The sequence below is a fragment of the Oncorhynchus tshawytscha genome, linkage group LG28 (assembly GCF_018296145.1).
Source record: "Oncorhynchus tshawytscha isolate Ot180627B linkage group LG28, Otsh_v2.0, whole genome shotgun sequence".
In the NCBI taxonomy this organism is placed as follows: domain Eukaryota; kingdom Metazoa; phylum Chordata; class Actinopteri; order Salmoniformes; family Salmonidae; genus Oncorhynchus; species Oncorhynchus tshawytscha.
In genome coordinates, this window is record NC_056456.1 from 6,434,708 (window position 1) to 6,559,589 (window position 124,882).

Here is a 124,882-nt window from a genome sequence, read left to right on the forward strand (position 1 = left end):
CCAAAGAATCTGAGCTGTTTAACGCGTTAGCTACCTAGTGATATGCGTTTGAGTCATGTAGATGGAACCTTGCTTACCTTATCACTTAGGCTTTTTATTTTAGCTTGCTCCTCCACATTCCAGACGTCAGTGAACTTCGAGGTGATACCCTAATTGTATATGATTGGACAAGATAACGCCACCTGAAATGGACGAAGCGTCAAACCGTTCTGGTCCCACTGATTTGTGGGAGCTCCCCGATAGAGAAATGATCAGAAACGATTTATCAGACATTAAACATACCTTATTCGCAACCTATTAAGGAAGATATTATGCACATATTTCAATTCAGTTGATCAAAATAGCATGATTCATAAAGTGAGCACCATTATCAAACAGTAGAATTCTCGCACAGCGTCCAGGTTTTGTCACTAGACCTAACATCCTAATACTGACTCAAAATTCAAGTTATGACTCTGTATACCTTTGCCTTTTTGACAGTCCAGACTTATGTTTCTGACTTCTCTTCCATTTTCTCTAGCTCTTTCTTCCAGTCCCAAACTGGCAAAGGAAAGCAAAGAGTGATGGACTAGTGAAGGAGAAACTAGAGTAAGTGTTTTAAAGCTAGAATCCTTAGTTTCTACATACATTTTTGGATTTATACATTTAATGATGTAGAGAACCAGTACACATGAGATTCTTCAAAGTAGCTACCCTTTGCCTTGATGACAGCTTTGCACACTCTTTGCATTCTCTCAACAAGCTTCATAAGGAATGCGTTTCCAAAAGTCTTGAAGGAGTTCCCACATTTGCTGGGCACTTGTTGGCTGCTTTTCCTTCACTCTGCAGTCCAACTCATCCCAAACCATCTCAGTTGGGTTGAGGTCATCTGATGCAGAACTCAATCACTCTCATTGGTCAAATAGCCCTTACACAGCCAGGAAGTGTGTTTTGGTTAATTTTCCTGTTGAAAAACAAATTATTGTCCCACTAAGCTTAAACCAGATGGGATGGCATATTGCTGCAGAATGTTGCGGCAGCCATGCTAGTATAGCGTGCCTTGAATTCTAAATAAATCACTGACAGTGTCACCAGCAAAGAACCATCACTCCTCCTCCATGCTTCACGGTGGGAATCACACGAGGAGAATATCCTACTCTGCGTCTCAAAGACACGGCGGCTGGAACCAATAGTCTCACATTTGGACTCATCAGACCAAAGGACAGATTTCCACCGGTCTAATGTCCATTGCTTGTGTTTCTTGGCCCAAGCAAGTCTCTTCTTATTATTGGTATGCTTTAGTAGTGGTTTCTTTGCAGCAATTCAACCATGAAGGCCTGATTCACGCAGACTCCTTTGAACAATTGATGTTGAGATGTGTCTGTTGAACTGAAGCATTTATTTGGGCTGCAATTTCAGAGGTCAAGTGACCTTATCCTCTGCAGCAGAGGTAACTCTGGGTCTTCCTTTCCTGTAGCAGTCCTCATGAGAGCCAGTTCAGTCATAGACCTGTATGTTTTTTGCGACTGAAGAAACTTAAGGTTGTTGACATTTTCCACATTGACTGACCTTCATGTCTTAAAGTAATGATGGACTTTCGTTTCTCTTTGCTTATTTGAGCTGTTCTTAATATGGACTTGGTCTTTTACCAAATAGGGTTATCTTATACCATCCCTACCTTGTCACAACTGATTGGCTCAAACGCATTAAGGAAAGCATTTTTAAAATTTAATTTAAATATACACTGCTCAAAAAAATAAAGGGAACACTTAAACAACACAATGTAACTCCAAGTCAATCACACTTCTGTGAAATCAAACTGTCCACTTAGGAAGCAACACTAATTGACAATACATTTCACATGCTGTTATGCAAATGGAATAGACAACAGGTGGAAATTATAAGCAATTAGCAAGTGGTTCTGCAGGTGGTGACCACAGACCACTTCTCAGTTCCTATGCTTCCTGGCTGATATTTTGGTCACTTTTGAATGCTGGCGGTGCTTTCACTCTAGTGGTAGCATGAGACGGAGTCTACAACCCACACAAGTGGCTCAGGTAGTGCAGCTCATCCAGGATGGCACATCAATGCGAGCTGTGGCAAGAAGGTTTGCTGTATCTGTCAGCGTAGTGTCTAGAGAATGGAGGCGCTACCAGGAGACAGGCCAGTACATCAGGAGACGTGGAGGAGGCCGTAGGAGGGCAACAACCCAGCAGCAGGACCGCTACCTCCGCCTTTGTGCAAGGAGGAGCAGGAGGAGCACTGCCACAGCCCTGCAAAATGACCTCCAGCATGCCACAAATGTGCACGTGTCTGCTCAAACGGTCAGAAACAGACTCCATGAGGGTGGTATGAGGGCCCGACGTCCACAGGTGGGGGTTGTGCTTACAGCCCAACACCGTGCAGGACGTTTGGCATTTGCCAGAGAACACCAAGATTGGCAAATTCGCCACTGGCGCCCTGTGCTCTTCACAGATGAAAGCAGGTTCACCCTGAGCACGTGACAGACGTGACAGAGTCTGGAGACGCCGTGGAGAACGTTCTGCTGCCTGCAACATCCTCCAGCATGACCGGTTTGGCGGTGGGTCAGTCATGGTGTGGGGTGGCATTTCTTTGGGGGGCCGCACAGCCCTCCATGTGCTCGCGAAAGGTAGCCTGACTGCCATTAGGTACCGAGATGAGATCCTCAGACCCCTTGTGAGACCATATACTGGTGCGGTTGGCCCTGGGTTCCTCCTAATGCAAGACAATGCTAGACCTCATGTGGCTGGAGTGTGTCAGCAGTTCCTGCAAGAGGAAGGCATTGATGCTATGGACTGGCCCGCCCGTTCCCCAGACCTGAATCCAATTGAGCACATCTGGGACATCATGTCTCGCTCCATCCACCAACAGACAATCTGTTGCACCACAGACTGTCCAGGAGTTGGCGGATGCTTTAGTCCAGGTCTGGGAGGAGATCCCTCAGGAGACCATCCGCCACCTCATCAGGAGCATGCCCAGGCGTTGTAGGGAGGTGGAGGCCACACACACTACTGAGTCTCATTTTGACTTGTTTTAAGGACATTACATCAAAGTTGGATTGGCCTGTAGTGTGGTTTTCCACTCTAATTTTGAGTGTGACTCCAAATCCAGACCTCCATGGGTTGATAAATTTGATTTCCATTGATAATTTGTGTGATTTTGTTGTCAGCACATTCAACTATGTAAAGAAAAAAGTATTTAATAAGAATATTTTATTCATTCAGATCTAGGATGTGTTATTTTAGTGTTCCCTTTATTTTTTTGAGCAGTGTATATATTTCACTTTTATTTAACCAGGTATGCTAGTTGAGAACAACTTCTCATTTGCAACTGCGACCTGGCCAAGATAAAGCAAAGCAGTTTGACACATACAACAACAGAGTTACTCATTGAATAAACAAACATACAATCAATAATACAGTAGAAAAATCTATATACAGCATGTGCAAATGGAGGTAGGATAAGAGAGGTAAGGCAATAAATAGGCCATGGTGGCAAATTTATTACAATATATCAAATAAACATTGGAATGGTAGTGTGTGCAGAAGATGAATGTGCAAGTTGAGATACTGGGGTGCAAAGGACCAAGATAAATAAATACAGTATGTGGATGAGGTAGATTGGATGAGCTATTTACAGAGATCTGTGAGCTGCTCTGACAGCTGGTACTTAAAGCTAGAGAGGGATGTGAGTCTCCAGTTTCAGAGATTTTTGCAGTTCGTTCCAGTCATTGGCAGCAGAGAACTGGAAGGAGAGGCGGCCAAAGGAAGAATTGGCTTTGGGGGTGACCAGTGAGATGTACCTGCTGGAGCTCGTGCGACGGGTGGGTGCTGCTATGGTGACCAGTATGCTGAGATAAGGCAGGGCTTTACCTTTTAGAGACTTGTTGATGACCTGGAGCCAGTGGGTTTGGCGACGAGTATGAAGCGAGGGCCAGCCAACGAGAGAATACAGGTCGCAGTGGTGGGTAGTATATGGGGCTTTGGTGACAAAACGGATGGCACTGTGATAGACTGCATCCAGTTTGCTGAGTAGAGTATTAGAAGCTATTTTGTAAATTACATCGCCGAAGTCTAGGATCGGTAGGATGGTCAGTTTTATGATGTTTGGCAGCATGAGTGAAGGATGCTTTATGGCGAAATAGGAAGCCGATTCTAGATTTAATTTTGTATTGGAAATGTTTAATATTGAGTCTGGAAGGAGAGTTTACAGTCTAACCAGACACCTAGGCATTTGTAGTTGTCCACATATTCTAAGTCAGAACCGTCCAGAGTAGTGATGCTGGATGGGCGGGTGGGCAGCGATTGGTTGAAGAGCATGCATTTAGTTTTACTTGCTTTTAAGAGCAGTTGAGGCCACGGAATGAGAGTTGCATGGCATTGAAGCTCATCTGGAGGTTAGTTGACACAGTATCCAACGAAGGGCCAGGGGTATACAGAATGGTGTTGTCTGCGTAGAGGTGGCTCAAAGAATCACCAGCAGCGAGAGCGACATTGATATATACAGAGAAGAGTCAGCCTGAGAATTGAACCCTGTGGCACCCCCATAGAGACTGCCAGAGGTCCGGACAACAGGCCCTCCGATTTTACATACTGAACTCTATTGGAGAAGTAGTTGGTGAACCAAGCGATCATTTGAGAAACAGTTATGATATCGTTTAGGACCTTAAACGTGGCTGAGGTGCACCCATGACCAGCTCTGAAACCAGATTGCATAGCGGAGAAGGTATGGTGAGATTCAAAATGGTCGGTAATGTGTTTGTTAACTTGGCTTTCAAAGACCTTAAAAAGGCAGGGTAGAATAGATATAGGTCTGTAGCAGTTTGGGTCAAGAGTGTACCCCCCTTTGAAGAGGTGGATGACTGCGGCAGCTTTCCAATCTATTGGAATCTCAGATGGTATGAAAGAGAGGTTAAACAGGCTAGTAATAGGGGTTGCAATTTCGGCAGATAATTTCAGAAAGAGGGTCCAGATTGTCTAGCCCGGCTGATTTGTAGGGGTCCAGATTTTGCAGCTCTTTCAGAATATCAGCTTTCTGGATTTGGGTGAAGGACAAGTGGGGGAGGCTTGGGCGAGTTGCTGTGGGGAGCGCAGGACTGTTGACCGGGGTAGGGGTAGCCAGGTGGAAGGCATGGCCAGCTGTAGAAAAATGCTTATTGAAATTCTCAATTATTGTGGATTTAATCGGTGGCGACAGTGTTTTCTAGCCTCAGTGCAGTGGGCAGTTGCTTTTATTCTCTATGGACTTTACAGTGTCCCAGAACATTTGAGTTTGTACTACAAGATGCAAATTTCTACTTGAAAACGCTAGCCTTAGCTTTCCTAACTCCCTGTGTATATTGGTACCTAACTTCCCTGAAAAGTTGCATATCACGGGGGCTATTCGATGGTAATGCAGAACGGTACACAGGATGTTTTTGTGATGGTCAAGGGCAGACAGGTCTGGAGTGAACCAAGGGCTATATCTATTCCTAGTTATAGATTTTTTTGAATGGAGCATGCTTATTTAAGATGGTGAGGAAGGCACTTTTAAAGAATAACCAGGCATCCTCTACTGACGGGGATGAGGTCAATGTCATTCCAGGATACCCCGGCCAAGTCGTTTAGAAAGGCTTGTTCGCTGAAGTGTTTTAGGGAGCGTTTGACAGTGATGAGGGGTGGTCGTTTGACCGCAGACCCATTACGGATGCAGGCAATGAGGCAGTGATAGCTGAGATCTTGGTTGAAAACAGCAGAGGTGTATTTGGAGGGCGAGTTAGTTAGGATGATATCTATGAGGGTGCCCGTGTTTACCTGGTAGGTTCATTGATAATTTGTGTGAGATTGAAGGCATCAAGCTTAGATTGTAGGATGGCCGGGGTGTTAAGCATGTCCCAGTTTAGGTCACCTGGCAGCACGAGCTCAGAAGATTGATGGGGGGCAATCAATTCACATATGGTGTCCAGGGCACAGCTGGGGGCAGAGGGTGGTCTATAGCAAGCGACAATGGTGAGAGACTTGTTTCTGGAAAGGTGAATTTTTAGAAGTAGAAGCTCGAATTGTTTGGTACAGACCTGGATAGTAAAGACAGAACTCTGCAGGCTTTCTCTGCAGTAGATTGCAACACCGCCCCCTTTGGCAGTTCTATCTTGGTAAAAAATGTTATAGTTAGGGATGGAAATTTCAGGGTTTTTGGTGGTTTTCCTAAGCCAGGATTCAGACACGGCTAAGACATCCGGGTTGGCAGAATGTGCTAAAGCAGTGAATAAAGTAAACTTAGGGAGTAGGCTTATATTGTTAACGTGCATGAAACTAAGGCTTTTACGGTCACAAAGTCAACAAATGAGAGCACCTGGGGAGTAGGAGTGGAGCTAGGCACTGCATGTCCTGGATTCACCTCTACATCACCAGAGGAGAAGTAGGATAAGGGTACGACTAAAGGCTATAAGAACTGGTTAGTTCGAAACAGAGAGTAAAGGGAGCAGGTTTCTGGGCACAATAGCATAGATTCAAGGCATAATGTACAGACAAAGGTATGGTACATTGGAGGTAAACCTGGTCATTGAGTAATGATGAGAGAGATATAGTCTCTATAGACGTTTTAAACCAGGTGATGTCATCGCATATGTGGGAGGTGGAACAACATGGTTGGTTAAGGCATATTGAGCATATTGAGAGGCTCTACAGTGAAATAAGACAGTAGTCACTAACCAGGACAGAAATGGACAAGGCATATTGATATTAGAGAGAGGCATCTGTTGCCAAGTGAACCTATGGGTCCAGTGAGTGGTTGGGCTGGCGGAGACACTGCGATTCATTCAGTTAGCAGGCCGGGGCTAGCAAGCTAGCAGAAGGGCCTTAGAGGGACATTGTGATGGAGGAAGTCTGTTTTTGCCTCTTTGTGCAGTGATGTCGATAGACCAGTCATGGAATTAGTAGGGTTCCTGTGATAAAGTGCGTCTCGGTGAGAGGTGTAGGAGTCAGGCGCAGGAGAGCAGGGATTTTTTTGAGAAGCGTGTTTAATGTAGAGATCTGTACACATAGTCCACCAATACAAAATTGGCCCAGATGAATGTCCAAACAACGCGCTCGAAGGAATGCAAACTCGTGTCAGTACACGAAGGAACAACCACAGTTCCGACACTACCTACACATACGTCAATGCGAAAACAATAAACAGCATAGAATACTGAACGCTAATACTCACAAGCTTAATCCTGCACGAATTACGGCAGGTAACAGGTGCCCTATATACCCACAGAAATCAAAGCAATTGAAACCAGGTGTGAAAAGGAACACAGACAAAACAACCAGAAAAAGAAAAAGGGATCGGAAGCGGCTAGTAAACCGGCGACGCCGAGCGCCGCCCGAACAGGGAGAGGAGTTACCTTCGGTAGAAGTCGTGACAGTTCCAAGTAGCAGAGGGGTCCAAGTCCAATTTGCAAAATGGATATAGTGGTCCAAGAAACTGGCCCATGGATCAGCTAACAGTCCAATATGCTATAGATAGCTAGCAGGCCGCCATTAGCAGAATGGGCCTTAAGGGGATGTCGCGCCTGAGGGGCCTGTTGGGCTCCTCGGGCAGATTACGTCGGTATTCCAGTCGTGAAGGATCGGCGGGGTTCCATGCCCCGTACTGGCAGTAGAAGGGGTCCGGATATTGTAGCCGAGGATTGGGCTTCTGGAGTAGCCCAGGAGCCCTAGCCGGAAGATGGGTCTAGCATGGGCTAGTTGGTGCTTGTTCCGGGACGGAAACATTAGCCAGGAGTAGTCAACCCGGGTTGCGGTTAGCTAGCTGCCACGATCCAGATGAAAAGGTTCAGAGTTTGCGGTAGGAATCCCGGGGATATGGAGAGAAAAATAGGTCCGGTATAGGTCCGGTATGCTCTGGTTTGAAACGTGTTGTATGAACTGGCGAGAGCTTTCTGAGCTAAAGGTTAGCTGATGGCCGCTAGCAGTGGTTAGCTGATGACCGCTAGCAGTGGTTAGCTGATGACCGCTAGCAGTGGTTAGCTGATGACCGCTAGCAGTGGTTAGCTGATGACCGCTAGCAGTGGTTAGCTGATGACCGCTAGCAGTGGTTAGCTGATGACCGCTAGCAGTGGTTAGCTGATGACCGCTAGCAGTGGTTAGCTGACGACCGCTAGCAGTGGTTAGCTGACGACCGCTAGCAGTGGTTAGCTGACGACCGCTAGCAGTGGTTAGCTGACGACCGCTAGCAGTGGTTAGATGACTGATAGCTGTTAGCTAGCTAGCTTCAGTTGAGGTATTCCAGTTCGGAGGTAAATGGAAATACTTTAGAAAAAAAACAGATCCACACCACATTGGGTGAGGCGGGTTGCGGGAGAGTATTTTGAAGTTGAGGTTTAGGAAAAATATTAAAAAGAATGCGAAGAAAAATATATATAAAATATATTTACATGGGACGAGACAAGACAAAGACGTCTGACTGCTACGCCATCTTGGAATGGTATTTCCACAAATGAACTTTTAACAAGGCAAACCTGTTAATTTAAATGGATTCCAGATGATTACATCATGAAGCTGGTTGAGAGAATGCCAAGAGTGTGCAAAGCTGTCAAGGCAATCAGTGGCTACTTTGAAGAATCTCAAATATGTTTTGATTTGTTTAACGCTTTTTTATTTTTTTAACTACATGATTCTTTGTGTTTTCATAGTTTGTCTTTGCTATTCTACGACATAGAAAATAAAGAAAAATGGAAATCCCTGGAATTAGGTGTGTCAACTTTTGACTGGTACTGTTGATTCTTTAAGAATATAGCTTGGAAATGCCTCAAGCTTAAACTGTACCCCATCTGCGTCTCAAATGGCACATATTGCAGTACTTTTGACCAGACGTTTATGCGTCCTGGTCAAAAGCAGTGCACTACAAAAAGGAATTGGGACCTAGCCACTTGGGGCCTAGCCGTTGCTTGGATGACAAAGCAATTAGCTGTGGCGAAAGCAAACAGACTGGTGTAGGATGATATGATAATTTGTTGCAGTGTCGGTCTACAGAAAGAGACACACAGAGAGAACAAAGGATTTCACATGGCTAACTCCTAAATGCCCAAAATGGGGATTTGATACAAAAGGTCCACTTGTAAGGTGGGAATAGTCCGTGGACACTTAAGGGACGGGTATGACGAGTGTGTTTCATTTGGTGACCTCCGAGGACAGGAAACACACAACTAGATCTCTGAATATGTACATTTCTCAATTATGGTGTTTGCATCCAATTCTTGTATAAAATTAATGAGTAAAGATAAAACTATTTGTGAAATGTGAGGTGATAAACCTTTTAATGGATGAGAATTGTATTCCTTTAAAGTTTAACCAAGTCATTGGCTCGCCCCCGTGAGCACAGACATGATCTGGCGTAATGGAACAGCCCTTTTCTGCTGTTACGAATAAAAAACCCTCCCGGGGATATCTTCTTCAAACCACAAAAGCCTCAGAGTCCGAAGGTTGCAATGGTTGTTGAATTCCTAACCATACCACGTGGAGCATTGGCTACACGGGTGGAAATGGTTAAACTCTAAGACTATCAATCCCGACAGAATAAGAGCAAATCTTAGATACTAATTACTAGTCTGCAGCTAGAAATTGTCAACCTGGGATGTGAAGACCGACAACTAGAGGTCGGCCGATTAATCGGAATGGCTGATTAATTAGGGACGATTTCAAGTTTTCATAACAATTGGTAATCTGCATTCTGCATAACTACCTGTTATGTGAGTGCAGCAAGGAACCAAGGTGCTAGCTAGCATTAAACTTATCTTATAAAAAACAATCAATGATGATATTACTAGTTTATCTACCTTGTCCTGGGTTGCATATAATCAATGCATTGAATCACAGCCTACTTCGCCAATGTGTACCTAACTATAAACATCAATGTCTTTCTTAAAATCAATACACAAGTATATATTTTCAAACCTGCATATTTAGTTTATTGCCCGCTAACATGAATTTCTTTTAACTGGGGAAATTGTGTCACTTCTCTTGCGTTCTGTGCAACAGTCAGTGTATATGCAGCAGTTTGTGCCGTCTGGCTTGTTTCAAACTGTGTGAAGACCATTTCTTCCTAACAAAGACAGCAAACTTCACCAAACGGGGGATGATTTAACAGAAGCGCATTTGCGAAAAAAGCACAATCTTTGCACGAATGTACCTAACCATAAACATCAATGCCTTTCTTAAAATCAATACACAGAAGTATATATTTTTAAATCTGCGTATTTAGTTAATAGAAATTCATGTTAGCAGGAAATATTATATTGTCACTTCTCTTGCGTTCATTGCGCTCAGAGTCAGGGTATATGCAACAGTTTGGGCCGACTGGCTTGTTGCAAACTAATTTGCCAGAATTTTACATAATTATGACATAACATTGAAGGTTGTGCAACGTAACAGCAATATATAGACTTATAGATGCCACCCGTTGGATAAAATACGGAACGGTTCCGTATTTCACTGAAAGAATGAATGTTTTTTTTTTTTTAATGATAGTTTCCGGATTTGACCATATTAATGACCTAAGTCTCGTATTTGTGTGTTATTATATTATTATTAAGTCTGATTTGATAGAGCAGTCTGACTGAGCGGTGGTAGGCAGCAGCAGGCTCGTAAGCATTCATTCAAACTGCACTTTCCTGCATTTGTCAGCAGCTCGTCGCTGTGCTTCCAGCATTGCGATGTTTATGACTTCAAGCCTATCAACTCCCAAGATTAGGCTGGCAATACTAAAGTACCTATTAGAACATCCAATAGTCAAAGGTATATGAAATACAAATGGTATAGAGAGAAATAGTCCTATAATAACTACAACCTAAAACTTCTTACCTGGGAATGTTGAAGACTCATGTTAAAAGGAACCACCAGCTTTCATATGTTTTCATGTTCTGAGCAAGGAACTTAAACATTAGCTTTTTTACATAGCATATATTGCACTTTTACTTCTCCAACACTTTGTTTGTGCATTATTTAAACCAAATTGAGCATGTTTCATTATTTATTTGAGACTAAATTCATTTTTTTGATGTGTTAAAATAAGTGTTCATTCAGTATTGTTGTAATTGTCATGAATACAAATATATTTTAAAAAAAATACAAATTAAAAATCGGCATCTGCTTTTTTGGTCCTCCAATAATCGGTATAGGCATTGAAAAATCATAAATCGGTCGACCTCTACCGACAACCGCCGAAACATCTCTTCTATGAGAACATTTCGGAATGGTACTCTGAAGTATCCATTTTAACCACGTAAGACTTGATCTTCAGGGAGGCAGAGAGCGACTCGTATGAACTCTGACAGACGGACGATTCCACAACGACACACTGAGCGTAAATATATATTGATTGCAGTTATTCCCGAATGAGTGAGCAGTCATGTGCAAAGGAATAGCATTTCAATTAATATAATTATCAACTGTAGTGATTCCTTTTGTTGGTCTTTCCCGCTGTTCAGTCCACACCCACTTCCCTTTGTCCACCAAGCAGTCATATTGGCTTAGCCCACTAAGGAACCTCCCCAATCATTTCCTTGTAACCATATCTGTTTGTTTATGCATTTCTGTGATTATTTAGTTAGTAAATAAACGATTAAGATATTTGGTGTATGGATGATTCATAGTAAAGGCTGGGTTCGTGCATATAACCAACAATTTCCGACACTTGGAATGAGACTAACATGAGGTAAAGAATAATTCATTAATTAGACTAATTGATCAGATATTAAGTTATCTGAAGAGTTATATTAGGAAAATTATAACTTTAATCTTAAGATTTCCTTGGTGCCCCGACTTCCTAGGTAATTACATTTACATGATTAGTTTAATCGCATAATAATAATTACAGAGAAGTGATTTGATAAACAAGTCTTCACTTTTAATGATGCCAAAGACACGACACTTGCTAGACCTGTCAAAAGTTCTCTCAAAGTGCAGAATGGTGTCCACAACCAGCTTGATTCGCAAGTAAAAAAGTTCAGTAAACGCAGTCGTCAGATCCTGGACAGTGATGAGGCTCCAGTCGGGAAAGAACAGGCAGTCAAACGGGAACAAGAGGACAGGGCTGTCCTACCCAGGAAGGAAAAGGTAGCTACTACATTTCCCACCACATTTCCTTCTCTATGTAAACCCTCTCTAATAAGGAGATTATTTGCACACCCTGCACTGGGCCTGTATTTACAAAGCGCCTCATAGTAGGATCAGGTCCCCCCTGACCATGTAATCTTATTCATTAGAATCTAAAAGGCAAAACGGGTTCTAGATCAGCACTCCTACTTTAAGCCCCTGGTCTATGCAATTAAAGACGAGGCAAAGTGTGTGTGCATGCACGTGTGTGTGTGTGTGTAGATCTGAGTAAGAACTTTTTTCTTTCCCCCACAGGATGAAGTATTCAAGGCACTCCCCACCCCCTTGTACCCTGCTGCTGCCCCCGTCACTCCTGCTACACCGGTGACCCCAGCTGCCACCCCTGAAACTGCCACGTCCACCTCACCTTCAGTAATACTCAAGCGCCGGACCGGTCAGTCTCTAAACAAGTCCATCAGCCTCTAATAACACGCTGTTAACTGTCCATGTTATCTAGTGCAGCTTGCATTTTCAAAGGTGTTTGAAAAATGAAAAAAAAAAAAACTCACATCTGGTCTTACTCGTTGCAGGTGCGTGGGAATTATTACAAAAAGTAAAGAGAAGCTTGCACACAAGTTGTTTGAAAAAGGAATTAGGCTGCATAATTGCACACGTGCTCAGTAGTAATGTATCTCTATTTTTCTGTGTCATCTCTGTAGCAAGGAAGCCGGTCCCAAAGAGGGAGCTGGACAGCAGGAGTGGCAGTGAGGAGGAGGTGAAGGAAGAACAAGGACCTCAGAAAAAAAGAGCACGGGTTGACAAAACACAGGACAGCACAGGTAAGGTTTATTTTCCTCCATTACAAGTGTGTTGCTTCCTACCCCTTGTATTGCATCACTCTCTCTCTGTCGAGAATGAAGAGGAAGCGATGGAGGTGGGAGGAGAGGGAAAAAAGTGTGGGTACGCCTAAGGTAGAGCCGGAAAAAAAACAGAGCAGAAAGAGACAGGTGAAGAGAAGACTAAAGACGAAGAGAAGGAGAAAGAAATTGATGTGAAAGAGACCATGACCGAGAACGGGGAGGATGATGGAAAGAAGTTGAAGGGAAAAAGCCGTAAAACTCAAAAGATGGCAGTAAAGGATGACAAAGAAAAGCAGAAAAGTCCTAAAAATGAAAAGGCAGTAAAGGAGCTGAAAGAAACTGAGGACAAAGTGTCAAAGCCCCCAAGCCAAGAAAGCCCCTATCAGCAATTTCTTTGAGATTTTTCCCCACACACTTACTTCCTCCCTAGCACTGAAACATCCTATATGAATGAGTTTGCTCTCTGCAGTTTGTTTAGAAGAAAAAAGTGTGTCAAATGGCATCCTATTCCCTATATAGTGCACTACTTTTGACCAGAGCCGTATAGGCCCTAAACAATTTTAGTGCATTATATAGGGTGCCATTTGGCCCTTAACCTAACTTTGCTATGGGAAGTTTAGAAGAAATCTGTAGTGGTGTAAGAGGCTTATAAGCTGCAGAGATGGCAGTGGAACAAGTAAATGGAACATGCTTTGTACTTCTCTGTTATCTAGCTCCCAGGAAAGCAGCTGTGAAGATGGAGAAACCAGAGGAGAAAAGCGTGGAAGACAAAGAGGAGTAAAAGCGTGGAAGACAAAAAAATATTGTGGAAGACAAAAATGAGAAGAGTGAGGGAGAAGGAAAGCTGAGCACAGAGAAGGGGAAAAGGTGGCTAGTATCACTGAGGATGTTAAAGACAAGAAAGGGTAAGAGGGAGACAACTGCCAATAATGCATATATTTACTTTACACCAGTGGTCACCAACCGATCTCCAAGCCATTCCTTTTTTTATTATCATTTTGTACTTTTTACCCATTTTTCCTCCCCAATTTTGTGATATCCAAGTGGTAGTTAGTCTTGCCCCATCGCTGCGACAGTCGAGAGCCATGCGTCCTCCGAAATACCACCCTGCCAAGCCGCATTGCTTCTTGACACACTGCTCCCTTAACCCGGAAACCAGCTGCACCACTGTGTCTGAGGAAACACCGTTCAGCTGGGCTACACCATTTTGTGATGCAAAACATGGGCTGGGCTACATGATGCATGCGACTGATTTGAAAAAGTTGCACACAGAAGAAGGCATGTGCTGTGCATCATTCACAAGTGATAATACTCTCACCATTCAGACTATTCTCAATTTAATCTGGTCTTTAAATGTGTGTGAAATTTGTTTTGATTTCAAATGGGACATTTATCATGCACCTGTCAGAGCAGGGGCAGTGTAAAAACGAAAGACGCCATCAGTATGCACTTGAATAGTAAAGGACGCTTTTCCCACTGTTCATTTTCATGCCAGCCAGGCAGGCTACTCTAGTTGTAGAAAAACAGCTTCTATCTCAAGGCCATCAGACTGTTAAACAGCCACCACTAACATTGAGTGGCTACTGCCAACACACTGTCAATGACACTGACTCTACTCCAGCCACTTTAATCATGGGAATTGATGGGAAATTATGTAAATATATCACTAGCCACTTTAAACAATGCTACCTTATATAATGTTACTTACCCTACATTGTTCATCTCATATGCATACGTTGATACTGTACTCTATATCATCGACTGCATCCTTATGTAATACATGTATCACTAGCCACTTTAACTATGCCACTTGGTTTACATACTTATCTCATATGTATATACTGTACTCGATATCATCTACTGTATCTTGCCTATGCTGCTCTGTACCATCACTCATTCATATATCCTTATGTACATATTCTTTATCCCCTTACACTGTGTATAAGACAGTAGTTTTTTTTTGGAATTGTTAGTTAGATTACTTGCTCGTTATTACTGCATTGTCGGAACTAGAAGCACAAGCATTTCGCTACACTCGCATTAACATCTGCTAACCATGTGTATGTGACAAATAAAATTTGATTTGATTTGATTTGTAAAGATTTAAAAAAATGCTTAATCTATGGAAAGTTGAGAAATAAATATAATAGTCCTAGCCTATACAAAGCTAATGGGTCCTCTATTAAAAAGAGGCCATCAACTCTGTTTTCTCATGCAATTGCCTTGCCTATGGAAATGTTGTGCAACAAACACTTCATTCCATGCATCAACCAGTTATGAGGAGCTGGCTCTCGCTGCCAAACAGGTGATCCTATTCCACTCAAACTCAGAATACCAGGGCACTCAAAGTGTAATTTCATTTGTATTGATGTCGGAGTGATTTAGAAGGACAATAGAGTGCTGAGTACCGGCCATTAGCGACCAGCTGTTAGCAAGTTTGGTAGGCTACTAATGACCATCAGAGACATCAGAGCACAGTTTTGGAGAAGCCTAGATACCGTGACTCAAAATGGTCATGTGGAATTTCACTTTGGTCATGACGCCTGACTACCGTTGTGGTGGTAATACAGTTAAGTGGTAGTACAGAGGAGAAAAATCCCAGGGAAATCAAGTTAGTGGCAGCTGTACAAATAACTAATCCAAAGGACTTTGACTTTTCAAACAAATCAAATTTTATTTGTCACATGCGCCGAATACAACATGCAGTTTTGAGAAGATATCTCCCCCCAAAATAAGAGAAGAATAACAAATCATTAAAGAGCAGCAGTAAATAACAATAGCGGGGCTATATACTGAGGGTACCGGTACAGAGTCAATGTGCGCACTACCCTCTGTAGTGCCTTGCCGTCGGAGACTGAGAAGTTTCCATATCAGGCAGTGATGCAACCCATCAGGATGCTCTCGATGGTGCAGCTGTAAAACCTTTTGAGGATCTGAGGACCCATGACAAGTATTTTCAGTCTCCAGAGGGGGGTGATGCAGACGCCAAGGAACTTGAAGCTCTCAACGTGCTCCACTACAGCCCTGTCGATGAGAATGGGGGCGTGCTCGGTCCTCCTTTTCTTGTAGTCCACAATCATCTCCTTTGTCTTGATCACGTTGAGGTAGAGGTTGTTGTCCTTGCACCACATGGTCAGATCTCTGACCACCTCCCTATAAGCTGTCTCATCATTGTCGGTGATGAGGCCTACCACTGTTGTCATCAGCTAACTTAATGATGGTGTTAGAGTCGTGCAGTCATGAGTGAACAGGGAATACAGGAGGGGACTAAGCACACACCAGAGGGGGCCCCAGTGTTGAGGATCAGCGTGGCGGTTGTGTTGTACCTACCCAGTTGCAGAGGGAGGTGTTTAGTCCCAGGGTCCTTAACTTAGTGATGAGCTTTTAGGGCACTATGGTGTTGGACGCTGAGCTGTAGTCAATGAATAGCATTCTCACATAGGTGTTCCTTTTGTCCAGGTGTGAAAGGGCAGTGTGGAGTGCAATAGAGATTGCATCATCTGTAGATCTGTTGGTGCAGTATGCAAATTGGAGTGGGTCTCGGGTTTCTGGGAAAATACTGTTGATGTAAGCCATGACCAGCCTTTCAAAGCATTGCATGGCTACAGAAGTGAGTGCTACGGATCGGTAGTCATTTAGGCAGGTTACCTTAGTGTTCATGGGCACAGGGACTATGGTGGTCTGCTTGAAAAATGTTGGTATTACAGACTCAGTCAGGGATAGGTTGAAAATGCCAGTGAAGACACTTGCCAGTTGGTCAGCGCATGCTCAGGGTGCACGTCCTGGTAATCCGTCTGGCCCTGCGGCCTTGAGAATGTTGACCTGTTTAAAGGTCTTACTCACATCGGCCAAGGAGAGTGTGGTCACACAGTTGTCCTGAACAGCTGATGCTCTCATGCATGTTTCAGTGTTACTTTCCTCGAAGCGAGCATAGTAGTTATTTAGCTTGTCTGGTAGGCTCGTGTCACTGGGCAGCTCTCGGCTGTGCTTCCCTTTGTAGTCTGTAATAGTTTGCAGGCCCTGCCACATCCGACAAGCGTCAGAGCCAGTGTAGTACGATTCGATCTTAGTCCTGTATTGACACTTTGCCTATTTGATGGTTTGTCGGAGGGCATAGCAGGATTTCTTATAAGCTTCCGGTTTAGATTCCCGCTCCTTGAAAGCGTAGCTATATCCTTTAGCTCAGTGTGAATGTTTCCTGTAATCCATGGCTTCTGGACGACATCCTCGATGCACTTATTGATAAAGCCAGTGACTGATGTGGTGTACTCCTTCCATGCCATCTGAAGAATCCCTGAACATGTTACAGTCTGCGCTAGCAAAACAGTCTTGTAGTTTAGCATCTGCTTCATCTGACCACTTTTTTTATAGACCGAGTATCTGGCGCTTCCTGCTTTTAATTTAGCTTGTAAGCAGGAATCAAGAGGATAGAATTATGGTCAGATTTGCCAAATGGAGAGCTTTGTACGTGTCTTTGTGTGGAGTAAAGGTGTTCTAGAATTTTCTCCATCTGGTCGCACATTTAACATGCTGATAGAAATTAGGTAAAACTGATGTAAAAGTTTCCCTGCATTAAAGTCCCCAGCCACTAGGAGCGCTGCCTCTGGATGAGCATTTTCCTGTGCTTATGGCATCTCATTGAGTGCGGTTTTAGTGGTGGTATGTAGACAGCTACGAAAAATACAGATAAACTCTCTAGGTAGATAGTGTGGTCTACAGTTTATCATGAGATAATCTACCTCAGGTGAGCAAAACCTTGAGACTTCCTTAGATATCATGCACCAGCTGTTGTTTACATAAATGCATAGGCCCCCGCCCCGTGTCTTAGCAGAGGCTGCTGTTCTATCCTGCCGATAGTGTGTAACCCGCCAGCTGTATGTTCTTAATGTTGTCGTTTAGACACGACTTGGTGAAACATAAGATATTACAGTTACTAATGTCCCGTTGGTAGGATAACCGTGCTTTCAGTTCATCCCATTTATTTTCCAGCGATTGAACGTTAGCTAGCTGGACGGAAGGCAAAGGCAGATTAGCCACTCGTCGCCTGATCCTCACAAGGGATCTTGATCTCTTTCCGCAAAATCTGTTTCCTTTTCCAGTGAATCACAGGGATCTGGGCCTGGTCTAGTGTCTATATCCCTCCCCTCTGACTCATTGAAGAAGAACTCTTTGTACAGTTTGAGTTGAGCAATCCCAGTTCCAATGTCCAGAAGCTCCTGTGGTCATAAGAGAAGGTAGCTTCAACATTATGTACAAAACAAGTTATGAACAATGCTAAAAAAAAACAATAGCATGGTTGGCTAAGAGCCGATGCATAAAGCTAACACAATATGATGCCCTGTCACCTTATTAATTCTGTCGCTTAATTTGATTAACTAGCCAGTTAAATTTAGGGGTCACATTAAAGCGGAATTTAGCGTTAACACAGGAGAAAAATAACGCATAACATTTATTTTCGTAAAAACAAAATGTAAAAATGCTTCTTATTGTAATTTTTGCTTGGCATCAGTCTAATTTCGTGCATCAGTTGCACTTCTCCACTCAAATGAGAATTCGTTACGAGCATTCAATCAGCAGACAGCGCTCGAACTGATGTGTAGCTACTATTCTCTCGTAAAACGCAAGTGTAACTTAAAGCAAAACATTAGGAAATTGAGCTGTCTACATTCTTTCTATGATAAATATTAGCCATATATATATATATATATATATACACATACATACATACATACATACATACATACATACACGATGGCCATGCATTGTTTTTGTAAAAAAAATACATTTTATATTGTAAACTCGTTTACTTTTGTGGCTGCCAGCCAAATAACGTTAGCAATGCACTTATTTTGCCATCGGATGAAAATGTTGCACAAATGTATTTTCTGTCTAGAATAAAACGCGACATCTGTCAATACACAGCTGCATTCACCTGCTCCCGCTTTCTCCCCTTGTGCCAAACACATGGCTGGCTCAACTGTTTGGTGAACTACGGTAAGCTTCAGAATGTGACATGTGAAATGAACTCCATCTGCTTTTTTCTCCTAAAGTATTGCACAAGTGACTGCGGGTATTTACTTAAAGTAGCTACAAATATTAAAACGTATTAACTTTAAATGGTTAACGGTATTGACAAATCATCCCGTGGCTTTCCCCAAATACCTGGATATACGGTGTTTACCGTCCATGCCAATAACTTCCACCGTCAGCTAAGTAAAATACATGAGCCTAAAGTCGACAAATAAAAATGGTAGAAAATGTCTTGACAAATGCAGGTTCTTTCAATCGCGTTCATCTCTACTCCGCCCGTCTGCCTCCCTTTCTATCCGTCTTGACTTGAGCTAGTGTAGTGCAACATTGTGTCAAAACAATCAACTGGGTCCCACCCAAAGCTGTGACATTGTATCAACTAGCCTATTCCGGGCCAGCAGTTTCCTGCAACGAAAGCTGTTTTTGCGCAAGGAAAAAGTGTTCAGGTATTTTATGTTTCCACTGGATATATAGGATCATCAGATCGTAATATTTTGCTCTTTTACAGAGTCTTGGTGATTGTCGAGGCCAGGAGAGTGTTGGAAAGATGTTTTCAAATACTGTGAGGAACTGTTACTGTCATTCACAATGGATGAAAAAAGAAGACTTTGTTGACTTACTGTCGAGGTGAAGAAAAAAATACTGAGAAGCTCAGCTCATTAGTGGTGGTGCGTAAAGACAATCAGAAATCAGACAATCCCAGCAGCGTTGCCGTTTTTGACACGCAAACTGGTGCTCCTGGCAGCTATTACCATACCCCGTTCAAAGGCACTTAAATCTTGTCTTGGCCATTCACCCACCGAATGGCACACAATCAATGTCTCAAGGCTTAAAAATAATTTGAACTGTCTCATCCCCTTCATCTATACTGATTTTGAAGTGGATGATTTAACAGGTGACGTCAGTAAGGGATCATAGCTTTCAGCTGGATTCACCGAGTCAGTCTCATGGAAAGAGCAGGTGTTCCTAATGTTTTGTACACTCTGTATACTTAATAAAAAATGGTACTGGGCTACCTTCAGACAAGTCCTGTGAGGCTTGTCCTAGAGCAAAACACCATTCCATTAAGGGGTCATATTAGTGTGTAGGCCAAACCGTACAGGCGTTTTCGTGAGAAGACTGAATATTGGGTTGTCTCATGGTCTGACAAACACTGCTGTAGCTCGGCCAACTTCCACCACAGATGTGGAAGACCACTATTGGCGGATGCGGTGGATTGAGATGCATCCCATGCAAAATACTAGATATTTCTAGATTAAACAGACATTTTGAAGGGGATTTTTTAAATTATTATGCTAATTAGATTTATTTGGTTCCTACCCTGTCACAATAACGCTTCCCTGGCATTTTCATCAATTGTCACGTCAAACACTATTCAAATTGCCCACTATTACATTAGAATATATTATGCTAATTATATTTCCATGATTCCAACTGTTCTGCTCTAAATTGCAAGTCAAATCGCAACATTTGGTTAAAAATAAGGCCTAGATTGTTTTTTCCCCCCCAATTTTGTGGTATCCAATTGGTAGTTAGTCTTGTCTCATCACTGCAACTCCCTTGCGGACTCGGGAGAGACGAGGGTCGAGAGCCGTGCATCCTCCGGAACAACCCAAGCCACACTGCTTCTTGACACTAGGCCTTAACCCGGAAGCCAGCCGCACCAATGTGTCGGAGGTCACAACGTTCACCTGGCGACCGTGTCAGCGTGGACTGCACCCGGCCCGCCACGCCACGCCACAGGAGTTGCTAGTGCGAGATGGGACAAGGACATCCCTGCCGGCCAAGCCCTCCCCTAACCCTGACGAAGCTGGGTCAATTGTGCTCTGCCCCATGGGTCTCCCGGTCGCGGCTGACTGCTCCAGAGCCTGGACTCGAACCCAGTATCTCTAGTGGCACAGCTAGCACTGCGACGCAATGCCTTAGACCACTGTGCCACTCAGGAGGCCCTATGGCCTAGATTGTTTGTCCGTATCGTCCAGCCTACGTGAGTGTGGAAATTAACTCAAATGAGTACAAGAAATGCAGACATTGATCAAATGTATTTTTGGTTGAATTGAACAGTATAAAACAGTCAGAATGGAGAAAGACCTATTTGAAATAACTTGTATGTGTTGTCACCCAATGGTCACACACTACTCATGAAGCAAATGTAGAATTACCGGCAATTGTTTTTCAAAGAGCGTGATATGATATTTTGGCCATATCGCCCAGCCCTATATGCATGTTCATTTCTCAGGGTGCTTCCCTAATGGCAACCTATTCCCTATAAAGTGCACTACTTTTTACCTGAATGTTTTCTTCATTGAGTTGAATACTGCACTGTATACTGTATTAATGTCAGTGGTTTCTCCCACCAGAGAGAAGACTGACCAGGCCCAGTACGACCCGTCCAGACCCAACTACCACCCGGTGGACCACGCCTGCTGGGGGTGGGGACAGAGGTACGTTCAACCCCCTTGTCACAATTCCACACCCCTCTGTTAAATACCTCAACCTGGGTCGTGTTCACTAGGTACTAAACTAAAGCAAAGGGGACGAATCGGAGAGGAACTACCTGAACTTGTCCAACAAATGCTTGTTTTAATTTTCTGTTCCATACTGTTTTGCTACAGTGTGCATTTATGAATACTAAATATTGAACAACCTGCACAATACTTTGATTTACATAATGTCTCTCAATGGAGGTGTTTTGACTCATTTTCTCTTTCACAGGGTCCCTTATTCAGCTGTTGCACGTACCTTTGAGAAGATTGAGGAAGACTGGCAGGTAAGTGGAATTTAATATACCTCCGAAGTTGTGACTGTTTGTTCTTGTGTAATTTTTCCTTATACTTCGTCTTACATACTAATTGCATTCCTTTTTTTTGCCAGATTGAGGAGCATTGAAACATTATCAAATCTTCTACGCTCTGATAATCCTCTCTCCAGATGAAATAGTTTTCTTAGCTTTTTCCTTAATGTTTGTGCATGTGGAGCTGGCAGCAACTACATGAGCTATTGGCCCAGTTGCAGGATGCAACCTAACTTATTGAGATGAGTCAGATGGTCTGTGTCCCAAATGGCATCCTATTTCCTACATAGTGCAGTTCTTTTGACCAGAACCCTGGTCAAAAGTAGTGCATTATATAAGGAAGAGGGTGCTTATAAGCTCTGGTCAAAAGTAGTGCCCTATAGGGAGTGATTTGGGACGCAACCAGAGTGTAGATGAGTCCAATGTGTGTGCTAAGTTGAGTTTTCTCTCTTTCTCTTCTTCCTCAGAGGACCTGCTGAGCTGTGTTTACCTGTGTCTCAATTAGTTGGGTCCTGCTTACCTGGGACTGGAGCTGGGAGTGGGAGAAACTGTACTGATGAAAGCTGTTGCCCAAGCAATTGGTAAAGGACATACACCTGTGTGCGTGCACACACATAAACTGTTGCCCAAGTAAATGGTGTGACACACGTACTCAAACACATCTTTGTTATTCATTCTCTTACTTTGCTTTCAGGCTTAGAATTCTATCACATCTTACTGTTTTTATTATTCTTGTTGCCAGGGTGACAGTTGGACAAAATCAAGGCGGAGGCTGCAGAGAAGGGTGACTCGGGGTTGGTGGCGGAGAGTTCCCGTAGCAACCAGAGAATGTTCCAGCCAGCCAATCTGACGGCAGGGGGCGTGTTCAACAAACTGAAAGACATCAGGAACATGAGTGGGAACTCTGAGTTGTCTGTCTTTGTCTGTCTGATGTTTACATGAACATCCTCAATGTTTTTGATACATTTACTGATTAAAAACCAGTCTTCTGCTGTCCAGGAAATGGAATGATGAGTTGATTTGTAAACAGTCTAGAATTTGATGAAAAGGCATGGATTCCTTTATGCTTTTTGTCAGTTAGATACTAATATCTAGTGTGCATCTCAAATGGCATCCCTATATAGTTCACTACTTTTGGCTTGGGCCCTGGTGCACTATATACAGTATATACAAACTATTCATACCCCTTATTCCAAATGTTGTTACAGCCTGAATTCAAATTGATTCATATTTTTTGCTCACCCGTCAACATACAATACCCCATAATGACAAAGTGAAAATATTTGTAAATGTATTGAAAATTAAATATAGATATAATTTACATAATTATTCACACCCCTTTGCTATGGCACTCCCAATTGAGCTCAGGTGCATCCAATTTCCTTTGATCATCCTTGATGTCACTACAACTTGATTGGAGTCATCCTGTGTCCAATTCAGCTGTTTGGACATGAATTTGAAAGACAAACACCTGTCTATATAAGGTCCCACAGTTGACCATGTATGTCAGAGCAGAAACTATACCATGCTGTCCAAGAAAATGTCCGTAGATCTCTGAGCGAGTACTGTGATAAGGCATATATCTGGGGAAGGGTATACCACAATTTATTATAGTGTTGAAAGTTTCCAAGAGCACAGTGGTCTCCATCATTGGGAAACTACCCAGACTCTGCCTAGAGCTGGCCGTCCGACCAAACTGAGCAACCGGGCAAGAAGGACCTTGGTCAGGGAGATGACCAAGGACCCAATGACCACTCTGACAGAACTACGGAGTTCCTTTGGCTATGATGGGAGAACCTGCGAGACGGAAGCCACTTGAGAAACAGGCACATGCTGGCACGTCCAGAGTTTGTAAAAAGGCATGTGAAAGACTATTTTAACCATTTTGTGCAAAGCTCTGTCTGGAGAAAACCAGGCACAGCACATCCTTACTGTGAAGCATGGTGGTGGCAGCGTCATGCTATGGGGATGCTTTTCACCGGCAGGGACTGGTAGAATGGTAAGGCTGGAGGGGGAAAAATGAATGGAGCCAAATACAGGCAAATCCTCGATGAGAACCTGCTTCAGAGTGCAAACGACCTTAGACTGGGGTAAAGATTTATTGTTCCAACAGGACAATGACCACAAAAAATACAGCCAAAGCAATGCTAGAATGGCTTCAGAACAAGAATGTGAAAGACTTCGGGTGGCCCAGCCTAAGCAAGACTTAAATCCCATTAAAAAATCTGTGGAAAGACTCGAAGATTGCTGTAAACCGCTCCCCATCGAATTTAAAAGTGTGAAGAAGCCGTAGCGGCAGATCGAACAGTGAGACAGACAGGATGTTCTGGTGCTCACCTCTCTTAGAGGCTTTTATTTACAAAATTAAGAGGTGCAGGACGAATTGGCTAATACACTTTGTGCAGAAAATAATAAAGAGGACATTGACAAAGACTTTAATAAATCAAAGATATTCAAGGTATAAACCATTTCCAGCAACAACTCCATGCCTATAACAAATTTAAGGTATGGCTCTGAGCGCCTAAGTACTCTTTCCAAGAACTCCCTTCCGCTAGGAATGTTCTATCATGATATGCCCAAAACGCAGTTCTACCATAGATGTATACAGTAATTTGCCATGGACATATAACATCATAAACAACAATTTTACATAAACACACACTTCAATAACTTGTGCCATAACGTCTTCTTTAAATCACACAATCCACATTCATGACGTAACTCACCCTCGGGATAATTCATCACTTTGGTTAATCCCATCAACCAATGAAATGTTCTTCGAAGACGCAGAATAATTTGTGTCATGCGTAATGCACACCGGCACAGAGCTTCAAACAAACACATCAGGTAGGTTATATTTTAGGATTATTCTCTACCAACACATATCGTTATTCGAGTAATATATTTACTTTGCTAGAGCATGTACGTTTTAAATGGGCAGCTTTAACACGGTAGAACATTGGTAACAAGTTACATTGTTTTAGTAACTGCCGTGCGCAACTAACACTTGACTTTGGCACTTTATGTCAAAGTATTGTTGGCAAACGGAATGCGCAACTCTAACCAACTCTTGTTTTCAGGTTTCTTGGTTATACCTTGAAGAGATACAATATCCCTTCTCTTACCAATTAGTTTCATTGTCTATAAGTCATGGACATGCGCTCTAAAACAGAGTTTAAGAAAATCTGCAAGTAAGAATGGGAGAAAATCCCCAAATCTAGATGTACAAAACTGATATAGGCATACAAAAGCTGTAGTCGCCGCAAAAGGTGTTTTTGCAAAGTATTGACTCCGGTGTGAAGACTTATGTAATTGAGAGATGTCTGTATATATAACTTGTTTTCAATTTTTCAATTTCGGATATTGTGTGTAGCTGGGTAAGCAAAAAATAATAATATTTAATCCATTTTGAATTTAGGCTGTAACACAACAAAATGTGGAATAAATCAAGAGCTCTGAATACTTTCTGAAGGTGGGTGACGTTTGGGACATAAACCCTAGTCCTGTGGTAGTTCTTTGCTCCTTTTCTCTGTATCCTCTTTCATTTTGTTTCCCACGCTCCCTCTGAATCTCTTGGCGCTCTCTCTGCAGGCCATGAATAAGAAGATTGACATCATCAAAGGTCTCTATGTAGCCTGCCGCTTCTCTGAGGCCAGAAACATTGTCAGGTAATCTGCCTTCACTTTACTACTGGTCAACCTGAGCATGTCTCCCAAATGGCTCACTACCTTTGACCAGAGCCCTATTGGCCAGAAGCAGTATACTACAAAGGGAATAGGGTGCCTTTTGGGATGTACTTAACACCTGTTGGTCTGCACTCATTATTGGCCTTCTGTTAAAATGTCTATGTCATGCATTTTTAGTTCCAAGCACCTTTTACATTTTTTTATTTATTTGTATTGGTTTAGATGAGGATTTAGAGTGGAGCATGTTTACCATTTTGGGACACACTGATTCACTCTATTGACTGACTCTTCCTGATGATGTTTTCTTGTTTGTCCACTCCAGTGAGATGCCCAACTATGATGTCATCATCCCAGTACTGGTGGAGGGCATGTATGAACTGCACAACCACTGCAAACTCACCCCAGGTACAGTACTTTGTGTGTGTGTGTGATGATTTATGACACCCTCCTCTCCCCCACCTCAGGTGTGCCATTGAGACCCATGCTGGCTCAACCCCCCAAAGGTGTAGGAGAGGGGATGAAGAGGTCCGACGAAGCCACCTTCACCTGCGAGTACAAGTATGACGGAGAAAGAGCACAGGTGTCTGTTTTCTCACATGCCCACTTACTGTGTGTGTGTGTGTCAACTGTGTGCCCTAGTTAGAAAACAGACATGATGCTGTTGGGCTGTGTTAGCCCCTCCCAGTGGAGGCATTGGAGAGAGCAGTGTAACTTCTCATTCTCTATTTATCCTTCCTCAATTTCTCCTAACCTCTCTCCTCACATTCTCGAAGCACATTGGAGCAGAAGATCTGTTTTCCTCCGCTAGAACCTTCTCCAATGCGTTTTGAGGAGGAGGTCGAGAAGATTGAGGCCAGGAGTCCGAAAAATACAATGGAAATTCACTTGAGATTCACCCAGAGAGCAGTGTGACACCTATTCTTTGTGCCTTTAAACTGCAGTGTGACTCCTGAAATGGCCAGCAGATGGAACCCTAAGATGCTGGCATCTGGAGCTTCTGTCATACAGTTGGGCTCTGTCAATTTGTCTTTCTGTGATTCCTAGCATTCTATCTCCTCAAATTATTCTCAACCATATTGGAGTAGAAGAGTGGGTGGGTTTTGAGAACGGGGTGAGGAGAGAGGATGCGAGGAAGAATCGATTGAGAAAAATCCTTGGACATGGCCTCTCTCTCTACTCTCCAGATACGATAGGAAGCTCACTGTTATTAGTTGAATGATAACTATTGATTATTGTATTTGTGCAGATCCATATTCTGGAGAATGGGGAAGTGCGTATTTTCAGTCGCAACCAGGAAGACAATATGACCAAATATCCCGATATCATCTCTCGTATTCCCACGGTAATAGTAACCCTCTCAACACTAGCACACTCTGTATGCATTCCAAATGGCACCCTATTCCCTATATAAGGCTCTGGTCAAAAGTAGTGCACTATATAGGGAATAGGATGCATTTTGGGATACACACTCAGCCAGCATCTTAGCCCCTTCATGGTCATAAGCTCACTTCATGAATAATACCTCTCTTTATCTCCTCTATTTCGCTCCCCTCTTTCTCTCTCCCGCTCCATATTTCTCTCTCCCTCCCTCTCTGCCTTCCCCTCCCCCATTTCTATCACACCCCTCCCTCCCTCAGGTAAAGAAGGAGTATGGTGTCCTGTGTGCATGACTCTGATGCTGTGTCTTGGGACAGAGAAAATAAACAGATCCAGCCTTTCCAGGTGCTCACCACACGGAAGAGAAAGGTGAGAGGAAAGAGAAATAAGGGGAGGGACAATAGTCGGTATCCATGGTTTTGGTTTCTGTAATTATTTTCATAACAGCTGGATGGGTGATTAGCCCAGGCAGCTGTGTTCACAAGTTGTCTGCAGTGCTGGTGGATCATTTTCCTACCATGCTCTCTATGTTCATCAAGTTAGACCTGCCGGGAGTTACCTCTGAGGTGGCCATTGGGGTACACAAGCCCCCTGACTGCAAAAATATACTGAGTGAAGGGGCCAAAAGATCTAGGTTTTGAATGCTCTTTTTGGTGTGTAGGTGTATGGTCATGTTTAGTTAGGTTGCTGTTGACCTGCTGTATCTCAACGGAGAGGTGAGTTGGGATGATGATTAAATAAGCATGTCACTGTAACACCTGTTGTATTCGGCACGTTGATTTGATGGGAGTTATGGAGTCATGTATTAAGTAAACCTTGTTCCAGTCAGAATGGCCTCTCCTTTTTCTGTAGCATGAGGCAGCTTATTGTTCAAGTTTTAGTCTAGTCTTATTCATTTTGACTGAAATATCATTAAGTCTTAGTCGAGCACATTAAATTACAAAAAAATGGCCTTATTAACCTTTAGTAAACACATCACTGACTTCCATGTGCACAAGCATGCATGGTCTTGTCCTACATCTTTCTGCATAACATCCTATCGCATGATTCTCTTCTCAACAGCCAAATTGCCAGAAGAATGCATTTACCTGCAGCAGATGATAAAATCACACCCCTTGTCAGGGCTTCAGACTAACATTTCCCAGAACTTTTTCAGTTGGTTGCACCAGCCCATGATTCACACCCATTTTTTCCCACAGCGTCACGCAATAGAAAAACGTGTAATTGAAGTCATTCACAGTGCTTTAGACTGTAATAGACTACTGAGATGGTAGGCTTTTTGAGAAAGAAGTTGTTTCATCTAACATGTCCAAGCAGGAATGCATGATTCAACATATGTTGATGTGCTACCTAATCCAGTGTCTGTCATTAATTGTGGGTTGACAATAGAGTATTGTTTTTATTTTTCTATTAAAATAGGGCTCCAGAATTTTCTGACTTGTTGTTCAATGGAGAGTAATTTGCCTTAATTGTTATGTGCACTAATATCATAGGCAAATTTATTTTGGGGTTAATTCACCACAGGAAGTAAACTCAAATTTACTTGCATGACTGCATGACAACTCATGTATGAACAACTTTATGTAGATTCAACTACATAGATTGCTAACCCTAAATATAATATCCACTGCTAGTGTCCCTTGTGGCTCACTTGGTAGAGCATGGCACTTGCAACACCAGGGTTGTGGGTTCGATTCCCACGGGCGACCAGTATGAAAATGTATGCACTCACTCAATGTAAGTCGCTCTAGACAGTAAATGTAATGTCCTAAACGTTGTAGCTTGCGACCCTATGCGCTCGGAATTGCATGCTTCGCATCTTAAAGAATAATCAAATGTATTGGTTGTAAAATAGTTGCTTTGGAGCTCAATATTAAGAGATGACAAATATAAATTATATCCACAGAAAGCTGAGAACAACAGTAGTTGCTTCCAAAGATATGAATTTCCCAAATTGGATTTTTAAATGTACAATCAGAAGCTTTTTTTCTCTCTCCCGTAGCGCACATCAAGTGGCTCGCTCATCACAGCAGTAGGCCCCATGGAAACATGCCCAGGGGCTGGGAATACAATTTCATTACTGGAACCATGAGGATAATGCACTTTACTGTTTGACCAAATCATGGTTTTAGCAGCCAAAAAATAGGACATTTTTAAACTTTTGAGTGGGGTGACCATGTAATGAATTTTCAGCTTCCACTGATGCAACCAATAAAAAATGTAACTCACACAGTCAAGTTAAAGGGTCGCAAAATGTGACTAAATGGCTGCCGTCTAGAGCCCTGCCTCTTGACATATTGTAGATGTATTGTAATCAAAGTTAAGCCTTACAATTCTACTAATGTCATGCATGCTTTTGATTGGACCAAACAAATGACACAAAAAAGCTCTCAATCTCTCAACTCTTGTCCAGTCCATTTACTAGTCAGGTTTTAGTCACACAGATAATTTAATCTAGTCTTGTTTTTGTGAACCGAAATGAGATCCTTTTAATTTTGTTTTTTTCCCCTCGATTTATTTAGTAATCTTGTCAATTGCCACTGACTCAAATCATGTTGTGTTGTTTACATACACATGCTTAGCAGATGTTATTGCGAGTGTAGCAAAATGCTTGTGCTTCTAGTTCAGACAGTGCAGCAATATCTAACAAGTAATCTAACAATTCCACAACAACTACCTAATACACACACATCTAAGTAAAGGAATAAGAATATATAAATATATTGATGAGCAATGACAGCGGCATAGGCAAGATGCAATAGATGGTATAAAATACAGTATGAAGATGAGTAATGCAAGATATTTCAACATTATTAAAGTGACTAGTGATCCATTTATTGACGTTTCCAATGATTTCAAGTCTATACATAGGCAGCAGCCTCTCTGAGTTAGTGATGTCTCTTGAGATACAAGCTGTTTTTCAGTCTCTCAGTCCCAGCTTTGATGCACCTGTACTGACCTCGCCTTCTGGATGGTGGCGGAGTGAACAGGCAGTGGCTCGGGTGGTTGTTGCCCTTGATAATCTTTTTGGCATTCTTGTGACATCGGGTGCTGAAGGTGTCCTGGAGGGCAGGTAGTTTGCCCCCAGTGATGCATTGTGCAGACCGCACCACCCTCTGGAGAGCCTTGCGGTTGTGGGAGGTGCAGTTGTCGTACCAGGCGGTGATACAGCCCAACAGGATGCTCTCAATTGTGCATCTGTAAAAGTTTGAGGGTTTTAGGTGACAAGCCAAATTTCTTCAGCCTCCTGAGGTTGAAAAGGCGCTGTTGCGCCTTCTTCACCACGCTGTCTGTGTGGGTGGACCATTTCAGATTGTCCATGATGTGTACGCAGAGGAACTTAACTTTCCACCTTCTCCACTGCTGTTCCGTTGATGTGGATACGGGGGTGCTCCCTCTGATGTTTCCTAAAGTCCACGATCATCTCCTTTTGTTGACATTGAGTGAGAGGATGTTTTCCTGACACCAAACTCCGAGTGCCCTCACCTCCTCCCTGTAGGCTGTCTCGTCGTTGTTGGTAATCAGGCCTACCACTGTTGTCTGCAAACTTGATGATTGAGTTGGAGCATGCATGGCCACGCAGTCGTGGGTGAACAAGGAGTACAGGAGAGGGCTCAGAACGCACCCTTGTAGGGCCCAGTGTTGAGGATCAGCGGGGTGGAGATGTTGTTTCCTACCTTCACCACCTGGTGGCGGCCCATCAGGAAGTCAGGGACCCAATTGCACAGGGCGGGGTTGAGACCCAGGGCTTCAAGCTTAATGATGAGCTTGGAGGGTACTTTGGTGTTGAATGCTGAGCTATGGTCAATGAACAGCATTCTTACATAGGTATTCCTGTTTTCAAGATGGGTTAGGGCAGTGTGATGGCGATTACATTGTCTGTGGACCTATTGGGGCGGTAAGCAAATTGAAGTGGGTCTAGGGTGACCTGCATGGTAGAGGTGATATGAAGTGAGTTCTACGGGGCGATAGTCATTTAGTTCAGTTACTTTTGCGTTCTTGGGTACAGGAACAATGGTGGCTATCTTGAAGCATGTGGGGACAGCAGGCTGGGCTAGGGAGAGATTGAATATGTCTGTAAACACACCAGCCAGCTGGTCTGAGCATGCTCTGAGGACGCAGCTAGGGATGCTGTTTGGGCCGGCAGCCTCACGAGGGTTAACACGTTTAAATGTCTTACTCACGTCGGCTACGGAGAAGGAGAGCTCACAGTCCCTGGTAGTGGGCTGCATTGGTGGCACTGTATTATCCTCAAAGTGGGCAAAGAATGTGCTTAGTTTGTCTGGAAGCAAGACGTCGGTGACGTGGCTGTTTTTTGTATATTTTTGTAGTTTCTGTAGACCCTGCCACATACGTCTCATGTCTGCGCCATCGATTTGTGACCCCACTTTGTCTCTACACTGACATTTTGCTTGTTTGATTTCCTTCCCTATGGAATAACTACACTTTTGTATTCAGCCATATTCCCAGTCACCTTTTCATGGTTACATTTTGTTTTTATTTCACCTTTATTTAACCAGGTAGGCAAGTTGAGAACAAGTTCTCATTTACAATTGCGACCTGGCCAAGATAAAGCAAAGCAGTTCGACACATACAACAACAGAGTTACACATGGAGTAAAACAAACATACAGTCAATAATACAGTAGAAAAATAAGTCTATATGCAGATAAGGGAGGTAAAGGCAAAAAAAGGCCATGGTGGCGAAGTAAATACAATATAGCTAGTAAAACACTGAAATGGTAGATTTTCAGTGGAAGAAAGTATAGATAGAAATAATGGGGTGCAAAGGAGCAAAATAAATAAATACAGTAGGGGGAGAGGTAGTTATAGATGGGCTATGTAGAGGTCCAGTAATCTGTGAGCTGCTCTGACAGCTGGTGCTTAAAGCTAGTGAGGGAGATAAGTGTTTCCAGTTTCAGAGATTTTCGTAGTTCGTTCCAGTCATTGGCAGCAGAGAACTGGAAGGAGAGGCGGCCAAAGGAAGAATTGGTTTTGGGGGTGACCAGAGCGACCTGCTGGAGCGTGTGCTACAGGTGGGTGCTGCTATGGTGATAAGGGGGGACTTTACCTCGCAGGGTCTTGTAGATGACCTGGAGCCAGGGGGTTTGGTGACGAGTATGAAGTGAGAGCCAGCCAACGAGACTGTACAGGTCGCAGTGGTGGGTAGTATATGGGGCTTTGGTGACAAAACGGATTGCACTGTGATAGACTGCATCCAATTTATTGAGTAGGGTATTGGAGGCTATTTTGTAAATGACATTGTCGAGGATCGGTAGGATGGTCAGTTTTATAAGGGTATGTTTGGCAGCATGAGTGAAGGATGCTTTGTTGTGAAATAGGAAGCCAATTCTAGATTTAACTTTGGATTGGAGATGTTTGATGTGAGTCTGAAAGAGGGGGATGACCGCAGCTGCTTTCCAATCTTTGAGAATCTCAGACGACATGAAAGAGAGGTTGAACAGGCTAGTAATAGGGGTTGCAACAATTTCGGCAGATCATTTTAGAATGAAAGGGTCCAGATTGTCTAGCCCGGCTGATTTGTAGGGGTCCAGATTTTGCAGCTCTTTCAGAACATCAGCTGAGTGGATTTGGGAGAAGGAGAAATGGGGAAGGCTTGGGCGAGTTGCTGTGGGGGGTGCAGTGCTGTTGACCTGGGGTAGGGGTAGCCAGGTGGAAAGCATGGCCAGCCATAGAAAAATGCTTGTTGAAATTCTCAATTATAGTGGATTTATCGGTGGTGACAGTTTCCTATCCTCAGTGCAGTGGACAGCTGGGAGGAGGTGTTCTTATTCTCCATGGACTTTACAGTGTCCCAGAACTTTTTTGATTTTTTTGTTGTTGCAGGAAGCCAGTTTCTGCTTGAAAAAGCTAGCCTTGGCTTTTCTAACTGCCTGTGTATGTATATTGGTTTCTAGCTTCCCTGAAAAGTTGCATATCACGGGGGATGTTTTTGTTTTGGTTAAGGGCAGTCAGGTCTGGAGAGAACCAATGGCTATATCTGTTCCTGGTTCTAAATTTCTTGAATGGGGCATGCCTATTTTTTTAAATGTTATTTTAATACATTTTTTACCCCTTTTACTCCCCAATTTCGTGGTATCCAATTGTTTTAGTAGCTACTATCTTGTCTCATTGCTACAACTCCCGTACGGGCTCGGGAGAGACGAAGGTTGAAAGTCATGCGTCCTCCGATACACAACCCAACCAAGCCGCACTTCTTAACACAGCGCGCATCCAACCCGGAAGCCAGCCGCACCAATGTGTCGGAGGAAACACCGTGCACCTGGCAACCTTTGTTAGCGCGCACTGCGCCCGGCCCGCCACAGGAGTCGCTGGTGCGCGATGAGACAAGGATATCCCTACCGGCCAAACCCTCCCTAACCCGGATGACACTAGGCCAATTGTGCGTCGCCCCACGTACCTCCCGGTCGCGGCTGGTTACGACAGAGCCTGGGTGCGGACCCAGAGTCTCTGATGGCACAGGAGGCGGGCATGCTTATTTAAGATGGTGAGGAAGGCATTTAAAGAAAAAACAGGCATCCTCTACTGACAGGATGAGGTCAATGTCCTTCCAGGATACCCTGGCCAGGTCGACTAGAAAGACCTGCTCGCTGATGTGTTTCAGGGAGCGTTTGATAGTGATGAGTGGAGGTCGTTTGACCGCTGACCCATTACGGATGCAGGCAATGAGGCAGTGATCGCTGAGATCTTGGTTGAAAACAGCAGAGGTGTATTTAGAGGGCAAGTTGGTTAGGATGATATCTATGAGGGTGTCCGTGTTTACGGCTTTGGGGTGGTACCTGGTAGGTTCATTGATAATTTGTGTGAGATTGAGGGCATCAAGCTTAGATTGTAGGATGGCTGGGGTGTTAAGCATGTTCCAGTTTAGGTTGCCTAGCAGCACGAGCTCTGAAGATAGTTGGGGGGGGAAATGAGTTCACATATGGTGTCCAGAGCACAGCTGGGGGCTGAGGGTGGTCTATAGCAGGCAGCAACGGTGAGAGACTTGTTTTTTTGAGAGGTGGATTTTTAAAAATAGAAGTTCAAATTGTTTGGGTACAGACCTGGATAGTAGGACAGAACTCTGCAGGCTATCTCTCCAGTAGATAGCAACACCGCCCCCTTTCGCCGTTCTATCTTGTCTATCTTGAATGTTGCAGTTAGGGATGAGGATTTCAGAATTTTTTGGTGGTCTTCCTAAGCCAGGATTCAGACACGGCTAGAACATCCAGGTTGGCAGAGTGTGCTAAAGCAGTGAATAAAACTAACTTAGGGAGGAGGCTTCTAATGTTAACATGCATGAAACCAAGGCTATTACGGTTACAGAAGTCATCAAAAGAGAGCGCCTGGGGAATAGGAGTGGAGCCAGGCACTGCAGGGCCTGGATTCACCTCTACATCACCAGAGGAACAGAGGAGGAGTAGGATAAGGGTGCGGCTAAAAACTATGAGAATTGGTCGTCTAGAACATCCGGAGCAGAGAGTAAAAGGAGGTTTCTGGGGGCGATAAAATAGCTTCAAGGTATAATGTACAGATAAAGGTATGGTAGGATGTGAATGCAGTGGAGGTAAACCTAGGTATTGAGTGATGATGAGAGAGATATATTGTCTCTAGAAACATCACTGAAACCAGGTGATGTCATCGCATGTGTGGGTGGTGGAACTGAAAGGTTGAATAAGGTATAATGAGCAGGAGCAGGAATAGAGGTTCGACAGTGAAATAAGCCAATAAACACTAACCAGAACAGCAATGGACAAGGCATATTGACATTAAGGAGAGGCATGCTTAGTCGAGTGATCATAAGGGTCCAGTGAGTAGTGAGGTTCGTTGGGGTCACGGTGATTCAGACAGCTAGCCGGGCCATCGGTTTCAAGCTAGCATAGGATGGAGGTCTGTTTTTAGCCACCTCGTGCGTTTCCGTCGGTAGATTAGTGGGGTTCCGTGTGGTAGAGGGAATCAATCCAATTGGCAAAATAGATATGGTTATAGTGACCCAGGAAAAATTGTCCGATAGATCTATTCAGATAGCAGCCGATAAGACGGCTAACGATTAGCGGGCCGCAGATGGGCGTTCAGGTAACGTTGCGAAGGAGGGCCCAGTTGGATAACTCCCTCGGGCAAATAACGTTGGTAGTCCAGTCGTGAAGCCCCGGTGGGGCTCCGCATCGGCAGTAAAACGCGTCTGGATAGGTGATTGTAGCCCAGGAGTGGCTGATGGAACTCTTCAGCTGGCTAGCTCTGGAATAATTGATGTTTGCTCCGGGATCGACGTAAGCCAATAGTCACACGGATAGCAGCTAGCTAGCTGCGTGATCCAGGTGTAAATGTCCAGAGCTTTCGGTTGAAATCTGGGGGTAGGGAGAGAGAAATAGGTCCGGTATGTTCTGGTCTGAGTTGCGTTGTAAATGTGGTGGTTCTCGCGTTCAGATTTGTGCGAATGCTGCCATCTATCTACGGTTTCTGGTTAGGGTAGGTTTTCCTAGTCACAGTGAGTACAACATCTCTTTTACACTTCCTTATAAACTCACTCACCAACTCAGCGTATATGTTGATATTATTCTCTGAGGCTACCCGGAACATATCCCAGTCTGCGTGATCAAAACAATCTTGAAGCGTGGATTCCGATTGGTCAGACCAACGTTGATCAGATTTGTCAAAAGGAGAGTGGGGGAGGGCCTTGTATGCATCGCCTAAGTTAGAATAGCAGTGATATCCAGTGTTTTCCAGGGCAGGTGCTACAGTCAATATGCTGATAGAATTTAGGTAGCCTTGTTTTCAACTTTGCTTTGTTAAAATCCCCAGGTATAATAAATGCAGCCTCAGGATATATGGTTTCCAGTTTGCATAAAGTCCAGTGAAGTTCCATGATGGCTGTTGTGGGATCGGCTTGAGGGGGAATATACACGGCTGTTACAATAAACACATAGGTGTGAGACTAATATTTTCGCCACTTTTCGTTGACAAAATGAACACTGAGGTACACCCCCTGCACAGGATGCTAGTGTAATATATTAGACATTGAATCATTAGACATTGATTCTAATGTTTGCAATTTCAGTGGTGTGTGTCTCAGTTTCTGGTAAAGCGCCCCCTGGGTCACAGGGCCCTACTGAAGGAGAGCTTCGAGGAGGGAGAGTTTGTGTTCGCCTGCGCTATTGACTCAGACAACACAGACACCATCGCTGAGTTGATGGAGTAGTCTGTTCGAGGTGTGTGTCAGTGTGGGATCGGTCTATTTGCTGTGTGTGTGTGTGTGTGTGTGTGTGTGTGGGAGGGAGGGAGACGGGAGCCAACCATGTGTTTGTGGGAGGTCTATCCTGTCTTCTGTGATCTCCTCTCGTGAAGTTGTTTATTAATGAATGTCTTAGGCTGTGTCCCAAATGACACCCTATTCCCTATGGGCCCTGGTCATAAGCATTTGCGCTATATAGGGAAGGGGGTGCCATTTGGGATGTATTCTTAATTGTATGTCCTCCTGTGGTGTGATTTTTGGTTGAATCCTCAGACTAATGGTGAAGACTCTGGAGAAAGATGCCACATGAAATCGCCAAGCGCCCTCACAAATGACTCAAGGTACACGCATATGCACGCACACGTACACAAACCACACATGCACGCACACATATGCACCAGGGGTTCCTAAACTTTTTTGACCCACGACCCCATTTTGATATGTGAAAATTCTCGCATCCCAACCTTGTGGGAAAATAAATGTATGTGATTTAACAGCCAAAGTTTACTTTTATTTGGGGCTATGGTAGTCAATTGGAAAACATTCTAACAGTATTTTTGATTTGTCTTCTCAACTCCACATCACATACTTCTGATGTGGGGCTATGAGTCATTTGCAAATGAGTCTGAAAAAATGTATCTTATCTCACCACAACTAATGAGATGGGTGTGCTTGATGCATGTCGCGTTAGCACTTCTCAAAGTCAGCGGGCGTGGTCTACAGTGCGCACCTCACCTCTGGTTTTAATGCGAACCAGTGTGTGGTTTGATGTAGTTTACAATCGAAGTTACTTGCTACAGTATATCTCCGAGTTCTGTGCTCAGCTCTTTTGCCGCCAGTTGCTCTCGGGTTATCATACAACGCATTCATATGGCAGAGGCAGACACATTCATAACTAGAGAGCAGAGACCTGACCTCCGTCCCGTGATCGATGGAGCCACATCTGTGCAAAAGCCAGCCATTTGATCCCATATGGAATCTGTTAGCCACGCAGCACACTGAACATCCCCTGTGCCGTTTCATGCTCGGTAATGGTGAGACAGAACATTGTGTCCTCGTGAATAGCATCCCCCGACATCTATAGAAAACAAGGCAATTCATGGGCATCTCAGCTCTCACAACTAACGTCCGTTTGGAGTTTGGGTCATTCAGTCAGTTTCTTCTTCATTGCTAGCAATAGCATGAATGATTTGTTTAACAGTGTTGTCTGGCAAAGGTATTGATGTGAGTTTCTGTGACTCTGCCTCCCCACACAGTTTACACCGTATCTATTGCGGCCGGTAAATTTGAAGTCTCTGCAATAGTGTGTGGTTTCATGGCGTATCGGGCCTGGGAATGATTAAAGTGCAACGGTCAAGTGTGGCCTTTTCACAGGATCAAGGGCACTCTGGTTGAATTTGATTTTCATCATATTCATATTCATTTTTAAGATGAACCACATTACAATGATTTGAGATACAAAGATGATACTATATATTTTTTGTATTTTGTTGGGGAGGGGGGTGTGGGGGTTTGGAAATTCTCCCGCGACCCCATTTTCATATCAGGCGACCCCACATGGAGTTGGGAACCACTGGTATACACACACACACACATTTACACTCTCATATCTACTCGCATGAAAACCTACCATTCATCCCTGTCTCTCTGTCTAGCTGAAGGACTATCTGGATGGGGGACAGTGGATCTGTGTGTGATTGGAGCGTATCTGGGGAAGGGCAAGAGAATAGGGACCTACGAAGGATTCTTGCTCGCCCGCTACGATGAGGACAATGAATAGTTCCACTCAGTCTGCAAGATCTGTCTGTGTGCGTGTCAGGGGTGTCTTTGTATGTCTGCGTATGTCTGCTTATGTCTGTGTGTGTACCTCCTTGCCTAGGAGGTGACTTTTTGTCTTTCTTTGTCTCGGTTGGTTTGCCTCTCTGAAATGTGACACAGTGCCTCAGTCCAAATAGGATAAAGGTATTTTGCACAGGGAATTCTTTCACAATTCTTTGTTATTCTGCTCTGCTAAATGTCTCATCTGGCTTACAACAGGGGGATATATTTTTCAAGTTATTTTGTCTTTGCAGATTGGGACAGGTTTCAAGGATGAAGATTTGGCGCAACAGTACAAATTCTTAAAGGTACAATACAGAGATGTTTGTGTTCTATGCTCGTTTGATGCGAAGCGCAGAGTTTCTTCAAGCGAATCTGCCAAGTCTTTAGACCCAATTAACTATGAAGGCATTGTCTTTTCCAGGAGCACATTTTGCCCAAGCCCCACCCCTATCATTGTGTGGACCTATCAACAGAGCCTGATGTGTGGCTTGATGCCGTGCAAGTATGGGAAGTGAAGTGTGCTGACCTATCGCTGTCGCCAATCTACAAGGCTGGCATGGGATTGGTTAGTAGAACTAGTCCTTGTACACTGGCTCATCAGTACTAATAATATTTGGATTTCAAGCCAGTTTAAAGTCATTTGGAAGTTAATAATTTGATTCAATGCAATTTCATCTTTGAGGGCCAGCCAGTAAAGCAACCACAACAGAATCTTTAACTCAATAATCCCCTCTGCAAATCTAAAATGTTTAGGTCTCAGGATGTTGTGAAATTTCTCTGGTACATTTTCACATTTTTATGTCTCAAATTTCTCATGATGATCATGACACTTTTTTCTTCCCCTTAAAAACTATATTATTTAAGAGACCTACCATGAAGCGACCATGTTTACCCATAGCTTAAAAACACACTCCTATAGGCCTAAGTCAAATATTTAGGCAAAATCTCAGGACCGTATTCAGTCTGAGTAGCAGTGCTGTCCAAAAATCTTATTCACCACTTCTACTCCAAAGCTCTTTGTGGATATGGGTCCTAATCTGTGCTTTGCATTAGTACTCAACAAAGCTGTGATATCGTGGTACTATGTTAGATTAAATAAAGAGATGCCATCTTTGAATCAATAGTTCTTCAACCTCCAGTCTTTTGGTGCAGGGTTTAAAAAGCGTATTAACTGTGAAAGGAAAACCCACAATAGTCTTCCGTTTTAATGTCTTTAGTGGCAGCAAAAGTTAGACAAGTTTAGGTGAAAAGATGATTCATATCTTTTCTTTGGCTCTGGTGTTCTCCCAGTGTGACCCAGAGAAGAGATTCAACCGCTTGCTCAGGTTAGGGTATAAGGGCTAGGGTTAGTGGATAGTTGTTTGAAGTGTTGACAAACTATCTATTTGGAACTATCCGAATACTGTTACTGGCGATTCATGTATTTTCTCCTCTCTCCCAGTGTGACCCAGAGAAGGGCATCTCTCTTCGGTTCCCACGCTTCCTGAGGATCCGAGATGATAAAAAGCCAGAGCACACAACTTCAGGAAGACCGGTAGTTGATGACACTGCTGTGACAGTGTATCTCGTAGTTCTGTATTTCTCTGGTTGCGTTCCCAAATGTTTTTCTATGCAGGTTGTCCAATCAAAAACGGGTATTTTGACAAATGGGTCAACTCAATGGTTCAAACCTCATGCCCCTATCATAATCAATTCAAAAGTTATTGGAGTTTTTACCCTTGTAGAATGGCCAAAATTAGGGTGAGTAAATCAAAATAATTGCACAGCATCGCATCAGCTAGGCTGGATGCTGGATGCTGTGTGGGAATAAAGGCTACTTGACAGGCTCATTTTCCCGTTGAACTCGCCATCTCTCTTCTCAAATCCGCAGGACTCAAAACAATGTAGAGGTAAGATGTATATCGATTTTGAGACATGACATGTAGTACTTTTATATTTTGGTATACCCGTTTCACATTAATGTGAAATTCCTGTTTTTTTAAAAGATTTCCCACATCTGTGAAATGTCAACAGAGCACTGAGAATACCGCAAGCTTCTTTTCAAAGCCTTTTACATTTAAATTCAGCTCGTGCCCTGCTAATTTCGCTTTTTGCGACCCGTGGAAACAACTTTGAAGACGAACCACAAAATGTAAAATCCTCAAGTTGCTGCATGCTCTTTCAACGGAGCTTTGTGATTGTTATTATTATTATCAGAGGTTACACATTCTGCCCTTTTGGATATACTGTTAATGAAATGTTAGAGAAAGACCCCACTAATGATTCAGAACATTTATAATCATATTTGTCTTGGTAAAATGTAGTTTATAACACAAGGAAGTGAAATCTCATCACCAAAGCGCTTTTTCACCCACTCTGGGCAGGGTTGGTAGACACCCTATTCTATAGATGAAACCTACGTTCAGAGACAGAGGGTGCATCCATATTGCACCCTATTCCCAGGCAAAAGTAGTCCATTAAATAGGGAATAGGGTGCCAGTTTTCTTTCATTCTAGATCTATGCTTCCCCCCTCTGTGTTTCAGCTTCTCCCACATATATATACACACAGTACATTTTATTCCACCAATTCAGAGAGGAAGAAGATGAACATTCAAGTTGAGAGAAAAACCCTCATCTACAGTAGCTACATGTGGAAGAGAGAAATAAAAGCCAACATTTATGAAGGGAGAAGATCTTTCTCGGCCTTGTAAAATAGTAGTCATTACCAGCATTCTGTGTTTATCCCCCTGTAATTTGATATAAATTGGCCCTCGTACCATCATGGCCACCTTATCCTCAGCTTCTAATTGTCTCATTCATCCCCTCTCCCCCTCACTGATTTCTTTGTTCTGTCCCATTTCAGATTGCTGATTTGTACAGGGAGCAGCAGGTTGTTCAGAATCAGGGAGACAAAGCTGACCTTGAGGACTACTACTGACCTCATCAACGGACCGGCCAGTCGCCAATGACTCGGGTGAAATCTCAATTTGTACATATATAAAATAAATGTTATGGTAAACTTGAACAAGGCTCTGTCGATACATTTTTTTTTTAAACTCTGCACAGCAGTGTCTATATCCAGGTGCTGGTTTAGGCTCTGCCAATGTCAACATTTTGTGTGTGTTGGTGTTGAGCCTAAGGCTCATTTTTGTGAACGTATACTTAACAGTATAAATAAAGGATGTGTTCCCCGGTTTTCAATGACACAAATAAATCACAGTAATGACAATGTGAATAAAGGCTTTGCTAATTTTATAATATCAAACATATTGGGTGTTGATTTTATCCTGGCCTAAGCTTCATTTTATCGATTGATAGTGTTGGTTTCCCGGACACAGTTTAAGACTAGCCCTGGAATAAAAAACACTTATGCTTTTTAATCCTGTTCTAAATTTCATCTGTGTTCAGGAAATCGTCCGATACAGTATAGAGAACACCAAGACATTGAAGACTAATCTTCGGTATTCACTTGTAATGCATATCTCAGTAACACTACCTGAAACATGCAAGTATGCTTTAAAACTTGTTCTAAGTATGTATGAGCCATTATCCTTTGTCTTTAAGGTGTATCATTCATACAGTGAGTGAAATGGAGATCCCTTTATGATGTCCTATGAGCCACCTGGTGCAATAAGGATGAGTTCAGAAGAGTTGAATAACACTTGCATAATCCTAGCAGTACGCAGAGACTTGAATACTGTCGAAGTCAACAAAGCTCTAACTTCCCATATGGCTCTGGTCAAAGGTAGTGCACTAATATAGTGAATAGGGGGCAATTTAGGATGCCCCCTACCAATGTCAGAATGTAAGGATAAATGCCCTTCTGTTTTTCCCCATTACACTATTGAAGGCAAGTAAACTCTTAACATTGCTGCTCACCAGTGGTGTAAAGTCCTTAAGTAGTGTACTTTAAAGTATTTTTACTTACATTTTTTGGGGGATCTTTACTATGAATATTTTTGACTACTTTTACTTCACTACATTCCTCAAGAAAATAATGTACTTTTTACTCCATACCGTTTCCCTGACAACCAAAAGTACTCATTTACATTTTGAATGGGTAGCAGGACAGGAAAACTGCAAAATTCATGCACTTACTGTATCAAGAGAACATCCCTGGTCATCCCTATTGCCTCTGATCTGGCGGACTCACTAAACACATGTTGGGAGTGTGCCCCTGGCTATTTGTAAATAACAAGAAAATGGTGCCTTCTGGTTTGCTTAACATAAGTCATTTGAAATATTTGTACTTCTACTTTCAATATTTAAGTATATTTTGCCAATCACATTTACATTTGATACTTGAGTAAGTCAAAGGTGTGGTTTTAAATATACTTAAGTAGTAATTCACTGGGTAACTCACTTTTACTTGAGTCATTTTCTATTAAGGTATCTTTACTTTTATTCAAGTATGACAAGTGGGTACTTTCCACCACTGCTGCTCGCATTGATTGTGTCCTCGGAACTGAAGAGGTTAATTCTAGTCTACCCAATAGGCCTTACAAAAATATCCCAACTCTAGGTTACAAATATTGACAATTCCTCTCTTACAAATATTACAGTACACTACAGTGTGCAACAGTACACTGTGACATCTCAACAGTTCACCAGATTCAAATTAACACTCCCACACAAAACAAGATTCCCTGCAGAAACATTGCAAAACACAGCAACGAGACATGCGATTTCTTTAAGACATGTTATTATGCAGAATATCAGTGTAACGTTTCTAAATGTACGGTGTATGTGCAGAAGAACAAGGACGAAGCAAGGAGAGCGTCTGGTGCATTATAAAATGCAAACGGGTTGACAGCTCAAGGAGCAGTACAAAACAGATGCATTTACCAGCCTGCATTAGATGATGAAACTCCACAAGTCAGTAGACGGAATCAAGAATCAATCCACTACAAGAAGACTCAGGCCAGAGAAGAGAGTCATGGACACATGGTCATTATAGGAAGTAAAGAGGATTGTAGCATTCTGGGAAGCTAGTGAGATGCCATACATGGTGTTTGTATGTGTCTGAAATGCCACCCAATTCCCTATATAGTGCACTACTTTTGTCCAGAGCACATCTGGTCATAAGTAGTGCACTATGCAGGGAATAGGGTGCCATTTGGGCCACACACCCAGAATGAATGTTGTGGAAGTGAGTGGGCTGTGATGTGACCTGTGCTTGAGCTTCAGTGTCTGCTTCTGCAAGGGAGGAGGGGGAGGAGAAGGGCTGCATTGTGCCAGCCTGGGCATGGAAATGTAGATGTTCTTGCCCTTTCCCATCTGTTTATGTCATTGTGTTTTCTCTCTCTGCCTCTACTCATCTCCACAACTTTCCCTTTTTCTTTCTTTCTCTTTCTTTCTCTCCCCTCTCCTCTTTCTCTGCATGTCTCATGTGGCTTCCTTTCCTAGCTAGCTCTATCACGAATAAATGGCAGATTTAGATTTTATGCTTATTATTTGTCATATTTAATTCATACCTGAAGCAAGGAAGAAGCAGTTAATGTTTGCATGGTGGAATATTAGCTATTTATATTATATTATTAGTCTCTGCCCCTGTTGGTGTTGCTTCTGATAATTAAAAATAATACCTGAAACTAGGAAGTAGCTGAATGTTTGCACAGTAGAATATGAGCTGAAGACTCCTCTGCTCCTGTGTTGTTTCAGTGCAGCCGCAGTGTGTTGTGTTGTGGTGTTGCAGACCGAGGGGAGGAGTGGGAGCTGGTGTTTAGTGTTTACGGAGGGGCAGCTGGCTCAGATCATGTGCCTGCAGGGCAGAGTACCGCTCTGCTGTGGTTCTGTGGCCTCAATCTCTACAGAGGCCTGGGTCTCAAATAGCACCCTGTTCCCTTTTATAATGACCAGAGCCCTGGTCAGAAACCTTCCACTATGTAGGGAATAGGTTGCCATTTGGAACGCAGCCCTGGTTTCCACTTATAGCATCTGCCTGATGTTGGTTCAGATTAACTAACCTGCTCCACTGAGTCCCCCCACCTGGGAGCTGCTGAACCAAACTCAGGTTGTGTCCCGAATGACATTATAGTTCTCGTTATAGTGCTCGACTTATGACTAACAAAGCTCAAAAGTAATGCGCTGTATGGTGCCATTTGGGAATCACCCTGCCTCTCACCGCTGTTTATTATGGTCTGTTGATACACATGATGGAGTAGCTACATGCCTACGTCCCTGACGTAAAGGAAAAGCAACTGACACATCAAATCGCATCACTGCTCAGTTCTGCTCACAAGCATCAAATTAAATGGAAATGTTGTTTCCGGAGCTTGTATTCCCCGTGGTTGAGAGAAAGAAATAGAGGTAAGGCCTGGTAGCAATGCTGAGATATTGGCTGAAATGCAGAACCTCCCGAACACTGTTATGGATTGCCCCAAACTGTTTCGATTTTGTTTGGTGCTTGACAAATAACGGTTTTCACCTCTCTCTGTCCTTTTGTCTCCTCTCCCCTTTCTCCCACCCAGCTATCTGTCTTGCACACAATACACCCTTTCTCAACCGTGAATAATGTGTTTGTTCTCCTCCATCGCGCCTTCTCTTTTCATCCCTGTCTGCCCCTCCATCCCTTGTTTGGTGCTCTCTGTGACATCTCGGCCATGCAAGGACACGAGGGAGAGAGGGAGGGACAGGACCGTCCATTGTCTCCAGCTGAACCCACGGAATATCAATTGTGTTTTTCTTGAGCCACAGGACCACCGAGCGTTGGCCAGTAACCTTTGGATAATAGTTTTGATGATGTCATGCCAGCTTTAGCACCCTGGTTGAGTAGCAAATGGCACCCTATTCCCTACATAGTTCACTACTTTTGACCAGAGCCCTACGGCTCTCAAAACACTCGCCAGATCCCTCCAACCCGGCTAGTGCACTATATAGCAAATAGAGTGCCATTTGGGATGCACACAGCACCTGACATGTTTTTTCCACAGTCTTCACTGGCACTTTTTCTGTAATTATACCAAGACCCTATTAAGCCACATCCTATTTCTATTCATATTCTACACCTATTCAAATAATTGGGGGACTTGCAGTCTCTTGTCTGGAGAACATTCTGGAATTGCCTGCTGTTTGTTCGTCATGGCAGGTTTGGCTGGTTACCCTCACCCTTTAGCTGCGGTTTGGGAGCAGAATCTGGGCCTCTTCATAAAGCGTATCAGAGTAGGACAAAGGATCTACTAGCAGGTCCCCTCTGTCCATTTAATCTTAGTCATTATGATCTAAATGGCTAAACTGATCCTAGATTAGCACTCCTACTCTGAGAAGTTTTGTTAATATGGGCCCAGGGTGTTTATGGCTCTTGTGTTGTGATTGGTCCACATCGGTGGTCGTTTTCCCAAATGCTGGTTGGCTTAGGCCCACACTGCTGCTCCTCTCTTCTCCCTAAGGGGTTGTCTGCTCTGCTGTGCTCCATTGGATCACTTCCCTGGCCATTAGCTTCATGACCTGATGAGTACTGTGTCCTCTGGCCTCTGTTTCCCCCTCTGTCCTCATGGCCAGAGAATGTTGTCTGCATACCAAGTGGAACCCTATTCCCTATCTAGTGCACTACTTTTGACCAGGGCCCTGGTCAAAAGTAGTACGCTGTATTGGTAATAGGATGCCATTTGGGATTCAGCCTCGGCCTCCCTCCCACCGCCCACCGCCACCCACCAGCCCCCTCAAGACGCTCCCCAGATCACTCCAACCCGGCCAGTCCAAGACATTTCACTGGTGCTCATTTGCCAACATGCCTGGTTATTAACCTCCTGTTACACACAGACACTGTAGATGGCGAGCCTATTGAGCTGATTTTATTCACACAGCAGTAGAACCCAGGAGGGTGCTGCTCCTGTAATCCACTCTTCTCTTCCATCTGGGCTAAGGCCTAAATATGCATCCCAAATGGCAAACTAGTCAAATAAACAATAGGGTGCCATTTGGGATGCAGGCTAAGAGTTAGCCCTACCTCTTCTCTCCCTTGTGTTATTTAGAGGTTGATGGTCTCTCTCTCCTTACTGCAGGTGGTTTCATAACTGCCTCTCTTTCTTCTCTCTCTCTTTCTCTCTTAATACAGCAGTTGTGTGCCAAGGCAATCTCCGTCCACCTGCCTGCCAGGTTTATAAAATATATCCTGTTTCCTTTGCCTTATGGCAGCCTTAATCATTTAGGAGATACACAGAGATAGTGTCTGCCACTGCAGGTTGGCAGATGGTCTGTTGTAGTTAATTGATCCGTCAGTATGGTGTTCGGGTTTTTAAGCTTAGCCTACAATGAGTAGCCTTGTAATATGTAACTGAGTTTAGACTGCATGCTGCCAATCTTATACAGAATCTGCATCCCAAATGGAACCCTATTCCATATATAGGGCATTGCTTTTGACCAGAGCCCTCTATCTGCTGGCCCACTAGGTCACGCTCCTCTCCCTATGGGCCCTGGTCAAAAGTTGATCACTATATAGGGAATAGCGTTCCACTTGAGACGCCACCCTGGTCTGATGGGAAGACCAAATGTTCTGATATGGAGAGGAGAGCTAGAGGCCCAGCGGATAAAAGCAATGTAACATTAAGCAATCATTTCAGCGTAGATTCAATCGACCCACCATAGATAAACAAATGCATATTTATATCATCTGACAGGTTGATGGATTGTGGGTCCTGCTGGAGTGGAATGCCTGGTCTCGTACGTAGAAACCCCTTCTCCGGTGTTCTGTCTCACCCTCTGTCTCTTTCTCTGTCTCTCCCGCTTCCTGTATTGCCATTTGCGCTCATGTCTGTGTCTTAGTGTCCTCATATCAATCAATCTGTATGTATATGTTTACACTACCGTTCAAAAGTTTGGGGTCACTTAGAAATGTCCTTGTTTTGAAAGAAAAGCACATTTTTTGTCCATTAAAATAACATAAAATTATCAGAAATACAATGTAGACATTGTTAATGTTGTAAATGACTACTGTAGTTGGAAACGTCTGATTTTTTTATGGAATATCTACATAGGCCGTACAGAGGCCCATTATCAGCAACCATCACTCCTGTGTTCCAATGGCATGTTGTGTTAGCTAATCCAAGTTTATAATTTTAAAAGGTTGTTTCTCAAACTGGACACTCTAATGTACTTGTCCTCTTGCTCAGTTGTGCACCGGGGCCTCCCACTCCTCTTTCCATTCTGGTTAGGGCCAGTATGCGCTGTTCTGTGAAGGGAGTAGTACACAGTGTTGTACAAGATCTTCAGTTTCTTAACAATGTCTCGCATGGAACAGCCTTCATTTCTCAGAACAAGACCAGACTGAAGAGTTTCAGAAGAAAGTTTTTTGTTTCTGGCCATTTTGAGCCTGTAAATTGAACCCACAAATGCTATTTCATTGCTTCTTTAATCAGAACAACAGTTTTCAGCTGTTCTAACATAATTGCAAAAGGGTTCAACTTGGATTAGCTAACACAACGTGCCATTGGAACACAGGAGTGATGGATGCTGGTAATGGGCCTCTGTACTTCTATGAGGATATTCCATTAAAAATCAGCCGTTTCCGGCTACAATAGTCATTTACACCATTAACAATGTCGACACTGTATTTCTGATCAATTTTATGTGACTTTAATGGACAAAAAATGTGCTTTTCTTTTTTAACGGTAGTGTATATATACTGTATATATAGCTGGTCTCTCCCTACTCTCTCTCTCTCTCTGTCGGTTTTACAGGATTAAGTGGAGTAGGCGCTCGGCAGAGGGAGGCGGGAGGAGAATACAGAGCTTTGTCTGGATGGAGAGAGAGAGAGAGGGAGGAGGTTGAAGAGGAAGAAAGCGCCATTGACAGACAGAGACACGCCAGTCACCCCCTGTGCCCCTCTCCCTCTCGCCCTCCATTGTTTGACTGCTAGACGTCAGCAAACAGGCAGGAATCCGTCGAGAGGGAGGAGAGAGAAAGGGAGAGAGGGAAGACTTGGGGCTTTGTTTTCCATCCCGGGGAAAGTGCAGGGAAAGGAGAAACGGGGATGGCGGGAGGAGAGGACAAGACAGGACCCCACACACACACATTTTTCCATCCATGTCATATTTACACACACTGTATGTATTCACACATCACATCTTACACATCACCATCAGCCCTTAGAAATGCAGTCTGTATAATGTGCATACATCCTATGCTATCACACAAGTCATTTACATTTTGGTCATTCAGCAAACGCTGTTGTCCAGAGCGACTTACAGTCCATGCATTCAACTAAGATAGGTAAGACAACCACATATCAGTCATTGCAAGGAAAAAACGTTCCACAATTATGCAGCTATCAGCAAAAGCAGTGCTAGTAAGACAATAAAGTAATGATACTCAGGAATGTACATGATGCTGTCATATAGTAGTGCAGATTTGTGTACATTTGACTCAAGCTTTGACTGCTACTTCAGTGAATTTGATCAGTATCTTTCTACAGTACGTTGTTTTTCACTGCATCTTAATATCACTCTTGAATGTAAAAAAAGGGTTTTATTTTGGTCTTCAATGGGGTTGATTGTTTGATTTGTTTCAATGAGATTGGAGAGAAAGAAAGAGGTGGAGAGAGGGAGGAATGGGGCCAAGCAGTGGAGAGCGAGGGGTGTGGTTGGTTATAAAAACCTGGGACACTGTTGTCCTGTTGTGAAGCCCTCTGTCCTGGAACCCTGCACCCCCTCGGTCCTATCTCTCCATCACTTCATAGTGGGACTCTTCTGCAGCATCCAGTGAGGTCTGCAACATCACTTGAAGAACCCAAAGTGTCAGGAACCATGCTGACCATTTTGGCGCTAGCGTCGGTCATACTCCTGGGAATAGGTAAAAAGTATATTGAATTTTTCCTAATATATCCCTGACCTTAGTCCTAACCCTAAGTACAATGGTTCATTACAATAGTTGCTACACTGTAACTATAGGAATAACTACACAGTATAAGTCCACTGTAATGTATTGTTATCGCAAATATTTTGGGGGGATTTATGGTTAAAAAAATATATACTTCTAATATGTTAATTCTATGTTTAATCCTTTTGGTCTGCTTTAAAGTTGCACGTGAAAAGTGTTGTCTAAAATGTATCATCATCTTGAGTTGAAGGTTAAAGTTCACATAGTATCGGTGACACAATTTTAATGAATAACATTTATGATGAATGATCTCGTATGCTTTCTTTTCATTTTATTATAAAAAGCCCTTTATACATGCTTGGTATTTCATTCTCAGCTGTACATTAAACTAATCCCGGGGGTCACTGAATCTGGTTGACTCTGGGTTCTGCGTTATTGGTGCATTTCTTAATGAATGAATTAAAGGGAAAGGAAGTAAAGGAAAACCTGAGCAGATGCGTTTTCTTGTCATACGTTGTTATACAGATGTTATATTGTTGTGACTATTATTGTCATAACTACAGCAACATTTTGTTCTTCATCCGTGTTTCTCTTATACAGAGTTAATTCCGTAAGGCTCACAAAGTTAAGATGAGGGCATACATTTTGGGACTCACTCTGAGACTGTGTATTGACAGCATTTCTACACTTGAGTGGAGATCTTCTTTGCAGCTTTGTCAAAATGCAATTAAAAACCCCAAGTCTCACTCGATTGACAACTTCTGTGCTGGCTGACATCATTTATTGAAGGACGCTGGAGTTCCGAGCTGCATGTGAAAGTATGAAATGTGCATCTTTAGAGTTCTGAATGTGATTTGTGTGTGAGTCAGTATCTTGGGTCAAAATCTTGAATCAAACGGAATACAAGTAATTGATGATAGCAATGTTTGTAGATGCCATTACATAATTGGTGGTGGTTGTTGTACTGCGGTACTAATTGCATTCACAATGGAAGTGATATATTGATTTTATGGCAAATATAGAATTTACATTCATTTGTCAAGGACACAACATAGCTATTTATATTCTGTGGGTAGCTACGTTGTACTTTTTAGTTCATATCAACGCCAATCCTTGCTGCATGCTATCATTGCACATGTTCATACCTCATTGAACCTTGCATAAATAGTGGTTGTGTGTGCGTGTCTGTAAAAGGGATTGAATGAAAGACTTAAAAAGGCTTTGCAACTGAAAGACATTGAAATGAACTTGAACTTGTTATCCTCTTGACTGTCTTTTCATAGTACATTAAATGGTACATCGACAGGAGAATAGTTTTAAAGGTTGTGTTTGTTTAATACTCCACAATAGTCTACTGGAACCATAGTCTGGAACAAACCCTTGCAACTAAAAATAAAACCCCCTTTCTCTGCCATACATCCCAGAGGCACATTTTGTAAGTGTGTACTGCGTATTTATTGAACCATGTCTGCTCCAGTCCACTCTATCCTATTGTCTGTTTTCATAGTATGTATATCCTTTATATCCCCAGTAGTTTTGAAGCATGCAGTGATGATCTTTCGCGTTTGTATATTTGTATTGAAGCCACCATAAACATTTACAATGGTAGAAGCTTACATACAGGCAATGGTACAATGGTATCTTGGAGGTAACAAATGGTAATGGTTCAAACCAGGAAGTGTGAAAAAGGTCATTATGGACCGCATGGGTGCTGATCTTTCCTATTTAACCCTGTGTCTTAACCCCTATAGTGCCCCAGCAGTCTGAGGCCATCGTCATCTACACGGGCTGGGAGCGTCACGCCCTGGTGGGCTCCGACATCCGCCTTTCCTGCTCCTTCTTCTCCTGGCGCTGGACCTCTGATGACGTCACCTTCTCCTGGAGCTACCGGCCTGACGGTGCCAGGGACGCCATCTCTGTACATATATACTCTCCTCTATCATTATCCTCCTCTAGCCTCCTCTATGGATGCGTCCCTAATTGCACCCTATTCCTTAGATAGTGCATTGCTTTTAACCAGAGCCCTATGAGCCTATTCCTTAAATATAATGCACCCTTTGGGTCCTGGTCAAAAGTAGTGCACTACATAGGGAATAGGGTGCCATTTGAGACACTGACCTATCACTTCTTTCCCATCCCCTTCTCATTCCCCTCATCTCACCTGGTGCCAGCTCTTTAATTTCAGTCCCTCGCACCTTATCTCCATCTTATTAGCTCTCTCTTCTCGCTGTGCCTTGCCCTCCTTGGCCCCCAATCTCACCCCCCCATATCCCCCTTGTCCCCCTCTCCTACTTTCATTATCTCACTCTTCTTCTCTCCTCTGCTTTCACCCACCTCTTGCCTCTCTCCCTCTGAAACGATATCACCCCCTTCCTACTCCTTCCTGTCCCTTTCTCTCTAGCACAGTTGTTTAGATCCAAATAATGGACCTAATTTACAAGTTTCTCCTTTTAGCACATTTCATCTGTACCGTATCTAACAATTCATGTCATCTTTAGCCTAGATGTGGTCTGGACTCAGATCTGTTTCTGCTCTCTTGCCAACAAAAATGTTGCCATGACAGTTCCATAAGGAGTTGGTAAGAGAGCAGAAACAGACTGGCCTCCAGGCTAGCCTAGATGTAAAAGCAGACAAGACACTGAATCCCTTTTACAATCTTCCGAACTCCAGATCTTCCACTACACCGGTGGAGCTCCCTACGTAGACAACAAGGGACCCTTCAGAGACAGGCTGGAGTTTGTGGGGAACCCTGGTCGCCGGGACGGATCCATCCTGCTCAAAAACCTAGACTACGGAGACAACGGCACCTTCACCTGTGATGCCAAGAACCCACCTGACATAGTGGGACGCGCCTCCAGTGTCAGACTGCTGGTCTTTGAGAAGGGTGAGAGCATAGAATTACTAGCCTGGGTTTCGATCTTGCCACTCGTTGTCATGCCTGCACTCCTTGCATGTTTGCCATGACAAGGAGTGGCATGAATGCACAAACTGATCAGGGACCAGGCATAATAATTACATATAGAATCCCTAGAATGGCAAGTTGACAGTCCTTGTCTTGACTTCTCTTTTATCTCTCAGTTCCCATCCAGGCCGGAGTGATCACGGGGTCCATCATCGGTGCAGTGCTGGGTCTGTTGTTGCTGATCGTTGTCATCTACTATCTCATGAGGTTCCTGGTGGCCCGCAGAGTCTTCAACCTCAGTGTCAGGTCAGTGCCCCTGTGCCTCGGTCTAGGGCCAAAGCCAGAGCCCATCCCCGGCCTGGACACCTGTATGGTTTAGCTGGCACTAGGTGGCACTCAGTTCTTTTGTTCGTAAAGGTATTTTTCAGATTTTATTGAACAGATAGAGAGAGAGGATGACAGTGGGGAAAAGTTTTGTCAAAAATGTTGCAGAGGCTATGGCAATACAGCTACACCACACAGACCACAGGTGGCATTTAGTTGACCGCTGATTAAGTTCTACAGTCAGTCTATGATCATATAAATATGACGAATTGAACAGACTTGGAACCTCTGACCATGGCAATTTGACTGGTACTCACTACGGCTAACCTGGTACTGCAATGCATGATTTCCATGGTAATGTAGTTCCATTCCAGTTCTGTATATATGTTCTTGTCTCCTAACCTACCCGGAGAGTCAGTGCTGTTCTGTTCTTTCTGATAGCTACAAAGCAGGACTATACTGTAACAGCAACAGCATATTGCTTTGACCACTGGAGGGAGAGGTGTGACATCCACCTGACGTTGTTCTCTTTTGTTTCCTCCAGCAAACATGGAAAGAAAGGGAAGGGTAAAGAGGGATCACAGCAGAGACAGGCAAGTCCTCTCGTCGTCGGCTCACTCACAACTACACAACGACAACAACAGCAGCTCACAACTACAGCACACAAGTACCGTACAACACAAGTCATGTAAGAGTACAAAACCTATATGACAGCGCATACCATAACAACTTGGTTTTCACACAGCCACAGAACCACACTTTCAGCACGGTATTGTTAGTAAGAGCCCCACAGAGCAGGCATTATGGCACCACCAAAGCAAACACGTGTAATAATCCTCTCCTGCTACTAAACGAAACAGTCATCGAGTGTTGGAACGCTTTAAATCCAGTCAGTCGCCCCCAAAAGCTTAAGAGCTAAATGCCCGCCCCTCCCCCACTCTTATATCCATCCTCCGTTCGTTTTACCACCTCCTCAAGGGCCAGCAAACACAATACAATGGGTAAATAGTTGGGAGAAGTTCACCCATTTTTACGTGGCCTTCTTTTCACTCTTTCTGTGGTTGTAGTTGATCCCCACCACATATCGTTTTTTAAATATTTTGTTTAATTACAGAGAAAATTTGTTGTAAAATTTAGCTGTCACCACTTGCTATATTGACTTATAATGCAATATGCAAATATGTCTAAAGCATATTATAAAACATTATAAAACACTCTGCACCAACTCATATTACATCAGAATCAGTCTCTGCAAAAAAAAAAAAAAAATCTATTTGCCATAAATCCATGTTTTAATGAGGCTGTTTATGCACTGAAATATGCAAATATGGATTTATGGGAGAATTCTTTTTTGGGGGGGGGGTTGTGCAGAGACGTCATTCACAACGGATTCTGATGCAACATGCTTCGGACACATTTTCACAATGCATTGTAGTCAATAGCAAATGATCTCAGCAAAATGTGTCTACTAATTTTCTCTGTAACAAAACAAAATATTAAACAGTTTAGGTAATCAACTACAAGACAGTGAAAAGGCCCCATGTAAAAATGGGTGAACTTCCCATAACACCAACCACCATTGTGAAATGGCTGAGGCAAGTTCGTGTAGTACAGTAATTTGATTCCCTGTGAATGGAACTGAGTTGCTCTCAGTGGGAGAGAAAGTAGAGAAAGAGGGAGACCTACAGATTCTGAGTCAAATGAAAATCACTGGCCCTATTATCGGCTCACAGTTGTCTAAAATTACACTGAGTCACACAGTCACACTTGGGTATAAGTGCAAGGCTAGGGGGTGGATAGCTCTAATGTGCCTCCCAAATGGCATCCTATTCCCTATCTATATATATAGATATTTTTTTACCTTTATTTAACTTGGCAAGTCCTCCCAAATGGCTCCCTATATGTATATATATATATATTTTTTAAATATTTGTATTTATTTATTTTATTTACCTTTATTTAACTAGGCAAGTCAGTTGAGAACAAATTCTTATCTTCAACGATGGTTAACTGCCTTGTTCAGGGGCAGAACGACAGATTTTTACCTTGTCAGCTCGGGGATTTTGCAACCTTTCGGTTACTAGTCCAACGCTCTAACCACTACGCTACCTGTCGCCCCAGGTAGCAGTGCATATAGAGCATTACTTTTGACCAGAGTAGTGCACTATATGGAATAGGGTTGCACTTGGGGAGCGGCCTTAGTATTTCATTAATATGACACTCTTTCTTTCTTGTAAGCTTTTGGTATTCCCGCTGGTTCCTCCCAGGTCCAATTAAATCCAATTATTTTCTATATTGTGAGAGAGATAATCCATGTCAAATAGAATGATGATGTATGCTGGTAAATGACATCCTAGGGCATTGATCAATTCACTAAGATGTCTTAATGGAAGTAGTCAAGGGTCTAGGGTTGCTAAATCCTGGTAACTTTCCCAGGTTTTCCAGAACCAGGATTTCTGGGAAACCTGAACATTTTGGATGAACAAGTTTAGGCAATTTTTCAACACTACAAGGGACAGTTTGGCGTGTAGTTAGTTTCCTCACAGTATTGTTTTAGGAATCAATCAGGTATGCAGCTGGCTGGGATCTTTACAGTATCAGAGGTCAGGGGTTGGATTCAGGGTTTACTTCTGTCTACCTCAGCATTAGAGTGCACTGTCATTCTCATCTCCCCACAGCTCTCGCTGATTACGTCCAAAATGGAATCATATTCCCTATATATTGCTCTACTACTTTTTTACCAGAGCCCTATGGCTCCTGGTCAAAAGAACTGCAATGGTTGCGCCCCAAATGGCAAGGGTCCTGGTCAAAAGTAGTGCACTATATAGGGTGCTATTTGGGATGCAGTCATTGTCACATGACGGATTGTCAGGTTGCACTTGAGTTGCAGTCAGTTGCACAAAATGCCTGGAGGTTGGGTGCATAAATTAATAATATATCTCACAGTCAAAAGGACACTTGCTGAAATTCTGACAGTATTGTTACATACACAGTTTCACCATGAGAAAATCATTTCATGGTGCGGGGACAAAAACAACCTTTGGAGAAAAATAAAATGTGCAAAACAGTCTTCTCCTCACTATGGCTCCTCTCTTTTAAACTATGTATGTAAACACATTTACAGGGTTTTCATATACTTGTCAAATGTGCTGTTTAATCAAACAGGCCTTATCTACTTCCCAAATTGCACCCTATTCCCGACATAGTGCACTACTTATGACCAGAGCCTTATGGGCCATGGTCAAAAGTAGTGCACTATATAGGGAATAGGGTGCCATTTGGGAAATAAACAGGGTGTTCATCTATAGGGTTTACTTGTAAAACATGCCGTTTGATTGAACAGGCCTTATTTAGCGCTATGCTGACTCCACACAATCTGTATCAGCCACTGTATCTGGGCTATTTCTATTTGCTGGGCTTGCACAACAAAGCTGTGAGAATGCCATTGGGTGCTTCCCAAGTGGCACCCTATTCCCCATAAGGCTCTTGTCAAAAGTAGTGCACTATATAGAGAATAGGGTGCCATTTAGAACGAGTCCACCATCATGTGGCATCTTCGTTCACCATTACTCCATTAGGGGAGGGAGGCAGAGTGGGAGAGAGAGTATTAGTAGCTGACTACCCTGAAGAGCCTGAAGCAGCATACAGCACACAACAGGCTGTACTGGAATGATAATACAGTGCACTCAATATTGATCCCAGCAAACACACCGTCCCCACCCATTCTCTCCATTCCTCCCTCTCACTCACTCACTAGCTCATTCACATTCCCTTTATCTAGTCCCTCTCTCCCCCTTTCTTTTCCGTCTCATCCTCTTTCTTGTCCTCCCTCCTTCTCCTGTCTGTCTATCCTTCCTCTACTCCCTCCGGATGGCCGTGAGAAGCCCCTGTCTTTCTTTCTTCCTTTCTTCCTTTCTCTCTGTGTCTTCTTGTTCTGTCTCTCTCTCCACAGGTGAACAGCCAGTTTGTTTTTGGATCTGTATTCTGCTTAACTGATCCATCCTCTGATCAATCGCTGCCTCTACCTGTCTATATCTCTATTTAGTAAGGGACTTAGCTTAGCTCCTAACCCCCTTCTCTGCCTGCGTCCCAAATGGCACCTTATTCGCTATGAAGTGCACCACTTTTGACTAAGTTGTGCATTATATAGGGAATAGGGTGCCATTTTGGACGTAGTATCTGTCTATAGGCACTGTAGCGATAGCCATGCACTTGACCTTTTACCCTTTCCATAGCAGCCCAGTGTCTCTTTATGTTAGCAATTGCTTTTCAGTAAGGTAATTACATTAGATTGCTCTGACCTTTCCTTTTCACTAACTCAGAGGCGACTTTCCTCTTGCAGGTGGCCTCTGTACCGAGCCCTTACCTTCCCAGTCTACTCCCTTGCTCCCATGTCCTTAGCTCCAGTAAGATGAGGTTTTTCAGAAATACGTTATTTGTTGTCATTGTCATGGTCCATTTGGTAGATCGATGTGTTTGAGTGAACTGATGGCAATGCATGTGTGATTGGTGCATGTCTGGGTGTTGATTGGTTAAAGTTGTCTCAAAGCTGCATTTTAAGACACCTGCTACGTTGGAAATAGATGTGTAGCAGACCTGTGTCAGACGTTAGATCTGACTGTAGCAGTCCTGTCACTCTGTCCCTAACTCATCGATGCCTGTTTTGTCACCCCTTGCAGCCCTGGAGACCGCCCCCCGTCACTTGCCTCCCCCTTACCTCCTAAATATGACTCTCTTTCTCTTTTTCTCCTAAATGTACCTCTCTCTCTCTCTCTGCTCTAATGTAAATACCTCCCTCCCTCCTTCAATCCTAATCCATCTGTTTCCTCATTTTTAACATGCCCATCGATCTCACCCATCTGCCCCGTGCTAACACGACTTCTCTCCCCCTCCCTCTTCCCTACTCTCCTTTCTCACACTCCTCCTTTCCTCCTGAAGTGACTCCTCTCCTCCCCTGTTCCCTCCTCCTCTCCACAGGGCCCAACTCTCTCCATCGGAGACCCGTCCAAGCTGAAGGCCGCCGCCTCAGAAAAGAAGAAGCAGGAGTCGCGCAAGGATAAGAAATAGGATACGGGGAGCAGAGAGCTAGAGCCCCAACACACAGCCCAGCCCAAAGCAATGAGACAGGCAGAGAGAGCAGGAACAGGGGGAGGGGACTCACCCAAGGGGGCAGGGCCTGGTAGGGTGCTGATGACCATCGAGCTGGAGCTCTCCAAGTGGGAAAAAGAGGGGGAGGGGAAGAGGGGTGGGTCCGCCTCGGCCAAATCATCCAGTTTCCTGTCCCTGTCCAAGCTCTCCAAAAAACTGACCCTTAAATAAGTGAATGAGAATCATACTGGAGAGGGAGGCAGCGGAGAACCTTAATTAAGGAGGCAGTCTTAAAGAACTGTAAGTCTGTGTCCCAAATGGCTCCATATTCCCTACATAGTGCACTACTTCTGACCAGAGCCCTATGGGCCCTGGTCAAAAGTAGTGCAGTGCACTAAATAGGGAATAGGGTGCTATTTCGGAGGCAGCCTTAGTCTGTCTTCAACGGTATATTCTTTCCCACAAGATCTAGGCCTTTACAACTCAAAGTATATTCATCATGATCTCAATGCCACACTGGGGTGAACATAGACACAATAGTGCTAAAAATATATGATAGCTCAATCAATGGAAGTGAACCACTCCAACTACTACTGTCAGGTCATGAAACATACCATTTGAACCAAATCAAATGCCATCTGACTGCTAGTTTGATGACAAAATCTTAAAAGCTATTCCCAAGTTTGCCTTTCATTCTGACATCTTAGATGTGATGCAAGGCAGTATTCTTCAACTACGCCTGTCCGACACACATCAGAGAGTCCTGGCTACAGGGACCACCCGATTTGTTCTTTTGTGTCTGTGTCCCAAATGGCACCCTATTCTCCACTCAGTGCACTACTTTGACCTGAGTCCTATGGGCCCTGGGGAGAGGATCTGTCAAAGTTTGACTTGCCCTCACACTGACTGATGTTCTCTCTTCTTTCTCCTCTCGTCTTTCACTGGGAGCACTTTTATTCTGACTCCTCTTCGTTAAAACTGTAGAAGTTTCAAAAAAACGTTGAATGCTTACTCTTTCTCATCCTATCTTTTCTATCTCTCTTTCTCTCATAGATTTTCTGAATCTTATTTCTCAAAGACTCGACTTCCTCCCACTTTACTGCTTCAGCTTCCATCTGCCACACCCTTTTAGACCACACCCCTTTCCTCCTGCCCCACCTTTTGATGCACTTGTCCTATCTCATTAACTCCTTAAGTCCTGCCTATAGAAGAGCTGTCCTACTAAGTTAAGCAAGAGTAGTCCTACCGAGTTCAGCATTTGTATGATGAGGCAGAACATACAACTCATAACCCATTTAGCTAGCATCAAGGCAGAGCAGACCCAGTATAGACATGCAGTGTAACAAATGGACCCACCAGGCTATTGAATAGAGATACAAATACCAACAGGGAGAGGTCAAATAGTTCCTGAAACTTCTGTTAATGCTTCCTGCTGCTCAGTGCTCAATCAGATCAGGTGTGAGCGGTGTGAAGAGTTTGAATGCACCCTGTGCTGGACGAGTCAGAGTGAGGGAGAGAAATATGATTCCTAGCTCTTACCTTGTGTAGATGGGTTCAAATTGAAGTTCATATCGCCGGGTGATTCACTCCCTTCACATTTGAGCTAATGGAGGCCGTAGTGCTGTGCTGCCTTTCTGTCACTGCAAGCTGGAGGCTAGGTTATTCCTGTCTATAAGGGTGTAGTAGATACAGGCTTACTGTAACAGCTGCAATTTAAAGCAGAGTAGAAAAAGCCCTGTTTGTTTGTGTCTGAGAGTACATCCCAAATGGCCAGCTATTTCCTATATATTGCACTACATTTGACCAGGGCCCATAGGGCTCTGGTTAAACATAGTGCACTATATATTGTATAGGGTGCCATTTTGGACGCAGCCTGCTTTGAATTCTGTGACTGAGTCCTTGAAATGACGTCACGTTGACAGCCAGTGGACATTCTCAGGCCCTGACAACAAAGGGATACTCCTCCTTTCTACTCCTCCGTGTTATTCTGGTCCCGTTAATCCCTTCTGCACATTTCTCCCCCCTATTTTAGCACTTGCTGGTAACTGGATCCCTCTATCTCTCTTTCTCTTACACACACACACACACACACACACACACACACACACACACACACACACACACACACACACACACACACACACACACACACACACACACACACACACACACACACACATACTGTCTTTCTCTAATTCTCTCTCTAATTCTCTTCTCTCTCTCTCTCTCTCTCTCTCTCTCTCTCTCTCTCTCTCTCTCTCTCTCTCTCTCTCTGTGTCCTTTAGTGACGCTAAGCTATGTTCCCTCATAGACTACCCAATCCACTCTATACTTAAGCCTCTTCTATCTAGCTTTATCAGACAAAGCCAGACCCCATCTCAAACAAACTCAGCAATTCTTTTTTTCTTTTCTTTCCTCTCCTCCTCCTCCTCCCTCTTTTTCAAACTCAGTGATGGACACCTCTCTCCTCCACCCCCCTGATCACCAACGTCCCTCTCACTCACCCACCAATGCCACCACACCCCTGCACGTTCGTTCACCTACCTTTTCTGCTGGTTGGAATGCCACGTCTCTCTCTTCTGCCCCCTATTGGCCAGGGATGGAAACTGGGCAGAATCATCCATGTTATTAGTTCTCATTGAAGACTTTAATCTAGCTATAGCTCTCTGCCGGTCGCAAAGGTGCGTGTTTTATGTGTGTCTGTGTGTCTAGTCAGACTGTCATGTCAAACAAAAGATGATAAAAACACTGTACATGCATGTCATTCTAAAGTAAAGCAAATAATGAAACATTTTACTGAACAAGTGCACAAAAATGCTTGTTTTGTTTGAGAGAGGCGGATGTGTGATAGTATCTTCTTATGACATTTTATCACATTGATGCCCTTGTTCATGGAGGGGGATCTGTGTGGCTGTTTTTATTTTGGTGCATATTTTCCAGGAGCGGAAAATCAATATTTGTTATTTTAAGGTGCAAGCTGCATGGGGCTACAGTTGGCGCTCGCAAGGTGAGGGAGGTGATGATGAGCAGGAGGAGGATAAGGGAGGTTAACTTCAGATGTTGCTGGTGGTCATGTGATTGGAAAAAAAGAACAGGTTGTTGCTGGGATGAAGATACTTTGGAGAGAGAGAGCGAGACTTATCTTGTGTGTTAAGCCAAGCCAAAGCCCATATGTATCGCTGAAGATATGGTTCATCTCTCCCTTAAGCTCTCTCTTTCAAGGTCCTTACCCTGAGCTTCGGGTCTGAACGCTTGATAGGCTATGCGAGGTGGTTAGCGTAGGGTTTAGTGTTGAATGTGTTTTGTTCTTTTAACTGTGGTCATAGGGAGTGTGTTAAAACCACACCATGGTTCATTGAAGCCAATAGAAAATGCATAGTTCTGTTCACCCCTTCGCTGTTTAACCAACTATCCATCATCAGATGTGATCAGTTTGAATGTGTCTTTCGTTTCTTTTTCAGTACAGCCACACGGACTCCTGACATAAAACAAACTGCTTTAAAATGTCTTCACAATGTTTTGTTGTCTGGATTGTGTACTGTATGTATTATTTTGGTTGTTAGATAACATTCCTTTCTTAGAAATTTCAAGCTTCTTACATTTTTACGTTTATTTTAATGCTTATAATTAAAGTGCACTAATCATATACATTTCATTGTTATTTAAAATGTGTTGTAAAGGGAAGGTAAATAAAAATTAAAGCATCAAACACATCTCGGTTGTAAAAGGAGAATAAAATAAACCCAAATGAAAATGACTAGTGTTCTCCATGTCTGTTCCATTCCAATTTATTTTGAAAAGTCGTTGGATTATCTACTTCTTGATAGGGTTCTTCATGGTACATGTGAGGTTAATATTGTCGTTTGTTTGTTTGTTTGTTGTCACTGTTTCTTATTGTTTTCAGTGGCAATAGAGGTGCTAGCCTATGACAGCGCTCTTCTGGGTTGTTCCTGACAGAGGGGACAGCAGGTGCAGGTAACACCACAGAGCCCCCTCTGTGTACCCAGGGGCTGGGGTGGGGGTGCTAGTGCTGGGGAGGTTCAGGTTACCCTTACAGGAGACAAGAGGGGAGGTGAAGGAGAGGGGAGGGTGGGTGTCAGTCCCAGCCACCCAAAAAGTCATCCGCTTCTTTTCCACGTGTTAGACATTAGTCCCCTGTCTGTCAGGACGAAAGGTCTGCCCTTCACATTTCAACTTACAGTTGCAACACCGCAAGCATGGGGAAAGGGGTAAGTTCTCTTCACTTATTCATTCATGCATATAGAAGGGTATTTTCCTGTCCTTTATACCAGGGTCGGGGTCAATTAAATTTCAATTCAGAAAGTAAACTGAAATTGAAAAAAATCTCACACACAGAAGCATTGAGGAAAATTGGAATTGGAGTTTCAGTTTACTTCCTGAATTGACTGAATTGAAAAGGAATTTTTACACAAATACACAGTCCGTCATATGAATGTATGTATGATTGAGTTGGGGTCAATTTATTGTCTAACACCAACACTCATGTCTCGTGTTGTAAAATGCCTGTAACTTTCCAAAAAATTCTGGTTGGAGGATTCTGGATTTCCTGCTTATTCTTGTATGATTACAGGAATCTTTCATCCAGGAAATCTAGAAAACCTGGGCATTTGGGAAAGTTAACAGAATTTTACAACCCTAGACATGTCACATACAGCCACAGACATCATGGAAAATCTGAGCCGGTTTTCTAATCGTGTCTGCAGTGACGCCGGGCGCCGGCTCTATATGCCGTTGTGTTGAGGCATTTTGTGACCACATTGGATTGTAAGGATTAGGGCCTAGATAACTAATACCATCAATATATTATCAAGATCTCTATTCACACATATTACAGAATTTCAGTTGTATAACCTGTTTCAATTCCAGCTGACTTTGTTTTCTATCAGGTGTTGGAGATGATCTGTTATAACATACAGTAGAGGAAACCGGGGAAATTGCTAAGTCAGGCACATTTCCTGCACTCCACCAACACTCTACTCTCAAACTCTTTTTGATTGCTTTTTCAATGTGTCGCTCTCTCACACACTCATTCTTTTGCTCTCTCGCTGTCGCTTTCACTCGTCCACACGTTCTGCTGGGAAAGAAAGAGTGGCAGCAGCAGATGATTTCCATGAAGCTGCATTCTTCATCAGCGACTGTTCCAATCTGAACAACACACTCACTAATGTCAACTCAGACTTTCCATCGCCATATTTTCACAAAGTAACCAACACACAAATTAACCAACACGCAAAGCAACGATATCCTACTATACAGTAGTGAAATGTTTAAAAATATATATTTATGAACACGAATATATAATATAAACATGGATAATGGATATACTTCCATAGGGATCCTATAACTCATTATATATATGATTTCTACAGCATGCTATATGCAATGCCTATGTATACTTCTCCCTCTGTGTTTGGGAGGTTTGAGTTAAGGGCTTATGTTTGATGTGATAATCTCCTCATTCCTCAGAGTGGTGCCGAAAATGGAGGAGGAAAGAAGAAGAAGAAGGAGAGGGACTTGGATGAGCTCAAGAAGGAGGTGTCCATGGTAAGAGCAACTGGCTGTCTGGGGCTGTGTCCCAAATGACACCCTATTATCTATGTAGTGTACATCTTTTGACCAGGTCCCACAGGGCTCTGGTCAATAATAGTGCACCAAATTAGCCTGAGTACCAAGAGTGCCATTTGGGACGCAGACAGGCTGTCACGTGTAAAGAACTCAGCGCAGTGCGTTTCATATTGAATAATGACCTTCTGGCTGTGGTTTATTTGAGTAAATCAGATTATTCTGTTCTTTCACAGGATGATCACAAGATATCATTAGACGATCTGGAAAGGCGCTACACAGTCGACTTGGCTCGGGTAACACACACACACACACACACACACACACACACACACACACACACACACACACACACACACACACACACACACACACACACACACACACACACACACACACACACACAGCTGCCCTCCCTTCTGCTCTGCCGAGTCATTTTAATCTCCTAGCCCTGATCTAATCTCTACATAACTACTGCTTCTTGTCAGTGCTACACACACACAAACCCCCCAACTGTTACTTTGGTCCATGTTTGTCCATGTGGTCCAAGTTGAGTCCACAGGGTTCTCATCCCTGTCCCACATGGGAACCCCACATGGTATCTCCATTACTGGTGTTCAGTGGTATTACAGTGAATATCAGTGAAGTAATATAGGTCCCATATGGAGCGATGTCTATCTGTCTCATCTTTAATCCTACTGACTTTATCTCACACAGAACTAAAATGTTGTATAGTTGCCATATTAGAAATGGCCACCAGGGGGTGATGGACAAAATCTGCAATGGTACTATACTGGCACTAAAATACTTCTCTTACATTTGACATTTTAGTCATTTAGCAGACACTCTTACAGTAGCAAATAGGGTTGAGTGCTTGCTCAAGGGCACATTGACACATTTCTCACCTAGTCGGCTCGGGATTCGCTCTTAACCGCTAGGCTATCTGCCACCCTTCTTCAGACATGCCCTAGATGTGTGTGAAATGTGGTGCCTCTATCACAAAAGGCAGAATCCCATGCTTTAGCTGCCCCACTACACACAACAACCAAAAGCGCCGTAGAAATGGAAAACATGATTTTGTTGTTGTGAGTGTGACTGTCTGATTTGCCTAGTTAAATAACTAATAAACAGAGTCCCCGTAGTGAGGGTCTGTCTGCTGATGGACAGTGATTGTCTAAGTGACTGTGGTACATGTTGTGTAAAGTGTTGTATGTCTTGCAATGTAATATTTGTATGCCAGGAATGCCTGTAATATTGCCAAGCAAACATTAAAGTATTCATTCATTGTCTTCCAGGGTTTGACCAATGCCAAGGCTCTGGAGGTGCTGGCCAGGGATGGGCCCAACGTGCTTACCCCCCCTCCCACCACGCCAGAGTGGGTGAAGTTCTGCCGTCAGCTGTTCGGGGGCTTCTCCTTGCTCCTCTGGATCGGTGCCATCCTCTGCTTCCTGGCCTACAGTATCCAAGTGGCCACTGAAGACGAGCCAGCCAATGACAACGTGAGAACCGCCTCAAGGCTAGCCTGTATAACATCTGTCATGTTCACTACACATTAACCAACCTGGTCCCAGATCTGTTTGTGCTGATTTCTTTTTATTTGATCAGGATCTCTTTTAGCCCACCAAGGGCTAGTCTTCCAAGAGTCTTTAAGAAATTTAAAAAAAAAACATAAAGAAATGTAGAAAAATAACAAAAACAAAGTAAAAACACAAACACAAATCCACATTCCCATACCTTTGCATATTACGAGTTACACCTGCCAAGCCCCCAACCCTCACCCACCCACATACCTCATGTGCACATATTCATTTTAATTTAAATACAAGATCAGATATTATAATAACCTCTTAGACCCATTCTAGTTGTTGATTAATGTGCTTTGTGAATTATTCTTCTAAAAAAACGATTTGACAAGATTTTCGAACTTTCTGGCAAAGAGTTCCAGAATTTTACTGCCCTGAAACTAAAAGCTATTTTAACTAGCTCTAAATTTGGTTTTGGTGGTCTATACGTGGCCTTGGTTCTGCTTCGTGTGTTACGAGAGTGTTTGTCTATGAGTATATCCAGTTTATCATATATAGTGGTTGGTCTTTCAGAGTGGTGAATTTTATGAAAAAGGGTTAGTTAGTATATTATTTTCTATCATTTCCTTGACAGTCAGCCATTCGAGTGCAGTATGCAATTCTACGGAGGGCCTCTCCTAACCATATTGCAGAACCATTCTGGTTGTCTTATTTTGCGCTATTTGCAGGCTCTTTAGGTCACCGACACTTGCATTACCCCGGATGACAGAGCAGTAGTTCATTTGACTATGGATGAGAGCTTCTGAGAGTTATTTTAGAATTTGCTCTGGCATATATTTCGCAATCCTTCTGAGCATACAGGAGGTGCCAATGATTTTGTTGCAGAGGTGATGACCAAGAGAGACTGTCTAGCGGTACACCTAACAGCCTAGTCTCTGAAACCTCTTCGATGGTTGTCCCGCCAAATGTCAGCTGTGAGGAGGGTCGTTTGTTACTTCTCTCCTTTGTACATATTAGCATTGCCTTGGTTTCTTTGTTTTCAGCACTTATTTATTGTGGGTTATCCCATTTGACATGTTGGTCATGTCAGCTTTAAGAGCCTCTTTAAGCTGCCCTACAGAATTGCCTGATCCAAAAACAGTTGTGTCGTCAGCAAACATGGTTGCATAGAGTTGCCCAGTTATTAGCTAACACTGTCTATCATTATCATCATTGCCAACCTGGTTGCAAACACACTACATACAGTACATACAGTACACAAATAAAACAACCATCATCATCACTTTCACTCACAATTATGTTGATATACTGTATGCCATATACTGTAGCGCAACACCAATAACCTTCATCTGGTCATCTTGTTATCTCGTTCTCTCTCTCTCTCTCTCTCTCTCTCTCTCTATACAGCCCTCTTCCTCTCTCTTTCTCTACCCCATCACTCTTTCTCTCTCTATTTCTCTACCTCCCTCTCTCTCCCCCCCTCTCTCTCTACCTCCCTCTCTCTATCTCACTCCCTCTCTCCTCCCTCCCTCTCCCATAACAGTTGTACCTGGGAGTGGTTCTGTCAGCTGTGGTCATCATCACTGGCTGTTTCTCTTACTACCAAGAGGCCAAGAGCTCCCGCATTATGGACTCATTCAAGAACATGGTTCCTCAGGTGAGCTGAGCTGAGACAGCACAGTATATTGCTTTGTCTGCGTCCCAAATGGCACCCTATGAGATGGCCCTATTCCCTTTATAGTACACAGTTGACCAGGGTCCTATTCCCTTTAAAGTGCACTACTTATTTAGTTTGTATTTTGTATTGTACTTTTTACCCCTTTTTCTCTCCAATTTCATTATATCCAATTGGTAGTTACAGTCTTATCGCATCGCTGCAACTCCCGTACGGACTTGGGAGAGGCGAAGGTCGAGAGCCATGCGTCCTCCAAAACACGACCCCGCCAAGCCACACTGCTTCTTGACACACTGCCCGCTTAGCCTGGAAGCCAGACGCACCAATGTATTGGAGGAAACACTGTACAGCTGGCGACCGAAGTCAGTGTGCATGTGCCAGGCCTCCACAAGGAGGCACTAGAGCGCGAGGGGACAAGGTCATCCCAGCCGGCCAAACCCTCCCCTAACCCGGATGATGCTGGGCCAATTGTGTGCCGCCTCATGGGTCTCCCAGTCGCGGCCGGGCTGCAACACAGCCCAGGATCGAACCCAGATCTGTAGTAACGTCTCTAGCACTGCGATGCAGTCCCTTAGACCGCTGCGCCACTTGAAAGGAAACTGCACTACTTTCGACCAAGCCCAGGGACCTGGTAAAAGTAATGCACTCTAGGGAATAGGGTGCCATTTGGTCATCTTAACAGTGTGTGAAGGCTATAATAGGCTTAAATCCCCTTGGAAATTCTTCCAATTCAAGTAATTTAATTTCCTTTGAGTGCCCCGAGTGGGCTTACACTGACTTGAGAAGCATAATAAGCTTATCCAACATAACACAACTAATAATTTGAGCCAACTTTGGATTTGCCAATGAACGTTTATCGAAAAAAGTTTCATTCTCCCCTTTCAACCGCCCCTTTGTCTCTCTCTTTCATCTCTCCTCTCTCTTATCCATCCCTGGCAGCAAGCCCTGGTGATCAGGGAGGGAGAGAAAATGACAATCAATGCAGAGCTATTGGTGAGGGGAGACCTGGTGGAGATCAAAGGAGGAGACCGGATCCCTGCCGACCTCCGAGTTGTCTCCGCTGCTGGCTGCAAGGTGAGGAGAGGTCAGGGAGTCCAAGGGTCACTTTCTTACTATCTGTCCAGGTGGATTACTTAGTTGCTGTCTCTCTCTTTATCTCTCTCTCTCTCTTTATCTCTCTCTCTCTCTGTCTGTCTATGTCTGTCTGTCTGTATTTATAACTTTCCTCTGTGTGTGTGTGAAGGTGGATAACTCTTCTCTGACTGGGGAGTCAGAGCCTCAGACACGCACAACAGAGTTCACCCATGAAAACCCCCTGGAGACTCGAAACATCGCCTTCTTCTCCACCAACTGTGTGGAGGGTCAGTAGGACAAATCCTTTCCTATCTTTTTATTCATTTATTTTGATTTTACAAGGGAGACCTGACCTATTTCTCCTCCCTCTATCTACCCCATTCCATCCACTCATCCATCTTCAATGAATGAATTGCTTGTCCCTCCCTCCCTCCCTCCCTCCCTCCCTCCCTCCCTCCCTCCCTCCCTCCCTCCCTCCCTCCCTCCCTCCCTCCCTCCCTCCCTCCCTCAGGCACAGCCCATGGTGTAGTAGTAGGTACCGGTGACCATACAGTGATGGGCCGTATTGCCACCCTGGCCTCGGGGCTGGAGACAGGCCAGACTCCCATCAACATGGAGATTGAGCACTTCATCCACCTGATCACAGGCGTGGCTGTGTTCCTGGGGGTGTCCTTCTTCATCCTGGCCATCATCCTTGGGTACACCTGGCTGGAGGCTGTCATCTTCCTCATCGGCATCATCGTGGCCAATGTACCAGAGGGTCTGCTGGCCACCGTCACTGTGAGTATGCCTTGAATGTCCCAATCAGATTGGCCCATAGCCTAGGGGCAGTAGCCTATCTTGCGTGAGGCAGGTTTTTGTGCTTGATGTTGAAGTACACCCCCTGGACAAGACGCTAGTCTGTCGCAGGGACCATCACTGTGAGTCCGACTACTATTGTAGTTGGTGAGTGAAATAGCAGTGGGCCAGATTCAATCCCGTACTGGCAGTGGTACATTTATGTGTGCTAGAGGCAGCGGCTTAGACTGCTAGGCACCCCAAGGCCACGGACTGGTATTGTGTTTATGGGCCAAATTATAATTCTAAGTCTCCATGCAAATCTCTTGCTAAATCTCATGATTTAAACCAAAGTCTATGAGAGTGTGCTCTGTAGTAGGATTTTCCATCCATCTATCCATCTTTGACCATTACTCTGTCGTTACTCAAGTTTCAGGTTTTATTGTCACGTGTGCAATTACACTGAAATGCCTTTCTTGAAAACTCTTTCCCAACAATGCAATAATCAATGCCAGTAGTACTATAAAATAAGGTAAAGTAGAACAAAAATGAACGAGAAATGGAAATAAGAAGAACATGAGAAAGTAATTGAGCTTTATACAGGGACAGTTCCAGGGTCAATATGCAGGGATACTGGAGTGGTAGGGGTAGATATGTATAGGGGTAAGAGGACTCGGTAATGTCAATTTCCTCTCCTCTACCCCCACACTCCCTCCCTCCCTCCCTCTGTCTCTCAGGTTTGTCTCACCCTCACTGCCAAGCGCATGGCCAAGAAGAACTGCCTGGTCAAGAATCTGGAAGCTGTGGAGACCCTGGGTTCTACCTCCACCATCTGTTCTGACAAGACAGGGACCCTGACCCAGAACCGCATGACCGTGGCCCACATGTGGTTTGACAACATGATTCATGAGGCCGACACTACGGAGGACCAGTCTGGTGAGACCACCCACAGACATCGTCTGTCCCTTCTACATTCAACCAGACCCCTTGAATTAGTTTGCTTCTCTGCTGTGTTAAATGAGCTTTGATGTAAGAATTTAGAATAGAGATACTATACTGTGTGCTATACAATATACTGAAAAAAAGATACAAATTCAGCTCAGTCACATTGTCTATGGTTACAAAATTCTGGTATTTTCCCAATATTCCCAGGTTTTCCAGAAATCACAGGTTTTCCAGAAATCGCGGTTGGAATATTCCCGGAATCAGGATGGAATATACAGGAAATCTGGGAATCTTCCAACTGGAATTTCTGGAAAATCTGTGAATTCTGGAAAAAAATGAATCATCCCTCTGCAAGTCTGAAGCATCTCCTGTGTTCCTTCAGGTGCCACCTTTGACAAGAGCTCAGCTACATGGCACTCTCTGTCTCACGTGGCTGGACTCTGCAACCGCGCTGAGTTCAAAGCTGGGCAGGATAACTTCCCCATCCTCAAGGTAGGGGATGGCCACTATACACCCACACCGGTGGGGGCTGATGAGGGGGGGAGGTCTTCTGGTAATGACTGGAATGGAATGGTTGAAACCATTGTCCAATTTAAAGTGCCCCAATGACCCACACCAATGCGGCTAATGTCCACACACCTGGCCACGTTGAATCTAACAACACAAAACCCTTTCCTCCAAACTGTTACAGTAGCAATACTACAGTTTACTATCTAATACTACAGTACTTACTATATAGTTCTGTAGTATACTGCAGAATAGTATACTACATGCTGTAGTATCCCTCGATTATGTGTAGTACTTAATATAGAATGTTGTAGTATACTGTAGAATACAATAGTAAATATTAAAGTAATGTCCACAAAAACACTTGTCTGTAAAAACACTACACTTCTTAAACTATAGAGAATACTACGGTATTTAATTTGCATAAACCATGTCCATTGCCCTCCCCCATATCACAATTTGTGCCACCCATAAGTGAGAAATCTACATGCCAAATATAACCATATATTGTGCTCCCTACATGTTAGGGTCTGAACCCCAGCCCGACCTCCTTACAGGCTATGGAAAATGTGCCCTTTTAGTATTTCTACAGTAGGTGTTCTGAAGGAGAAGCCGCAACTTCTATGTCAAAGACAATAAAACAAAAACACTATAGTAAATGCTAAAGTAATTCCCACAAAAACACTACAGTAAATAATACAGTATACTACAATCTGCAAAAACACTACTTTAATTACTATAGGATATACTACAGTTTTCATTTACTACAGTATTTATACTATAGTTAACTGTAAATACTACAGTATACTACAGTAAATACTACATTAAAGCCCGCAAAAACACTACAGTGAACACTATAGTATTTATACCATTGTATGCTATAGTATTTTTTCATGTGGGTAGTCACATCCTAAACCAATTTTCAGTCAGCAACCCATTCTGACAATGTGAATAGACCGTCTCCTGCTGACTGCTTGATGTTGTGTTGTTTCGTAGAGGGACACTGCTGGCGACGCGTCAGAGTCTGCGCTGTTGAAATGTATCGAGCTCTCCTGTGGGTGTGTCCGCTCTATGAGAAACAGATACCCCAAGGTGGGAGAGATTCCCTTCAACTCGACCAACAAGTACCAGGTATACAATTACCCCTTCAACGTGGACATACACAACACAAAATATACAGCTTAGACCCAACTGCATAAACAAAAAAAACATCCCAATCCATAATTCTTTTGAACCACCAGAACCACTAAAAACGCCACTGACACAAGAGAAAACATGTATATACTATATATACTTTTGTCTTCTACCCACCTTCTGAAAGCTTTCCATTCATGAACATGAAGACAATGAAAATGGCCACCTACTCGTTATGAAGGGAGCACCTGAGAGAATACTGGACAGGTATTTATTTACATCAAAACGGTGTCTCCCTCAATAGGTAAATACGATGGAGTCACATAAGCCATTATGTAAAAAGATACATAGACGTGCCCTCTAAATACATCTCTCACTGATTGACCGCGAAAGGTGAATAAATCCTACATGTTTGTGCATCTCTTAGGTGTAGCACCATCATGATCCACGGTCAGGAGGTTCCAATGGATGCCAACTGGAACGAAGCTTTCCAGAGTGCCTACATGGAGCTGGGAGGGCTGGGAGAGAGAGTTCTAGGTACGTACAGTACAGTATAAAGAGTGCCATCTGAGACTCAACTATCTCCAGATCACACTGGCCGTTGTCTGTGCCCTTCCTTTATGTGTCCCCTCTCAATCTGCATCTCCCTATCTGTTCCTTACATCTTTCCTGTCATAGACACTCAAAAAAATACAAAAGCTGATTTTTTTTTTTAAATTAAAATTTATTTAACCTTTATTTAACCAGGTAGGCTAGTTGAGAACAAGTTCTCATTTACAACTGCGACCTGGCCAAAATAAAGCATAGCAGTGTGAACAGACAACAACACAGAGTTACACATGGAGTAAACAATAAACAAGTCAACAGCACAGAAGAAAAAAAATAAGAAAAAAAGAGTCTATGAGGCATGAGGAGGTAGGCGAATAATTACAATTTAGCAGATTAACACTGGAGTGATATATGATCAGATGGTCATGGCTGGGCTATTTACCGATGGGGACTATGTACAGCTGCAGCGATCGGTTAGCTGCTCAGATAGCAGATGTTTAAAGTTGGTGAGGGAGATAAAAGTCTCCAACTTCAACGATTTTTGCAATTCGTTCCAGTCACAGGCAGCAGAGAACTGGAAGGAAAGGCGGCCAAATGAGGTGTTGGCTTTAGGGATGATCAGTGAGATACACCTGCTGGAGCGTGTGCTACGGGTGGGTGTTGCCATCGTGACCAGTGAACTGAGATAAGGCGGAGCTTTACCTAGCATGGACTTGTAGATGACCTGGAACCAGTAGGTCTTGCGATGAATATGTAGCGAGGGCCAGCCGACTACAGCATACAGGTCGCAGTGGTGGGTGGTATAAGGTGCTTTAGTAACAAAACAGATGGCACTGTGATAAACTGCATCCAGTTTGCTGAGTGGAGTATTGGAAGCTATTTTGTAGATGACATCGAGGATCGGTAGGATAGTCAGTTTTATTAGGGTAAGTTTGGCGGCGTGAGTGAAGGAGGCTTTGTTGCGAAATAGAAAGCCGACTCTACATTTGATTTTAGATTGGAGATGTTTGATATGAGTCTGGAAGGAGAGTTTATAGTCTAGCCAGACACCTAGGTACTTATAGATGTCCACATATTCTAGGTCGGAACCATCCAGGATGGTGATGCTAGTCGGGCGTGCGGGTGCAGGCAGCGAACGGTTGAAAAGCATGCATTTGGTTTTACCAGCGTTTAAGAGCAGTTGGAGGCCACGGAAGGAGTGTTGTATGACATTGAAGCTCGTTTGGAGGTTAGATAGCACAGTGTCCAAGGAAGGGCCAGAAGTATACAGAATGGTGTCATCTGCGTAGAGGTGGATCAGGGAATCGCCCGCAGCAAGAGCAACATCATTGATATATACAGAGAAAAGAGTCAGCCCGAGAATTGAACCCTGTGGCAACCCCATAGAGACTGCCAGAGGACCGGACAACATGCCCTCCGATTTGACACACTGAACTCTGTCTGCAAAGTAGTTGGTGAACCAGGCAAGGCAGTCATTAGAAAAACCGAGGCTACTGAGTCTGCCGATAAGAATATGGTGATTGACAGAGTCGAAAGCCTTGGCCAGGTCTATGAAGATGGCTGCACAGTACTGTCTTTTATCGATGGCGGTTATGATATTGTTTAGTACCTTGAGTGTGGCTGAGGTGCACCCGTGACCGGCTCGGAAACCAGATTGCACAGCGGAGAAGGTACGGTGGGATTCGAGATGGTCAGTGATCTGTTTGTTGACTTGGCTTTCGAAGACCTTAGATAGGCAGGGCAGGATGGATATAGGTCTGTAACAGTTTGGGTCCAGGGTGTCTCCCCCTTTAAAGAGGGAGATGACCGCGGCAGCTTTCCAATCCTTGGGGATCTCAGACGATATAAAAGAGAGGTTGAACAGGCTAGAAATAGGAGTTGCGACAATGGCGGCGGATAGTTTCAGAAATAGAGGGTCCAGATTGTCAAGCCCAGCTGAAAGGTACGGGTCCAGATTTTGCAGCTCTTTCAGAACATCTGCTATCTGGATTTGGGTAAAGGAGAAGCTGGGGAGGCTTGGGCGAGTAGCTGCGGGGGGGGCGGAGCTGTTGGCCGAGGCTGGAGTAGCCAGGAGGAAGGCATGGCCAGCCGTTGAGAAATGCTTGTTGAAGTTTTCGATTATCATGGATTTATCGGAGGTGACCGCGTTACCTAGCCTCAATGCAGTGGGCAGCTGGGAGGAGGTGCTCTTGTTCTCCATGGACTTTACAGTGTCCCAGAACTTTTTGGAGTTAGAGCTACAGGATGCAAATTTCTGCTTGAAAAAGCTGGCCTTTGCTTTCCTGACTGACTGCGTGTATTGGTTCCTGACTTCCCTGAACAGTTGCATATCGCGGGGACTATTCGATGCTATTGCAGTCCGCCACAGGATGTTTTTGTGCTGGTCGAGGGCAGTCAGGTCTGGAGTACACCAAGGGCTATATCTGTTCTTAGTTCTGCATTTTTTGAACGGAGCATGCTTATCTAAGATGGTGAGGAAGTTACTTTTAAAGAATGACCAGGCATCCTCAACTGACGGGATGAGGTCAATATCCTTCCAGGATACCCGGGCCAGGTCGATTAGAAAGGCCTGCTCGCAGAAGTGTTTTAGGGAGCGTTTGACAGTGATTAGGGGTGGTAATTTGACTGCGGATAAAGGCAATGAGGCACTGATCGCTGAGGCACTGATCGCTGAGATCCTGATTGAAGACAGCGGAGGTGTATTTGGAGGGCCAGTTGGTCAGGATAACGTCTACGAGGGTGCCCTTGTATACAGATTTAGGGTTGTACCTGGTGGGTTCCTTGATGATTTGTGTGAGATTGAGGGCATCTAGCTTAGATTGTAGGACTGCTGGGGTGTTAAGCATATCCCAGTTTAGGTCACCTAACAGAACAAACTCTGAATCTAGATGGGGGGGGCGATCAATTTACAAATGGTGTCCAGGGCACAGCTGGGAGCTGAGGGGGGTCGGTAGCAGGCGGCAACAGCGGGAGACTTACAGTGGGGCAAAAAAGTATTTAGTCAGCCACCAATTGTGCAAGTTCTCCCACTTAAAAAGATAAGAGAGGCCTGTAATATTCAACATAGGTACACTTCAACTAGCAGATTTCTGGGCGTGGTAGAGTATATTCAGGGCATAATGCGCAGACAGGGGTATGGTGGGGTGCGGGTACAGTGGAGGTAAGCCCAGGCACTGGGTGATGATAAGAGAGGTTGTATCTCTGAACATGCTGGTTGTAATGGGTGAGGTCACCGCATGTGTGGGAGGTGGGACAAAGGAGGTATCAGAGGTATGAAGAGTGGAACTAGGGGCTCCATTGGAAACTAAAACAATGATAACTAACCTGAACAACAGTATACAAGGCATATTGACATTTGAGAGAGACATACAGCGAGGCATAAAGTAATCGCAGGTGTTGATTGGGAGAGCTAGCTAGGTGAGACAACAACAGCTAATCAGCTAACACAACAACAGCAGGTAAAATGGCGATGACTAGGCAGAGAGGGTCGCATTAACTACACACAGAGTCTGAGTTCGTGGCTGAGGCCGACAGATAAAAAATAAATAAACAGAATGGAGTACCGTGATTAATGGACAGTCCAGCAGGCATCAGCTATGTAGCCAAGTGATCATAGTGTCCAGGGGGTGGCAGTAGATGGAACAGGGAAGCCGCCACTACGCTAGCGACACTGCGTTTAAAGTTAGTAGCAAGGGGCTAGTAGGAGCGTTTGCTCCGACGGAGGCCGGTTGAAGGCACAGTGGATGGAGTATTCGTCGGCAGACCAGTAGTGGTGGTGCAGCGGGGGGCCGTGTCGACAGAGAATCCAAGCCAGATGGCGAAAGAGGTATTGTAGAATTTAGTTTGCTAGCCGGGAGATGCGCCTGGCTCACGGCTATCTGGTCCTAGCTTCGTGGCAGTGGCGTTAGCCACCATAGCCAATCGGTAGCAGTGGTGATCCGGTGCCAAGGTCCAGAGTTTACAGCAAGGATCCGGTGGAGTATTGGGCTCTAGCCATGTATGAGTGGGGTTCGGGTGAACAGCTGAGTAGGCCGGGAGGTGGGCCTCAGGGATAGCTTCGGTACTGGATGCCACGGTGAGTGAAAGCTAGCTGTGAGCTAGATAGCTGCAGGCTGTGAGCTAGCTAGCTAGCTGCAAGCTAGCTGTGAAGATCAGAAGTAGTGGTCCAGGGATTACGGCAGGAATCCGGCGTTGTTGTGGAGAGACAGTCCGATATTTGAACCTTGATATTTAAAAAAAAGTCTCTCTCCCTCAGGGTTCTGTCACTTGCCACTGTCTCCGGCCCAGTTCCCTCGGGGGTTCACCTTCGACTGTGAAGATGTCAACTTCCCTACGGAAAGACTGTGTTTCGTGGGCCTCATGTCCATGATTGACCCTCCCCGCGCTGCCGTGCCCGACGCTGTGGGGAAGTGCCGCTCTGCTGGGATTAAGGTGAGCGGCATCATCAACTAAGAAAGGTCGCAAAATTCCAGTAACTTTCCCAAAATTCCCAGGTTTTCCAGAAATCCCGGTACATTCCCGGAATAAGCAGGAAATCTGGGAATCCTTTTACTGTGATTTCTGGAAAACCTGGGAATTTTGGGGAAGTTACTGGAATTTTGCAACCCTACAACCAATTAACCAATCAGCCAACACATCCAAACTTGTCTCATTGGGCCCAATCAGAATGATAGGTTGACACATACATGGACATGATAAATGAGAAAAACAGAAAGCAAAAAAGATGGCAAATTGTATAAGTTAGCACAGGCACGAATGTCATAAATGAGGAAAACAGAGCAAAAAACAACAACAGATTGTTGTATGTGGTGACAGGTAACGATGACATATGGTGTGCTTATAGTTGTGATGATGTGCTATTAGGTTATCATGGTGACAGGCGACCATCCAATCACTGCTAAAGCCATCGCTAAAGGTGTGGGCATCATCTCCGAGGGCAACGAGACTGTGGAGGACATCGCTGAAAGGCTGAATATTCCACTGAGCCAAGTCAACCCCAGGTGTGTGTGTGCACATGCGCGTGCGTGCCTGTGTGTGTGCATCTATGTGTGAGCGCTCACGTGTGACTTTGTCGGCTTGTACCTGTGTCTCGCTCCCAGGGATGCCAAGGCCTGTGTGGTGCACGGGGGGGACCTGAAGGACATGAGCGCAGAATACTTGGATGATCTGCTCAGGAACCACACTGAGATAGTGTTCGCCCGCACCTCACCTCAGCAGAAACTCATCATCGTAGAGGGCTGCCAGAGAACGGTGAAAGGACGCCTGTGTGCGTGTGTGCATGTGTTTGAATGCGTGAATGCGAGCGTGTGTATTTGTGTGTGTGTATGTGTGTGTGTGTTTGAGTCACTCTATAATTAAAGCATGGTTTGGAGTTAGAAATACTGAATCTATTCTTCTGTTCAGAGTTTGATATTGGGGGGCTATTATTCTATAGAAAAGTTTTTGATGGGAAAATGGCTCCAAAATTGACAGAGGCGAAAAAACATGAAAACGCTGCATTTATCTCCAATTCACAGCTGTTATTCAACTAAAATGTTTCTTATTTCATGATCCTTTGTTCTCTTGTTCTAGGGGGCAATTGTTGCGGTTACTGGGGACGGAGTGAACGACTCACCTGCCCTGAAGAAGGCTGATATCGGGGTTGCCATGGGGATCGCTGGGTCTGACGTCTCCAAGCAGGCTGCTGACATGATCCTCCTGGACGACAACTTCGCCTCTATCGTCACAGGAGTGGAGGAAGGTAAGGAAGGAAGGAAGGAAGGAAGAGGAAGAGAGAAAAAAAAAGTGGAAAAAATTGAAATACTGTGAGTCAATCAATTTATCTGTTCTTCTTCAATCCCAAACAGGCCGTCTGATCTTTGATAATTTGAAAAAGTCCATTGCCTACACTCTGACCAGTAACATTCCAGAGATCAGCCCCTTCCTCCTCTTCATCATTGCCAGTATTCCCCTGCCTCTGGGCACTGTCACCATCCTCTGTATCGATCTGGGAACTGACATGGTGAGGACCTACCATGCTGACTGGAAAAGGAAAACCCGCACTGAAACAGCCTTAGGGGTGGTTGCCCGGACACAGATGAATCCTTAGTCCTGGACTAAAAAGCAATGTAGAATCTCAATTGAAAGTGCTTTTTAGTCCAGGATCAGTTTTACTGCTGGTTGTGACTGTGAGTGTCAAGGAGGATAGACATGATGAGTCAACATGGCCAGTCATAGAATTAAGAATTGACATGCTGGACTCAATAGTTCATCATCAAAAGTCTTTGTGTGCAGGGTTTAAAAGGCATCGAAACTGTGAAAGTAAAACCCACACTCACTGAAATAGTTGTAGTGTTATTTCGCAGCAGCAGAAGAGATCAAACAAATTGAAGAACATTACAACTATTTCAGCAAATTCTCCGTTCTATGACTGGCCCTGTTGACTCATCATATCTCTACTCCTTGACAGTCACAACCAGCCATGCTCTTAGCTTGATTATACACTACCTTACAATCTATTACTCATCACTGCCCTGCCCTGGGTCAGGATGAAAGCTGCTAAATCCACCAAACCAAACTGGATTTGTATCCACTCTGCTGTGTGGATTCTGGTCTCACAATAGTCTATTTCCCACCTTAACTCACTCACATTGCCCTGTTGTTGCCTTGCTGGCAGGACTGGGTAGGTTACTTTCTAAATGTAATCCATTACAGTTACTAGTTACATGTCCAACATTGTAATCAGCAATGTAACTTTTGGATTACCCAAACTCAGTAACGGAATCTGATTACATTCAGTTACTTTTAGATTACATAGCTGGCCATTACTTTATGGGTTGGTTATGTAGGCTTCTTCTAACCCATCGCTCTCTACTACATATAATAATACAATTACAATTTCTCTTTACATTAAAAACCAAAGTCTATCAGAATTCCAGTCATTCCAATAAATGTTATACCCCTTGATCTTCAAGAATAGGACTTGGAAATATGGAAGTATAAATTAGCCATATTGTTTTACCTGAGCGTGACCCCAAAACTAAGGACTTATTAGCCAGCCCTACTCTGTTGTTTAGGATTTTTCTGTCATGGAGGACTGATTGGACTCATTGATTATATGTTACGCAGCTGTTTAAAGGGCAAATCCACAGATGAAACCATAACAAAACGGTCACCCTGGCTCTGTTTTGGTAAAAGGCTGCGGGATGGGCCTGGAGAAATGGAACCACTCTCAGATAAATACACAGAGCTATTGTTTTAACCATGTTATGAGTCTATACAGTGTTTGTTTACATTTACAATGTTCACAAACGTCGGAGTAAAACAAGCTTATATTTTGGGTTCTCATGGAGTGTGACAATTGAACTAAGCTCATGAGGCATTTATAAGTTATATTCTTCAAGAATCAATGGAGATATATATATATATATATATATATATATATATATATATAAGTCCAAAAATGGATGTATTAACTACAGATTGCCCCTTTGCCCCTAAAAGTGTGTGAGTTTGAGCATGCTTCCATTAGGCCCATGGATTATTATTATATTGAGCAATAAAAGCCCCACCTTTACTCCATAGGCTGGGATCCGCACTATGCAGCTGTTGCAAGAGCACATTTTTCACTGGCTGTCCACTGGTTTCAAAAACAATGATTGGTAGGCAGCTTAAACTTCTTGAATTCAACCATTATTGGGTTCAAATACACATTTAGATTTGTGAACAGCCATCCAAAACAACCACAATCCGTGAGGCGCAAATAGCTAAATGAGAGAGCAGCAGTGTGATTCACATCAATGCGCTATGTAGATATCAATAATAAGTGATATCCGTGTTGCCGTAGACTACACCACTGCTGTCATCCTTACCTCCAAGAGTTTATTCAAATTGGATCATCTTTGGATGCTGACAGCAGTTGCACCATTGGAAGACATAGCTTGGACTATAGTTTACAAAAGCCTATTCCTGCGATCCATCAAACACATTTGGTGTGTCATCATAATGGTCTCTGACTTGTGGTCAGACTCACTCAGGTGAAACAAATTTAAACTTGTGCCTTTTTTCAATGCTGATTTGAATGTCACTGAGAAAACAGAGAAGTGTCAATATTTATTTTTCTCACAAACATCCTTTCTCAATTTAAAAGTAATCTTTGAAGTAATCATCTAGTTTTTCAAAAGTATCTGTAATCTGATTACAATATTTATGCTGGTAATGGAACGGATTACAGTTACTGTTTTTTGTAATCCCTTACACGTAATCCGTTACTCCCCAACCCTATTTACTGGTAAAACCTTCAACCAATAGTCAGGGCTTTTTTATTATGGAACCTACCCAGCAAACATGACCCCATTGGCCTCATGTGAATATTCAGTGGGCAAGGTGGGCATGGGCTAGCCTACACCAAGCCCACGCCAGCCCAACATGGGCTAGCCCACACCAAGCCCAGCACAGGCTAGCCCACACCAAGTCCAGCACAGGCTAGCCCCCGCCAAGTACAGCACAGGCTAGCCCACACCAAGTCCAGCACAGGCTAGCCCACACCAAGTCCAGCACAGGCTAGCCCCCGCCAAGTACAGCACAGGCTAGCCCACACCAAGTCCAGCACAGGCTAGCCCACACCAAGTCCAGCACAGGCTAGCCCACACCAAGTCCAGCACAGGCTAGACCCCGCCATGTACAGCACAGGCTAGCCCACACCAAGTCCAGCACAGGCTAGCCCACACCAAGTCCAGCACAGGATAGCCCACACCAAGTCCAGCACAGGCTAGCCCACACCAAGTCCAGCACAGGCTAGCCCACACCAAGTCCAGCACAGGATAGCCCACACCAAGTCCAGCACAGGCTAGCCCACACCAAGTCCAGCACAGGATAGCCCACACCAAGTCCAGCTAGAGTCGGCGCTCATTCAAATATTTGGGGGTGTGGTTTGCACATAGTTATTTTGGTGCAACCGTTACTGAGTGTCACTACAGTTTAAGGGTTCTGTTGTGTGATGCCCAAATATTGGTGATCTTGTACAATGCCAATGATGACATCTGTAAAAATACTTAAATATGTGATATATGAGAAACTTGTCTTTCTGATGCAATGTATCACATTTCTTAAATACCTGTAAGGCTTGTAAATTATGCACTTTATGCATTGAATTGAAAGTGTCACAAATAAATTATAAATAAATAAATTGAGCATCGGCCCATTATGGGCAGCCTACACAGGGCCAATATTTTAGCCCGCATTGGGCTAAATCGTGTAAATGTGGGCTTGTTTACTGGGTATAGCTTTATCACATTGTTCTGTCTGTCATACACTCTCTCACACTCCTCTCTGTCTCTTTCTCTCCCTCTCTCTTTCTCTCCTCTCCCGTCTGCGTCCAGGTTCCTGCTATCTCATTGGCCTACGAGACGGCTGAGAGTGACATCATGAAGCGTCAGCCCCGGTGCCCAAAGACGGACAAGCTGGTGAACGACAGACTGATCAGCATGGCCTACGGACAGATAGGTCAGAATACCTCCTCTACTTGCAAGCTCATCCATGGGTCTGTGTCCCAAATGGCACCCTGTCACGGGCCCTGGTCAAAAGTAGTGCACTATATAGGGAATTGTGTCTGTCCACAATATGATAAAATGACATAAAACACACACATCAATGGTGGTACTCAAATCTACACAAATACTATGATGTAGTGCAGGGCTGCCCAACCCTCATCCTGGAGATCTACCTTCCTGTGGGTGTTCAGTCCAACCCTAATTTAACACACCTGATTCTACTTATTAGCTTCTCAACAAGACCTTACCTAGCTGAATCAGATACGTTAAATTAGGGTTGGAGTGAAAACCTACAGGACAGTAGATCTCCAGGAAGAGAGTCGAGCAGCGCTGATGTAGTGTAACAAAGGATTTTGTATGCGTCCCAAATGGCACCCTATTCCCTATATGGGACCCGGTCGAAAATAATGCACTAGATAGTGAATAGGGTGCCATTTGAGACGTGCAGATTGCCTTTTTACCCTCTGTTATTCATTGCAGTTATTGAAAGTTACACTGGGTGTACAAAACATTAGGAACACCTTCCTAATATCGAGTTGCTCCCCTTTTTGCCCTGAGAACAGCCACAATTCGTCAGGACATGGACTCTACAAGATGCCGAATGCGATACACAGGAATGCTGACCCATGTTGACTCCAATGCTTCCCACAGTTGTATCAAGTTGGCTGGATGTCCTTTGGGTTGTGGACCATTCTTGATACACACAGGAAACTGTTGAGTGTGAAAATCCCAGCAGCGTTGCAGTTATTGATACACTCAAACCGGTGCGCCTGGCACATACTACCATACCCTGTTCAAAGGCACTTAAACCTTTTGTCTTACCCATTCACAAGGCTTAAAAATCCTTCTTTAACATTTCTAGGGCAGGCGTTCCACTAGCGGAACCCCTGCACAACATTCCGCTGAAAAGGCAGCGCGCAAAATTCAAAAATATTTTTTAGAAATATGTAACTTTCACACATTAACAAGTCCAATACAGCAAATAAAAGATAAACATTGTTAATCTACCCATCGTGTCCGATTTCAAAAATGCTTTACAGTGAAAGCACAACATATGATTATGTTAGGTCACAAAAAGCAGAAATATAGATAAAATGAATCACTAATCTTTGATGATTTTCATCAGATAACACTCATAGGACATCATGTTACACAATACATTTATGTTTTGTTCGATAATGTGCATATTTATATCCAAAAATCTCAGTTTAAACAGACTCAGTTATTCACAGAATTAAAGATAGACTTCTCCTTAATGCAACCGCTGTGTCAGATTTAAAAAAAACTTTACGGAAAAAGCATAATCTGAGAACGGCGCTCAGAACCCAAAACAGCCAGAGGAATATCCGTCGTTTTGGAGTCAACAGAAGTTAGAAACAACACCATAAATATTCACTTACCTTTGATGATCTTCATCTGAAGGCACTCCCAGGAATCCCAGTTCGACAATAAATTACTCATTTGTTCCATAAAGTTCCATAAAGTCCATCATTTATGTCCAAATAGCCACTTGTTAGCGTGTTCAGCCCAGTAATCCATCTTCATGAGGCGCAGGCACTTCGTCCAGACAAAAACTCTAAAAGTTCCATTACAGTCCTTTAGAAACATGAATCAATCTTTAGGACGTTTTTTAACATAAAACATCAATAATGTTCCAACCGGAGAATTCCTTTGTCTGAAGAAAAGCACTGAGAGGTAACTCTGTCGGGAGCGCGCATCATGAGACGAAGGCACTCTGCCAGACCACTGACTCAAAGAGGTCTCATGAGCCCCTCTTTCATAGTAGAATCCTCATTCAAGTTTCTAAAGACAGTTGACATCTAGTGGAAGCCGTAGGAAGTACAACTTTATCCATATCTCAATGTGTATTCGGTAGGCCAAGCTTTGAAAAACTACAAATATCAGATGTTCACTTCCTAGTTGGAGTTTTCTCAGGTTTTTGCTTGCCATATGAGTTATGTTATACTCACAGACATCATTGAAACAGTTTTAGAAACTTCAGAGTGTTTTCTATCCAATACTAATAATAATATGCATATATTAGCATCTGGGACAGAGTAGGACGCAGTTCACTCTGGGCACGCTATTCATCCAAAAGTGAAAATGCTGCCCCTATCCGAAAAGAGTTTTAATCTGTCTTCTCCCCTTCATCTACGCTGATTGAGGTGGATTTAACAAGCGACATCAATAAAGGATCATAGCTTTCACTTGATTCACCTGGTCAGTCTATGTCATGTTTTGTACACTCAGTGTATATTGTGCTGATGGACTTGTCTCTCTCTCTCCAGGTATGATCCAGGCCATAGCAGGTTTCTTCACCTACTTTGTGATCCTGGCTGAGAATGGTTTCTGGCCAGGGACCCTCCTTGGCATCCGTCTGAACTGGGATGACCGTGCTAACAACGAGGTGGAAGACAGCTATGGACAGCAGTGGGTGAGAATGAGAGGTTTTAACACACATAACACATACAGATTGGAGCAAATGGTTAAAGGTCCATGCAGTCAGTAGCTATATTTTAAGCAGAGCCACCACAAGTTACTACAACAGTTTCTTTTTTAAGTAAACTTGCACACCTTGTTGTACTACCAGGTGCATGGAGAAAATTTGTGGTGATGGTGGAAAAAGAAAAATTCCAGCACACCAGTCATTTGGATGCTACCAACAATTAAATGGATCTAAATTGTTGGAAGCATCAAAATGACCTGTGTGCTGGAGTTTTTCCTTTTCTTGACCACGACAGGTTTAAGACGTGTAAGACGTGTTTCCTTTTGCAGACCTATGAGCAGCGAAAGGTAATTGAGTTCACCTGTCATACCTCGTTCTTTGCGAGCATCGTGGTGGTGCAATGGGCTGATCTGGTTATCTGCAAGACCAGGAGGAACTCTGTCTTCCAGCAGGGCATGAAGTAAGTGGAAAAGGATGCGTCTCAAATTACACCCTAATCCCCCATATAATGCACTACTCTTGACCAGGGCCCATATGACTCTGGTCAAAAGTAGTGCACTATATAGGATATAGGGTGCCATTTGGGAGACACCCAATGAAAGAGAGGATGTTTTACTTTGTATAAGTAGAAGGCCTATGTATATGGTCTTTTTTTAAAAGTGGTCCCCTTTTCTTGTCGTACTCTTTCCTGTATTCACATGTGCCATCCCCATTTCCTTAACAGGAATCGTATCCTGATCTTTGGCCTGTTTGCTGAGACTGCTCTGGCTGCCTTCCTGTCCTACTGCCCAGGAATGGACATCGCCCTCCGCATGTATCCCTTGAAGTCAGTACTAGACAACATATTCTCCAACCTACCCTAAAAACAATGACATCATATCCCCAACACCCCCGTTTTCATTCTACCCCAAAACTACTAAGTCCCTCATGCGCCTTTCTCATATCACACTTTCTCACAGACATGGATTTGACAATGTACCACACACGTCTCCACTCTATAATCCCCAGCCTCAACACCTCCAAAACATGTCCCACAAATGTTCTAGTCACGCCCTCATCACATCCTCGTATCACCCCAATGATCCGGAGGGTGAATTTGCATGGATTTTCAACCTGGACTTCTTACAATATGTTATGAATTGCAATTTGTACAATATGTTACCAATTCCAATTTCTTGTGGCTAATGTTAACTAGGTGGCTAACATTAGCTAGGCATTATGGTAAGGGGTTAAGGTTAGTTTTAAGGTTAGGAGATAGGTTAAAGGGTTAAGGTTAGGGTTATGGGAAGGGTTAGCTAACATGCTAAGTAATTGCAAAGTATCTAAAAAGTAGTAAGTAGTTTCTTTCTAAAATGCTAATGTTGTCCTGGATTTGCGTTTACTATGTTACGTCTAGTCTATGAGACCAGGCTGGATTTTTTAATGAGCTACACCAACTACCCTTCCCTTGTTTCGATTACTCTCTCTCTCTTTCTCACTCCTTCAGGGTCTCCTGGTGGTTCTGTGCCCTCCCATACAGTGTACTCATCTTCATCTATGATGAGATCCGCAAGCTAATCATCAGGAGGTGTCCTGGAGGTGGGTGACATAGAGTAACAGAGTGACACATAGGTGATAAAAAAGCAGTGGTGTAAAGTATTTAAGTAAAAATACTTTAAAGTACTACATTTTGGGGGGGTATCTGTACTTTGCTTTACTACATTCCTATTGAAATTAAACTACTTTTTACTCCATACAATTTCCCTGGCACCTAAAGTACTCGTTACATTTTGAATGCTTAGCAGGACAGGAAAATGGTCCAATTCATGCTCTTATCAAGAGAACCTCCCTGGTCATCTCTACTGCCGCTGATCTGGCACACTCACGAAACACACATGCTTCATTTGTAAATGATGTCTGAATGTGCCCTTGGCTCTCCGTAAATACATAAAAAAAGAAAATGGTGCCGTCTGGTTTACTTAATATAAGGAATTTGACATTATTTATCCTTTCCTTTATCCTTTTTGATATTTAAGTACATTTTACCAATTGCTTTTTCTTTTTATACTTAAGTATACTTAAAACCAAATACCAAAGACTTTTACTCAAGTAGTATTTTACTGGGTGATTTTCACTTTTGCTTGAATAATTTTTTATCAAGGTATCTTTTACTCAAGTATGACAATTGGGTACTTTTTCCACCACTAATAAAAAAAAGACTTAGGGTGACATAGAATATGTGACACAGAAGATGCTGGTTGTCTGTCACTGAGACAAAAATATTGAAAAAAAGGAATTTATCGTGACAGTTAATCGCTCATGTTAATTAGTCATGTTAATAATCAGATTGATGTGCTGGGGATCAGCGAGTCACTGAGTTAAAAGGGCCTTTTCATATTGAATCACAGATGAAGAGATAATGGGACATAATGACGTTGTCTAATATAGTCATAATCGTGTCTGACTGTTCTCTTTCTTTCTGTTTTATAGGTTGGGTGGAACAGGAGACTTATTATTAACATTCAGATAATTATTATTGTGAGTTTGAATTTCTGTCAGTCTGTGTTCATGAAAGGGGAAAGGGGGGTTTTCTAATCAGTTGTACAACTGAAATGTGTCTTCTGCAATTTAACCCAACCCCTCTGAATAAGTGAGTATATTTGTGTATGCAAGGTCTAGCTAAGCAAAGAACATAGCTTTTGTGTGCACAACAAAAATACCTTACAAATTGAATTTTGTCTTTGAAAGTGATTAACAATGGGTGGTCATCTGCCGTTTTTAAAATAAGCCTAAATCACCACGGTTAGTGTGTGTTTGTTTGTCTACCAGGCAATTGGCGTATTATTGCATGGATCAGTTTATCAGTACACAATGCTGGTTCTCATAGAGAATTCTGCTGCAAATAAACTTGTAATTGTGATTTGACATTTCTGAGTTTTCCAGATGACAATTATTGTACTAGAAGGATTTTCCAAACCCAAATGTCAACCTAACAAGATGTTGCAACATGCCTGTACCATACCAATGCACCCTGAATATCTTTACCTTCAACGATTAAAAACAAAAATCAGTGCTGAAGGCTATTCATCCCTAATGGGACCCTATTCTCTACATAGTACAGTTCATTTGACCAGAGCCATATGGGCCCTGGTCAAAAGTAGTGCAGTATGGAATAGGGTGCCATTTGGGTTATCATAGTCTGGTTGTGTAAAATAAATTGCTCTGAAAATCTCGATATGAAATAAAGTGAATCTGCACAAAGCAGTTGTTGTTTGCTCTGGTATTACCCCATCACGCATGCACTTCTAATGTGACGTTGGCAGCACCCAAGGGGCTTGAATGTTTGTATTTTCTTTGCTGAACAGGTGGGGCTCAGAACACCTGCCCTGAATGATGGGTCACCACTGAGCCCACACTGCATATCAAACAAGCAAGACACAAACAGGCAGTCAATTTATTTTAATTGTATTTATTTTATTTCACCTTTATTTAACCAGGTAGGCTAGTTGAGAACAAGTTCTCATTTGCAACTGCGACCTGGCCAAGATAAAGCGTAGCAATTCGACACATACAACAACACAGAGTTACACATGGAATAAACAAAACATACAGTCAATAATACAGTAGAATACAAGAAAACAATAAGTCTATATACAGTGAGTGCAAATGAGATAAGTTAATAAGGAAATAAATAGGCCATGGTGGCGAAGTAATTACAATATAGCAATTAAACACTGGAATGGTAGATCGGCAGAAGATGAATGTGCAGGTAGAGATACTGGGGTGCAAAGGAGCAAAATAAATAAATAAATACCAGTATGGGGATGAGGTAGGTAGATGGGCTGTTTACAGATAGGCTAAGTACAGGTGCAGTGATCTGTAAACTGCTCTGACAGCTGGTGCTTAAAGCTAGTGAGGGAGATGTGAGTCTCCAGCTTTAGAGATTTTTGCAATTCGTTCCAGTCATGGGCAGCAGAGAACTGGAAGGAAAGACGACCAAAGGAGGAATTGGCTTTGGGGGTGACCAGTGAGATATACCTGCTGTAAGCGCGTGCTATGAGTGGGTGCTGCTATGGTGACCAGTGAGCTAAGATAAGGCGGGGCTTTACCTAGCAGAGACTTGTAGATAACCTGTAGCCTTTGGGTTTGGCGACGAGTATGAAGCGAGGGCCAACCAATGAGAGCGTACAGGTCGCAATGGTGGGTAGTGTATAGGGCTTTGGTGACAAAACGGATGGCACTGTGATAGACTGCATCCAGTTTGTTGAGTAGAGTGTTGGAGGCTATTTTATAAATGACATCACCGAAGTCGAGGATCGATAGGATGGTCAGTTTTACGAGGGTATGTTTGGCAGCATGAGTGAAGGATGCTTTGTTGCGATATAGGAAGCCGATTCTAGATTTAACTTTGGATTGGAGATGCTTAATGTGAGTCTGGAAGGAGAGTTTAAGGTCTAACCAGACACCCAGGTATTTGTAGTTGTCCACGTATTCTAAGTCAGAGCCCTCCAGAGTAGTGATGCTGGACGGGCGAGCAGGTGCGGGCAGCGATCGATTAAAAAGCATGCATTTAGTTTTACTTGCGTTTAAGAGCAGTTGGAGGCCACGGAAGGAGAGTTGTATGGCATTGAAGCTCGTCTGGAGGTCAGTTAACACAGTGTCCAAGGAGGGGCCAGAAGTATACAGAATGGTGTCGTCTGCGTAGAGGTGGATCCGAAAATCACCAGCAGCAAGAGCAACATCATTGATGTATACAGAAAAGAGAGTCGGCCAGAGAATTTAACCCTGTGGTACACCCATAGAGATTGTCAGAGGTCCAGACAACAGGCCCTCCGATTTGACACACTGAACTCTATCAGAGAAGTAGTTGGTAAACCAGGCGAGGCAATCATTTGAGAAACCAAGGCTGTCGAGTCTGCCAACAAGAATGTTGTTTTGACAGAGTCGAAAGCCTTGGCCAGGTCGATAAATGTGGCTGCACAGTAATATCTCTTATCGATGGCGGTTATGATGTCGTTTAGAACCTTGAGCGAGGCTGAGGTGCACCCATGACCAGCTCTGAAACCAGATTGCATAGTGGAGAAGGTATGGTGGGATTCGAAAGGGTCAGTAATCTGTTTGTTAACTTGGCTTTCAAAGACCGTAGAAAGAAAGGGTAGGATAGATATAGGTCTGTCGCAGTTTAGGTCTAGAGTGTCACCCCCTTTGAAGAGGGGGATGACCGCAGCAGCTTTCCAATCTTTGGAAATCTCAGACGATGCAAAAGAGTCAATAGCGAGTTAATGTTTTTTTTTTAATCATCATTGCAAACATTGGATAAACGGGAGCCACGACTGCTGGCTAAATGGCTACATAACTACAATGATTACATCATCACACAAAACGCTAACTGTTTTTGCCCCAATGCAATGCTTGTGCTACGGCAATATCTGTTACAACAGATAGAGAAGGTTGTAGCATTCAAATATATTTTTTGGAACGTCAGAAGTGATTCGGATCTGATTTGAGAAATATGTGTCCAGCGAGGAGGGGTGGGGGCGAGAGAAACGTAGGCCTACATGTATGTGCAGAAGTGATTCGGATCTGATTTGAGAAATACGTTTCCAGCGAGGAGGGGTGGGGGCGAGAACTCCGTATTCGTAGCCTCTGCCTTTCAATTTATAGCCGTTGATTCTTGAAGTATATAAAATCTCAATGCCCCAGGGCAGTGATTGGGGACATTTCCTTGTGTAAAGTGCTGTCTTTTGGATGGGACGTTAAAATGGGTGTCCTGGCTCTCTGTGGTCACTAATGTTAATCCCAGCTAAATTCCCAATCTGGCTCTCATACCATTATGGCCACCTAATCATACCCAACTTCCAATTGTCTCATTCATCCCAACCTCCTCTCCCCTGTAACTATTCCCCAGGTCATTGATGTAAATGAGAACGTGTTCTCAGTCATTTTACCTGCTAAAATAAGGGATAAATAAAAAGTATCCAAGTGGAGTGAAAATAGTGCATGGGTTTCCACTAGTTACCAAAGTCAAAATTGCCTATATTGTAAAAACGGATTAATTTTTTTGTGATGCTTTTGGTCTTAATTTAAGATTAGGGTTAGGCATAAGGTTAGCAGTGTGGTTAAGGTTAGGTTTAGGTTTCAAATCACATTTTAAGAAGATAAATTGTAGAAATAGGCGGGGATTATGACGTTGTGGCTGACCGTAGCGTCAGGAAAAGTATAATAATGCTGTGTTCAAAACCCCTGGGAACTCGGAACTGGTGCCTCGTTCTCAAAACAACTGGTAACGTGGAAAATACAAGGTCAAATCATGACGTCAGTGATCTTTAGGTAGGAAAGTTGTAGCTCCAGAAAGAGGCCCGAATTCCCGAGTAGTAATTCCGAATTGCATGATTGTTCAAAACGTTTTTTCCCCCGAGTTGTCAGTCAGAGATTTCCCGAGTTCCTAGTTGTTACGAACGCGGCATAACATCTAGATACGCCATATCCTGTTCCAGCTGTCAAATAAAAAATGGCGTTGCTTCTAAGGTCAGTAGTTAGCTAACTGTACCGTACTTAACTTTGATACATTTTATTTGGGGGGGTTAGACGTGTACTACTCATTTAGAATAATTTGATGTTCAAGTAGATTGTTTAACTTACCTAGAAAGCTTGCGTCACCCCGTTGCATACAAGTTAAATAGTTAACTCCTCCTGTGACGACAGGTTTGAGATGTACATGTTATTTTGATAGCTTATAAACGCTACAATGAGCTCTACATTCGTATGGAAGCCATGCGTCCAAATTCCATGGATGTAACGGCCAATCTAGATAGCTAACTTTAGCCTGCTTGTGAAGTATCGTAACTAACTAGCTTGTCCCAACCTTGGATGTGAGGTTAGCTTGGGACTCCTCTCATCACGTGTGACCCAAATAGAAGTTGAACCCTTTTACTACTAGCTACTTAGCTAGCTAGCGTACTAGTATTTCTTCCTCATATAGAACGGCCCAGTAACCTCAGCTCTTCTAGAATATTTGAACATTAACACCCTTGAAATGTTGAACTTTGACCACACAGTTTATGATTGCTTGTGCATTATTAATTGAGCCATTGCGCAACTTTCTCACCAATATCAAACAAGCTGTAATGAATTAAGGAAGCTGCTCACGAATCTTGTCCTTAAACCTTGTTATTACTAAATGTGTTTTGCTTCATCTCTCTCAGGACCTTTACCCGACAGGGCACTTGCTTGTTCCGCCCTCAGTTTGGCATTCTATGCAGACAGTGAGTAGATGTGTCGATTGTGTGTCTGTGTACACTTGTCTCTGTTATTTTTCTATGTAGATAAATGCCATGTACGTGTCCTATAGCCTTATGTGTTCTAAATTCATTTTTTCTCTCTGCCTCTAAGTGCTGTTCCAATGGGAACCACAGCAAATGAGGAAATGAACACGTTTTGGGCCAAAAACAACAAATTGAACCGACCCATGTCGCCACATCTGACCATCTATAAGTAAGTTGACTACATGTGTGATAATAAAGAAGCTCACACTGCACCTCAGTAATAGCTGTCCTTGTTGAATTTGGTGCTGAGTTGCTTTATTCTGTTTGTACAGTCCATTGAGTCTCCAGGCCATCAGCGATTCATTTCATGGGAAGACCATAGGCACAGCTTTGATTCAGTGTATTGTGACATAGTTTATGGATCAGGGGAGCACAAGTACCTTTTTAAAGCACAAAACAACCATTCCTCACAAGATATTTTACTCTATGTATGTAATGATTCTTTATCACTTTTGCTGGACCAGCTAGGCCACAGTGTATTAGACTAAACGTCAGATGACATGGCCGGGAATAACTCAGGCCCCCAACTTGAACTTGATAGGGTTTATATCCAGTGTGAACTACAGATGCTGTGTTTTATATACTGTATGTGTGATGGCCATGGTACCATGTGTCTTGCAGGTGGTCAATGCCTATGATGATGTCCATCACACACAGAGGCACAGGAGTGGGACTCAGTGGAGGTAATGTAACAACCTTGTACAGTATGTGGAAAGGCCCACATGATCACAGCCCTCAACATATATTTATTGTTCTTTCTCTCTCTCAGGTATCTCAGCATTTGCTCTATTAGCACTGGTGTTGCCAGGTAACTATCCATACTACCTTGACCTGATCCACTCCCTGTCCGTTGGTCCTGCTCTGCTCAGCCTTGCCAAGTTTGGCATTGCCTTCCCTGTGTCCTACCACACCTTGAACGGAATCCGCCATCTGGTAAGTACTGTGTCCCCAGCGCACAACAACACAAGTCAACACTGTCTGCCGGTCCTTGTTTTTCCTTAATATATTCTCCTTTTCTTTCTCTCTCCCTCTCTCTTTGTTAGTTCTGGGATAGCGGTAAGGGATTTAAGATTCCTGAGGTGTATCGCTCGGGCTACGTGGTCATTGTGCTGTCAATACTGACCTCCATTGCTGCCATTGCATACATGTGAGCAGCATGACGAGAGCAGAGAAAAGGAACGCAGGAAGAGAGAGAGGGGGCGGACACGAGGGATGATTTTTTTTTAATGTTCTTGACTTTTTTGTCCCCAACACAGTAATTGAATGAATAAATAAATGTCTAACCTATTTTTTTCCCTTTTTTTTCTGTTTTTATCATGGAAAGGCATAGCCTGGTCTCAGACTAATATTTTGTTTCACTTAGCTCACATTCTGTATTACTTACCTATGGTGAGATCAGTCTGGTTTCACAAGGCTAGAAAAGGATACTGTTGTGTGATGGGGAAAATTAAACTGAAATAATGGAAATAGGACCATAATATCACCCTGTTTGTTATCTAACTGAACAATAATGTCACCTTCTCAAATGGCTCCCTATGAAGTCCATTACTTTCGAAAAGGACCCATATGGCTCTGGTCAAAAATAGTGCTATATATCTATATATAGTAAAAAGGTTGCCTCTTCACATGGTAATGTCCTACATTTGTCTCCATTTACGTCTTCCATTTATCTGCAATAGATCCACATTTACATCACTCAGAGATTCAAATCAGCATTAATGCCACTTGCAAGTCAGAGCTTAAGCTTGTGGTGTTTCAACTCGGATCTCTAATATCTATTCAAGCCCCAAGTTAAGTCTCGATCCGAGTCCATATCTGTATCTCCGCCACAGCGGGAGTGGAGCGTGTTGATCATCCTCAGCCTAGTGAAAGAGACAGTCCCATTACTTTGTTTTATGTGTCCACATCCCACCTCACCATTAATAGCATTTTGTAGCCAGGGCAGAAGGTTGATATGAAAGCTGACTGAGTTATCGTTTTCTGAAACATATATATATGGATCCGTGGCGATTTTAGCATGTAAATCTTGGTGGGGCAAACAAAAATGTGGGATGCATGCCAGCAAAGCCACTACACAACACTAAACAATACATTAATTGCTCTTGAACGGTGACAAACGGTGCCTGCAAACTGTTAGCCTAACAGCAGAGTCCCAACACCTTACCGCTGCTACAGCTGGCTTTCAGCAGAGCCTTGTCTGACAGCGAAACAGTTCATTCAGCCTCATTTACTGCCTTTAAAAAAACATGGCTGATATGGCTCACTTGCTTCAACAAATGTGTTTTCTACTGACAATTGAGATGTACAAACTAGGGCATAAGGGGATGATGAGCGGATAAGAGGCCATCTGTAATTTCGATTAAGACATTAATTAGCGAGCAACGATGGACATAGTCAATATAACTATTTGTTCAGCACTTTTGAAATGCACATTGACAGAATTCAGAACATGGGCAGTTCTTACAGTGTACTTCCTGTACAAGTCAGAACCGTAGGATAAATAGAGGGGGCATATAAACAATGAACGCTTACAATATTCGATAACATTTCTCTAAAACAGGTTATAGGCTACATGTGGGCTACCAAGTTAGAACAGTAGGTGAAATTAAGAGGTGAAAATAGACATTGGTGAGGCACATTGAACACCGTTTGGGTTTTTGCATGTCAAAAAACATACGTCATATAACACTATTTGAAGTGTTAAATAAGCTTTTAACTTGACACGTCAAATAACACAATTCTTAGTCACATTGGCTACTAATACCTTACTACACAACATACACTTAGTGTTACTTTCTTAGCTACAGTATACATATCTCCTTTGCATATTATATAATTTATGCAGCAGCATACAATACATTTTTGGACTCACCTTGTGAAGGTGGCGCGGTGGTCCTTTGGGGGCAAATTTTGTCGTCATACTCTGTCATCAAAGTCTGGCATTCTCTGGATTTATGGTGGGAACTCAACAACAACAAAAAACACACAGCCACTCCATTGAATAGCAGGCTAATGTTAGTGATTGCTTTGCAATGCTTGCAGGTAGCCAATTCCTTATAAACCACTCATTGTTGAATTTGTGATTTCCAACTTGTTGTGTAATCTTTATGCCCAATGGCCGATGAGCACCGATACGTTTTATCTATAGTTTCTCTAAATTATTCATCTTCATATGACAAGGATTTGCCAGTAGATTGTCAACTTGATTCATGATGATGAGTGCTAGCTCAGAATTATGTAGTAAGATGTTGACATGATCAGTCCACTCAATGCTACTGTACATATAACGTGATTTGAAGTAATTTTATCTGCGGCCAATTACCTTGAGCCTTCTTGGAAGGGAACTTGTAATATAACTCTATGGCACGACCCAAAGGGCTGAAATTTTGGATGTCTACCCTTGGATGTCTACCCCTAAGGACTTAAACTTGGCGATGACGTAGTGTCCCCATGAGTGACAGAACACTGAGCCAATCACGGCGCAATGCTCCTATTTTCTGCTCGCTCGCCCCGCCACCACATAAAGCACTGAGCTAAGCTGAATATGAGAATATGGTTGAATACAAAGAGTGCAGTTATTCCCGGCGTAAGGCAATCAAACAGGCTGAACGTCAGTACAGAGACAAAGTGGAGTCACAATTCAACGGCTCAGACACGAGACGTATGTACAGTGCCTTGCGAAAGTATTCGGCCCCCTTGAACTTTGCGACCTTTTGCCACATTTCAGGCTTCAAACATAAAGATATAAAGCTGTATTTTTTTTGTGAAGAATCAACAAGTGGGACACAATCATGAAGTGGAACGACATTTATTGGATATTTCAAACTTTTTTAACAAATCAAAAACAGAAAAATTGGGCGTGCAAAATTATTCAGCCCCCTTAAGTTAATACTTTGTAGCGCCACCTTTTGCTGCGATTACAGCTGTAAGTCGATTGGGGTATGTCTCTATCAGTTTTGCACATCGAGAGACTGAAATTTTTTCCCATTCCTCCTTGCAAAACAGCTCGAGCTCAGTGAGGTTGGATGGAGAGCATTTGTGAACAGCAGTTTTCAGTTCTTTCCACAGATTCTCGATTGGATTCAGGTCTGGACTTTGACTTGGCCATTCTAACACCTGGATATGTTTATTTTTGAACCATTCCATTGTAGATTTTGCTTTATGTTTTGGATCATTGTCTTGTTGGAAGACAAATCTCCGTCCCAGTCTCAGGTCTTTTGCAGACTCCATCAGGTTTTCTTCCAGAATGGTCCTGTATTTGGCTCCATCCATCTTCCCATCAATTTTAACCATCTTCCCTGTCCCTGCTGAAGAAAAGCAGGCCCAAACCATGATGCTGCCACCACCATGTTTGACAGTGGGGATGGCGTGTTCAGGGTGATGCGCTGTGTTGCTTTTACGCCAAACATAACGTTTTGCATTGTTGCCAAAAAGTTCAATTTTGGTTTCATCTGACCAGAGCACCTTCTTCCACATGTTTGGTGTGTCTCCCAGGTGGCTTGTGGCAAACTTTAAACGACACTTTTTATGGATATCTTTAAGAAATAGCTTTCTTCTTGCCACTCTTCCATAAAGGCCAGATTTGTGCAATATACGACTGATTGTTGTCCTATGGACAGAGTCTCCCACCTTAGCTGTAGATCTCTGCAGTTCATCCAGAGTGATCATGGGCCTCTTGGCTGCATCTCTGATCAGTCTTCTCCTTGTATGAGCTGAAAGTTTAGAGGGACGGCCAAGTCTTGGTAGATTTGCAGTGGTCTGATACTCCTTCCATTTCAATATTATCGCTTGCACAGTGCTCCTTGGGATGTTTAAATCTTTTTGTATCCAAATCTGGCTTTAAACTTCTTCACAACAGTATCTCGGACCTGCCTGGTGAGTTCCTTGATCTTCATGATGCTCTCTGCGCTTTTAACGGACCTCTGAGACTATCACAGTGCAGGTGCATTTATACGGAGACTTGATTACACACAGGTGGATTGTATTTATCATCATTAGTCATTTAGGTCAACATTGGATCATTCAGAGATCCTCACTGAACTTCTGGAGAGAGTTTGCTGCACTGAAAGTAAAGGGGCTGAATAATTTTGCACGCCCAATTTTTCAGTTTTTGATTTGTTAAAAAAGTTTGAAATATCCAATAAATGTCGTTCCACTTCATGATTGTGTCCCACTTGTTGTTGATTCTTCACAAAAAAATACAGTTTTATATCTTTATGTTTGAAGCCTGAAATGTGGCAAAGGGTCGCAAAGTTCAAGGGGGCCGAATACTTTCGCAAGGCACTGTAGCATCATATTACCTCCACCTTACCTGACACCCTAGACCCACTTCAGTTTGCATACTGCCCCAATAGATCCACAAACAATGCTATCGCCATCGCACTGCACACTGCCCTATTCCATCTGGACAAGAGGAATACCTATGTAAGAATGCTGTTCATTGACGACAGCGCAGCCTTCAACACCATAGTACCCTCCAAGCTCATCATTAAGCCCTGGGCCCTGGGCTTTAACTCTGCCCTGTGCAGCTGGGTCCTGGTCATCCTGACAGGCTGCCCGCAGGTGGTGAAGGTAGGAAACAACACCACTACGCTGATCCTCAACTCAGGGGCCTCACAAGGGTGCCCCTCATTTAATCCCTATTTACCCATGAATGCATGGGCACGCATGCTTCCAACTCAATCATCAAGTTTGTAGATGACAACCGTATTAGGCTTGATTACCATCAACGACGAGACAGCCTAAAGGGGGGTATGGCTTCCGTCTGGCCACTCTACTATAAAGGCCTAATTGGTGGAGTGCTGCAGAGATGGTTGCCCTTCTGGATGGTCCTCCCATCTCCACAGAGGAACTCTGGAGCTCTGTCAGAGTGACCATTGGGTTCTTGGTCACCTCCCTGATCAAGGTTCTTCTCCCCTGGTTGCTCAGTTTGGCCGGGTGGCCAGCTCTGGGAAGAGTCTTGGTGGTTCCAACCTGATTCCAGTTAAGAATGATGCACGCCCGGGCTCTAAAATACAAATTGGTTCTATATGTGATACTCAACATGCTGCCTCTCCCATCATTGTATTATTTAACTAGACAAGTCAGTTAAGGACAAATTCTTATTTACAATGAAGGCAGAACCTCAGATTTTTACCTTGTCAGCTCAGGGATTCAATCTAGCAAACTTTTAGTTACTGGCCCAACGCTCTAACCACTAGGCTACCTGCCGCCTCCTGTTTCTAGGAGCATATACCCACATGCCATCTCCTCATTGGGTTTTAGGAGCATATAGCCACATGGGTGATTGAAAGATGAGGTCCACACTCCTGTCAGTTGTAAAGTTGTTTGACCACCAAATTCTCAATACATTTTTCATAAAAAGAATCCGACAGGATTCAAGAGACAACAAACCCAACAACGGAGTAAAGATTTTTTTTTTAAATGAAGTAATCTGCTTCTTACTTCTCGCTCCATATTGTCCAAAGAAGAAAAAGAAGGAAGGAGGAGATGACGAGTAACAACCCAATGTTTATTCATTGACAAATTAGCTAGCAACAGCAAGCTAGCTAGATAAATTGCCATAAATGTTTAATGCTTTTTGACCTGTCCCAAATTAATATAATTGGTTCAGAGTTTGTTTTGATATTTCAACCTGCATGTCCTGACCGCTTCTGGTGGTGTTTAACAAAATCAACTTGCGTGTGCTGGCGCACGGTTTGGTCAGCATTTAAGCTACCTTACGCCCTTTAGATCTCAGAGAGCGCATGGTCTAAAGAAAAAGTGGTGACATAAGGAAAGAGTAATAGATTCTATTCACCAAGAGATAAGGGGGGAAATCTCCATGATGAGAGCATCATTTTATCGGATGCTTGTATCTGATATTTACAAGTTACATGAATTGTTACAAATGCACTTAATATTGTATTTTTTCAAATAATTACTCAGCGTAATTATGCATGAAATCAAAGATGTTTGCCTATCCCTCAGATGAAACGCACAGAAACTGATATCGCCATCTTGGCGCTGCATAGTGATGCTGTTAGTGCGACCTCTACCGGTCTGTCGGTGAACAGCAGCCAAGTGGTCCTGATGCTGCGTGATGAGGATGCTGTATACGGTAGGGGGAAATATAAACCCTCTTATCATCATTTGGTGAGACTCAGTCTCTGTGGCGCAATGGAATAGCGCGCTGGACTTCTAATCCAGAGGCTCCGGGTTCGAGTCCCGGCAGAGATGAGTTGTATCAGGAGCCAAGTGGCTTTTTAGAAAACATAAACCTAGCAAATGTGTAGATGTACCTAAAGCATACCTTTTATTTCACTGCAATATTGTGTCTATACGAATGTGTATGTTGTCTCTCAATGTGGAGATAATCTTAATGGAGATTCTGTGGCAAAATAATATATTTTTTCTATAAAACGAAGTATGCCATTTCCAGAACAGATGCGTTTTGGTTTCTCTAAGCCATGCATTTTATTATCAGTTCTCATCACAGTACCGCGATATCCTTTAGCAGTAGTCGGGAATGTGTGCGCAGTGCATGCGCCGCTTGGTACGGAGTGACTTACCTCGTCAGACACTTTCCTTTGGAAGACTACAGCTCTAGCTTGACATCTTAACTCAGACACCCATCTGCCTTTCTCTCCCCCCCCACTTATCCTTTCTTTCATGTGATCTGAATTCATTCACTCATCTATCCATAAGTCATTCATGAGGAATATAGAATAGTCTATACCCGCTTGACTGCCAGTATGTGGGAAATTATGATAATAATTGTAATTATAGGCAATAATGAGTGTCACATTATGTAACTACTTTTAATTATATATTAGGCCTAAGCCATATAAAAAAACTCATTGCTCGTGCATGTGTGCACATTTGTTTCAATTACACAAATTAAGTATTCTAGGTATTCACCATCATCACAAATAGATCAAATTACATGTTGATATCGTATGTTGATTATGCAACTGCCGCTCGTATAGGAATGCGCGCAATGACAACTCTTTGCCTCGTGCTTCTGTTTTCAGCACCTGGAGCTGTCCTGCACTCACATGCCCTGTCAGGGACTTTTTAGAGACACTATAATTTCAGTCCTCTCCAACAACTAATTAAAACACCGCGTTTGAATTAAACGGATGCATTAAATGCTGCAATGAGTAGGCATATGTGTCTCTATGTGTTGAATTTTAAGAGACATTATATTTGTAAAAACAATCCTGCTGCTACTACAGCTGTCAGTTTGGTGATCCCTTGTATATCCCCCAGTTTGACATTGATTTCCTCCTGCCTCCTGTTTGTTGCCTATGGTAGTGATTGGGCTTTTCGTGCCGCGATCCACCATGTTTTAACCCCATGCCTCCCCACACACACACGAACTAATCCGCGTGCAAAACTAATCCTTAATCCCTCGGGAGTTGAACCGCCCCCCTCCACTGAACACCCACCTGGCGGGCTTGGCGCGTGTTGATTCCACTCAGACAGACCACGCCTCGCGCTGTCAGCCAAAAAGGCCCCAACTCCAGTTCAGAAAGCAGAGCAAAACATGTCAGGTCTAGGCCTACATCAGTTATCTATGGGGACTATGCCTACTACCACTTCTACCTACAGACTATTATGACTAAATATATAATAATACAAAATCAATTCAGAAAGAACAATTCTAATTTGTCTATAAGAGGCTAAGAACAATACTATGACTGGGCATACAATCTATATGAATAGCCTATGAAATCTCAGTTTCTCTCTTTCTTTCCAAATATATCTCAATCTGTCTCTTAGCTCTCTCTCTCTCTCTCTCTCTCTCTCTGCGTGTCTCTCCCTCTTCCAGGCAGTATGCGCTGGCTCTGTTATCCGAATGGTACGGGCCAAATCGTATTAAAATCCCCTCCCCCTCCCTCACTCCTCCGCCCCACACGCCACCCCTCCTCCCTCCTGTCTTTCAGACAGACTGTTTTTGCTGCATTGAACGGTAGCCGTGGAGAGAGGGAAAACGCAAGAAAAACAAGAAGCCGAAGAAGGAAGATAAAAAAAAGTCAATATAGACATATCCAGAGAGACCTCAGATCCAGCGCCAGCTATCCTGCATCACAAGGACCACTTCCAGACCAGAACCAACGGCGACAAATAGTGCAGGACCCGGACTCCAGAGGCGTATATCGGTGTGTATGCTGCTATGTCTGTCTTTCGGAATATTATTGTTGTTGGCTGTGTCCGGGCTGTACGCGAACGGGAGACACCTGTCACTGTTGTAAATACGATGCGTTCTTGTCCTGGAATGTTTCTGCGTGCGCCTCGCTCAGTAGCCTAGGATACTGGCAGGTGGTGGAGGTAAACCGTTATCTTGACCCGGGAATAAAACGCTAGACGCGTTGTATAATTTAGTGCGAATATGCTTTTTGTTATTGGACTGTAGCTACATTATGCCCCGCCGTCTCTTCCCTCACGGCTTTTAACACTGGTCGTGTGGCTGCAACAGCGCGCTGTTTGCACTGTTATTTCCACGTTTATAGGCTACTAGGTGTCTCCGATTTCCTCCACACGTAGGCTAATTTCGTTTATTGGGAGAAAGGTGTAGGAAAGGTGGCTCCTACCGGGGCTCCATTCTAGATTCTACACCGCATCCAGCAGCATTGCAGGTGCCTTGTAGGCTATACCTATCTTTAGGTTGGACTTATCCAATCCTTTGTAGAGGGGCTATTATTAGTGGTGATCAGCAATAATGTTATTATAGCCTACCAATCAGTTCTGTGTTTTTCTTGACACACTCCTCGAATGGTTCCAACAAGAATAAACACCCCCCTGCCCTATCCTATCCCCGCCCTATATTCGCCCGCCCGTCCCGCAGGCAACCTCTCTCTCGCCATGGCTCGCGCTGCCGTTGAACCGAACGGTGACAATGAAGGAGCATTTCGAGGGTAGATCCTAGCCTTGCCTCGGCTGCCATGTAAAGCTATGTGCTTGTGAGAGCCCGAGGGTATGTATTATAGTGACACAATGTGCGTTACATCTGTGTCATGTGAAGCACAGACAGGGAATTCTCAACGGGCGACCGGTGCAGGCATCTTGCTGCTCACTCCTGCATTTTGCTTGGCCAATAGGGGGATTTGATTTGTGTTATTTGTAGTTAACAAGAGTTGTTTTGGTCCCAGAAAACATCCCACCTATACATGGCAGTTTGTAGCATTCTCGGGACCAAAGCAAGATTTGTTGTAAAGCTAATTTCCTGCAATTCTACACATTTTGCCATGGGATTGAGAGAAGAAATAGCCGTTTTAAAGCAAAATTTTCCCAATTCTACACATTTTGTCATGACTAATGCCATGTTCATATGATATCTGAGTGAGAGTGACTAACAAAATCAATGAGGGCCCCCTGGAGGTTGGGGACCCTGGGCATGTTCCTCATGTGCCCGGTCAGTAATTCAGCCATGATACGTACCTAGCAATCTATAAAATGCTAGCTGACATCGGCTAATTGAGTGACTGTTAGTGACTGACACAACAAGAGAAAAACTGCTGATACACAACCAATTTTTGAAATTGCAGTTTGTGTGCTTTACTATCCTGACTAACAGTAAGTTGAGACGCCGACTGACTTCCTAAAAAATATTGCTTATATTGGCACTGCACCTTTACATTTAGAGGTGGACTGAATACATTTAGGGCAGGGGTTCTCAAACTCTTTGGGTCCGGGGAACCCATTTGTAATAACAAATTCATCAGGGACCCCCTCATAATCAGAACAACAACTTAAAAATAGAACAATGTATTGTATTGCACACTTTAAACTTATTCCACAGATCCATGGCCAAAAGTTGTTTAAGCAGTTGTTAGTAATATTCATTAAAAAAATGAAAGGTAAAAAAAATGACACATAAATATTTTGAGATCTGGCCGTGGACCCTGCTTTGAAAACCCCTGACTTAGGGCAATGATAACAGACACTGATTTTCCGCCAGTTGCCTTTTACGGCAGTAGGCTATAGACTTGGTCACTGCGTCACCACCCAATATTTTATGACACAGGCAGATTGATAAAACCCATGGAGCAGTTACGTGAGTAGCGATGTCCAAACGTTCATTCAGCACCGGCCAACCAATCAGAAAGCAAGCAATTCATCAATAATGGTCTGGTTTTATCTCCACTGCTGTAGGTAACACTCTGGTAACACTCCGGTGCTCCTCTGCCTACCCTCGTGAGGATTCATTGAGACGAACAAACGGATCTGTGTGTCCAACCGACCATGGCATTCCCTTCTTACCCGGTCCCTGGTCTATGGACTCTGAGCTTATTGACACTACTGGCAGCCTCTGTTCAAAGCAACTTCATCGTTTTTGGTAAGCATCTCTCTCTCCCCTCCTCCCACACTCCCCCCTCTTCCCCTCCACTATCTGACGCTCTATCCTGTTGACGTTTTATTTGTTACCGTGTGATTACAAGGGAGTCACGGAGCCGTTAATAATAAGCTCATGGGGCACGTCCCCCCTCCCCCTGAACTCCAACTGAATTTCTGCTCTTGTTTTTAAAGAATGTGTGTGACTTACATGTGCACAAACAGGCCTGTGCTATGCCTCTCTCAGTGTCACACACACATGTGCACAAACAGGCCTGTGCTATGCCTCTCTCGGTGTCACACACACATGTGCACAAACAGGCCTGTGCTATGCCTCTCTCGGTGTCACACACATATGTGCGCATACAGGCCTGTGCTATGCCTCTCTCGGTGTCACACACACATGTGCACAAACAGGCCTGTGCTATGCCTCTCTCGGTGTCACACACACATGTGCACAAACAGGCCTGTGCTATGCCTCTCTGGGTGTCACACACATATGTGCGCATACATAGGCTACCCCTGCACATTATTATGTGGGGCCAATGTGCTCATGATCATTAGTGACATTGAAAATTGATCATTGGGAGAGCCCTCACTGGATACAGTAGGCCACACACACACACACACACACTGCTCTCAGTGGACACACACACACACACACACACACACACACACACAGACACACAGACACACGTCTATCAATCATCAACTGTCTGTCGATTAGACAGCCTATGATTGGCAGAAAATCACCTTTTTAAGTATTGATTTGTTCGTTGACCGACGAGGGTCAGACACAAGCAAGTAGTAATGTTATAGCCTATATAATAGAGAGTAACTATCCCAGACACACTATCAGACTCTAAAAAACACAACCCTAGACTATATTCTATAATGCCCACGCTCTTGCAGATGTGCACTCACACACACACACACACACACACACACACACACACACACACACACACACACACACACACACACACACACACACACACACACACACACACACACACACACGCTCTTGCAGATGTGCACTCACACACACACACACACACACACACACACACACACACACACACACACACACACACACACACACACACACACACACACACACACACACACACACACACACACACACACACACACACACACACACACACACACACACACACACACACACACACACACAAACACACACGCTCTTGCAGATGTGCACTCACACGGAACCCCACAAATTTGAACGCATGCGAACACTTGCACTTACTTTAACTTTGTCAGCTGTTTTTACTGTCTGTTGAATTATGCATAACTGTATTTTCTGTGCTTCTGCGTATGAAATATGTGTTGAGAGCAGTGTGGAGGGGTTGTCAATGTGAGTCAATGGTCAGTGAGAAGCTGTAACCTACTGCTGGGGGTAGGGATGATAAACAATCTTCTGCTGCTACTGAGATAAGGGGCCAGTCCCAAATGGCACCCTATTCCCTATATAGTACACCGCTTTTGACTAGGCCCCATAGGGAGGCAACTGAGGTCAGTGTTGAGCACATGCTAATGAAATCCTATCATGGCCCGGTAAATAGAAATAATGATTGCAATTATTGAAAATATTCATCAAATTCCAGCATGTATAAGATGAGATAAAGTCCTGATTTCTGAAATTGAGAGGGCATAGACCTGATAGTGATTTTGGTTCTTCATGCGGAGCTTATTTTGTCAATCCAACGCCAAGATTGAAATTTGCACCTGCAGTGCAACGAGGACTTCTCGCATTCAGAAATATGTCACATTTGATTAGGGTTTGTATTGGTGGAGAATTGACCATGCAAGAACAACCAATGGATTCCCTGAGCTTTTTGGTTGTAGCTTAAAGCTGTTTTACACTATTGTTGATCAACTGGGAGCCATTCAATCTAGTTTATCTGATCAGGTTGTTAAAGGAGCAATCGGCGATTGTTACATACATTTTTGGGACTTAAATTATTGATATACAGCAACACATGGCTTAATGTCGTGTGTCCGACCTAGTGGTAGTCTGCGTTCCACATTGCCCATAGAGCCCTCGTCAAAAGTAGTGCACTATATAGGGGATAGGGTGCCATTTGGAACAGTCCTAGATAGATGGATGGAGGGGGGAGATGAAGGAGAGGGGGGGGGGTCAAATAATGGTGATAATGGCCGGTGAACGGGGAGTTCATTTTAAAAGGCACTGAACAGAAGGGCCTACTTAGCGTAAATAATGCAATGTTATGTATCAGAGAGGAAAAGCGATTAGCTAGACAGATCCATGCACTGCTGATAAACCATCAGATGCACCAAGCCTGTCTGTCACTACAACACACCTCAAAATCTATACTGTTGCTTTCAACCTTTCAAAGCCTCCATGTTATGGCTGTCTCTTTACTTTCTTCTGCCCAGAAACAAAATGCACATGAATGATATGTATTAGCGAAACAATACAGGAGAGAGCGTGCATATTGTGTGTCAGCGCTCATTTAAACATTTGATGCAGAATGAAGAAACCCCCATATGAGCAGTGTGTCAAAGCCAGGGAAAGGACAGCGCTTAACGGTTTGTCTGTGCTGTGGCCCCCATACAGGGAGCTTCTAATTGCACACAATTTGACAAATCCATTTTCCACAGCTGGATGTGCAGTGGAGCAGTTCAGATGGAGTATATCGCTGAAGGATACATATTAGATCACTGTGGTTGGGCAAGAATAAGTACCAAAAGGCATCCCCTATGTCGTGCAGTACTTTTGACCAGAACCCTATGGGTTTCCTTAAGGGCTCTGGTTAAGTAGAGCAAACATATAGGGAATAGGGTGTCATTTGGGTTGCAGCCCCTGTTTCTGTATCGCCAACCCAGTTACCTTAGGCCTGTGTGTTGTGTCCACACACACACACACACACACACATGGTGGCCGCCAAATCACAGATATCGGGGAATAATGCTTGCATCCCAAATGGCACCCTATTCCTTATGTAGTGCACTACATTTGTCCAGGCCCTTAGAGCCATCTGGGATCAGAGCCCATAGAGCAATATGTAGGGAACAGGGTTCCATTTGGGATGCATCCATTGTGTGGTCTCGTAGAGAAGACCACAACACGACGTGGTTAATAGTTTATTTACCTCAGTGCATTCTGTCTCGTGCGGCTCAGCAGTGGACCGCTGGATTGAGTGAGGCAGAGAGAGGCTGTTCTTTCAGCTGTGACCAATAATGAATAAATATTAAAGGACAGCATGCGGGTGTAGACCAATCATTAATTTGGTTGAGATTTACAGACGGGAGAGAGGGATGGCCTCTGTTCTGTGCCAGCAGTTCACTTTAGTCTGCTCAGGGAATGGGGCTCTGGCAGCATAGAGGCCTCCTGAAAGAACCACTCACACCACCGATTTCCTGTGGGCTGTTTATTGTTGACTGACTGACTGATTAATGTCCCAAATGGCACCCTATTACCTATATAGTGCAGTATTTTTTTAACCAGGACAGATATAGGAAATAGGCTGCCATTTGAGACGCAGAACCTGGCTGACAGGCGTCCTGTATGCTGTTTGTTTTTGACTGACGGACTGGTTGCATCCCAATTGGCAGCATATTCCTTATATAGTGGGCCTTTGTCAAAAGTAGTGTACTATAAAGGGAATAGGGTGCTAGTTGGGATTGTTACCTCGACAATCATGAGTGGCTCAAGGGAGGATGGGAGGGAGGCTCTAGCCTGTTAACAATGCTGAATGATAAGCACTGACTCATTAACAAGCTGGAGTACAAGAAGCCTGAGGGAATTACTGGCTAGTGACTGTGACATTAATAAAGAGGCCTAAGCTTCTACATCGCCCTCTAACTCTCTCTCTACTCTGGATGGCCCCGCCCAGGCCACTGGTTTTCAAACCTGGGGCCGTATGTATCAAGCGACTCAGAGTAGGAGTGCTGATCTAGGATCAGTTTTGCCCTTTCAGATCACAATAAATATGGGTACAGTGCCTTGCAAAAGTATTCATCCCCCTTGGCGTTTTTCTTGTTTGGTTGCATTACAACCTGTAATTTAAATATATTTTTATTTGGATTTCATATAAGGGAGATACACAAAATAGACCGAATTGGTGAAGTGAAATGAAAAAAATAACTTAAGTAAAGTGGTGCGTGCATATGTATTCACCCCCTTTGCTATGAAGCCCCTAAATAAGATCTGGTGCAACCATTTACCTCCATAAGTCACACAGTTAGTTAAATAAAGTCCACTTGTGTGCAATCTAAGTGTCACATGATCTGTCACATGATCTCAGTATATATACACCTGTTCTGAAAGGCCCCAGAGTCTGCAACACCACTAAGCAAGGGGCACCACCAAGCAAGCGGCACCATGAAGACCAAGGAGCTCTCCAAACAGGTCAGGGACAAAGTTGTGGAGAAGTACAGATTAGGGTTGGGTTATAAAAAAATATCAGAAACTTTGAACATCCCACAGATCACCATTAAATCCATTATTAAAAATGGAAAGAATATGACACTACAACAAACCTACCAGAGAGGGCCGCCCACCAAAACTCACAGACCAGGCAAGGAGGGCATTGATCAGAGAGTTAACAAAGAGACCAAAGATAACCCTGAAGGAGTTGCAAAGCTCCACAGTGGAGATTGGAGTATCTGTCCATAGGACCACTTTAAGCCATACACTCCACAGAGCTGGGCTTTATGGATGAGTGGCCAGAAAAAAGCCAGAAGCCAGAAGGTCAGATGAGACTAAAATTGAGCTTTTTGGCCATCAAGGAAAACGCTGTGTTTTGAGAATACCATCCCCAAAGTGAAGCATGGTGGTGGCAGCATTAAGTTGTGGGGATGTTTTTCATCACCAGGGAAACTGGTCAGAATTGAAGGAATGATGGATGGCGCTAAATAAAGGGAAATTCTTGAGGGAAACCTGTTTCAGTTTGCAGAGATTTGAGACTGGGACGGAGGTTCAACTTCCAGCAGGACAATGACCCTAAGCAATATGTTAAAGCAACACTTGAGTGGTTTAAGGGGAAACATTTAAATGTCTTGGAATGGCCTAGTCAAAGCCCAGACCTCAAATCCAATTGAGAATCTTTGGTATGACTTAAAGATTGCTGTACACCAGCGGAGCCCATCCAACTTGATGGAGCTGGAGCAGTTTCTCCTTGAAGAATGAGCAAAAATCCCAGTGGCTAGATGTGCCAAGCTTATAGAGACATACCCCAAGAGACTTGCAGCTGTAATTGCTGCAAAAGGTGTCTCTAAGTAATGTATTGACTTTGGGGGGGATAGTTTTGCACGCTCAAGTTTTCTGTTTTTTTTTTGTCTTATTTCTTGTTTGCTTCACAATAAAAAATATTTTGCATCTTCAAAGTGGTAGGCATGTTGTGTAAATCAAATGATACAACCCCCAAAACATTTTTTTATTTCACATTGTAAGGCAAAATCGGAAAAATTTCAAGGGGGGTGAATACTTTTGCAAGCCCATGTATATAGGCAGGAAAGATCCAAAGTTGTTCTGCGTCCCGATTCTCCACCCGTTTCCCACTTGTTTCCCAAGGCACACTATGTGTCATGGATTTAAAAGTATTGGATTGGCGTAATCATTGGCTAGAGGCAGTTTCCACCATTGTTGAATCCATGACGAGAAGTAGTGTGCAAGTGCACACTTTCAGAGAAGGGTGGAGAAAGGGGATGCAGTCCTACTAGAGAGCTGCTGAGAGACAGAAAGGAAGAGAGGAATGAGAGAGAGGGAGACAAACAGACAGAGAGGGAGGGAGAGTGACGAACAAACAGAGAAAGAGAAAGAGAGGGAGGGAGAGACAAAACAAAGAGGAGAGAGGGGACAGAGTGGGAGAGATGAAAAAAAGAGAGAGAGAGCTGGATAGCGACACAGAGAATGAGCGTGGCTGGCTGGGCCAATTTTTGTTTCACCAGCTGATTGATCCTTCCGCAGGTTCACCTACGGAAACCTTGTTACGACTTTAACTTCCTGTTCCAGTATTGAATTTTTTATTGATTTAACTAGGCAAGTCAGTTAAGAACAAATTCTTATTTTCAATGACAGCCAAGGAACAATGGGTTAACTGCTTTGTTCAGGGGCAGAACAACACATTTTTACCTTGTCAGCTCAGCGATTCAATCTTGTAACCTATCGGTTATTAGTCCAATGCTCGAACCACTAGGCTCCCTGCCGCCCAGTAACAACACCTGTCTGTCTGTCCCCTGACCAAATGGCACCCTCTATCCTATATAGCGCACTACCTTTGGCAAAAGTACTGAGCAATCAAGGGAGAAGGGCCTTGGTCAGGACGGTGACCAAGATCCCGATGGTCATTCTGACAGAACGGGATAATCTTCCAGAAGGACAACCATCTCTGCAGCACTCCACCAATCAGGCCTTTATGGTAGAGTGGCCAGACGGAAGCCACTCCTCAGTAATAGGCACATGACAGCCCACTTGGAGTTTGCCAAAAGGAACCTAAAGGACTCTCAGACCATGAGAAAAAAAGATTCTCTGGTCTGATGAAACCAAGATTTAACTATTAGGCCTGAATACCAAGCGTTTGGTCTACAGGAAACCTGGCACCAGCCCTACGGGGAAACATGATGGTGGCAGCAACAACGCTTCGGAACAAGTCTCTGAATTTCCTTGAGTGGCCCAGTCAGAGCCCAGACTTGAACCCGATCGATCATCTCTGGAGAGATCAGAAAATAGCTGTGCAGCGATGCTCCCCATCCAACCTGACAGAGCTTGAGAGGATCAGCAGAGAAGAATGGGAGATAGTCTCCAAATACAGATGTGTCAAGCTTGTATCGTCATACCCAAGAAGACTTGAGACCGTAATCACTGCCAAATGTGCTTCAGAAAGTACTGACTAAAGGGTCTGAATACTTATGTAAAACCTGTTTTTGCTTTGTCATTATAGGTTATTGTGTGTGGATTGATAAGTAAAAAAAATAATTGTATCCATTTTAGAATTAGGCTGTTACGCAGCAAAATGTTAAAAAAAGTCAAGGGGTCTGAATACTTTCAGAATGCACTGTATAGTGGAGTACTATAGGTCTCAGAGTGCACTATATAGGGAATAGGATGCCTATTGGTATGCAGACAACAATGTGTAGAAGAGAATTTCCATTGAGCGTTAAGCAGATTGTGCATCTCAAATGGCACCCTATTTCTATAATGGCGCTGGAGGGGATGGCTCCTAACCAACTGTGCTATTTTTTTTTTTTTTCACATTGTTTGTAACTCATTTCGTACATAATGTTGCTGCTACCGTCACTTATGACCGAAAAGAGCTTCTGGACATCAAAAGAGCGATGACTAGCTCGAACTGGACAAAGATTTTTTCTTTAATGAGTCCAACACAAGGGCTATACTGCTTTGTCGAGACGAGGCCCAAATCCCTGTCGTCACCGTGAAGAAAATACGGAGAAAAAGGGGGAGGAGGGCGTGGTGCCTTGTAAGAATTCGCAGATGAGTAGGTAAACCACCACTAGCCTCCGTATTATTGGCCAACGTGCAATCACTGAAAAACAAACTGGGCGATCTATGATTAAGGCTATCCTACCAACGGGACATTAAAAAATGTAATATCTTATGTTTCACCGAAACATGGCTGAGCGACAACACAAATAATATAGAGCTGGCTGGCTTCTCCATGCATCGGCAGGACAGATCAGCTATGTCTGTTAAGATGAGGGGTGGGGGTGTGTGTCTATTTGTCAATAACTGCTGGTGCGCGATGTCTAATATTAAAGAAGTATTGATGTATTGCTCACCTGAGGTAGAATACCTCATGATAAGCTATAGACCACACTATCTACCAAGAGAGTTCTCATCTATGTTATTCATAGCCATCTATTTACCTCCACAAACCAATGCTGGCACTAAGACCCCACTCAACGAGCTGTGTAAGGCCATAAGGAAACAAGAACATGCTCATCCAGAAGTGGCGCTCCTAGTGTCCGTGGACTTTAAGGCAGGCAAACTTAAATCGGTTTTACCTCATTTCTACCAGAATGTCACATGTGCAACCAGAGGAAAAAAAACTCTAGACCACTTTTACCCCGCACACAGAGATGCATATAAAGCTCTCCCTTGCCCTCCATTTGGAAAATCTGACCATAATTATATCCTCTTGATTCCTGCTTACAAGCAAAAACCAAAGCAGGACGTACCAGTGAGTCGCTCAATACGGAAGTGGTCAAATGACGCGGATGCTACGCTACAGGACTGTTTTGTTAACACAGACTAGAATATGTTCCGGGATTCATCCAATGGTATTGAGGAGTATACCACCTCAGTCACCGGCTTCATCAATAAGTGCATCGACGACGTCGTCCACACAGTCACCGTACGTACATTTCCCAACCAGAAGCCATGGATTACAGGCAACATCCGCACAGAGTTAAAGGCTAGAGCTGCCGCTTTCAAGGAGCGGGACACTAATCCAGACTCTTATAAGAAATCCAGGACTAAGATGGAATCCTACTACACCGGCTCTGATGTCGTCGATTGTGGCAGGCCTGAAGTAGATCCTGTCGAGAAAACTATTACGGACTACATAGGGAAACCCAGGTGTGAGCTGCCCAGAGACACAAGCCTACCAGACGAGCTCATTCCTCTTATTCTCGCTTCGAGGAAAGCAACACTGAAGCATGCATGAGAGCACCAGCATTTCTGGACGACTGTGTGATCACGCTCTCCATACCCGATGTGAGCAAGACCTTTAAACAGGTCAACATTCACAAAGCCGCGGGGCCAGACAGATTACCAGGATGTGTACTCAAAGCATGCGTGGACCAACTGGCAAGTGTCTTCACTGACATGTTCAACCTCTTCATGACCGAGTCTGTAAAACCTACATGTTTCTAACAGACCAGCATGTCCCTGTGCCTAAGGAAGCAAAGGTAACCTGCCTAAATGATTACCGCCCCATAGCACTCATGTCGGTAGTCATGAAGTTCTTTGAAAGGCTGGTCATGGCTCACATCAACACCATCATGCCGGAAACCCTAGACCCACTCCAATTCACATACTGCCCCAACAGATCCATAGATGATGCAATCTCAATTGTACTCCACACTGCCCTTTCCCACCTGGACAAAAGGAACACCTATGTGAGAATGCTGTTCATTGACTACAACTCAGCGTTCAACACCATAGTTCCCTCAAAGCTCACCACTAAGCTAAGGACCCTGGGACTAAACACCTCCCTCTGCAACTGGATCCTGGACTTCCTGACTGTCCGCCCCCATGTGGTAAGGGTAGGCAACAACATGTCGGCCACGCTGATCCTCAACTCTGGGGCCCCTCAGGGGTGTGTACTTAGTTCCCTACTGTACTCACTGTTCCCCCACGACTGTGTGGCCAAACACGACTCCAACACCATCATTAAGTTTACTGATGACACAACAGTGGTAAGCCTGATCACTAACAATGATGAGACAGACTATAGGGAGGAGGTCAGAGACCTGGCAGTGTGGTGCCAGGACAACAACCTCTCCCTCAATGTGAGCAAGACAAAGGAGCTGATTATGGACTATAGGAAAAGGAGAGCCGAACAGACCCTCATTAACATCGACAGGCCTGAAGTAGATCCTGTCGAGAGTTTCAAGTTCCTTGGTGTCAAATCAAATCAAATTGATTTCTATAGCCCTTCTTACATCAGCTGATATCTCAAAGTGCTGTACAGAAACCCAGCCTAAAACCCCAATCAGCAAGCAATGCAGGTGTAGAAGCACTGTGGCTAGGAAAAACTCCATAGAAAGGCCAAAACCTAGGACGAAACCTAGAGAAGAACCAGGCTATGAGGCGTGGTCAGTCCTCTTATGAGGGGTGTCCACATCACCAACAAACTATCATGGTCCAAACACACCAAGACAGTTGTGAAGAGGACACGACAACACCTTTTCCCCTCAGGAAACTGAAAAGATTTGGCATGGGTCCCCATATCCTCAAAAAGTTATACAGCTGCACCTTCGAGAGCATCCTGACCGGTTGCATCACCGCCTGGTATAGCACCTGCTCGGCATCTGACCATAAGGCGGGTAGTGCGTACGGCCCAGTACATCACTGGGGCCAAGCTTCCTGACATCCAGGACCTATATAGTAGGCAGTGTCAGAGGAAGGCCCAAAAAATGTTCAAAGACTCCAGTCACCTGTCATAGACTGTTCTCTCTGCTACCGCACGGCAAGCAGTACCGGAGCGCCAAGTCTAGGACCAAAAGACTCCTTAACATCTTCTACCCCCAAGCCATAAGACTGTTGAACAAATGGCCACCCAGACTATTTACATTGATTTCCCCCCTTTGTTTTTACACTGCTGCTACTTGCTGTTTATTATGCGTGCATAGTCACTTTACAAATGACCTTGACTAACCTGTACCCCCGCACATTGAGTCGGTACTGGTACCCCCTGTATATAGCCTCGTTATTGTTATGTCATATCTTGTTACTTTTTGATTTCATTGTATTTTCTTACTTTAGTTTATTTAGTAAATATTTTCTTAACTCTATTTATTGAACTGCATTGTTGGTTAAGGGCTTGTAAGTAAGCATTTCACGGTAAGGATTACTCTTGTTGTATTCGGCAAATGTGACAAATACAATTTGATTTGATTATACACTGCTCAAAAAAATAAAGGGAACACTAAAATAACACATCCTAGATCTGAATGAATGAAATATTCTTATTAAATACTTTTTTCTTTACATAGTTGAATGTGCTGACAACAAAATCACACAAGTATTATCAATGGAAATCAAATTTATCAACCCATGGAGGTCTGGATTTGGAGTCACACTCAAAATTAAAGTGTAAAACCACACTACAGGCTGATCCAACTTTGATGTAATGTCCTTAAAACAAGTCAAAATGAGGCTCAGTAGTGTGTGTGGCCTCCATGTGCCTGTATGACCTCCCTACAACGCCTGGGCATGCTCCTGATGAGGTGGCGGATGGTCTCCTGAGGGATCTCCTCCCAGACCTGGTGCAACGTGGCGTTGGTGGATGGAGCGAGACATGATGTACCAGATGTGCTCAATTGGATTCAGGTCTGGGGAACGGGCGGGCCAGTCCATAGCATCAATGCCTTCCTCTTGCAGGAACTGCTGACACACTCCAGCCACATGAGGTCTAGCATTGTCTTGCATTAGGAGGAACCCAGGGCCAACCGCACCAGCATATGGTCTCACAAGGGGTCTGAGGATCTCATCTCGGTACCTAATGGCAGTCAGGCTACCTCTGGCGAGGACATGGAGGGCTGTGCGGCCCCACAAAGAAATGCCACACCATGACTGACCCACCGCCAAACCGGTCATGCTGGAGGATGGTGCAGGCAGCAGAATGTTCTCCACGGCGTCTCCAGACTGTCAAGTCTGTCACATGTGCTCAGTGTGAACCTGCTTTCATCTGTGAAGAGCACAGGGTGCCAGTGGCGAATGTGCCAATCTTGGTGTTCTCTGGCAAATGCCAAACGTCCTGCACGGTGTTGGGCTGTAAGCACAACCCCCACCTGTGGACGTCGGGCCCTCATACCACCCTCATGGAGTCTGTTTCTGACCGTTTGAGCAGACACATGCACATTTGTGGCCTGCTGGAGGTCATTTTGCAGGGCTCTGGCAGTGATCCTCCTTGCACAAAGGCGGAGGTAGCGGTCCTGCTGCTGGGTTGTTGCCCTCCTACAGCCTCCTCTACATCTCCTGATGTACTGGCCTGTCTCCTGGTAGCCCCTCCATGCTCTGGACACTACGCTGACAGACACAGCAAACCTTCTTGCCACAGCTCGCATTGATGTGCCATCCTAGATGAGCTGCACTACCTGAGACACTTGTGTGGGTTGTAGACTCCGTCTCATGCTACCACTAGAGTGAAAGCACCGCCAGCATTCAAAAGTGACCAAAACATCAGCCAGGAAGCATAGGAACTGAGAAGTGGTCTATGGTTATCACCTGCAGAACCGCTCCTTTATTGGGGGTGTCTTGCTAATTGCCTATAATTTCCACCTGTTGTCTATTCCATTTGCACAACAGCATGTGAAATGTATTGTCAATCAGTGTTGCTTCCTAAGTGGACAGTTTGATTTCACAGAAGTGTGATTGACTTGGAGTTACATTGTGTTGTTTAAGTGTTCCCTTTATTTTTTTGAGCAGTGTATAGTGCCCATAGGGCCCTGGAGAAACATAGTGCACTATGTAGGGAATCGAGTGCCATTTGCGACGCATCTAGAGTGTTAGCATCCCAAATTGCACCCCTTTCCCTATAATAGCGCACTACTTTTCACCAGATCCCTATTGGCCCTGCTCAAAAGTAGTGCAATATGTAGGGAATGTTATTTGGGAAGCAACCAGATTATTATCATCATCTCCATATTTCCAGCTCAGTCTCTGACTTGTTAGGATCTGACACATACGCAAGACAATCTGGTAGGTGAGACTCACAACCCAGCACAGCACTGAGGCCTGGTGTGATAGTAGTTAAACGGTGATAAAATGAACCCAAATTACATGCACTCTCTTCAATAACATCTGATCTGAGCGGCAGTAGTTCTCAGTAGTTCTCAGTTCTAAACAAGAAGAAGATTAGACCTTATCAATCCAAGTCAGATCCCATCAATCTAGGCCAACTCATTCTATCCCTGATTACATAACAATAAATCAATCTTACTACAACATCACAATAACAAGAACGAGCAATAACGTTGAGCACTCAGGTGTGAGGGAGGCAAGGCCTTTTCTCAATTAGATTTGCTCAACTCATGCGTCCTCTGTCCTCTCTCGCCTCCTTTTGAAAAAGGTCAAAGGGAATCAAGGAGAGGGAACGTGGACGAAAATGTGCTTGCATGAAATGAGAAGTTCCTTCTCCACTCGTGCGTTGGTTCAAGGGGTGGATCCCAAATACATTTGTAAAGTGATAAAAACAAATGAAGTTCATTGTGCAAGATATTTTATAGATAAATGGATTAGTAGCATATTGTTTCTAAATGTGTGTTTCCTCTTCTGTCAGTACAATGGCTGATTCATAGGGGGTGGGCAGATATCAAAACTGTTCCGAGGTAGAATACACTTGTGCTTGTGCCAAAAGGAGGCTATAGTGGAAGGGAGTACCGTCTTCCGCTTGCCTACTAACGAATTGACACACCTCTCAACCACTTATCGGTTGCTGGGTTACGGAGGAGAGAAGACAGAGGATGGACTTTTGCCCAAATGAGAAAAGGCCCATTCCAATCTATGGGAATGAGAAAATCGAGCTGATAGCAGAACTGTCAGCTGTGAGCTGGTCGACCGTTCAGAAAGGCGTTTTGATGAAGGAAACACTAGGGCTGGAAATTAATCAGTAGCTCTTTTGAAACACCAGCGTCATTGTGCAGCAGGCAGAGTCTGGATGCTACGCTGCAATGTTTCCTTTGATTGTGCCATTGCGGTGCAGAGGAATTCTCCTATGGCTCTTTTAATTGATTGCCCTGGGGCATAAATCACCAATGTGTACTGTTGTTGAAGCATGGCTGGAAGGACCAGGAAAGAATTCCAGAGATGCGTCTTTTAAACCCGTCACTGTAGGTGCGGCTGACTCTGAAATGGCACCCTATTCCCTATACAGCACAAGGCTTTTGACCAGTGCCCTGGTCAAAAGTAGAGCACTATATAGGGAATAGGGTGCCATATGGGACACATCCTTCATCTGAACCAATCATGGTGTGTGGTTCCGTGTCTTTAGATGGCTGTATTGTGGACCACAGCACAGTGATTATATTGATTAAAGCATTTCTCTGTTAGTGCAGGGTTCCCCTGAGTGTGTCCTCTGTCCAATGAATGCATGGCTGTGTTGTTGTTTACCACGGTTCGTTGTGCCTTTCTGATGAAGGCATCATTGTGTAGGGTAACTCACTCATCAATGTGCTTTTCTGATGAGGATGTCAATGTGTGGTTTAACTCATAAACATGCCTTTTTCAACTCTAAAGGTCTGGGGCATGGGGGGGGGGATTGTTTTAGATTGTTTTTTTACCATGGATCATTAAGCTATTTGATTGTGAATTTTAGGATCCCTGTATGTGTATAATAAAAATTAAATACAGCAACAAGAAAAAGTGTGTGAACCCTTTGGAACCTGGATTTCTGTATGAATTGGGCATCAAATTAGATCTGATCGTCATCTAAGTCACAACAATAGACAAACACAGTCTGCTTAAACTAATAACACACAAATTCTTGTATTTTTCTTTTTTTATATTGAATACATCATTTAAATATTCACAGTGTAGGTTGGAAAAAGTACGTGAACCCCTAGGCTAATGACTTCTCCAAAAGCTAATTGGAGTCAGGAATCAGCTAACCTGGAGTCCAATCAATGAGACGAGATTGGAGATGTTGGTTAGAGTTGCCTTGCCCTATAAAAAACACTCACAAAATTTGAGTTTGATATTCACAAGAAGCATTGCCTGATGTGAACCATGCCTCGAACAGAAGAGATCTCAGAAGACCTAAGATTACGAAATGTTCACTTGCATAAAGCTGGAAAGGGTTACAAAGTATCTCTAAAAGCCTTGATGTTCATCAGTCCACGGTAAGACAAATTGTCTATCAATGGAGAAAGTTCAGCACTGTTGCTACTCTCCCTAGGAGTGGTCGTCCTGCAAAGATGACTGCAAGAGCACAGCACCGAATGCTCAATGAGGTTAAGAAGAATCCTAGAGTGTCAGCTAAAGACTGACAGAAATCTCTGGAACATGCTAAACAAGAATGCTGTTCATGGGAGCCACTGCTGTCCAAAAAAAACATTGTTGCACGTCTGAAGTTTGCAAAAGTGCACCTGGATGTTCCACAGCGCTACCGGCAAAATATTCTGTGGACAGATGAGATGTTTGGATGGAATACACAACACTATACTGTAAAGTATGGTGGAGGGAGCATCATGGTCTTGGGGCTGCTTAGCTGCCTAAGGGCCTGGACAGCTTGCTGATTCAGATTGACTGAAAAATGAATTCCCAAATTTATCAAGACATTTTGCAGGAGAACGTAAGGCTATCTGTCCGCCAATGGAAGCTCAACAGAAGTTGGGTGATGCAACAGGACAACAACCCAAAAGCCAGAAGTAAATCAACAACAGAATGGCTTCAACAGAAGAAAATACGCCTCCTAGAGTGGCCCAGTCAGAGTCCTGACCTCAACCCAATTGAGATGCTGTGGCATGACCTCAAGAGAGCGGTTCACACCAGACATCCCAATAATATTGCTGAAATGAAACAGTGTTGTAAAGAGGAATGGTATAAAATTCCTCCTGACCGTTGTGCAGGTCTGATCCACAACTACAGAAAACATTTGGTTGACGTTATTGCTGCCAAAGGAGGGTAAACCAGTTATTAAATCCAAGGGTTCACATACCTTTTCCACCCTGCACTGTGAGTGTTTACACAGTGTGTTCAATAAAGACAAGAAAACATATCATTGTTTGTGTGTTATTAGTTTAAGCAGACTGTGTTTGTCTATTGTTGTGACCTAGATAAAGATCAGATCAAATGTTATGACCAATTTGTGCAGAAATCCAAGTATATCCAAAGGGTTCACATACTTTTTCTTGCCACTGTATATTGAATTTGGCCTCTACTACTACAGCCCATAAAAAGGCTTTGAATAACACATTAATAAAAGGCAAAGAATACAGTAAACATGTTTTATCCTAACGAACAAGGTTTTGAAGTGTCTGTCCTTTATCTAGGAGATATAAGAAAGCTCAGGAAATATATATAAAAAAATTGGACACATATTTAACCCCTTTTTTTTGTTGGCACAAAACAACCTCCATACTTGCATTCATTTGTGCAGGTTACCTTCAGACGAGTCTCGTGACACTTGTGAGAGTCTAATCTTTCCATAGAGTGGTCATATTGGTTAGTAGGCCAAACCGTTTGGACGCTACACACGTTTTCAGAGCTGTAGCTCTGCCAAACAGAGCTGTAGTTCTTCCAAACAGAGCTGTAGCTCTGCCAAACAGAGCTGTAGCTCTGCCAAACAGAGCTGTAGCTCTGACAAACAGAGCTGTAGCCCTGACAAACAGAGCTGTAGCTCTGACAAACAGAGCTGTAGCTCTGACAAATGACAAACAGAGCTGTAGCTCTGCCTGTAGCTCTGCCAAACAGAGCTGTAGCTCTGCCAAACAGAGCTGTAGCTCTGCCAAACAGAGCTGTAGCTCTGACAAACAGAGCTGTAGCTCTGACAAACAGAGCTGTAGCTCTGACAAACAGAGCTGTAGCCCTGACAAACAGAGCTGTAGCTCTGCCACTTTCCACTGCAGATGTGGAAGACCGACATAGGCGGATGCGGTGGATAGACACACATCCCATGAAAAAAATATTATAGAAACGGAGGAATTTTGATGGGCATTTTTTTATTACGTTAATTAGATTGACGCACGGGTGTGGTGTAAACTCATCAATGAGTACATCGATGTGTAGTTTACATCTCTAATGTACATCTCTGATGAGAGTCTTGATGACTGAGTTTTACACTATGTTGTAACCCAGTAAGATGCATGTTGATGAATACAGCAGTACAGACAGCGCTGTGTGGTGTAACTCAGCGTTGTCTCTCAGCTGCTAAAGACAAAAGAGCCAAATAGGCGTTTCTAATCTCTGTGCTGAATGAACCTGAAACAAAGAGGAGGAACACAGACACAGAGGCCTGGACACACAGAGGATAAGCTGATTACCCAGACAGAGGGAGAGGGGAGGGGAGGGGAAGAGAGAGAGAGAGAGAGGGGGAGAGAGAGAGGGAGAAGGAGAGGGGGAAAGAGAGAGAGAGAGGGATACAGATGAAAGAAGAAACAATAGCGTGCATTTGGAAAGTATTCAGACCCCTTCACTTTTTCCACATTTTGTTATGTTACAGCCTTTTTCTAAAATTGATTAAATTAATGTTTTTCCTCATCAATCTACACTCCCTACAATGACAAAGCTACAACAGGTTTTTAGATTTTTTGGGGAATTTATCAAATAAAAAAAAACAGAAATACCTTATTTACATAAGTATTCAGACCTTTTTCTATGAGACTCAAAATTGAGCTCAGGTGCATCCTGTTTCCATTGATCATCCTTTAGACTTGATTGGAGTTCAATAAATTGGACATGATTTGGAAAGGCACACACCTGTCTATATAAGGTCCCACAGTTAACAGTGCATGTCAGAGCAAAAACCAAGCCATGAGGTCGAAGGAATTGTCCGTAGAGCTCTGAGACAGGATTGTGTCAAGGAACAGATCTGGGGAAGGGTACCAAACATTTTTGGCAGCATTGAAGGTCCCAAGAACACAGTGGCCTCCATCATTCTTAAATGGAAGAAGTTTGGAACCACCAAGACTCTTCCTAGAGCTGGCCACCCAGCAAAACTGAGCAATCGGTGGAGAAGGGCCTTGGTCAGAGAGGTGACCAAGAACCCGATGGTCACTCTGACAGAGCTCCAAAATTCCTCTGTGGAGATGGGAAGACCTTCCAGAAAGACAACCATCTCTGCAGCACTCCACTAATCAGGCCTTTATAGTAGAGTGGCCAGACGGAATGAACTCCTCAGTAAAAGGCACATGACAGCCCACTTGGAGTTTGCCAAACGGCACCTAAAGGACTCTGGTCTGATGAAACCAATATTGAACTCTTTGGCCTTTATGCCAAGCGTCACACCTGGATGAAACCTGGCACCATCCCTATAGTGAAACATGGTGGTGGCAGCATCATGCTGTGGGGATGTTTTTCAGCGGCAGGGACTGGGAGACTAGTCAGGATTGAGGGAAAGATGACCGGAGCAAAGCAGCAAAACAGCGCAAAGCAAAGCGCTTTGTATTTATGGGGTAGTGTGTAGATTGATGAGTGAAACAAACTATTTAATCGATTTTAGAATAAGGCTGTAATGTAAAAACTGCAACGGGTCTGAATACTTTCCAAATGCACTGTGTGTATTGTTCCTATGGTCTTCCTCTGGAGTAGGACACCATCTTAAAAGGGACATTGTGTGAATATCACCCTCCAGTAGTCTTACCTGATCTACCTACTATATACACACAGTACAAGGCATTACATCCATTCCAGGTGTACACACTAAAGATGCAGCTAATGAAAAGGAGATGAACTTAGAAAAGAATATGCTCCTTCCGTAAGCCTCTTATCCGTGCATGAGAATCTACTTCATTACTCACTTACACGCGGGCACGCACACACGCGGGCACGCACACACGTGGGCACGCACACACGCGGGCACGCACGCACGCGGGCACGCACACACCCTCATCTTTTTTTTATCCACTCTCACAGTCTACTAGGCACACTATTATAAAACCTCTCGTCGCTTGCACACACAAAGACAAGCACTGAGTCTCTCTATCTTGCTCTCCCCTCCCTCTCCCTCCCTTTCATTCTCTCTCCCTCTTGCTGTATCTATGGCTTAAACATGCTCGTTGTGTGCCTTATAGAGACACAAACGGAGACTCTCAGACACGCGCACACACTTGTTCTCGCACACTTTCCTATTTGAAACGGGGCCCTCTAGTTTTTCTGTTGTTGTTGTTCAAACAGAAATCCTCATGTGATTCCAGCTGCTTTTCTGTTGGCTGGAAGGCGTAAGCACGGCAGCCATCTCTCTCTCTGTGTGCATAACACTGGAACAGTTGATATGTAACATTTACTGAAGCGCGTGCCTGCCTGTTTTCTTTTATTAACTGATGTCCTAGGACGTTCCATTCCCTACAGACTGAGGCTTTGTCATAAATGGCACCCTATTCCATATATAGTGCGTGGGCCCTAGTTAAAAGTAGTGCACTTATTTTAATAGGAAATAAGGTGCCATTTTGGATGCAGTGCAAAGTGCATTGTAATTAAAAAGCTCTTCAGACTCTCTCTGTCGGATGAGGAAAACCCGGTCAGAGAAAATGACACAGTGAGAATGAATCAAAGCCGTGCAGGACATGTCCTCCTTGGAATGTGACCAACTCTTCTTCCCATATTTTCATTTTCTCAACTCAGATGCACTCCTTGAATAGACGAGTCAATATGACATTTATTCTCCCATAAGATTGACTAGCGTGAGATGAGGTGCAGCCTCCAATCACTGAGAGGACCAGTTGAGCATATCAAGTGTAATTTGATTGTTCTTCTTAATAACAGGAGAGCTTCAAAACAGTGGATACTAAGCATCCAAATCCTAACCCTTAATTACAGTGTCAATTGGTCTCTGTGTAGTTAGTATCTCTCTTTGTGAGTAACAAAATATTCCAAATGGCACCCTATTCCCTAGGGAGTGCACTACTGTTGACTCTCACTCACTCACTTACTCACTCACTCATTCACTCTACGTCTGTAATTTGATCATAATGAACTGGCTTGAGTATCCTTAGCCAGTTTCAGTATTATATACAGTATTGTATGTTATCTAAATAACTGAAAGGCAACCATTCTTCCTTTAGGCAGATGTGTTTGGTGAAAGGAAGGCAGACAGTTTATCTGCTATGGCAATTTTTTCCCCCTATTTTTAAAATTGTGAGTTATTCATGTTTCACTTTTCAATTTCCAGAGCTATTTTCATGTTTGCTATCATCAGTCTGCGGGTGCTTGGTTGTTCTACAGTCGAGCCCGTGTGATGTTGTCTTCTGTCTGCTCAGGGCCTAGCTAGCTGACAGCCCTAACTCTGGCGATGTTGTTGTGGAATGTTTTGACATTTCAGTCTGTATTACCTGACTTCTCTCTGGATTCGCAGAGAGCTGTGATAGCTTTGTCAATTTAACTCAGGATCTACATTTTGGAGTTTGACGTTTACGGTTTTGCTTTGCTTTACTGGGTTGTGGCCACCGGTTGTGGGCTGATCTAGGATCAGTTTAGCCTTTTAGATCATAATGAACACGATGGCATGTATAGGGGAAAGCTGATCCTAGATTAGCACTCCTGGGTTGCTTTATATCGATACAGGCTCTTTTCTTACACCACTGGTTTTATGTACTCGGCAAGTATCCTGCTGTAATCTATGTTTGATGCTGTTTGATGCTGTGGACTGGAAATGACGTGTATAGAACTGATTCTCGACTGGGTGAACAGTATTGTCTTGTAGTGTGCAGCGTGCTCTGTTCTGGGTGCGCTGTGTTGGACTGGTTTGTTCTGGTTGTGGTTTGCTGATTGTCGCGGCCAGGGTCAGCTCTTTCTGTTGGTTTGCTTCTGTTTTAGCATACTCTGCAGGGAGCGCTCCTGCGATGCCAATTATATTGACTGGAGAAAGGAGGGGAGGAGGGGGTTAGAAGACTTAGTGAAAGGGAGAGAAAAGGGAGGCAGCGAAAAGAAGTAGGGGGAGATAATGAATGAGAGGAGAGACAATGAAAATGGGAAAAAGAGAGAGGGAGGAACAGAGAAGGAGAGAAGGAGACCGTTGAGGGTGAGTGGATGAAAGGAGGGAAGACGAGAACAGAAAGCAGGGAGAGAGAGGGAAATTGGAGGAGAGAGATTCTGTCTGTGAGTGTAATAGTCTCATGCTGTCAGACTCTGGGGAACGCTCTCACTGCAGAGGAAAGAGAGAGAGTGAGACAGAGAGAGCAGTGAGAGCGGAGAAAGAGATAGACGAGGGAGAGAGAGTGCGAAAGAAAGATGACTTCAGCCTTTTTCCCGAGGAAGCGACGGTTCAGCCCCCCTCCTTTCCTCTTAAGCAGTTGTGGTTCCCAATATAAAATGTGATTCTGTGGTGAGATGAATACGTGTGTGAATGAATGGGAGTGTGTCACAGTATCTACATGTGTACAGAGCAGCGGCTATGTGTTTTTCATCCCAACTGGGTCACCAGATGGCACATGTAAAGTTAACCCTGTTATTCAGGCCGTAGCCATGATGTCGGTTAAGAACATGTGGACTGACACACTAATTAGAGACTCAGCCAAGGAGGAGGTTGTTCGCTAACGATGCAACGATGACCCACGTCCCGACCGAGACAGTTACTTAGATTTGGCTTGAATGTGTATGATAAAAACACAGAAAGGGAGAAAGACACAGTCCATCTTCTATTGTTCTACTGTCCCTGTTCATTTCCATTGTTGTGCTGGGTGCCCCTGCTGTTACACCAATTGATCTCCACTCAGTTGATTGGCTTTGACAGACAGTGGGGAACATAAAGGTTGGGTTTGTTAGAGGTACATCTCTGTGAAACATGGAGGTCATTACACACACACACACACACACACACACACACACACACACACACACACACACACACACACACACACACACACACACACACACACACACACACACACACACACACACACACACACACACGGTTTATGTGAACATACACACAGCTACATGTAGTCTGATAAAAAACACAGACACACTCACCCATTGACGCGTATGCACACATTCCGATACACACATTCAGAGCCTTTTGGTCTCTCTGGTCGCTTTGTGTGTCATGTATCTGAATAGTCGGACCCAGGGAGCCTCCGAGGACTCCAGCCGGAGAACACCAACCTGCATTGTCACTGGAACATTAAAAACACAATTCAACAAACGTGTACAAAGCACATGACTTACATGCAATGTACCTATTGTGTTTATTTGTGTAGAGCAGTAGTGTGTCCATGAACATTGTCCTCTGGGGACATCACAGTTTGTCCTATGCTACAAAGGCATCAGAAAAAGGCATTCTTTCAGTTTTTTTTATTTTATACGAGTGCAGTAACTCATGGGCCATGGTAAGGCATTCTTCCTGTGGTCTCCTCCCTATAATCTGCATGCTAATGTTTGTGACGTGTTGCGCGTCTGTCTACGTGTGTCTATTCAAGCTGTAAATTAGGAGAATTCTCCTCAGAAATAATTACCTTAATTGCCTCCAGATATCTACTGTGTTACACATTCATTCGTAACACATGTTGCTATTCGTTGAACCATGTTAACGAGCAAACAACAGCGTGATAAAGCCGACATATGTAACTCTTTATAGGATCTTTATGAATGTAACAATGAGATTTTAACCATGCTGTTTTTGACCATGTAGTTTCGGAAGTTACAGACTAGTCGAGCCGGACCCAGGTTATATTGTTGTGAATTGGTCTAAATGACAGGGAGGGGTCAAGCTTTAGGTCACCATGGTTGCCCTGGTAACCCTGTTCTGGCTGGTTGCCTGGCAACAATTCCCTTTTGTTCCAAATGATTTTATTTGCAGCATATATTCCCCTTTACCCTTGCCTCTTCTGCTCACTTCTATCCATCATCCCCTCTCTCTGTCTTACTCCATCTCTCCCCTTCACTATATATATATATATATATATATATGGTATTTTTCCTTCACTATGGATATAGGGTATGTTTCTCTCTGTAGTCTGCATCTATCCTTCCTCAGACGTCTATAGGGCCATCCCGCTTGTCCTTGGTGCATCCTCATTCCAGTCGGATGTTTCTGAGAATACCACGTATTTGAGGGTGTATGTTGTGTGTTGAACAGAGAGATAGTTAAGAGACATAGGAATAGATAAGAGAGAGAGAGAGAACTATAGTTTTGTGATTGGGTCTTTTGAGGAGCCCTATAGACTTTGACTGATATAGTGATCTCATAACTCCGGCCTCACGGTAATTGACTTCTTATTTCTGTAAGTGGTTTATTGGCAGGAGCAGTAAGTATATTTGCCAAGGCATTAAGATCTCTCTCTCTCTCTCGTTTTCTCTCTTCCCCTCTCTCTCTCGCCTCCATAACGACCTCCTCTCCTATGTTTTGCCGCCTTTCTCACAGTTGGGCTAGTTGCTGGGTGGGGTGGCTTGGTGCCATACAGCTTGGGACTCGGGGGTCTGGGCTGTGAGCTAATGATGTTTGACAAGCACAGAGAGGGCGGGGGTGGCGGTGGGGGGGGTTACAGAAACAGCCAACCACAGGGGTTGGAGGATTGGAAAGGGCGGGATTGAGAGATATACAGAGAATCAGTGTGTTTGTGATAGGAGTCAAGGTGGGGCCCACAAACAGGACAGCAGTGTTTTCCAATCCTGGTCCTGGGGACCCCAAGGGGTGCATATTTTTGATTTTTGCCCTAGTACCAACATGTAATTCAGTCCCCAGGATCAGGATTGGGGAAAACTGCAGTACAGTATTTTGGTCCAAACCAAATTTAATGAAAAACTCTTAAAGGGGCAATCTGTTCCATTTTGGTACATCCAAATAAATGATATATAGTCATCGACTCTTGACGAATATAACTTCTTAATACCAGGATCAAATAGAGTATCCAAATGGACTGACTTCAAAGACCATCATGTTTTATTTCAAACCCTAAATCTCTTTTATACAGTAAATCAACAAGTTGAATCAAGTCCATTTTATACTACAGATGGACCTTGTCTTGATTTGGGCTTTCTTTCAACTATTTGGTAGAAATTCAAAAAAGATGACAGAGCAGCAGAGAAATAAAGGGGAAGTATGGAAGGAATGGAAGAGTGAGCGGAAGCAGGAGAAAAAGGGTTGTAAAGGGTAGAGGGTGGACAGAAGGGCATATCGGCACCCAGGGGATGGGGGGAGGGGTGTGGACAGAGGAGGACAGCTGGACAG

The 124,882-nt window shown here is 43.7% G+C and overlaps 4 protein-coding genes, 2 long non-coding RNA genes and 1 other non-coding gene across 14 annotated transcripts in view; all 7 read left to right on the forward strand.

Annotated features, from left to right (window-relative positions):
- The first annotated feature begins 18,817 nt into the window (after positions 1–18,817).
- On the forward strand, positions 18,818–22,791 carry LOC121841217. 2 transcript variants are annotated; one of them, XR_006080242.1, is made up of 5 exons: positions 18,818–18,910; positions 21,307–21,390; positions 21,662–21,716; positions 22,208–22,321; positions 22,483–22,787. It is a non-coding gene; the product is annotated as an uncharacterized LOC121841217 (long non-coding RNA). The 2 variants fall into 2 exon arrangements; XR_006080243.1 differs by lacking the exon at positions 18,818–18,910 and adding an exon at positions 19,215–19,392 and having other exon boundaries at positions 22,483–22,791.
- A 2,366-nt stretch (positions 22,792–25,157) lies between these two features.
- LOC112226566 lies at positions 25,158–38,319 on the forward strand. 2 transcript variants are annotated; one of them, XR_002949762.2, is made up of 8 exons: positions 25,168–25,212; positions 25,332–25,408; positions 25,749–25,796; positions 25,891–26,768; positions 27,064–27,172; positions 36,308–36,375; positions 37,690–38,160; positions 38,277–38,319. It is a non-coding gene; the product is annotated as an uncharacterized LOC112226566 (long non-coding RNA). The 2 variants fall into 2 exon arrangements; XR_006080244.1 differs by having other exon boundaries at positions 25,158–25,212; positions 36,308–38,160.
- Positions 38,320–48,438: 10,119 nt separating this feature from the next.
- Positions 48,439–60,721, forward strand: LOC112226567 (myelin protein P0). 4 transcript variants are annotated; one of them, XM_024390966.2, is made up of 6 exons: positions 48,439–48,623; positions 50,402–50,568; positions 51,321–51,534; positions 51,729–51,858; positions 52,421–52,469; positions 56,854–60,721. In XM_024390966.2, the coding sequence occupies exons 1-6, from the start codon at positions 48,578–48,580 to the stop codon at positions 56,941–56,943; spliced, it is 696 nt and encodes a 231-aa protein (XP_024246734.1). In that variant the 5' UTR covers positions 48,439–48,577; the 3' UTR covers positions 56,944–60,721. The 4 variants fall into 4 exon arrangements, with proteins under 4 accessions (XP_024246734.1, XP_024246736.1, XP_024246737.1 ...); XM_024390968.2 differs by having other exon boundaries at positions 58,018–60,721; XM_024390969.2 differs by having other exon boundaries at positions 59,415–60,721.
- Positions 60,722–61,049: 328 nt separating this feature from the next.
- LOC112226568 (ATPase Na+/K+ transporting subunit alpha 2a) lies at positions 61,050–85,950 on the forward strand. The gene is made up of 24 exons (XM_024390970.2): positions 61,050–61,193; positions 62,452–62,529; positions 62,784–62,843; positions 63,843–64,046; positions 65,614–65,727; positions 66,685–66,819; positions 66,989–67,106; positions 67,331–67,599; positions 68,334–68,532; positions 68,924–69,033; positions 70,045–70,179; positions 70,370–70,449; positions 70,610–70,719; positions 74,987–75,162; positions 75,595–75,731; positions 75,831–75,981; positions 76,303–76,471; positions 76,578–76,732; positions 80,091–80,214; positions 82,550–82,695; positions 83,037–83,167; positions 83,432–83,533; positions 84,194–84,285; positions 85,177–85,950. Exons 1-24 carry the CDS (start codon positions 61,182–61,184, stop codon positions 85,203–85,205), a joined length of 3,036 nt encoding a protein of 1,011 aa, XP_024246738.2. The 5' UTR covers positions 61,050–61,181; the 3' UTR covers positions 85,206–85,950.
- Positions 85,951–89,139: 3,189 nt separating this feature from the next.
- Positions 89,140–91,298, forward strand: LOC112226569 (succinate dehydrogenase cytochrome b560 subunit, mitochondrial). Of its 3 annotated transcripts, none has more exons than XM_024390971.2 (6): positions 89,140–89,214; positions 89,892–89,951; positions 90,079–90,180; positions 90,633–90,694; positions 90,781–90,944; positions 91,055–91,298. In XM_024390971.2, the coding sequence occupies exons 1-6, from the start codon at positions 89,198–89,200 to the stop codon at positions 91,160–91,162; spliced, it is 513 nt and encodes a 170-aa protein (XP_024246739.1). In that variant the 5' UTR covers positions 89,140–89,197; the 3' UTR covers positions 91,163–91,298. The 3 variants fall into 3 exon arrangements, with proteins under 3 accessions (XP_024246739.1, XP_024246740.1, XP_024246741.1); XM_024390972.2 differs by lacking the exon at positions 89,140–89,214 and adding an exon at positions 89,380–89,400; XM_024390973.2 differs by lacking the exon at positions 89,140–89,214 and adding an exon at positions 89,469–89,563.
- Positions 91,299–97,155: 5,857 nt separating this feature from the next.
- trnar-ucu lies at positions 97,156–97,229 on the forward strand. Its single transcript has one exon. It is a non-coding gene; the product is annotated as a tRNA-Arg (tRNA).
- Positions 97,230–98,889: 1,660 nt separating this feature from the next.
- The window catches only part of LOC112227310 (cell adhesion molecule 3-like), a 70,679-nt gene continuing 44,686 nt past the window's right edge, over positions 98,890–124,882 (forward strand). Inside the window, 2 exon segments of the mRNA XM_042308104.1 lie at positions 98,890–99,154; positions 101,148–101,331. Coding sequence (XP_042164038.1) covers positions 101,238–101,331 — 94 coding nt within the window. The 5' untranslated portion in view covers positions 98,890–99,154; positions 101,148–101,237.

Coding starts and splice junctions, on each gene's coding strand:
- LOC112226567 (XM_024390966.2), top strand. CDS start 48,578: ATGCTGACCATTTTGGCGCTAGCGTCGGTCATACTCCTGGGAATAG. Junction 51,859..52,420: donor GTCTTCAACCTCAGTGTCAG/GTCAGTGCCCCT, acceptor TGTTTCCTCCAG/CAAACATGGAAAGAAAGGGA. Junction 52,470..56,853: donor AGGGATCACAGCAGAGACAG/GCAAGTCCTCTC, acceptor TCCTCTCCACAG/GGCCCAACTCTCTCCATCGG.
- LOC112226569 (XM_024390971.2), top strand. Junction 90,181..90,632: donor CCACATCTGACCATCTATAA/GTAAGTTGACTA, acceptor TGTGTCTTGCAG/GTGGTCAATGCCTATGATGA. Junction 90,695..90,780: donor AGGAGTGGGACTCAGTGGAG/GTAATGTAACAA, acceptor TCTCTCTCTCAG/GTATCTCAGCATTTGCTCTA.
- LOC112226568 (XM_024390970.2), top strand. Junction 76,733..80,090: donor TCGATCTGGGAACTGACATG/GTGAGGACCTAC, acceptor GTCTGCGTCCAG/GTTCCTGCTATCTCATTGGC. Junction 84,286..85,176: donor CATCAGGAGGTGTCCTGGAG/GTGGGTGACATA, acceptor TCTGTTTTATAG/GTTGGGTGGAACAGGAGACT.